At 33.8% G+C, this 144,179-nt stretch overlaps 2 protein-coding genes across 2 annotated transcripts; one reads left to right on the top strand and one right to left on the bottom strand.

Moving 5' to 3' along the window:
- Positions 1 to 73,841: 73,841 nt before the first annotated feature.
- Positions 73,842 to 83,446, bottom strand: LOC145291400 (uncharacterized). The gene is made up of 2 exons (XM_080137201.1): positions 83,319 to 83,446; positions 73,842 to 74,344 (listed from the first exon to the last, which is right to left on the bottom strand). Exon 2 carries the CDS (start codon positions 74,315 to 74,317, stop codon positions 73,943 to 73,945), a length of 375 nt encoding a protein of 124 aa, XP_079993327.1. The 5' UTR covers positions 74,318 to 74,344; positions 83,319 to 83,446; the 3' UTR covers positions 73,842 to 73,942.
- A 9,656-nt stretch (positions 83,447 to 93,102) lies between these two features.
- LOC145291397 (DNA excision repair protein ERCC-5 homolog) lies at positions 93,103 to 143,629 on the top strand. The gene is made up of 15 exons (XM_080137194.1): positions 93,103 to 93,488; positions 95,676 to 95,775; positions 98,780 to 98,955; positions 103,376 to 103,605; positions 105,040 to 105,100; positions 110,629 to 110,772; positions 114,543 to 115,464; positions 116,983 to 117,227; positions 121,110 to 121,229; positions 124,881 to 125,094; positions 126,834 to 126,978; positions 129,088 to 129,176; positions 132,304 to 132,406; positions 135,167 to 135,254; positions 137,893 to 143,629. The coding sequence occupies exons 2-15, from the start codon at positions 95,688 to 95,690 to the stop codon at positions 138,247 to 138,249; spliced, it is 2,982 nt and encodes a 993-aa protein (XP_079993320.1). The 5' UTR covers positions 93,103 to 93,488; positions 95,676 to 95,687; the 3' UTR covers positions 138,250 to 143,629.
- The last annotated feature ends 550 nt before the right edge of the window (positions 143,630 to 144,179 follow it).

Raw genomic sequence — 144,179 nt, 5'->3', positions numbered from 1 at the left:
CTTCCGGCCATGTTCGAATTCACGATGCCAGCGTTTTACATCGTCATATGATGGGGCATTATCATCATAGGTTTCTTTCATTTCATCAAAAGTCTCCTGTGGTGTGCGTCCTTACAAATACAAAAACCGGATCACTGCTCGACATTCAACAGGCTCCATTTCACACCTGACTCAGTTCAAACACTTGTAAAACAAAAACCACAATTAGTTCAGAGCTGTAATTTGCCACATAACCCGTAGAGATATAAACCATTGCACATGCAAAATTTCAGCTAGATCAGACAACTGAAAGTGGGTCAGCGGCATTACTTATTACACGTCCCTCGTATATATATATATATATATATATATATATATATATATATATATATATATATATATATATAATAAACAAAATTAATTAAATATACGCTAAAAATTTCATTAAAACTGGATAACTAATTGATTTGAGGTTATTATATGAATTCGCATATTGGTAGGTTTATTTGCCTCCGCGTGAGAAAAATGTTTTATGTAACGCTAAAATCAGCTGCACAAAAAGTGTAATTCTGCATCGGGAAAAAATATGTGCATAGTTTTGTCTAACTGAGTTGCCTAACAACAATCTTATCCGTCATTCAAGAAAAAGAGAAATTCCAGGAAGGGCGTTCCTTCGGACAAGGTAGATGCTACACTGCACGTGAAAAAACGATCTTGTGGGGAGGCATTGTAAATAGGTACTCTAAGTGTGACGGTGTCAGTATCTATGGATGGGTGTGCATTCCCTTAGCTTCGACACTGGGTGTAAAATATGTTCCATTCAACAACGCGGCCTCTTATCAAAATCAAAAGAGTGTGTGTTTGACCCCTTGCGAGCAAAATTAGTAATGGATAAATCGCGATAAATAAATATTATTTCATGATCTTCGCCATTGCCTTTCAAGTTGGATCGTTTATATAAACTGGCCACTACAAGACAGAATACAGCACCAAAGAAGCAGAAATACCGAAATCCGCCATGACCATTTTCCTGCTTATGTTTTTATCAAAACATGAGTTTAATTTATTTAATGGTGAATCCAGCCGTGACCTTGCTCGACCCGAGGAACAGGATAAATTAAGGATTTCGCATTCCTGCCGGAGGTCAGTGCGCGACCCAAATTAACAGACAGCATGTAGTTTGCCTCTTCACAAGTTTTCTTTTCAAATTGTTTTTGTTTTTCAACCTGAACTGATATAGGAACACATAAAAACGGGTTGTATGATCGTAATGCACACACACACACACACACACACACACACACACACACACACACATATATATATATATATATATATATATATATATATATATATATATATATATATATATGACTACTTCATTTAACCACATAAATTAATATACGAAAGTATAGATTTATGCGTAAACTTTAAGTATTTACTTCAACAGTGCTCAATACGTAGGTAGAGCTAGGTAGTAAGTTATAAAATATATATGGTAATTAAGCTACACAGAATATGTGTGTGTGTCCATTAAGCACACACACACACACACACACACACACACACACACACACACACACACACACACACACATATATATATATATAGAGAGAGAGAGAGAGAGAGAGAGAGAGAGATTAAAACATATATAAATAATTAACTTATCATTTTTTGATTTTCATATACTAACTAATGATAGTAATATATCTTTTTATATATTTCTATGTTCAGGATTCGTACACACATTAATTAATCGATCATTAACAATTTTAGAAACCCAGCTGTTTAGCGTAAGGGTTCAAAATGAGTCTATATTTTGTTTAATTTCGTTTTATGCAAAACGGAGACGGAAGACCGTGAAAATTCAAATATCTTCGCTTTTTTTTTGTGTGTGAAATTTTAGCAAGAAGTATTAGACATAAGTTAATAAATATTCTCACAAGTTCGATTCCTTTAGAATATTTTAAGGGTTTTAGGATGTATTCTGTGAAAAACATATTCGAAAAACTAAACATTTCATATTTGAAAATTTTAGTATTTCATATTTGAAAATTTCTTTCTGCGTAAAGAAACATCTATTTAAAAAAAATATGCCGAAATCTTAAAATGATGAAAGTATTTGATAAGAAAAATTAATATCTGGAGATTGAAATGTAATTATACTTTTATATATATATATATATATATATATATATATATATATATATATATATATATAATAAATTCCACAGCCAAACAACGTCGCAGCTCACAAGAGCCATGACAGTCAAAGAACCGGAAGTCCAAGACTCGAGTTTCGCCCTCATTTGGGCTCATCAGTTAGACACATCCGCACTACGGATTCGAAACCCGAGCCTCTTGCATGCAAGGCAAGCACTCTACCAACTGAGAAAACGCTCTGCACACAAGAAAGTCTATTAACCAACACAGATCAAGCAAACCGCGCCGAAATCCGACTGTGAAATGAACCTACCTCGTATCGACAAGGGACGCGGTCATCCAACCAGCTAATAACCCCAAGCCGACGTCTCACAAGTAGGAGTTTCAACTCGAAAGGACGATGCCATCCAGCAATACTAACCAAGCGAGCAACTTATGATAGGATTTTCAGAATGTGAGAGATTGTATATAATAAATTCCACAGCCAAACAACGTCGCAGCTCACAAGAGCCATTGCAATTGTGCTTTGAACATGATCATTCGTTTCGAATGCATACCTGTTATAACAAAGAATCTACTGTTGATTTCATATGTTGGGCCTTTCGGCTTGTGTGGTAATAAAACTTTACAAATGCGCTTGTGATGTTAGGCTGTATAAAGGATTAACTTTGGTCAAAATCGCCTTCCCTTCTTTCATCGGATTATTTCGATTATCGATTATGGATACTTATCGAAAACATTCCGATAAAAAAAACTATTTAAGACCCCTACCAGGCACATAATGTACCTTTTTGTGAAATTTCATAAAAATAGGCCCAGCCGTTTTGGGGTTCATAGAAAACGAACTCACGAGCACAAACACACACAGAGACTTAGTTCCTTTTATATATAAGATAAATTAGGTAAATAATCCTGAAGTTATGCCATCGATTTTTCCAAACAACCTTTCTGGAGCTATTTCATTCAACTGAAGAACTGTACCGCTATGAAGCAGTATGATTGTTGAGATACTTTTTAGGTCTGCTATATTAATAAATGGACAAAAGAGGGCTTAATGAGTCCGTGATTTTAGAATTTACTCTATGAGGGTTGTTTCGAAAGTAAGGCCTCCTATCTTTTCACTAAAAAAAACTAAAACGTTAAAGAGCTACGAAGGCGGGAGTGGTACCAGTTTTTTGTGCTCCAGAGTTTATTGTTCTACATAGTCACCACCATTCCCAATACACTTTCGCTAGCCTCTTTTGATGTTTTGGTCATAAAAGTGCAGAGTGCGATTTACATTCATATCTCTGTCGCCATTCTGAAATCGACGAACCCATCTTCTACCTGTGCTGGCATCATCTGCACCAGCTTTGTAAATGTTCAACAGGCGCCGGTGAATGTTGATCGGTTCAATGTTTTTTCTGCATGCAGGAATTCAGTGTCGTATCTCTGCTTCTGACGCATGACCGGGTGGCTTTCTTAGAGTCTCACACCGTCAATATCTGCAACAGAGAAATAAAACTTTCATGTCATGAATACATAAGTAAAGTCATTATAACAATGCAGTTTGCCATCCATTCTGATCCATTCTAACGGAATGAAAAATAGAAGGCATTACTTTTGGAACGGCCCTCGTATATCTTTAAATCAGTATTGGAATTTTTGTTCTTACTGTTCTAAACCTCTGTCACCCCGGGAAAATTTGAGCCAAGTGCAGGAGGCGTATCTGCCCTGATCAAAGTCGCACTGACATTGGCTCAACATATGTTTGCGTTTATGTACGATTTTCTTTTTATTTCTTGCGGCATTTTATTCATTTATTTTATTAGAAGGAGCAAGTTCTGCGTTAATACATACGCTATATATCCATTTAGTTCTGAATATAGTCGATTTCTCCTCCCCACCATCCCTTTCTTACAGAAGAAACGTTGCTATTCTTTCTCTGCTCTATCGTGATTTTCATGGCATGCGCTCGACTGAGCTCTAATCTCTGAACCCCCTATAAAACATTCACAACAAAAACTCATCTAACTACAACTACTGTCAACAATTTCCCTTTCTCTCTCTCTCTCTCTCTCTCTCTCTCTCTCTCTCTCTCTCTCTGCCTCTCTCTATCTATCTGTGCTTAAAACTAAAGAAAACTTCCATGAGCCAAGTTTCCTAAAACTGCCCGTCTGTGGAACATATTATCGCGGAGCTACTTCTCTACATGATTGCTTTCAAGTACAATGTAAACAAATTCTTATTGAACCGCCCCCTTATATAATCAAATTCTGTCTATTTTCCACCGTAACCAATCACCACGGTGTTGTCTCAACGGATACCTGATACTCATTAACCATTATCGTTGAGTGGAATTTGGGTCTTGATAAGTGGTGACTCCCGAAAAAAAAAATCGATATGTTTATATCAAATATATCGATTCATGAGTTTATCATTTCACTCCATAATTCATACTCTGTTTATCACTTCTTCCCGTCCTCGCTCAGTGTGACAAACATGATGTGGGATTGACATGCTATTTATTAAGACCCATTCTGTTTAATTACATCATGGCTGGTTAGTTGTGTCAGGCCGGATAATCTTATCATGGCTGTGATTTCCTCGCAGAAAATGGGAGACAGTAACACATAGAGGTTGGGGGGAACAGTAAAACAATTGACAAAGCGCAGAGTTTTTATTGCATTTTTATTGTACATTTTTTTCTGCCACTTCATTTCAGTACATCCTTACAATTAGATCGCTCTTTGCTTTAGACCAGACTTATCTTCATTTTCCTATACGTTACTTTCATTCCCTTCAACTGACTTCCGTGCTCGTAGTTCGCAGCTTTGCCAGATCGCTATTGCTTCATTAAGTTCGTTACGCAATAACTCTGTCAATTTTAAGTCTACAGTCTCGAAATTTGATATACAGGGTATTGAGATTTGGGAAAATCTTTGCGGTCCATTTTCTGCCAGAAATTTGGCGATTAAGAGGTCAAAGTTCAACGATTTGACCTTTGAGAACTCTACCAAACTCCTCCAACAATTTGGGGTCTAAACACTTGAAACTTTAGATATAGGTTCCTTTGACATGGATCTAACTTAATAACTTGATTTTAGCCCCAAGCAATAAATGTCAAGAGGTCATAATAGGGGTCAAAGTAAAAAGAAAAATGTTGACCTCTGCGGTCTCTACCAAATTACTTAGACAATTTCTGGTCTAAATATTTGAAATTTTACATAAAGGGTATTCAGAGATAGGGCAAGCTTTTTAATCGGTTTGGATCGAAAATTTTTAGTTACCAATGTATAAATGTATGTATGTATGTATGTTTGCATGTCTGCCTAAAACTTTCGACAGAGGCGATGGATTTTTACAAGATCAATATCATTTTGAAGATCGATCTTTCAGACGACAAATATCGAAAAATTGGCTAAAATCATTAATATCTTCACCTTCAACTGGGCACTTTCTCCAGTGGGGGGGGGGTCGCTTATTTCGCCGATATTTTCGAAAGTCATCCTTTCCTTTCGATTGTCTAGCCTTGATTTAAACCTACGTCACTTCCGGTTTGGCGGTAGTCGTAACAGCAAAGACATCAGTTTTTCCCCCGTTCTTTTCCTCCTTCGCGGTACGGGTTCGAGCCTGCCTTCCTACTACCACTTTTTTTTTTTTTGCTCAACAGACACCTCCAAATACCAGGGCAACGCCGGGCCGAAATGCTAGTCTATCTATATATCAATAAAAGTGACAGTGTCTGTCTGTGTGTCTGTCTGTGTGTGTGTCTGTCTGTGTACATTTCCCTACACGATTACTCTGTCAATTTTCCGTCTACAGACTCGAGATTTGATATATAGGGGATTGATATTTGGGAAATTCTTTGTAATCGGTTTTCGGCCAGAAATTTGGCTGTTAAGGGGTCAAAGTTCAACGATTTGACCTTTGAGAACTCTACCAAACTCCTCCGCCAATTTTGGGTTTAAACACTTGAAATTTTAGATATAGGTTCCTTGGACATGGATCTAGCTTAATAACTTGATTTGTGTTAAGGGGTCATAATAGGGGTCAAAGTTTTTAGAAAAATTGACCGCTTCGGTCTCTACAAAATTACTCAGACAATTTCTGGTCAAAGTTCATTTGAAATTTTACATAAAGGGTATTCAGCTGGACCGATTTTTTTTTTTAATTTCATATGAAGTTACTTGATGTGTCTGGAAGTGTTTTTACGTAGATTTTGTATTGGAATGCATTTATACAACCTCACTTCACAAGTGCATTTGAAAAGTTTTGTAATCGCACAAGTAAGAAGAACAAGCTTATAAAATCAACTGCAGATTCTTTATAAGATAGGGCACTAAAGACCGTCCGTTTTTAACTATTTCTTTATCGATCTGACGATAGCTCAATCATTAACGACTAAAGATGGAGCGCCAAGTCATATATACACTTTAACTTTTGAATTTGCTATTATATATTAGGTGCAATATAATTATGAATAGAGAATTATCAGTATATATATATATAATTTGAGGTTGTTATCTTCTAGAGGTAAGGTAACCATTGAAATACAGCGAGGTTAATACAAGAGTGCTCAATACAGAAGTAGAGCCAGGTATAGTTTCAATTTGTTTTTACATAAGCAGTAATGTGTTGCTACACAGTCATAAGCATGTTTCGGTCAGCTAGTTTTTAGTAACTAGAGACGTGTTCAGACAATCCAGCTTACATGAAAGAAAAGTTAGTAATGAAAAATCAAAGGTCATCTTACAGTGAAAAAACTGTTAAGAAATAGAAATAGGAGATGGGGTTCAGCTGTGCGTAAGAAATAGCGACAGGGGATGATGTTCAGCTGTGCGTAAAGATTAAGGGGTGTGTGGGTTTTTGTCCGTGTTGAGGTGAGTTTTGAGCACAATTGGACCATGATACTTAACTTTTTCACTTTTAACTTTGATTCAAATATTATATGAAAACAATTTTCTAAAACTAACAGTAAGTTCTCTACAGTGAAATCTAGACTACAAAGTATTATGAAATAAGTCACTGTGCGAAGGTATGTGAAGCTTTAGACCGGTGCACAACGATGGGCCCAAGATTTGTTTTCGAGAAAGTGGTCAAAAATTCAAATACATAAAAAAAATAAATATCATCAAAGGCAAGATAAGTTACCGTTCTACATATCTAGAACAGTTTTGGTGGGTTTTCTCACTTTAAAACGTTTAATCGGTTCGAAAAAACATAATGTCTAACGTTAAGTGAAAACAATAAAAATGGCCGCGATTTGGCTCCCAAAATCCAAAGTTTTGAAAATGTCTTAAAAATAAAAAAAATATATGCTAAGTACTGTTAGAAACCCACCCAGTATATTATCTAATTGATGTTTCAATGTCAAAGTGTTTAAAACATGGAAATGTACTCACTTATACCGACACTACGCTAAACGAAAGTAAAGACGATGGAGAAAAGGTAAACAGTTGGGAAGATCAAAGCAATCACTGTCGGCACAGTCTTCTTTTACTGCTTTTTCTTCTATGATTTTATTTCGTTGGCATTGCATTGGGTAGAGAACGTGTACACACGCGCACACACACACACACAAACACACGCACACACACACATATACATATATATATAAGCTAGTTATATGTATATATATATACACACACACACACACACACACACACACACATATATATATATATATATATATATATATATATATATATATATTAATTTTATTTATACAAACATTTATGGCTACATATGTGCATACATGTTTCTGTAATCACCCACGTCGGGGGATTACGTCTTCAGGCCAAGAACCACCTTCAAAAGTGACATTTCCACCAAATACATTTTTCTATTTCGTTTATCAAGTTAAAAATACAACCTGGGTGGGAGTCAAAAAAAAAACAAAAACGGTAAAAGGATGAGTGAGGTCTATGAAGATGATAAACATCTTTTTTCTTTTCCCCCTCCCCCATCTAACTTAACTTTTGGCTTTTTATGGCATAGGGTAATTGAGAGTTTCGTTTTCTTGTCTTAGAGTCTGTAAGTTAATAACCTTAGCTATGGTCAACCAAGTACTGACCGGTGCCTTTTTAATCTACCTGCACCCACACATACACGCAACACACACATAACACATCCATACACAGACACTGCCAACACACACAGTATACACACATTAATCCATATATTCAAAAGCGAATCCATGCTAGACACTTTTTGTTTTATTTACTGAAACTAGACAATGATTCTGAAACTACGTAGAAGATAAAGTAAAAGTTACATTAAGGTAAATAAAAAATATAAATAAATAAAAATAAAATACATAAATAAATAAATAAATAACCTTATACTGTAAAAAAATATTCCTTTATATATATATATATATATATATATATATATATATATATATATATATAAAGGAATATTTTTTTACAGTATAAGGTTCAATCTCTTCAAAAAAAGAAATTTTCATATAATACTCAATAGACCGAGAGAGGGGAGAGAAAACACAAGAGAAGAAAAATTATATATATTTTTATATTATGAGATATGATTGCTTCAGTTCACAAATAAGAAGATTATATATATATATATATATATATATATATATATATATATATATATATATATATATATATAAGCTAGTTATATGTATACACACACACACACACACACACACATATATATATATATATATATATATATATATATCACACGGAAAACACTACCCCGAATATATATATATATATATATATATATATATATATATATATATATATATATATATATATATATAAAGATGAAGGGAGTGCTGAATTTGTAGTTTGTTACGAGCCAAGATAAACTTGAGTTCAGGCGAAGTCCCTTGTGCAGAATTTATAACTCCAAAAAATGGCAGTTTCTCCTTACGTTTCTCGCAACACAATAAAAGGAATATATAAAACGTGGTGTCGGCCTAGTGACACGTTGTCCGGTTCAGATCAGTCATTTTCATGAAATAATTAAGTAATACATAGGAATGGCAAAAAAAAGAAATTTTCATATAATACTCAATAGACCGAGAGAAGGGAGAGAAAACACAAGAGAAGAAAAATTATATATATTTTTAATATTATGAGATATGATTGCTTCAGTTCACAAATAAGAACATTATAGCATGAGTGTCATTATAAAATCATTTGGCTGTCTCCTAGTGATGGGGTGTGTCGAATAAAGGTAATAGATGTCGCGTTTCTCTTTTTTAATGGGATTAGCATTTCTTTTCTTTGGTAAATATTCCCATTGGCTTTTCTTTCAGCGAATAATCCACAGTGGTAGAGCGGCAGATCAATTTCCCGCATAGATTTGATTTTGCGAGTCCATTTGTCGCTTAGCGAAAGCTTCAAGTTGGCTGCTAGTCCGTCTTCATGGTGTGGGCCAATCCATGTTCTTTTCCATATGGTTATTCCGTATTCCTTTGCCACATGTGCACATATAGTTTCTTGTAGATCGGATTTAAATTCAAACATGTACGGCAAAACTTACATCCAGCTTCGCCCTTTTTCTTAATCACGTCCGGGTGAGTAAACTTGGGCGCATCGCATTTGGGGGTTAACATGCTGTGAATTCGCATCATAGAGTGGTCGATAAGACGCGATACTTTTTTGCGTTTCTCCTGAAGACCGGTTAAATCTCAAATGCTTTTTATGAGCGTCTCTCTCGCGCGTGATTTTTTTTTTTTCAACACTATTCTTTTTAGAATTTCTTCACTTCCTTTCTTTTTTCTGTGAGGAAGCGGGTGACACAAATAGAGAAATCGAGAGGGAGAGAGAGGGAGAGAGAGATTTTTGGCATGGATGTCTGGATTGTTAAGATTCTAGGTCGTTGCGGCCAGAGAAAACGGGGATTTGGCTACCTGTCAGATGATTATAAAAGAAAGAGATATCTGACTTTTCGACATTATAGCCCAGTCAGGATTTGATGTCACGTGTCCTTTTTGGTACGAAAGTAGGTTTGGTACTTCTGCAGTTTACGAATGGTGATGAAATATTAACTCTCTGGTGTAGAAATTGCCGTTTAATCCATCCATCCAGCGCGGCCGCAACCGAGATTGAACTCATTACACGAGTTCGTAGTGTAATTCAAATCTTGTCGGTAGCTGAATACTTGATGCTTCGCCAGGGCTATCAAGGGTATTTTTATCGTGACGCCATCACTAGATGGTGTGCCTACCGTGGCTTAAGAAAGTCCCATCTACCCTCGAGAAAAGGATAGACCGCACCAGTTTCTCAACTTGGTATTTTACCTCGCGGTACATACAGCGCCTCGTCTTCCCAAACGGTCACCCATCTGGTACTGCCCAAACTCAACATTGCTTACATTCGGTGATCTGGCGAGAACCGGTGTGTCAACATGTTTGTGCCGCTTAAGCTTCTATATGGTGCGTTTGTATTAAAAAAAAAAAATTCATAAAAGTATATTTTATATTCCTGCAGTCTACTGATTATGCAGAAACAGGCAACGTTCTGGTGTAGTGAATCATTGTTAACATGCTAAGTATCGGATACTTTCACCTTACAAATGGGGAGTATGTTTAATTTTTTTTTCTGTTTGAATTTTTGAAAAAAAAAAGCAGAAGTAAGCAAAAGTAAACACTTGTTAAGAAATGAAAAGAAAAGTTTGCTGCGAAGATATCAAATATGCTTAAAAACAATTTATTAGTTTTATGGAAACGGTTTCAGTGTGTAAAGATACTAAAATGGGAAGAATTGTGCGTACTATTTAGGGAAAAATCATCTCTTTAATGCGAAAAATACGGTATTCTTCGAGGAACCACTCGAACGTTCTATCGGTATTGATACATCTATGGAATAGTTTTCGTGTAGTAATATTTCGGTTTATTATTTATCATTTTTTTTTATATATATAGATGAATGGTTTTCTAGTAGTTAGAAGAAATGCAATTAATCTGAATCATCTGTTTAATGCAGTAAATGTAGGTACAGCAATGATGTATTAGTTTCATGAAATCTCAAGGTTATGGTAGCTATGTTTTTAGCAAACATGGGCATCCGTAGATCGAATCTGCTTTAATAAATTATGGAAGTGTTTTATTGCAATATTGTTTCAGTATAGTATTTATAAATGTGTATAGATAAATAGGGTGTTAGTAGATTTCAATTAATGTAATTATTATTAAGCGTCAGTTTAATGCAGTAAGTTCCTGTATGATAATGATGAAGTTATAGTTTAATAAATATGAAGAGGACGGCACTTACGTTTATTGCAAATATAGACATCCGTAAGTCTGAAAAGAAAGAGTGCTGTAGAACTAGTAAAACTTTTCGATAATCTTCTGGTAGTGACGTGCGGTGAGTTGGGAGGACTTAATGGATAGAAAGTGAAAGTGTTTGCAAACGTCTTTGCAGGAATGCGAATTTGAAAGAGGCATTTTGCTTGGAATAGATTTATTAATTTTTAAACGTGAATGACAAATATGCAAGGTTTCGCGAAGCATGATTTAGGAAGTGCGGTAAGTGGTTAGAGTAAAATATTTGTCTTGGAAGTGTTCAGTTAAGTTTCTATTTGAACTTTAGTGACACAGGAAAATCGAGCTTATTTTACTTATAAAATTATAATTAAAATGTCAAGGATTTAAGGAAGGCCAAAAAATCTCATAGTGCGGTGACATGTAGATTGGTACTGCTTATATCGACGAACTATTGCCTATATAGAGACAAAATTGTCCAATAAAATTACAAATGTATAGCACTAAACATTAATTTATTATGAACTGTTATACCAATTAGTCATTTAGATAGACTTTGGATCGTTTGCGGATATTATATAGAGATAGTATTTCCAACTATACTTTTGTATAGTTGGAAATACTATATCTATATAATAATGTCTCTTTTAAATTCGCATTCCCACAAAGACGGTTGCAAATACTTTCACTTTCTATCCATTAAGTCCTTCCACTCACCTCACGTCACTGCCAGAAGATTATTGAAAAGTTTTACTAGTTCTTCAGTACTATTTCTTTTCAGACTTACGGATGTCAATATTTGTAATAAACGTAAGTACCATGCTCTTCATATTTATGAATTCTGTGAAGATATTTGGAATAAAGTGCATTCGCCAAATATATTTTAAACTTTTAGTTCTATGAAGATGATATATACCTCTCTGGGTTATCTTCATAATTAGAGTGGATTTTCTTATTATTTGACGTATTGACGTAAATAACAGTAATCTGTTTTGAAGGTAAAATAGTATTTTTTTTAAATTTTGCATTTATTTAATTTATTAAATCGAATATTTTTTAAATCATAATCGTAAAATAAAAACAATTTTTGAAAATCCTATTTTAAAATAATTTAGTTACAGCATTACATCCAACAGAATGAATTTCGGTTTCTTTCTAAGAAATTAGCTATTTTAGTCCTTTGTTGGTAAATTAAATAAAAATTAATAACTTCGTATCCGTTTAAAATGTGAAATGAATTTTAAAGAATTTAAACTTTCCAGATAGAAAGTCTTTACAATACTTATCAAACCTTTTTATGAATAGAGATTCAAATTTTACTTCGAGAAATCATTATGTAATATTTATTTGTTTGCTGATAGATGTATGAAAATCGAGGCAGATCAAGATTTGAGTGTTTGCTGCAGTTTCTGTAAGAAAAGAAGGAAACTCCTGTGTTCCCATTGGCTGGGAAATTATGACGAAAGTTGGCGCCAAATTAAATCTTCAGTTTTAGATAGCAGACCACCTTTGAAGGTTTTGATCGGACTTCATCGCAGTAAAGTGATGTAATTGTTTCCTCCTTTTGAAAAGGAATAAAGGTCCAAAGAAAGGGGAACTGAAATTAGGAGTTTTTAAAGAAAAGATATGCTCTTAAAAAGGAAGAATAAAAATTAAAAGACCGAAAAGAAAGAAAATTGAGTGTGAGAAAGTTCCTCATTAAAGCCGGTCTTTAAGAAGATGATATAATGAATTAAGTGCGTGGATTTTAATGGGTTAACTGTATGAGCTTTTAATGAGTTACTACCTGATTTTTAAAGGTTTAACTGTATGTTTTAATGGGTTACTGCATGATTTTTAATGGATTACTGCATGAATATTTCAAATGGTTAGCTGCACGATTTCAATGGATTACTGCAATACTTTTAAAGGGTTAACTGCATGAATGTTAATAGGTTAAATGCATGGCATTTTAATGGGTTATTGCGCGAATTTTTAAAGGGTTAACTGCATGATTTTTAATGGGTTACTACACGATTTTTAAAGGGATAACTGCATGATGTATGTGAGTTACTGCATTACGTGTAATGGGTTAGTGCCTGATTTTTTAAAGAGTTAACTACATAATTTTTTAATGAATTAATTATATGCTTTATTGTTCAACTTTCTGCATGAAAGTTTTTCTCTGATTTTTTTTAATTCTTAATTATTGTTCGTGTAACCTTTTTTCTGACATTATTAATTCTACTCTTAAACAAGATCATTTTTAACTAAACTTTCTATTCAAGTACTTTTTTTGATTTTACGAAATTGTTGTCCTAGCTGTCGGAATTGTAAACAGCCAACTAGTTTTTGTTTTAATATTAATTAAAAGTAAATTGGATTATAACTGGGGTCTCCATATTTTGTCTGGTCTTATTCTTATATTTATTATGCTTTTGTTCCAACTAATTTCTGTACATGATTAAGAATTTCTCCAATTTTAAAAGACTATCACATAAAATTCACTATTATTCAGCATTTCATCCAATTACTTAAATATGACAGTCTTCTGAGGGTTGAAAGTTCAATCCTTAGTGTGGGCGATACTAAGAATACAATTATGAATTATAGTAATGGCTGACATAACAAAGAACTACCATGTGCATTAAATAAAGGGTTTCGTTCGAAATTCCATACGAATACCCGAGTTCGACATAAACATTATTGAGTTCGACAAGATTCACCTGAAGAAGGTCGGAGGTTACATATGTTGGGGACTTGCAAAAATCTCTTGAAATAAATAAATAAGAAGAAATACACTACAAAATGATGTAAAATAAACTTTTTTATTTTCGTTAAAAGAAAAGAAATTACTTTTTAGTGTGCGCCAAGATGGCAGTCTGTATAAAATAAGGAAGGGAGGAAGAAGGTGAAGACTTGAGAGCGTGATAGAAAAAGTCCAACTATGTCTTATGACGAAATGAGAGAAAGAGAGAGAGAGTCAATCAATATTCTTTGACGTGCTACTGAATTTCACTCGGCGAGCGTTGCTGTTGGTGTCGGTTATCCCTTTCTCTGACGAGAGAAGTTCTCTGTGCCTTTTATATCTCTTTAGCGGCTCCCAGGGGCTTGCAAAAATAAGTTTGTTTGCTTTTTAAATCGAGTCTTGATTGGTCAAAAATTCATAGTCTTGACACAAAAAGTGCTTTCAGCTACGTCGACCATTTCTCAAGCGTCCTGCTTTTTGAATCAAGACGTTTGGTGTGGGTGAATGATATAATTCCCTCGCAAATGAATTTATACATTTTAATGTGTGTGTGTGTGTGTGTGTGTGTGTGTGTTAGAAAAATAAAATAAGAAAGAGTACACATATGACGAAACATTGTGAGTATAATACCCAAGTCGAGAACAATGGCCCAGATAATACAAATAATACAAATTATCTTTGTTGCCAAAATGTCAAATTTTGTTAGCGTCCGCAAAATTTTGACTTTACTTTGCAAGAATTCGTATAATTTCATAATAATTTTGGCTCAATTAAGATTTTAATTACGAAACTATGCTGTAATAATTGCATGTTTCTGTTAAGATTTTTTTGTTTTTGACTATGTGGTTAAAAGAAACCGAGTATCGTTAAACAAGAGAAAAATGCAACTGAAAATAAAAAGACTCTCCGGCATCGCCGGGTACGTGCAGCTAGTTTAAAGAATAAAGCTTTTAGAGCATTGATTCATCATCGCCGATAGTTTTTCATCTGTGCTACGAAATTTCATAGGGCAGTTAGTCACGTGATTATTTATGAGAACTTGCATCTTTCCAGACTGTGGGCGATTTGCTTCCCTTTTTACATCCCCCCCTCCTTTTTTTCTCCTTCAATCACTTCTACACGTTTTCCGTGGGTCTAAACCATGGCGTTAATTGCTGGCCAACGATTTCACATATAAACATAAAGCCTAGGCACCGCCAAAATTGGGGGGGCAGGTCAGTACTTTTTGACGGACCGTCTTTTTAAAAATCTACCAAAAATCAGGTAATTATCCGATCAATACGAAATTTTCAGCGATTATTAGGAGAAGAATGAACTTTATAACAGTGTACTTATTTTTCATAAACGATATTTATATATATATTTTTTTTTGCTTACAAAACCCCCCCTTGTTTTGAAGTGGGAACAAATATGCTTAAAATAATCATCTGAAACTGAACAAAACATATTGTGTTGTTGTAAGGGACAGAATTATAGATTAAAAAAAAAAAAAAAAAAAAAAATTGTTTGCATACCTTATTTTGACGTCTGAATATCAGAACTTCGATTGTGTTTAATTATCCCGCTTTTGAGTTTTGAGGTGTGAAATTCGGTGAATATGTTAAGTAAAATAATTAATTTAAGTTAAGCAAAACAAAAAAAAATTTTTTTTAATATTTATACGAAAAAAGCCATTTTAAAATTTTTGATAAATAAATTAACAATTTTTTTTTAGCGAGCCGAATAATGCATGACCATTATTAAACAGGGCATGCTTTGAATAATTGATATAAAAAAAAAAAATTCGATAAATGTTGTGCCCTTTGTGTTAAAAATAGCATCATTTTTTTCGATCCCGTTTGAAAACGTTTGCCGCCTTTCGACTACGGTGGACCAAACGCGCTGAAATAATTTTTTTTTATTCTGCTTTAAATTGCCCCCCCCCCATTTTGGGGAGTCTGGCCCCCACACACATATACATTAAAAACCAAACTCATACAAATGGTCACCCATCTGGTACTGGCCAGCCTCAGCTTTATAATACATTGAAATTTTCGTCACTGAAAAATAAGTTTTTTTGGCCTGTTTGGTCTTCCATAGTTTTCTTCTTATAATCCGCAAACGTAAACAGAGTCGATCTCGACTCTACATGAACGCGAAATATCCGGTTACCTATATGAATAAGTGGAATTATTTGAAATTCAGGTACTTATATTATAATATTTTTGCATATTCTCTTAGAAAATCATCCTAAATCTTAGTTAGACAATAAATAAATAAATTAATTATTTCAAAAACCTTTTTTTTTAAATATTTAAGTACGTTTTTTGTGCAAGACAAAAAATGTCAATTGTTAACTTTTTGGGAAAATTTAACATTTAAAATTTAATTAAAAATAGTAGAAAAAGTTTTACATTATTCTGTTTTCTATATGATAAAATTCAGGGTGTTATCTTTCTGGAAAAAAAAAAGTTACTCAGAAATAATGGATTTTAATAAATGTAATTTAGTTTTAAAAAACAACAACAACTTCATTTTGCGGCCATTTTTGGCGGTGCCTAATAAAGCCTTTGTCAGACGAGAACAGATGTACGTGAGATAAGCCAACTTAAACAGAAGTACCACCGAGTTTCTTTTGCTGCGAAAGCCACGCCAATTCTTTATATGTTCCGCCCTTCACTCGATCTATGCTCAAGAATGTGTGGGAGGGGCAGTGGCTTGGATTCGTGTTTTTTTCTTTTTATTCTTTTTTTTTCGGCTAGACTCGAGCAACAAAAACAGCCTAACACAATAAAAGATTAACAATAAAAAATATACTTGGTGAGGTAGAATTGAAAGAAACAAAACTTAAAAATACTTAAAAGGTACGAAACATCCATGCTTCACATGCATGTTTAGCGATGAAAATGTTATTTCAAAATGACGAACCAACAGAAAATGTTATTCCTAAATGATGCACCGACGAAAATGTTACTTAAAATAACGAACCTACAAAAATGTTATTTTAAAATGACGGACCAATGAAAGTGTTATTTCAAAATGACGGACACAGGAAAATGCAATTTCAAAATATGTACCTAAGAAAATGTTATTTCAACATGATGGATCGACGAAAATGCTATTTCTAAATGACAGACCAAGGAAAATATTATTTCAAAATGACGAACCAACGAAAATGTTATTTTAAAATTACGGATGAACGAAAATGTTATTTCAAAATGTACAGACCAAATAAAAAGCTATTTAAGAATGTCGGAATAACGAAAATATTATTTCAAACTGACGGACTAACAAAAATGCTATTAAAAAATGACGGACCAACGAAAATGCTATTTTTAAATAACGCACCGACGAAAGTGTTATTTAAAAATGACAGATGAACGAAAATGTTATTTCAAAATTATGGATCAAAGAAAATGTTATTTCAAAATTATGGATCAAAGAAAATGTTATTTCTAAATGAGGGACCAACGAAAATGCTATTTCATAATGACGTCTGAACAAAAGACTTATTTCAAAATGACAGACCAACGAAAATGTTATTCAAACTGAATTATCAACGAAAACGGTATTTTAAAATGACGGACCAACGAAAATTTATTTCAAAATGACCGACCAACGAAAATGTTATTTAAAAATGACGAATCAGCGAAAATATTATTTCAAAATGAAGAACTAACGACAAATGCCATTTCAAAATGACGGACCAACGAAAATGTTTTTTAAAATGACGAACCAACGAAAATGTTATGGATAAATGACGGTCCAACGAAAATGCTATTTCTAAAATGACCGATCAACGGAAAACGAAAATGTTATTTCTAAATGACGGACCAACAAAAATATAATTTCAAAATGGGGGACTAACGAAAATGTTATTTCAAAATTACGGAGCAACGAATATTTTATTTCTAAATGACGGACAAACGAAAATATTATTTCTAAATTACGAACCAACGAAAATGTTATTTAAAATTGATGAACTAACGAAAATGCTATTTCTAAATGACGGACTGACGAAAATGTTGTTTCTAAATGACGCACCAATGAAAATATTATTTCTAAATGACGGATTGACGAAAATGTTGCTTTAAAATGATAGAATAATAAAAATGTTATTTGAAAATGAGAGACCAACGAAAATACCCAAATTCGGTCTTTCTGTACTCTAGCTGTGCAAAGCAGTGCAGATTATACACCGGGCTTCACAGTCATCAAAGGAGTCACAGAGTCAATTAAAAAATTAAAAAATTAAAAAAATAAATGAAAAATTAAAAACAAATAAATGACAAAGACGTCGACATCAACATGAATCGACTATCATAACTAACTAACTAACACAAAATGACAGATCAATGAAAATGTTATTCTAGTGTAGCGGGGTGAGGATTTTGTCTGTATATCTCATTATGTGTCTCTTTGTCTGTATCTATGTAATCGTGATACGTCTAGTGTCTAAATGTGGCCGTGTTCATAATGTCTTATATGTCTGTATAACCAAACGTTGATATATCTTTTTCCTGCCTCTTGGCTTCGTCGCTCGTAGCTGCAAAGAGAACCGCATGCACAAAATAACAAGTCAGAGGCTTCTCTTAATTATGATTGGTTTATTTCTTTCTCAACTTTGACGGTTCAACGTTCTTTCTTATCAGTCGTTCTTAACTCTTTTTTGTGTTTCTTTCTCCAACGCATCATTGCACCAATTTCGACGTGTCCGTTCCATCCAAAACCGGAAATCAGACTGACTTGCATGCGAGAGAAAAGATATCTTCCTTTTTTTCTTTCATGTTCTCTCCTTTTTTTTTCTCTTTCTTTCTTTCTTTCCATGTTCTCTCTCATACGAACCCGAATGACCTATTTCAGGTTGCTATCGTCGACCCCAGCTACAGAGTTTGACATACATTAACAACTTAACCCTTGAACTTTTCTTACACTTACCAACCCTCACAGCAAAATCACAATTTTCAACATTGTGTCGAAATTTGGAATAGAGTACATATCATTATTTCGAAAAGTGAGAGCAACGAAATACTGTTTTAAGATGACAGATCAACGAAGATTTTCTTTCCAAATGACAGAATAATGAAAGTGTTATTTGAAAATGACAGACCAACGAAAATACAATTTCAAAATGATATACCAACGAAAATACTATTTCGAAAAGTCAGAACAATGAAACTGTTATTTCAAAATGACAGGCCAACGAAATGCTTTTTTCAAACTTAAGCTTGACGGACAAATAAACATTATTTCAAGCATAATTACGACATATAAACGAAAAACCAATAAAAATTAAAGCGTGACAAACCAACACAAATGTTATCTCAGTGTGTGATAGACTGAGAAAATTGATATTTTAAACGTGAATACGACGAACGAAAATACTATTTCAAACTTAAGCTTGGCAGACTGATAAAAATTATTTTAAGAGTATGCAAACGAAATCAACGAAAATATGTTTTAAACTTTAGCGCAATTAACTTAAGACGGAAAACGAAAATGCTACTTTAAATTTAAGAGAATCAGACCGATAAAAATCCTATTTCAAATTTGAGCGTTAGAGACCAACAAAAATATTATTTCATACGTAAGCTTGATTAACCAACGAAAATATTCTTTAAAATTTAAACACGCCAGACCGACGAAAATACTATTTCTAATTTAAGCGTGAGAAAGCAATAGAGATGCTAGTGAAAACTTAAAAGAAATAAACCAACAAAACTATTATTCTAAACTTAAGCATGACAGACGGGTTGACAAACATAGCCTGTTATAGGGATGTTTGGCTGCATCTTAAATAAAATACGTCCATTCAAGTTCATTGCGTTTAAGGATGAAACAAAATCTGAAGTGCGACAAGTCAACCGACGGACAAAACCTTTCCGGTGAGGATGCATTGCATGGAAGCACTATCTGTAGCTTGAGTAGAACTTGAGGCGGCAGACGTCCAAATTGTTTAACTAACCGCGAAGTAGAGTTAAAACATGTTAACTATGGCGGCGCCGGATCTTTTTTTACCATCTCTTGTTGCACGCAATGCCATGCTTATGTTTTGTACCAATATTGACTCTTTTTCTTTTCGTCCCTTTTAGACACTCACACATAAAATAGACTGCAACAGCATAATTTGACAAAAATAAACTTATAACAAGTTTTTAAACAATGGTATTTTGGAGACTTTTTCTCATTTAGCCACTTATCAAGGCTAAAAAAACACCCGAGGGTAAGGATTAATGAGATGAATGGATTGTCTGTTGAATGATGAAGAGTATTATGAAATGATTGAGAATAATGAATTGAATGGATAAAATTGGTTTACTTATGAGAAAGGTGTATGGCAAGGACTTTTTACATTGGATTCAATCGATGACCATGAAAGCTGTCCCGTGATAATTTTTTCCTTGAATGGGAAGTTCTTGGATATAAGCTCTGTTTATTGAAATTCCAGTTCATGTTAAGCGCCGGGGGAAGAAACAGAAGTCATTTGCCATGGTAGTAGAGTTCTTGCTTGAATATCTTACAAGAATAAACTAAGGATTGAAATTCAGTCTAGCATTTTCCATGAAAATAAACGTATATATATATATACTAGCAAGTCGCCCGGCATTGCACGGTCGTAAAATACGCTTAAATGTGATATTTTGATTAATGCAGGTTTCGTATTTATCATCTTATATTGGACTCAATATATAGTAATGATTGTAAAAGTGAAAAAAAAAAAGTGCCCCGTGCGCCACCGCCGAGAATCAAAACCAAAACGTTTAGCTTACGATTTACTTTTTCCTTTGACGTTAATGCCTGAGCGATGAAGAGATGTTTGCTACAAGGCTAAAAATCAAAACATGAACAAATAGCTATTTCATTAGGAATGCATATTCGTAATGCCATCGTTCGACCTTCACCTGGCAAATTCCATTTTTTTAATTTTCACACTTTTGCACCGATTTCTCCCAGCTAAAACCCAAATATAAAGTTTCGCATGGGTTCGAATATCTACTAGGTTAAATGGCTGCAAATAACTTTCCAAAAAGATAGCAATACTTCTGTTTAGCAAATGACTAACGTCTAATCTATATATCTATAAAATTGAAATTGCCTGTCTGTGTACATTTCCCTACCAAAATACTCTGTCAATTTTCAATCTACAGACTCGAGATTTGATATAAGGCGTATTGAGATATGGGAAAATCTTTTTAATCGATTTTCGGCCAGAAATTTGGCTGTCAAGGCGTCAAAGTTCAACGATTTGTCCTTTGAGAACTCTACCAAACTCCTTTTTTTTACACAGTGATCACCACTTATCAAGGCCCGGAAGCCACTCAGGGATAAGGGTTATTGCAAGTATATTACGTTAGTGTGGAGATTTGATGAAGTGTTTACTTAAGGGGGCGGTTCATTAGGAATTTGTTAACATTGGACTTGAAGACATCAAAATTGTAGTCCGGAGGGAAGCAGGCAGACGGAACAGAGTTCCACAGGCGTGCAGTTCTAAGAAAGAAGCTTTGTTCATGGAATCCGCGTTTTGATTTAGGCACAGATATAGAGTGGGGGAAATTTTTCACAGTGGATTCAGCTAGACGGGTGTTTTTCGTGAAAGATTGGCGAGGGGGGACCAGAGATTGGAGTTCAGACGAGCACCTGCCATGGAAGTAACGATAAAACAAGGATAGGCTCGCAACGTCTCTTCTGTGGGAGAGAGGTTGCAGGGTAGAGAAAAGGGCATCCCCCACTAAGCCACGAAGTCTATTTTGTACTCTGTCAAAGCAGGATATGCTGTTTTTAGCAGCTCCTGCCCAGATATGGCAGCAGTACTCCATCCTTGGACGTACTTGGCTTTTATATAGATAGAGAATTGCATCAGTAGTGAGATATCTTCTGGAGCGGTAGAAGGATCCCACCATCTTTCCAGCGACCTTGGCAACAGACTTGATGTACGTGTTCCATTTCAGATCAGGAGTAAAGTACAAACCCAGAAGTTTGTCAAAACACGGGGCCTCACCCAGACGAGAGCCATCTATCACAATTGATGCCAGCTGGGGATCAGAGCGTTGATGATGTAAGGATAGGAGTTTGGTTTTGGATGCATTAAAGGTAACCAGCCACATCTTCCCCCACTGAACCACGCGCTCGAGATCAGAGGAGAGAGAATCAGAGAGAACTTTATCATTTACAGCCTTTGATGTGTTGCCGTAGATGGTCGTGTCATCAGCATAGATGTCAACGAATGATTTAAGTATGTGCTTAGGGAGGTCATTGATGTAGATCAGGAAGAGAGTTGGGCCCAGGATTGACCCCTGAGGGACTCCAGCATTTATATTGCAGGCCTCCGATTTTTGTCCATCTATCACTACTCTTATGAGCCTCCGGGGTCTAAACACTTGAAATTTTAGATGTAGATTACTTGGACATCGATCAAACTTGTTAATTTGATTTGAGCCCACAACAATAAATATTACAGGGTTAAAATTGGGATCAAAGTTTAAAAAAAAATCGATCTCTGCGGTCTCTACCAAATAACTCAGCAAATTTTTATTCTGACCATTTGAAACTTTACATAAAGAGTATTCAGACATAAGGCAAGCTTTTTAATCGGTTTTTGGCCGAAAATTTGAGCTGCCAAGAGGTCAAAGTTCAAAAGATTTTACCTTTGCTGTCTTTAGCAAGCTTTTCAGTCAATTTCGGGTCTAAACATTTGAAAATTTACATAAGGGTATTCAGACATGCAACAAGTTTTTAATAAGTTTTTCGGCGAAAATTTGGCTGCCAAAGGGTCAAAGTTGAAAGAGTGTATTTTTGCAAGCTCTACTAAACTCCTCCGCCAATTTTGGATCCAAACACTTGGGATTTTAGAAGTAGGTTTCCTGGAAATGAGTCAAACTTTTTAATATATATATATATATATATATATATATATATATATATATATATATATATATATATATATATATATATGCGCATAAAGTTATAAATAGTACATAGGGCCCGAGCAAAGCCGGACTAAACTGCTAGTAAAATATAAAAATCGTTTCCCACTCAGAAGGTGAAAACAAATGTGTTGTTTGCTTCCAACAAGACCTTACTGCGCATGTGCCGTGGCCAGATATTCGCAACCAACAGCGCATGCGCGTTGTCCGATAAACTTTCGCTTTGATAAATTCCGACGATAGTGAAAATATTTCCTCGCCAAAGAAATTAACATCCACTTGACTTATTATAACACACCAAGAAAGAAAGAAAAATACTTTCACAGCTTTCGTGCGTAAAACTTTATTTCTCTTTAATCATTGATTGTTAAACTACGTAAACAGTGTCGACGCTAGAGATTCTTGATTGCATTACAGTTACTTTCTAGATTTTAAGACTCCCCTGCTCCCTGCTTTAGTGCATTTCGTGTAGACGGTTCGTAATAAGGCTTAGAAAGAAAACAAGACAAACACACGATCGTATTGTTTCATTTTACTTCAGCCGAACTGCTCAGAAATAAGAGGACTCCTTCCTTGGAGCTAACACTTGACCTCTATATGAAATACATAAATATTCGAATATTCCATTAAAGTTCTCCTTTACATCTCAAACACCGAGTCAGTAAAAAAGTTAACATAATTTTCCTCTCCTCAATTGACCATTTATATATGTTATAGTATATATTTCTTGTGGTCTTTTGGTCTTACTGGATTCCAGGACAAGAATTCATCTAGTCTGATGGATTATCCAGCTTCGTGCTATTCCTTGAGGTAAGATCACTTGATGACGGCGAACCATTCCTCGTAAAAGCCCATATGGGTTAGCCATATTAAGATCTTATTTGGGTTGCAAATACTATATGATTTTTAATATTTAGTCAGTTTACTTATCGAGAAAAGTATCCTCACACCAGATTGTCCTGACAAATCCTTGTATAGAGAAACCTTAGACACTCAAGGATAGTATCTAGTAGACATTCACGTTCTCTTCTTCAGACTGTATTAACACAGACATAAAGACAGTCGTGTGGTTAATGTGAAAAGTTATTTTATTTAAAACTTTATATTCTATGCATCATACGGAAAGTTTACTTATTCTTCCACTATGTGTAGCAGCGTCCATGCTTTGTGTAGTTGTTTCTGTTATGCAGAACCAAATAGGAGCCAATTCTCTATTGAATATTATATTATACCTAATAAAGTACTCATTTCAAAAGTGTTTTTAAAAAATGCCTTGGGCAGCTTGAATCGAAACCAAAACATTTAGCCCCATAGTCGCGTTCCCTACCGTTTGAACTACTGACAGATAGGTAAGAAAGACTAAAAATTAAACTGCTTCAAGCTATGAATGAATTTGCGCAGGCGCAAAAGTAATAGACATGTGTCGGCAAGTTGAAATGAACATTTTGCATTTCAATATATTTCGGTACGCGTTATTTATTCATCCAAACAAAGATCTAACTCGTTATAAATCATCCTTGATGTATGAATACTATTTCCTGTTAATTTCAGTGTTGTGTGACCAGTAGTTTAAGAGTTTATCGGTTAAATGTTTACAGACACACACACACACATACATACATCTACTGTTTTATTTATATAGATTGTTAGTGAAAGGCGGAAAGTATCAGAGAGAAAACATAAATATAACATATAAATCTGTTTTGTATTTTCATAGCTATACCCAAATAGCAATCTGCCAGCAATATCGATATTTGATTTGGACTAACCTTATTTTTATTTTTTATTTTTTTCGTTTCTTGCTTCCAATATGCTATTGGCACAGGTATATTTTATTTTCATTTAAGTTTTATTTTGGAAATGATGATGTTTTTGCTTCGTTTGCGGAAATGACAATGATCATGTAGTTCTTTTGTAGGTCAGGCGATGACTTTTCAGTTTGATCCGAGCTCTGAAGTATTTCCCACGTGTAAGACAACTTTGGGCTAATTATGTAGCAATGGTAGGAGAGCTTACTTTCGGCGGCAACTTCAGTTATTATATTTTTTAATCTTCGTATTCGATGAGCGATTTTTCTGACAAAGAGGAAAAAATGTTTCTGTGTCAAAATCTAACGATCTCACTTTATTCACATTCGATAAGCAATGTTTCTGACAAAGAGGTGAGGATTGCTATTTTCTGTCAAAATCTAACAATCTCACACTTATTGTTTGCTAGTTTTATACCTTGAAGTAGTATTTTAGCTCATTTCATCAAATGGTTTCATTCCTTGCCTGAAGCGATTGCTATGAAAAAGAGGTGGTGCCTGCTGTCTTTTCGAATAGCATCTTTTCTGTAGGTTTTGGAAATACTTATCAGAAAATGGTTAGAGTGAATTCATTTCCTCTTACTCGCCGAAAAATATTAAAGGGAAGTTATCATGTGCAATTATAGTGAATTCTCTCCCTTGAGTTATTCAAAAATGAATATATTAATTAAATTATGCAACTTATGTGTATGTGTGTGTGTTTGTCGCTAACATATTTCTACTTTACTATTAAGTGATTGGTGTAAAGAATTATAACGAACCTTTTTAAAAAATTTGCATTTTACAGAATAATTTCATTACGATACTAGCGAGACCTATGAAAATTCCACAGCGGACTCTTTCATATGTAATATATTGATGTTGGCATTCTGTGGATGTTCAGTATAAATCGAGAAGCCCTGATACTATTGTAGCTCTTTTGGTAAAACTGCAAAAGTATGTATCTGTGCTATCAGGAACACCCGATTGTAAAATACGCTTAAATATGATATTTTAATCTATGCATTCAATTTTCTATCGATTCTTATCTATCTATATATATATATATATAAAAGTGAAAGTGTCTGTGTGTGTGTGTCTGTGTATCTGTGTATCTGTGTGTCTGTGTACATTTCCCTACGCAATAACTCTGTCACTTTTAAGTCTACATACTCGAAATTTGATATACAGGTTACTGAGATTTGGGGCAATCGATGTGATCGGTTTTGGGCCAGAAATTTGGTGATTAAGGGGTCAAAGTTCAACGATTTGACCTTTGAGAATTCTACCAAACTCCTCCAACAATTTTGGGTCTACGCACTTGAAATTGTAGATAGAGGTTCCTTGGACATTATCGAACTTAATAACTTGATTTGAGCCCAAAACAATAAATTTTAAGGGGTAATAATAGGGGTCAAAGTTAAAAAAAAAATTGACCTCTGCGGTCTCTTCCAAATTACTCAGACAATTTCTGGTCTAATTATTTGAAATTTTACATAAAGGGTATTCAGAGATAGGGCAAGTTTTTTCATCAGTTTGGGTCGAAAATTTTTAGTTACCAATATATAAATGTATGTATGTATGTCTGTTTGCATGTCTGCCTTAAACTTTCAATAGAGGCGACGGATTTTACCATGATCAGTATCATTTTAAAGTTCGATCTTTCATACGACAAATATCGAAAAATTGGCTAAAAACATTTATACCTTCCTCTTTAACTAGGCACTTTTCTACAGGGGGGTGTTCACTTTTTTCGCCGATATTTTTAAAAGTTATCCTCTCCTTTAGATTGTCTAGCCTTAATTTAAAAAAATGTCGCTTCCGGTTTGGCGGTGATCGTAACAGCATAAACGTTAGGTTTTACCCCGTTCTTTTCCTCCTTTGCGGTACGAGTTCGAGCCTGCCTTCCTACTACCACTTTTTTTTTTGCTCAACATACACATCCAAACACCGGAGCAACGCCGGGCGCCCATGCTAGTATATATATAAAAGTGAAAGTGTGTGTGTGTGTGTGTGTGTGTGTGTGTGTGTGTGTGTGTGTGTCTCTGTATCTGTGATTCTGTGTGTCTGTGTACATTTCCCTACGCAATAACTCTGTCACTTTTAAGTCTACATACTCGAAATTTGATATACAGGTTACTGAGATTTGGGAAAATCGATGTGATCGGTTTTGGGCCAGAAATTTGGCGATTAAGGGGTCAAAGTTCAACGATTTGACCTTTGAGAATTCTACCAAACTCCTCCGACAATTTTGGGTCTAAACACTTGATATTTTAGAAAGAGGTTCCTTGGACCTAACTTAATAACTTGATTTGAGCACAAAACAATAAATTTTAAGGGGTAATAATAGGGGTCAAAGTTAAAAAAAAGTTGACCACTGCGGTCTCTTCCAAATTACTCACACAATTTCTGGTCTAAATATTTGAAATTTTACATAAAGTGTATTTAGAGATAGAGCAAGTTTTTTCATCAGTTTGGGTCGAAAATTTTTAGTTACCAATATATAAATGTATGTATGTCTGCCTTAAACTTTCAATAGAGGCGACGGATTTTACCAAGATCAGTATCGTTTTAAAGTTCGATCTTTCATACGACAAATATCGAAAAATTGGCTAAAAACATTAATATCTTCCCCTTCAACTATACACTTTTCTATGGGGGGGTCACTTTCTTCGCCGATATTTTTGAAAGTTATCCTCTCCTTTAGATTGTCTAGCCTTAATTTTTAAAAATGTCCCTTCCGGTTTGGCGGTGGTCGTAACAGCATAAACGTTAGGTTTTACCCCGTTCTTTTCCTCCTTTGCGGTACGGGTTCGAACCTGCCTTCCTACTACCACTTTTTTGTTTTTTTTTTTTGCTCAACATACATATCCAAACACCAGGGCAACGCCAGGCGCCCATGCTAGTATATTATAAAGTTGAGATTTCAAAAATAATCTTGCAGTTCAGCCCGGCTTTGCTCGGGCCCTATGTAGTTCATAACTTGCCCTACGTGGGAATACACTTTATGTAAGATTTCAAATATTTAGACCAAAATTTGTCTGATTAATTTAATAGAGACCACAGAGGTCAACTTTTTTTTTAACTTTAACACATACTTTGACTCCTTAACATTTATTATTTAAGTCTCAAATCAAAATACAAAGATTTACCCATGTCCAAGTTACCTACATCTAAAATTTCAATTCTTTAGACCCAAAATTGGTGGAGGAATTTGGTAGAATCTGCAAAGATCAATTCTTTCAACTTTAACTTTTTAGCAGCCAAATTTTCGCTCAAAGCTAATTGAAATGTTTGTCGCATGTTTGAATACGCGTTATGTACAAATTTCAAATGTTTAGACCCAAAATTGGCTGAGTAGTTTGCTAGACACCGCAAAGGTCAAATCTTTTGAAATTTCACCCCTTGGCAGCTCAAATTTTCAGCCCAAACTGATTAAATAGCCTGCCCGATATCTGAATACCCTTTATGTCAAATTTCAAAAGTTTAGACCAAAAATTGACTAAGTAATTTGGTAGAGACCGAAAAGGACGTTTTCTTTTTTACTTTGACCTCAATTTTAACCCTAATTTAAAAGTTTGATCCATGCCCAAGTAACCTACATTTAAATTTTAAGTGTTCAGACCCAAAATTGACGGAGGAGTCTGGAAGAATTTTCAAAGGTCAAATCGTTGAACTTTGACACTTTGACAGCCAAATTTCTGGTCGAAAACGGATCAAAAAGATTTTCCAAAATCTCAGTACGCTGTATCTCAAATTTCGAGTCTGTAGACTTAAAATTAACAGAGTTATTGCGTAGGGAAATGTAGACAGACAGACAGACACACACACACACACACAGATACACAGACACGTTCACTTTTATAGATATACTAGCATGGGCGCCCGGCGTTGCCCGGGTGTTTGAAAGTGTATGTTGAGCAAAAAAAAACGGTTAATTTTTTTTTTTGACCCCTATTAATACCTCTTAAAATTTACTGTTTTGGGCTCAAATCAAGTATTTAAGATAGATCCATGTCCAAGGAATCCATATCTAAAATTTCAAGTGTTTAGACCCCAAATTATTGGAGGAGTTTAGTAGAGTTCTCAAAGATCTAATCGTTGAACTTTGACCCCTTAATCGCCAAATTTCTGGCCCAAAACCGATCACATCGATTTTCCCAAATCTCAGTAACCTGTATATCAAATTTCGAGTATGTAGACTTAAAAGTGACAGAGTTATTGCGTAGGGGAATGTACACACACACACACACACACACAGACAGACAGACAGACAGATATACAGACACTTTCACTTTTATAGATATATAGACTAGCATTTCAGCCCGGACTTGCCCGGATGTTTGAAGGTGTATGTTGAGAAAAAAAAAAAAGCGGTCAATTTTTTTAAACTTTGAACCCTATAATGACCCTTTAACATTTATTGTTTTGGGCTCAAATCAAGTTATTAAGTTAGACCCATGCCCAAGGAACAATTATCTAAAATTTCAAGTGTTTAGACCCCCAAATTGTCGGAGGAGTTTGGTATAGTTCTCAAAGGTAAAATTGTTGAGCCCCTTAATAGCCAAATTATCGGCCGAAAATCGATCACATCGATTTTCCCAAATCTCAGTAACCTGTATATCAAATTTAGAGTCTGTAGACTAAAAATTGTCAGAGTTATTGCGTAGGGAAATGTACACAGACACATAGGCACACAAACACAAACACAGACACTTTCGCTTTATATATATATATATATATATATATATATATATATATATATATATATATATATATATATATATATATATATATATATATATATATACTAGCATTTAAGCCCGGCGTTGCCCGGATGTTTGGATGTGTATGTTGAGCAACAAAAAAAAAGCGGTCAATTTTTTTAAAATTTGACCCCTATTATGACACCTAAAAATTTATTGTTTTGAGCTTAAATCAAGTTATTAAATTAGATCCATGTCCAAGGAACCTATTTCTAAAATTTCAAGTGTTTAGACCCCAAATTGTCGGAGGAGTTTGGTAGAGTTCTCAAAAGTCAAATCGTTGACTTTTGACCCCCTTAACAGGAAAATTTCTGGCCGAAAACAAATCAAAAAGATTTTCCAAATCTCAGTATGCTGTATATCAAATTTCGCGTCTATAGACTAAAAATTGACAGAGTAATTGCGTAGGGAAATGTACACAGACAGACAAACACAGACACACACTTTCACTTTCATAGATATACTAGCATGGGAGCCGGGCGTTGCCCGGGTGTTTGAAGATGTATGTTGAGCAAAAAAAAAAACAGTCAATTCTTTAACTTTGACTCCTATTATGACCTCTTAAAATTTATTGTTTTGGGCTTAAATCAAGTTATTAAGTTAGATCAATGTCCAACGAACTTATATCTAAAATTTCAAGTGTTTAGGCGCCAAATTGTCGGGGAGTTTGGTAGAATTTTCGAAGGTCAAATCGTTGAAATTTTACCCCCTTAACAGACAAATTTCTGGCCGGAAACCGATCACATCGATTTTCCAAAATCTCAGCACCTTATATATCAAATTTCGAGTCTGTATACTGAAAATTCACAGAATTATTACGAAGGAAAATGTACACAAACAGACAGACAGACAGACAGACACGTTCACTTTTAGACATATACTAGCATGGGTGCCCGGCGTTGCCCAGATGTTTGGAGGTGTATGCTGAGACCCCAAATTGTCGGAGGACTTTGGTAGAGATCTCAAAGGTCAAATCGTTGAACTTTGACCCCTTAATCGCCAAATTTCTGGCCAAAAACCGAATATCAAATTTCGAGTCTTTAGACTAAAAAATGACAGAGATATTGCGTAGGGAAATGTACACACACAGACACACACACAGACACTTTTACTTTTATAGATATATAGATAGATAGATGTATAGACTAATAGATTAAACAAAAATATATACGTATACATAAATATATATGGAAACAATTTTTTGTTTCCTGTAAACATTTTACGTAAAATTTATGCAAGGATAAATCATGTAGAATATCTGCATGAATATAATTACACGTAATAGTTAACTCTAGATGATCATCCCATAAGAAAACTGAAAAAACTAATAGGGAATTAATTAAAATGAATGTTTAAAGAATATACAAATTAGCTAGATCTTTTGCTAGTGAATGTAATTCCACAAGACATATATAACAAATTCGTATTTTCTTTTTAAATAAATAGAAAAAGGGGTTTTTAATATGAATATCAATATACACAAAAGAAAAACGGATTTATAGGAGTATAGATAGATAGATAGATAGATAGATAGATAGATAGATAGATAGATAGACTAGCATTTCAGCCCGGCGTTGGGCGGGTATTTGGAGGTGTATGTTGAGCAAAAAAAATAAAAAGCGGTCAATTTTTTTAGTTTGACCCCTTAAAATTTATGGCTTTAGGCTCAAATCCAGTTATTAAGTTAGATCCATGTCCAAGGAACATATATCTAAAATTTCAAGTGTTTAGACCCTAAATTGTCGGAGGAGTTTGGTAGAGTTCTCAAAAGTCAAATTGTTGAACTTTGATCCCTTAATCGCCAAATTTCTGATCGAAAACCGATCACATCGATTATCCCAAATCTCAGTTCCCTTTTATATCAAATGTTGAGTCTGTAGACTAAATAATGACCGAGTTATTTCGTAGGGAAATGTACACAGACATACAGACACACAGACACGTTCACTTTTATATATATATATATATATATATATATATATATATATATATATATATATATATATATATATATAGATAGATAGATAGATAGGTAGATTCATATAACTTGGGTGCATCAGCTTGAATCGAAACAGAAAGCAAAATGAAAGCATAATGAACCGCCCCCTTAAGTAAACACTTCATCAAATCTCTACACTAACGGAATGTACTTGCAATAACCCTTATCCCTGAGTGGCTTCCGGGCCTTGATAAGTGGTGATCACTGTGTAAAAAAAAAAAAAATTATGAAGAATTCTTGATAAAATTATTATTATTTCTTTTTTTTTTTTTTTTTTTTTTTTTACTCCCCTCACGAGACATGTCGTCACTTGGACGTAAAGGGCTACTATTTGGACAATTTGGGACCATGCATTGGAAAGATGAACAATTTGTTGGTTTACGTTACATTTAAACTTCTGCATATCAGTACAGTCAGAGAAACAGGTAACAAGAAGAGAATTCCATACTCTAGCTGTTCAAGGGAAGAAACTATTAGAATATTTCTGGCATTTATGGACCTCAACAGTGAAGAGGTGAGATTTTGTTGCTAAGCGAAGTGGAAGGTCATAACAATTAAACGACAGTCACTCGGAAGAAAAAAGATGTAAGCGTGACACACAAAATAACACACGCTATCATATTAATATCTATAAGATTACAGCCACCAAATCGACATCTGTTTCTTTGTAAACGAGTCAGCTATTTTATCTTTTAGGCGTGGGTAATAATCAATTAAAAAATCTGATATTGTGTATTTTAGTTTTATATTTTTGCGACTTTCGTGCGTCCCAAACAAGCCATATTGTCACTTGGACGTAAGTAACTACTATTTGGGATCATGTCTACTGGGAACTATCTGGGGAAATGAGCGAGATGTCTGTTCACACTACAGTTAAATTTCTGCATGTTAGTACAGTCAGAGAAGCAGGAAGCAGAGAGGGAATTCCAAAGTCTAGCAGTTCGAAGAAAGAAACTATTTCCGATATCTAAGGACGTCTACAGTGAAAGGACGGGATTTTGTTGCATGTCTGTTCCCATTCGTTTTCCCCTTATGTCTGTTATAGAGCATAGTATCAACAGCAAATATACCCATCTCGGACACAATTTTATCAGGAATGTCATTTATGACGATCAGGTATAAGAAAGGTTTAAGGCTCGACTCCTGAGACACACCTGCATGTATATCGTGTTTTTTAGACATAGTGCAATCGAGGACAACCTGGACTTTCTTTTGTTTAAGGAAGATATGAACATATTAAATATTCGTTCCGTAATGACGAATAATTTAATTTTTATGAGAAGACCTTTATATCAGACCCTAGAGTTTCATCGTTACAACCTAATATTAAAGTATTTAGTTGTAGTTAAGGAAAATGAACTTTCGAGTATGCGCACATGGAATGGATAGCTTTTTTTATTTACGGGGTGTACCAAAAAATAAAGATATGTCAACACTGTCATTTCTGAAATAGCCATTGCTTGTTGATAGCGGTATGTTGCTTGCCCTGCACATTTCAAGGAGGTCTACCCTCCCAGGTTTTACCTTCTCTCTTTAGGAAGGAGTTAGTTTATTGCTAATCGCCTGAGGCGCCCCTACTGAGAATACCCGCGGGACAGCCCGGGCATTTTTTGCAGGCCACAGTGCTCTTTCACTGGAGCGCTTGTCCTTACACTCCACTTTCCGATCCTTGTGTCACATCTTCTCATCGAGAAAAATAAATACTCAACAGATTTTTATAAGATCGCATCCTTGCCAAGATCACCGGAAAAATTGTTAGATCATTCTACCACTCCAGTAAATGTCTCACTGCCGATGCAATCTTCTACCTGTATAAGAGCAAAGTACGTCCTAGAATGGAGTGTTGTTGCCAAATCTGAGCAGGAGCTCCTCAGACTACCCCATGAATCAGTGACAAAGCTTAAACTGACTTTGAAATCTAGTAGGTGATGCCCTTTTTCCCTTACAACCTCTTCCCCACAGAAGAGACGTTGCGAGCCTGTCTCTGCTCTATCGTTATTTTCATGGCAAGTGCTCGTCTAAACTTCAATCTACACTTTTACCAAACTTTCACAAAAACACTTACCTAGCTACAACCACTATCAATAATTCCCCCGACGATCTATCTGTGCCTAAATATAAACACAAATTCCATGAAAAAAGCTTCTTTCTTAGAACTACTCGCCTGTAGAACACTGTCAGCTGGCCTGCTTTCCATCTGACTACACTATGATCGTCTTCAATTCCAATGTAAACAAATTATTGTTGATCTGCCCCCTTAAATAATCAAATTATACCCAATTTCCACCATTAGCGATTGTCCGTTCGTAAGTTTCTCAAAGCCTGAGCGTGATGCTAGCGTCCCTATGTGCGTGTGTGTGTGTGTGTGTATGTGTGTGTGTGTGTGTGTGTGCGCGCGCGCGTTTGCAGGCGTCTGTGCGAGCGTCTGCCATGCTTGCGCGTGGAAGTGAAAGCGCGCGTGCATGTCTGTGGTGTGTCGTGGTAGTTTGTCAAGCTTATCGAATTACGCTTGTTTTTATTTTTATTTGCTTTAATTTTTCATCTTTTTCTTTTATTTTTCATTTCTTTTCTTTTTCTTTTTACTTATTATTTTTTATTTTATTCATTTATTTATTTAGCTAGTTAGTTTTTTGCATTTCGCATTTACTTTATATCGGCTCGTTGAAGTAATTTTTATGATTTGCTAATTCAAAGAATGTCAAATATGTCACAGGCCAGACAAATATGGTAAAAGAACGCTGAAACTTTCCAAAGCAAGTCACACACACACACACACACACACACACACACACACACACACACACACTTATATATATATATATATATATATATATATATATATATATATATATATATATATATATACTACAGGGAATATTCCCTATACGTCAATCTTAGGGCTTTTTTTTTTACTTTATTTCTTTTTCTTGTTAGGACATTTTCACAAACATACATGAGTGTGTGTGTGTGTGTGTGTGTGTGTGTGTGTGTGTGTGTGTGTGTGTGTGTGTGTGTGTGTGTGTGTGTGTGTGTACGTGTGTACGTGTGTGTACGTGTGTGTGTGTATACGTGTGTGTGTATACGTGTGTGTGTGTTTGTGTGCGTGCGCATCCGCACGTGTGTCTGTAATGAAATGTTATACTTAGAAACGCCTTTGATAACAGAATTACAATTTAGAACTTGATGAAAGCCAAATAACAACATTTAATGAAAGAAATAACACATTGTTATTATTAGGTCATTAAGAATGACATGTCCAATTTAACGCTACCATTTTATTTCACAATATCATTAATATAAAGCAAAACCTTTAATCAAAATATGCTCCCAAGGCTTCCATTTCTGCCATCTTATTGGCAGCTTATCTATGTTAGCAAAAAAAAAAAAAAAAAAAAAAAAAAAATGTGGAGAGCAATCGGCGATAAAATCATGATGGAGGCCTTTGCCTGTTCTTTGAAGGCAAAGGTTTTTCCTTGTAAAATGTTGTCTAATACTTGGTAACAAATGGTAATCAGTTGGTGCTAAATCTAATGAATACGGTGAATGAGAAAGTATTTCTGAGTTCTATTGCTGTATTTTGAGTAGCGTTCTTTTTACAACATGAGGTCGAGTTTTGTCTTGCAAGAGATATGGATTATCCCTGCTCACTAGCCTCAGTTGATTTTATGCAAGTTTCCTCATCATTTCATCCAATTGATTGATATATGCATTCACCGATGTTACCGTACGAGATCTCGTGAAGCTGTAATCAATGACACAAGCTGAGAGCCACGAGATCAAGACTAATAAGTTATTTTAATAGAACTCCGGTTTTTGGAGTGTGTTTGGAGATTTCCTCCTTATCTAACCATTTTGCTGTTGAAAAGAATCCATTTTTTTTCCGTCAAGTATAACAATACGATACAGAGAGCAACAAGTTTTGAAGACGAAATGTCATTTGGTGCTCTTTCAATTCGTGTGGTTCCCACTTGTTCAGCTTGTTTTCCTTTCCTATGTGTTTCGGATGGACCAATACAGTAGAAGTTAAAATATAAAATTTCACTGCTAACGCACACATTGTTTGAGACGTATCCTCTTCCACTTCTGCTTTCGGCTCATCATCAACGATGTTGGTTGCAGGCCTACCATGCGGTTGATTTCCAAGTTTGAAAGCATCAGACCGAATCCTTTCAAATCGATGCACAGTTCATTCGTTCGACACATTCTCACCAAACACTTCATGAATGTTTTTAACTGTCTGAGAGACACATGTTCATAAGCAACGCGATTTTTTTATTTCAAGATGTTCATATGAAATCCTTAAATCACGAAGTTATATGTTTGTTGTGCAGCGTCACGTCCCCTGCTACTATGTGTGGGGCAAGAGTCAACAGACAGTACGTACACCTTACACACTTTCTCTCTCCATGGCCAGGATTGACTTTCTCACTCTCTCTCTCTCTCTCTCTCTCTCTCTTTCTCTCTCTCTCTCTCTCTCTCTCCACAACAATAGACTTTCCCTCTCACCAGTTAACAGCGAAATTCTACTTCGTTTATTTCAATAAACGCGTTGTTCGTTCCTCAATTCAATTCATTTTTCCTATTTTGTACAACGGGGGGGATATATATAATATATCCACTAGTCCACTACAGAGAATATGAAGGAGGGGAAGGGAGAATGGGCGTGTGTAATATTGTGTGTTTGTTTGTTTGTTCAGGCGCGGGTTTCCCTGGATTTTTTAATAACAACTTAACCTTATGACATGTGTGTCACTCTCTACGTCATCTGACCTGACATGGGACATTTCGTTGACGCAAATAATTAATATGTCTATGACGGGTGACTCATGCAGAAAGTCAAAGTCAACAAAGATTTGTTTTAATAACCCAAACGCCAATTTTCCGTTTTTCGCCGTCGACGTTGCATTTCGCCATAAAACGCGCCAGAAATATCTCATTATTGACAAAATTAAAATAGAAAATACAGCCGATAAATTATAAAAATAACAGTTTCGGACTTCCCTCGACTATAGACTTTTTTAAAATTTTATACCCGTTAAAAGGAAGATATTTTTTCTCTCACTGACCTTGTGTGTGTGTGTGTGTGTGTGTGTGTGTGTGTGTGTGTGTGTGTGTGTGTGTGTGTGTGTGTGTGTGTGTGTGTGTATTAACTTGTGAGCAAGATTGCACAAAAAACTACTGCAGGAATTTCCTCTAAACTTTGTACAGAGAAATAGACTCCGTTTAATTTTGATGTAGATTCTTAATTTTTCTTAATTTTTTTATTGTATCTTTATAAAGATACGTGCAAGAAATGATTTTGAACACGATTGCATTTTATCTTTCCGAAAGTATGTTGTTGTTGTTGTTGTTGTTGTTCTTCTTCTTCTTCTTCTTCTTCTTCTTCTTCTTCGTTTGTTTGTTTGATTTTTTTGTTGTTGTTTTTTTTTTATTTTTTTTATTTTATTATTATTTTTTTTCATTAACGGGAGAATTATACTAGCGAAAAGGAAAAACAATCCAACATTTAATGATTTTTTTTTCTCACCAAATTTTTCTAGTAAATCAAGACAAGTTCAATAAAGTAACGAAGTATCACAACAGAAAAAATAAATAAATAAACGGAACATTTATTGAATTAAAAAAAGACATTAAAGTAACGAAATATTTATTAATTTACCGTAAGATGTAAAATGCTACGAACAAATAGGAGTATTTTTAGCGTTATTTTAAATACGAATTGTAACTATCATTTTAGAATATTTTGATATGCATATTTTAAGTTGAGTCTAATTTTAAAATATACAAATAAAATATAACATTCACTTCGCCTGTAAAAATCAATTTTTTTCCTTTGATCTATAGAAAAAATGAAAACGTTTTTGATCTATAGAAAAACAATGAAAACGTGTGTTAACATCCATTTACGGGGGTTTTATTCAATAAAGAATATTTAAAAAAATACGCAACAGAAAGCATTAAATACCTATTAATTTATTGAATTAAATTAATTATTTTTCAATTTTAGCAATTCAAAGTATTTTCTTTAATTTACAAATTTTGGATTGTCTCCCTTTTTCGCTAGTATGACTCTACCGAAAATAAAAACAAAAAAGTACTTCTGGCGAGTTAAAGTGAGCCAGAATCAAAATTGTGATCAATTTTATACAATAACAGTTTATGGGGCGATAAATCATATGCCTTTTGAAACCTGTTGGTGTTCCTGCTTTAATTTGAGAACTTTAGAGGGTTCTTTAGAGAATGTGAGGAAATTATAAAATGGAAGACGCATACCTGTTGTTAAGATTGCTGCAAAAATGGTGGATGATTTTGCAGCTCCGGAAATATTTGTCTCGTGATGTAGCACTCTATGTGTCTAAAAATTAGATCCGTCCATGGAGTATTACTGCCACATCTGGTGAGATGCTGCTCTTTCTTGGTTTGGTATAAGACCTTACGAAAATTGATCTTTTCTCTCCATATCAATTCCTTTCTTACATGTGTTATATGGTAAGCGCATCTACCCATTTCAGGAATAATGGACTTACCTAGACTATAAATATAGTTACATCTAATCATCGATGTTGCGATTCGTAGCAGTTATGGCCCCAGAATCATGACGTTTACTTCTGTAACATATTTTTGCTAATACACTTTTTCTTTTTAATTATACCACTGTGTATGCTTTGAACATTATCGATCGGCAAAGCTACAACAGCAAAAGACATTGCTAGTCTTTCTAACTCTACCTTTTCATCATGAAAATTAATGGACTGAGCTCCAATTTCTCGTTCATCCTTGTAAGACATTCACAACAAGAACTCATCTTACGACAACAACTGAAAAAAACTATTCCTTTTATCCTCTGTGAGCCTAGCGTCAAGCGGAATTTCGATGAACAGATTTTCTTTGTAAGAACTTCCCATCTGTGGAATATATTACCATTGAACTGCTTCTCTGCAGACTAGAATACTACTCTCTTCTAAATCCAATGCCAATAAATAACTAGTATAATTCGTCGCCATATAATAATCAAATTGTATTCATCCATCTCGTTAAACCTCATCTTTGAGTTCCTTATTTGCGAGAAAATATATAGCGACAATTATTCTAACAACTAGTTGAGCTAGGAGCAACATGTAGTACATGTTCTGATACTACACTTCAATTTTTTCATTGTTTACTTCCTTCATGCCACAGGAAGATGTTACACAAGATCAATAAAGTTGGAGAAAGTTAAGCCAGCGCCCTCTCTGTCATCGGTCAGTGAAGGATAAATCTTTGAAAACTGGGACAATTTTTTAGTTTTGTTTCAATCCAGAGTCTCCCTTTTGAGGGAGCTGGAATTTTCCCACATTAAAAACTGATCTTGTGTCTAACTTTGTCTTCATGATGAGACAAAACAAATAGTCTTCTGCTTCGACAAACTTACTGCATTTATAGCCATAAAATAATCAGACTAGTGGAGAAATCCACCCATTTAGTGTAGAGGGTCAAATATGTCGAAACCTTTTCTGCAACCATATAAACTACAGATTATGCCTGGTTTGCCCATCATATTTTAGTCATGAATACCCAACAGTTTTTGATTTATTGATATTCAACGATATTCTTCAAATGTGCACGTCTGTGCTGCAAGTACACCTCGATAGGACGTGTAAAAATGTCAATACTCTTGACAGACCCTCACTTCGACGTCGCTGGCCCTTTTTATTTTGATGGTCCTCCTTTTTTGATATGCATTTTCTTTGCTGTGCATTTTCTTTGAGGTAAATTCTATCGATAAAATTAAGGTCTCTCGAGCGTGAAACCCAATCAGGATCCCACTTTCTACTGATGAGACAATCATCAAATTGTCTTCGCAGCCATTCAAATGGATCATTTAAAATATCGAGAATGATCTCCTCTTGTTGGAACCACTACTCATCCCTTCAAATACATTTCCGTCTGCCTAAAACCTTTTAACGACTACTAGGCGGCGCTTAGTATTGATCAACACAGAGATAAACATTTGGAGCCCATTATCATCGAACGGCAATAGCGCAAAGACTGTTCAACATTCATGACTAAAACTCGATGGACAAGTCAGACATAAATTGTCGTTAATTTATACAAAATATGGTGGGGTTGCAGGGAAGCTTGTTAATTATATTAATGATAACATGGGAGTGGGGCATTCTTTGGGGGTCACGCTATATTTGATCGACTTATTTGATCTAATAGTATGCATGTTTACTAACGGGTCGGAAGACCAGGGTTCAATCCTCAGGCGCGTCATACCAAATACTTAAGAGGAGGATCAACAGCAAGTGTAGTAATCCTGGAAATGAAGTGGCGCTCTCCCTTACGCTTCGGTGAAGTAGCTAATGAAAAGGGAACCTTCAGGTCGCCTTCGACTATAGTCAGCCACTTATACTTGAAACGTAATTGAACTTATCAGAAAGCGAGCGGACAGTCAAATGCTACTCATGCCATAATAATTTCCACAATTATTTACTGCGTACATATATTCTGTGTTAGTTTTTAAAAGCATCTGGAAAAGGTATGAACCCTGTAAAAAAATACAGGTTCAGATTTTCCGGAAAACATTGGTAAAGCTACTATACAAATTACACCTCTCACTCATCTCTTTAGGCTTTTCCGTGCATAGCCTATTCGTATATCCACCAGTTTCTTATGTCATTATAATTTCCAGCTGTTTTATTACGTAAACATATTGTATATTTTGTATTAGTAACGGACGGAAAGATTGACGAACGATTGGACAGACGAATCGACATATCCTCTACATAGACGTATCTAGAAAAGAAGGAAACGAGTTGGTATCGATTAAATAGCTGGGTATGGTAATGACCTATGAAATGGAACGTAAGTTTAATATACAGTTCAGTTTCTAAAAGCGAGAATACTTAAATGTCCGCGGCGTTCGGGGGAAACAAATCTTACATTCCTAGCAACGTTTCAAACGGCTGTCGTACCCTAGAGAGAAGCCAATGAAGGTTTGGTATGTGATGTCCACATTCGTAAACTTTCATCTGTGATTAGGAATTAACGAACGAAACGATTTGTATGATTTTTCTTTTTACGTGTGTTTTTTTTTATTATTACATGCCAAGAAATCCAAGCAAGCCGTAATTATATTTGCATATATTTTTACATACGTTCCTCCCATTCAACATCTGGAGTAGTGGCCAAATAGATACAGATGTAGATTATGGAATCGGCAAGCCGGGTTCAAATCCTACTGCACTACTGTTCTCATCTTGAGTATTATTTGCACAATGTTTCGGTCGATGTAAGCCCCGACCTTCTTCAGGTGTATCTTGTCAAACTCGGGACCAGTGTCACATTAAATAGAGTCTAAAATTCAGTTGTAATAATTACACTCTTCTGGAGGTTGAAAGTTTAATCCTCAGTGCGGGCGACACTAAAATACAATTTCGAATTACTTGAACTTCTAACCAGTCATGGCTGGCGGAACAAGAGCATGCTACCCTCGTGGATTAAATAAATGGCATCCTAAGAAGGAAGTTGGGAAGCAACATGTTTAAGCCTCACCGTGTTGTTACAGTCGGAGAAAAAGAAAGCAAAGATGGATTTTCAAAAGCTGTTCAAAAAAAGAAGAAAATATCAGAGTAAAAATTTTCCGATAGCTTTTGGGGGATTTCTACAGTTAAGAGATTAGATTTTACTGCTAATCGGGTTAGTTGGGGATGTTTAGGTTGAACGTGTCCGTGCAAGTTAGTCCGAACACATTCCGTGGAAGTACTTGAAAATAATTTAATATTGCGGCGACGAGAGGGACAAAAGTTAAAACTTGTTATACAGAACGGGACCTAATAAGATTAGAGATGCTTGTTGTTGGTGCACCAGCTCAAATGTAGCAACAACACTCCATGTATGGAATAATGATGGCTTTGTAGAGGCACAATATTGGCAGGAGTAATCAGTTTTCAACCCAACTCCGCTAGAGGCGGGTCACCTTCTTTGCAGCTTGCTTGTTTTATTTGTTAAGCGAGTTGTATAGAGCTCACGAAGATTGTGCCTCCGGATTGTCTGATTTGCATGAAGTCACCCTCCTTAATAACAGCTATTTGATAACCTGTAGGATTTCAGATGTTTAACCCCAACATCAAGAACGACAAGACACAGTTATTGCGTACAAATTCAAGGAAGGTTTGATCCAGAACATACAAATGAATAGCATAGAAGCAACATAGCAACTCTTAATGCATCGTTTTACGGTTACATGCCATGAATGTATTTACGTGCCATAGACAAAGGCAAGGGTAGCCAGATGTCGACGGATTCTGATGCCGACTTCTCCTGAATCAGAGCCCCATTAACACGATTGTGGTTCTAAAATCGCTTTTTTAATTTGACCTTTGTCTGTCTCTTTGTCCTTATTGGCGGGGATCCGGTTTCTCTTTCCTTTTTGTATAGTAATAGACTTCAAAAAAAGACGCGCGCCTATTGGCTACGACAAATGGGTGCGTTAATAACAAAGTATCTGATTGGCTGACTAGCAAACCTAGTGCAACGGGAACATACAAAAATAAATAGTAACATTGATTCCATGCAATAGTTTGACAAATACACACGTGGTAAATTCTGTGCAGCTTAATTGCCACCAAGCTGACTCATTGCATGGCATTTCTTTAAACCTTTAATGTTCTCTCTTGGGATGTAGATGTCCTCCACTCTTAAGACAAAAGTTTCACGCAACTAACATGATGACTATAGTAGAATACACGTGGACCTAATATAACGCACACACACACACACACACACACACACGCACACACACACACACACACACACACATCCACATACCAAAATTAGCCCTAACTTCGATACCTGCGTAGTTTAAGTAAACATTTTCATATAATACTTGAGATTTGGGGGGTCGTTACTAAAATTCATTTTTAGATAATAAATGAAAAAAATAATAACAAGAAAAGAACAATAAAAATGACTCCAAAAGTATATAAGTGCAATTTTATTATTATAAGAAATAAACGGCATTGCTTTCCAAAGCACAGTTTGAAAAGTTAACACTTTAAAGACAAAGAAGCACATAAAATTGATACATAAAAACGGAGTCTCTCCTATATTTTTTCATTACATTTTCACCCCAAACAAGGCACATTGCCACTTTGAAGTAGGGGCTACTATCAGGGACATAAGTTGCAGGGATACTATGTAGGGAGTTTAGCAGCAAGATGTTTGTTCACATTACACTTGAACTTCTACATGTCAGTACAGTTGGGAAAGCTGGAACCCGGAAGTGAATTCCAGAGTCTAGCAGTTCTGAATAAAGAAACTATTAGAGTAGAAGACTTTCTTACATCTAGAGATCTCTACTGTGTAGGGGTGAGACTTTGCTACTTGTCGTGTTTGACGGGATATTTACGTCGAGGGAGTACAAGGGCTTGTAGTTCGTCGGAGCATCCACTATTAAAATACTTGTAAAACAGGTAGAGAGATGTAACATTTCGTTAGTGGGACAGAGGTTGAAGTCTAGATCACCGTTCAAGACCTATCAGGTTGGCGACTCTCTTTTGAGCCCTGTCCAGGAGTGAAAGACTGGTAGGAGATGCACCAGTCCAAATATAACAACAATACTCCATACATGAGCAAATGGTGGCCTTATAGAGGTACAGGATACTTTCAGGCGTAAGTAACTTTCTAGCACGGTGGAGAGAGTTCACCCTCCCCTTGCGGGGCTGGGCACCAAAATTCAACCAAAGACCATTGCCCTTGTGGTAATCAGTTATTGGTCAATGTATGGGAAAACCTTCATATCAATTGTCACTGTCCAGCTCCCCTACTCCCCGGGGAGCTGGTCTCTATTCCCCTTCACTCTCCACATTAAAAAACGGATTTGTGCCTAATTTGCTCAGTGGGGAAGCAAATAAATCAGACCTTCCTCGCAGCGGCCTTGACAATGCTCCCAATGTATCTGCTCCAACTCATGTTCCCTGTGAACGTTAAGCCGAGAAGTTTGAAAGAAGTACTTTCAGGTAATTTATCTTTAGCCATGGCTATTGGTGGCAGAGAAGGTTTCTTGTAATTACTAAAGGAAAAGGCTTAGTCTTAACAGTATTGAACGCTATGATCCATTTTTGTCCCCATTCCACTACATATCGGAGGTCTTCCTCTAGTGTTTCTGCCATTTCCTTAGATATGTGTTTAGTCGTTTCCCCCTCGTGTCTGCTATAGAGCGTGGTGTCATCAGCAAATATACCCATCTCAGAGACAATTTTATCAGGAAAGTTATTTATGAATATTAGGGATAATAAAGCACAAGGATCGACCCGCATGTATATCACATTGTTTAGATATCGAGGACAACCTGGATTCTTCTCTTATTTGAGAAGGATCTAATTATATGAAGTATTCTACCAGTGATACCGTATGATTTGATTTTCCTGAGAAGACTATCGTACCATGCCCTGTCAAAAGTCTTATATATTTCTAGTGCTACTACCCTACCTTGCCCTGCTTTGTCCAGTGTATGGTATATATGTTCAGAGATTACAGTTAGAATATCTACTGTAGCACGGGCTTGCCTAAATATATATTGTTGGTCGTTCAGAAGTTTAGCAACTGTAAGATGATCGACTAGAGCTTGGTTAATTATGGACTCAAATATTTTGGTGAAAAGAGGAAGGAAACTAATCGGGCGATAATTTTATGGGTCAGTTATTTCGCCAGAATTTTTGTAAACTGGTACCACAAAAGCAGTTTTCCAGCAGTGGTGTCAGTGTATTCTCTCTTAGCTGTCGTTATTTCTTTCTTACAATTACTTCTAGCTTCTATAAACTTTTGTCTGTTTGTACTGGACTTATGTCGGATATATCTGCACAATGCATGCTGCCTTTGAGCAATGGCAGCTAAGCAAAAGTAAACCTTTGGGAGAGTGGGGTTTGCTATAAAACATCCGCGTGGGAGCATGAGCTTCAATTGCTGCTTTTAATCATTCAGTGGCCTCATTTATGCATTGTTCTGCAGGAAGAGAAAAGATATTTCCTCATGGGGCATCTTATAATACCTTTCGTTTTGAGGAATGCCTCTTCAGTGGGCTATGGGCATTCGTTACACAATCATCAGGAATTGTGGTCAGAAATGTATCTAAAAGTGAGGCTTGTTCATCTTGCTGGTCTGGGAAACGTGTCGGAAATATAATTATCTGTGATAGGGAATGAGCTATAGAGAAGCTATATATTATTCTACCAGCTGCGTCTGTGTAAGTAGAGAAACCAAGCCAATTATTGTGGTGGACATTAAAGTCACCAACTAAATGTACTTGAGCACTAGTATCAAGGGAGAGTGCTGTATCTATGCTGTCAGAGACTTGGTTGATTAGAGTACAGTTCTGGGTCGAGGTAGAGCGGTAGAGAAAATATATGTAGCGAATGTTATGTTGCAGGTTAAGTCTAAAGCACATATAGGCTTGGCCGTCTGATTCTAGTTTTGATTCTCTAGTCAAGGGGAGCGTGTTTCGAATATAGACTCCAAGTTCGTGCATATGTTTGTCTGAGTCCTTACGGCAAAGTGGAAGATAACCAGACGTGTTAAAGTGGTTAGAGGGGATGGAGGAGTGTAGGTTAGTTTCACTTAGCGCCAAGATATCTGTGGTGTTTGTTAGGAGAAATGATTCAACGTCATCTAAATTAGTTCTAAGCCTGCAGATTCGTAAATACAAGTCCCGAGAGAGGAGGCAAATTGGTTTTGTTTGAGTTATACGCCTGGTTTGATCGTAATTTTTTTATTGCACTGCCATTTTATTTTATTTAAAAGTTTCAGTTTAAGAGCGAGAGGTGCTGGACAAAGTGGTTGTGCAGAATACGAAAGAGACAATTCTTTCAAAGAATTATCGCCTCGAGCGACAAATGTTCATTTATCGCCCAAAACAAAATGGAGAAACCCCACAAAACAAGAAAAAAACAATAGAGGACTCACTTGAAGGAGGCACTGAAAAACAAAAGAACATACAATAATTTACCTTTCATAAAATTATTTTCAAATTTCACTTTCTTCTTCATTTCCCTTTTATTTATTTGTTAACGAACACGACTCAATAAAGCTGTTTTACATATTAGAAATGGACTTCGTTTCAATAAATCTATTATTCTCGCAGTAAAATATATTTAAAGTCTGTCTGTAAGTAAATTACGTTCACACCGAGATGCGTTTAATTCAAACCAGAATCTTTCATTAATAAGAGTTGAATGTATTTACTTTGGTTGTCACGAAAGAGTTGAATGTATTTACTTTGGTTGTTGAGACGCAATGTTGTCTGTGACGTGGGAGGAGGAGAAGCCAAGACGCCCCCGCCCAAAGTGCGTTACATGCCTGACCTTCAGAAATGACCTAAATCTCATCAGTTCTCTCCTGTACATAGATGGGGCCGCTGGGGCTAGGTCATATTTTCATGTCAAAATGAATATTGGTTTTGCCACCTCATAAGGGCAAGTTAGTGATACAAGGTCATTTATTAATTGTGAGTGTGGGAGACGCCCACCACCTAGCGGCACTTGGAGCCAGTTTGGAAAGAATATCAGCCCTTCTCTACAAAGATAAAGACCGCCTGGAACGATGTCTAATTTTTAGAACAACAAACGGCGTTAATAAGTATTTTCGACATGTAATGTTTATATATATATATATATATATATATATATATATATATATAGAGAGAGAGAGAGAGAGAGAGAGAGAGGGGGAGAGAAAGAAAGAAAGAGAACTATGTATATATGTATGGTATATATATGTATGTATATATGTATGTATGCATATATATATATGTATGCATATGTATATATTTATGCATATATATAAGTATCCATATATATATGCATATACAGTGATGATCATATTTATTGGCACGGTAAAATAAAAGTTAAATTTTGTCTAATAAATTCTAAAAAAGGGATTAAATTAAAGAAAATAACAAAGTATATTATGTATTTTTAACTGGCCTTTCCGATGCAGCAATCGGATTTTAGAAAAAATAAATAACAAAGGAACAACAAACATAATTGCAAAAAACCCTTGTTCAAAATTATTGGCACGGCTTTGTTTTTCTTTTAGTATCAGTATAATATCAATCAATTTCCGGTTTACGTGCTTTCTGAACTTTTTATAGCCATATTATGCTTGTTTAACGCTAATTCAGTGAATAATTTTTTTCAGATAATTTTTAGATAGCGATTTATTTAAACTATTATAAGTGACTAAATTATAATTTTCAATCGCCATGGTTAAAACTAAGGAACACAGCGAAGACGTCAGGAAGCTTGTTGTAGCATGCCATACCAATGGGGAGGGCTATGATAAGATTTCAAAGAAGCTAAACCTTCCCAAATCCACTGTTAGAGCCATAATAAACAAGTTCAAATCGCAAGGCCACGTTATGAGTTTAGAGGGTAGAGGGAGAAAAAGGATTCTTTCCCCAAGAGATGAACGGAAAATTGTTCGACAAGTAAAACAAAACCCAAGGATCTCTATTGGGGAGATTGTTGATGAACAGAGCACCTCTGGAGTGAATGTATCTCGACATACAGTTGGTAGAGTTTTGAAGAGAGCTGGTTTAAAAGCATGTCGTCCGAGAAAGACTCCCTTATTGAAGCCTATGCACCTGAAAGCAAGGCTAGCCTTTGCAAAACGTCATATTGATAAAGATGTTGCATTCTGGAAACGTGTTCTATGGACTGACGAAACGAAAATAGAGTTATTTGGCCATAATAAAGTGTCTTATATTTACAGAAAATCTGGCGAAGCTTTCCTGCCTAAGAACACCATACCCACAGTGAAGCACGGTGGAGGCAGTTTGATGTTTTGGGGATCCTTTGCTGCCTCTGGACCAGGGCGACTTGTTAAGGTCACAGGTAGCATAAAAAAGGAAGATTATGTTAAAATATTGGATGAAAACCTGAAAGACTCTGCTAAAGAGCTCTCACTTGGTCGTCGTTGGTGGTTCATGCAAGATAATGACCCAAAGCATTCGGCTAAACTGACTAAGAAATGGCTTGAGGACAATCATATTAATGTTTTGGAGTGGCCATCACAAAGCCCAGACCTTAATCCAATTGAAAATTTATGGAGAACATTAAAATTGAGGGTAATGCAAAGGAAGCCTAAGAATCTTATTCAATTGGAGGATTATTGTCAGGAAGAGTGGGCTAAAATTACTACTGAAGAGTGCAACAACTTGGTTGTAAACTATGAAAAGCGACTGAGGAAGGTAACCAAGGCCAAAGGCTATACAATTGATTATTAAATAAATCGTGCCAATAACTTTGAACAAGGGTTTTTTGCAATTATGTTTGTTGTTCCTTTGTTATTTATTTTTTTTCTAAAATCCGATTGCTGCATCGGAAAGGCCAGTTAAAAATACATAATATACTTTGTTATTTTCTTTAATTTAATCCCTTTTTTAGAATTTATTAGACAAAATTTAACTTTTATTTTACCGTGCCAATAAATATGATCATCACTGTATATGTATGCATATATATTTATAGATATATATATATATATATATATATATATATATATATATATATGTATGCATGAATATATATATGCATATATTTATGTATGCATATATATATATATTTATGCATACATATATATGCATATATATGCATATATGTATCTATGCATACATATATATGCATATATATATATGTATGTATGTATGTATGCGTATATATGCATACTTCAAAATAACATTATCTAACAATCAACTGGTATCGAAACCTGCTGCCAATAATATTTTGTAAAACTTATAATCACATGTTTCCATAGCAGTTGATTGTTAGATAATGTTATTCTGAAGAATATTAAGCTCCCTCCAACAAAGATCGAGCGTTTACATCCCCCCTAAATATGGTCGAAAAAGAATGCTTGCTACTTTGCTAAAAACATACCTAATCCCTCTGAACGGGCATATATACACAAACTTGTACAGGCTATTAACAAGTTTCTTATAAATGTCAGATGGAAAGCTTACCATTTTGACCAAAACACCAACAAGAAAAACATAGCAAAAAAACAAATTCACCACCCTGAAACGCTTAAAATGAGTCTTACAATTAATTCTAATAGAGAACATAAACTAGAATATAACAATTACAAGAAATTTATATATAAAGAATTAAATAAATCCTATAAATCTGTCCCTGCAAATAAAATAGATGAAATCAACTTAGAAGCTAAAAACTTACTTAATCTTATGAATACCCATGAATATACAGAAATCGTTACCCCCTGGCACTCCCAGATTTACATTGAAGGACCATAAACCAAACTTCCATGATAACCCTTCCATTAGACTAATTTGTCCATCCAGTTCGGATATTGGTCTAGTAATTAAGAAAATCTTAGATAGAATCATACCTTCCATTAGAGAAAAAGTTAAATTCCCACTTTGGCAATGCACTGACTCTGTTATAAAATGGTTCTTAAAACTTAAAGATAAGCAACGACTAAGCTTTATCACTTTGGGTATAAATAATTACTATCATTCAATCTCCCCAGTGCTATTAAATAAGACATTAATAGTTGCAAAAAAGCATTCGGACATTACTAATGTAGAAATAAAATTAATCCTATTAGCTAGACGATCCTTAATAAGATTTGATGGTAAATATTGGACAAGGAAGGATACTCCTAATGACTTCGACATGATAATGGGTCTTCGGATAGTGCACAAGTTACCGATCTAATGGAGCTTTTTTTATTAAAAGAAATTAATATAGAATTCAACAATCTACAAGGACGACTCTATAGAGATAACTCATTATTCGTTACCCCCGCGAGACCAAGACAATACAACACTATTAAAAATATACACGAATTCTTACAAAATTTTTAGATTAAAACTGAAGTCGACCCAAATAAAAAAAAACATCCAATTTTTTATATATCTCTTTGAATTTATGTTCTGAATCTTACCCCCCCCCCTCGCCGTACCATAAACCAAATCTAAACCTATTTTATGCGCATAAACAATCTAATCATCCTAAGTCAATAATTAAGTCAATAGTTTCTAAAATTGATCAGCTGACAAAAAAACCTTTGACCAACTATCGAAATTTTACAACAATGCTTTGAGGAACTCAGGATATAAAGAACACATAGATTATAACAAGAAAACCCCTTTAGTGAAAAAGTTAAATTTAGTAATTACCCATAATATGACAATAAAAACTAATAACAACAAAATAAGACAAAATGTTCCTAACAATATTTATCTCATCACAAAGTATACAGCCCCCTATACAATTCCAAATCAAAAACAATTTAATAAAAAAAGAAAGATAAAACGTAAAAAGGTCATTTGGTTCAATCCTCCATTCAGCTCTAATGTAAAAACTAACATACAGTAGAAAAATCCTTTAAATACCCGCATAAGTATAGTACAATATTAAACAAAAACTCTATAAAAATACTCTACAATGCCTAATCTAGCACAGACAATAATTTCGACAAATAACATGAAAATTAAACAAGCTAAGAATATTCCTCTTGATTTAATACCTAGAAACAAATGTAACTGCCAAAATAAAAATGAATGCCCCCTTAATAAGGATTGCATGCACAATGACGTGGTATACGCTTGCACAGTCACGCAATTGCCGAAATATGCAAACAACCAATCAAATGGAGAAAATAATGAATATAATCAAAGCATTTGGTCAGGGTTCTAATAATAATAATAACAATAACAACAACACCCAGAATAGCAAATCTAATAATATAATTCCCAATAAAAACCAGAAGAAGATTAACCAACACCCGCGTTTTGCATCTTCAGGTCCTCTCTCAACTCAACTCCCCAATATAAGATTCACCAATACTGGGATAGATAAACCATTAAACAATAATAAAACATTGAAAACATTTACTTATATAGGTGCAACCTCAAACTTAATAAAAGTAAATAATTTCAAACCACTTGCATTCATTCAGAAATGAAAGGTCCCAAAATAACGATAATAACGGTACATCTTTAACTACATTAATCAATAGCCTGGAGGACAAGAAAATTCCCTATTCAATTAAATGGAGTATACTGAATAAAACTAGATCATACACCCCAGGGGACAAATTTTGTAATCTTTGTATATCCGAAGCAGTTAACATTATCACATTCACTAAACCTATAATAAATGCCAAGAACGAACTAGTGTCTAGATGTAAACACAAGAAAAAAAATTAAATACAGCCAACTTAAAATAAAATAACATAAATTTTCTGTATACCTGCAAATGGATAAAAACATAACACTAAGTACATATCACTTTTTAAATAAAAACTAAATTATAAGTCATGCTGAATTAAAAAAAAAAAGCTTGAGAGCATTTCATTTAACCTATATACTTATACATTCTTATTTCCATTTTATATAGAAACTCACCATACACGCATTTACATACTATATTTTAAATCACAGCACATAACTTACACTTCTAGAATTTTGTTCGAATACTATTTCAAACTTGTCTTTAGCATCTCTTAATTAAGGAGTTTATGAATCTTCTCTCTTTTTATCACCAACAAATAGAGTAAGCGCACCCCATTGGAAGGCATTTTCCCTATTCACATATACGAATATGAACACATAACACTCAATAATGCGTCATCTTTGTGGTACTATAGAAACCCTGCTTTTATAGACATAGTTTTGTTACCCTATTCTATTAGTTTTACTTAACAATCATATTAGTTATTTGATTAGTATCATTATTATTATTATTAGTTTTATTATTATAATTATTATAACTATTATTACCATTATTATTATTATTATTATTATTATTATTATTATTATTATACCTTAATTTTTATATATATAAAGTTTTTTCAGATAAGTATTATTATTTATATTATGATATTTTTCAGTAAACTATTATCATTAGTATTATAATATTTATAACACGTTTTATTAATACGCCTAGATTTAGTTGTGCAAATTACTTCCACAGATTATTATAGTTTTAAATTTTCAGTTTAATATTGTCATTTAAAGGATATTATCAATACATATAAAATTAGCAAGGATAGGACTGTATATATTAGATAATATTATTTTGAGTTGACTTGATTTAAATTAATTTAAGCGGGAATTTCTATTTGACATGCGTTATTTTTTAGTTGCTTTTTTCCTGCATCTGTCTAGACTTACTTTTGCGTTCTGACCTATTTTTGCGGTCTGTCACTTTATTTTATAAAGGTTTATTGACTTCGTCTTCTTAGTTCATCTTCCTCTCTTTCTCTCTCTCTCTCTCTCTCTCTTTCCTCCCCTCTATTTCTTCATTACTATTTTCTTTTTTTATCTCTCCCCATTCATTAATCTACTTCCTTCCCTTCCCTTTTATTTTACTTTATTTTATTTTATTTTATCATATCTTATCTTATATTCGCTGTTTTATTACGCGTAAGCATTTTCTTTTCTTTCTTTTGCTTTATTTTAACAATTTGAAGTTATTTTGGAGTGGAATTTGAAGCTCATGTTCTTTAATTATAAAAAAATATTAAATGTATCAATTTATATATTTACTAATAAACAGATCCACCGGGCATATATAAAAAAAATTTTTTTACCGAACCCATTATATAAACAAAGAAAATTGCTCCAGGAAAATGCCTACTTCGGACCATTACTTTGTGATGTGAATTATTCAAAATACAGTTTGGATCATTCTACTACACTGCTATCAAAGACATTCACTTCGGATTTTACCATGCATTTTAGATGTGAATTTGTTATATCCTTTTCATTAACTTCCCTTACTCTATGACATTTAAATACTTAAACAACTTTTAATTGTGATTTTCCATGTCTCACTGACTTTAGCAAATAAGGTGTAAACCATTACAAGTATTTGCTATTATTTTCTCCTTTGAATAGATGGTAGACATCGAAATCCTATAGGATAAGGAGTTATATTTCAAATATATGCTTTGTCTTACATAGAATAAAAATCTTTTGATTTGAAATTTAAACATTTCACGTCATAAATTCATTGAATTCATTGAATGACTAAAATTTGATAGATGCATATATATATATATATATATATATATATATATATATATAGAGAGAGAGAGAGAGAGAGAGAGAGAGAGAGAGAGAGAGAGACAGACAGACAGACAGACAGAGAGAGAGACAACTTTCCATTTTCGCTCCTATTCCCTTTCACCTCATTACGCCAACTGAAGACACCTCAACATTTTTCGATAAATCGACAACCTTTAAAGGTTTTCGGGTATCCTGAAACGGAATATTGCAGGGAAAACCAACGCAGACAAATAGTTTAGGAGATATAATATCTGTATTTTGAAATGTAAATCACAGGCGCCGTGTTTGAACGGGCGTCATATGAAAGCGGCAAACCCTCAGTTTTTTTTCAGCGCAATTCCGAAAACCGTTCTTAATATGGTGAAGTTGAGGGTGTTTATTCCGAAAGCCGTTCTTAACATGAGGAGGTTAGGGGTGTTTATTCTGAAAGCCGTTCTTAACATAGTGAGGTTAGTGGTGTTTATTCCGAAAGCCATTCTTAACATGGGGGATGGAGGGTGTTTATTTCAAAAGACATTTTCTTATTTTCAACATCCCCATGTTAAGAATGGCTTCCAGAATAAATAGGTTAGACAACCAGAGCACATTGACCGAATTTTCTTGAATTTGAATTCTTGAAATAATTTTTCGTGGAATTTGCTAGAAAGGGCGTTGAATAAACGTTTGCATTTCGTAGACTCAACTTAAAAGTTCGTCTGCGCATGCCCACTGAAACATTTCACTGAAGCAACAAAGATGGTGGGCAATTCAAACTACTAGAAACATGAAACTTCCTCCTGTTGCACCACGGTGGGTCCCCGACTAGAGCAAGCAATCGATCGATTTGATTGAAAAATGGGCGATTTCACCGATTTCGATGACAATGAAAGTGTGAAATATTCATTTGTATATATGAGAGAGAGAGGTGGACGCGGAGAGAAGAGTAATATTTAAACTTTGGAAAAGTCGAAATATTTAGGACGTAATGTGATAAAAACTGGCACTAAATCCGAGATTCTTACCTTATATCACTTTTTAAAAAAATGTAATAACAAAATAGGTCAAAGTCATTAAAGAGGGTCTTCAGGTGATCTTCAGGTGATATAACAAAAATAATTCTGCATAGGCATTAAAAATGTTTCGTATGTTAAACTTTCTCTAGAGACTTCACCCAAAATAACAATCCATAATCCATTAAAGAAAATGATTTTATTTTTGATATCATACATTAATTTGAGGTTACTCTTAATAATATTTCTGGAGATGTAACTCCTTATATATCATTTTCTTTAACCGACAAGCCAACAAATAAATTTCCTCTTTAAGAATTTAACGAATGAAAGTGCCCTGCAATATATTTCTTTAACGTAATGCCACACATTATGCAATATATTGGGTTTTTTTAGACATTTACTTAATATTTGTAGAATATGCTGTGTTAATCAATTTATAATAGTTATTTTAAAAATCATTACGTTTGTTTCAATATTTTATATTGTTAGATAACATGTTGAATTAATGTGATCAATATGAATTATGCACAAAACGAAATAAAACAAATTCATTAAAATGTACTACTACAAACGGACGCGTAAAATGGAATTTTAGTCTGAAATAAATAATTATATTGTCTTTTTTTTAGCATGGCGAAGAGAAACTGCATTCAAGCTATTACTGCTATGTCACATTTACTCTATAAATTAAAATCTGTTTTGCGATTGTTCTTAATATCTATTCGTATGTAGTTTTACACGTGATCAATCACTCAACAATTGCGATTTTCGCTGGAGTATATATATATATATATATATATATATATATATATATATATATATATATATATATATATATATATATATATATATATATATATAAGGACTAGTAGGTATAAAAAAAATGGTGAAATATAATTGAAAAAAAAAAATTATATATATATATATATATAATTTTTTTTCAATTATATATATATATATATATATATATATATATATATATATATATATATATATATATATATATATATAGCACGTACTATCGCAAAAATACTAACTCCGTTACTAGGTAGCGTCAGTCCTTCCTCTTTAACAAACGCCAGAGACCTACTCACGAAATTTAAAAAACCTGACTCAAGCTAACAAAACCATGAACGGTCTCTACATGGTTTTCGCTGAACATATCCGGCGTTGCCAGGTTTAAACATATTGGCAGGCGGAGGGTTCAGTCACATACTCTCTAAGATACACCAAATATCTTAACTTCTTACGATTTTCCTGTAGTTGAATGGGGACATAAATATATGGTAATTGATTTATGGAAGCATTTTAATCTATGAAAATCAAACAGGAAATAACTTTTAAGATCATGATATAAAAATGTCTACACACTTCAAAGGCATGAGGATTTGCTCTCATCCCGGCTATACTATTAAAAATGCTCTATTGAAGTTTCACATTTCTTTCCAAACTCTTCAATAAATGCCTTATCGACTCTTGCTTTCCTGACTTCTGGAAAACTACTTGTGTGGTACCACTTTATAAGAATTCTGGCGAATGAACTAACCCACTAAATTATCACACTATTAGCCTCCTCCTTCTCTTCACCAAAACATTCGAGTCCTTTATTAATCAAGCACTGGTCCATTACATCATAGATAATAAACTTATTTCCGACCAACAGTACAGATTTAGGCAAGCACGTTTTACTGCACAATCTTCACTTTAATCTCTGAATGTATATACCTTGCACTGAATGAGGCAGGAGAGGCTAGGATAGTAGCCTTAGATATATCTAAAACTTTTGAGAGGGTATGGCACGATGGTCTTCTCATGAAAATTAAATCATACTGTATTACTGGACGAATATTTAATATAACTAAACCTTTCTTAAATAAGAGAAAAATCTAGGTTGTCCTCCACGGTCGTACGTCAAAACAACATGATATAAATGTAGGTATGCCTCAGGGGTTGATCCTTCGACCATTATTATTTCTCTTATTCATAAATGAGTCTCCGAGGTGTTACATGATAAGGGCTGTCCCCTTTTCATGTAAGTATAAAAATAGAGAGATTTAGTTAAAATGAAAATGAAATAGCAATAGACGAAATTCGAACCTCGTAATTTAGGTTTAGAAATAGATTACGTGTGAGAATTAGAAAAAGGAATGTAAAGCAAACGATTGTTTAGAATAGAGATGAAATATTTCAAGAAAAGAATGTGCACTGTCAATTTTGTTATTAAAATTTAATTGAAAGAATGCAGCTATAAGATAATGTTTCTAACATATTGGAAAAATAGGTTACTGAGTATAGGTTAAAATTCCTTTTGTAAAAAAAAAGGAAAAGTTTTGGACACGCATGTCCAGAACACGTGAAAGAGGGCACATGTTTTAACATGTGTATGACGTCATGGAAAATAGAAAGTTCTAGAGATAGTTAGAAAAACTTGAGAGTTGAGCAGACAGAAGCAGAGTGAGAAACTCAGAGAGCGTCTGAGGATTCGAACGTCTAGAAGCGAGACGATCACTTTGAAACTTAGAATGAAGCTTTGAATTTTTGATGATGAAAACCACGGCCGGTCGTGAGAAGAAATAAACCATCATGTGTGTTTATAAAACGTCGTCTTGTGTTGTGATTCCAGAAAAAGGTAAATTGAATTGTTATTATATGTCTATATGTCTGTGTTATAAAATGTCATGACATACACATCTCATATCCACAATGTGAACTCTACATCTCATATCTACACTAAGACTGTCTGAACACTATCTCCTCACTCGAAGAGTTTCCATAGCAACACATATATTAACCTAAGAATGAACATTTTAATATATATGAATCTTCATAACACGAACACGGAACGCAACAACAATCTCTCTAAGTCTCTCAACATCCCTCTCTCAACAGCATCACTTGTAATAAGAAACTCTCTCCTCTAAGACTCACTCTTAAAACTCTCTCAATGAAACCCCTATATAACAGAGGTAGATATATTTGTTGATGGCATAACACTCTATAACAGATATGAGAGGAAAATAAATGGACATATATCTAAGGAAATGACTGAAACCTTACAGGAAGACCTCCGGGACATAAATATATGGTAATATTCAATGCTGCAAAAACTAAGCTTCTTTCGTTTAATAATTATAAGAAACCTTCTGAACCAGTGATAGCCATGGCTGATGATGAAATCTCTTCGTTCAAACTCCTCAGCTTAACGTTAACGGGAAATATCAATTGGAACCGATACATTGAGGGCATTGCCAAGGCTGCTGTGAAGAAGGTGGGCTCTATCTACCGTGCTAGATAAGATAGGTGGAAATATATACTAGCAGATTACCCGGCGTCGTCCAGGATATAATGAGATCGGTAAAAATATATACTAACAGAATACCCGGCATCACTTGGGATTAAATGGGATAGGTGAAAATATATACTAGCAGAATACCCAGCATCGCTTGCGATTAAATTAGATAGACAGAAATATATACTACCAGAATACCCGGTGTCGGCCTGAGTTGAATGATATAAATCGAAATGTATACTAACAGAATACTCGGCACCACCCAGGATTGAATTAGATAGGTGGAATTATATACTAGCAGAATACCCAGCGCCGCCAACAAATAAATGAGATAGGTCGAAATATTTACTAGCAGCTTACCAGGCATCGCCCTAAATTTAATGAGATAGGTGCAAATATATACTATTAGAATATCCGGCATCGCCCGGGATTGAATGAGACACGTAGAAATATATACAAGCAGAAAACTCAACATTGCCCAAGATTGAATAAGATTAGTGGAAATATATACTAGCAGAATACCCAGCCTTGTCTAGGTTTGAATCAGATTTGTGGAAATTTATACTAGCAGAATACCTGGCGTCGCTTGGGATTCAATGAGATTGGTGCAATCATATACTAATAGAATACCCGGCATTGCCAGGGATTGAATGAGATAGGTTCAAATATATAATAGCAGAATACATGGTGTTGCCTAGGTTGTGATGAGATAAGTCGAAATATATACTAGCAGAATATCAGGTGTAGCCCGGGATTGAATGAGATAGGTGGAGATATATACTAGCAGAATACCCGGCGTCGCCGGAAATCAAATGAGATTGGTTAAATATATACTAGCAGATGATTCGGCGTTTCCCAGAATTTAATGATTTAGATGCAAATATAATCTAACCAAATTCCAGACGTCGCCCGGGATCGAATAAGAGTGGGGGAGATATTTACTAGCAGACACCTAGCGTCTCCTGGCATTGAATGAATTGGTGGAAATATATACTAGAAGAATTCCCGGCATCATCAGAGATATAATGAGATAGGTAGAAATATATACTAGCATAATACCCGGCATTGCTCGGGATTGAATGAGATAGGTGGAAATATATACTAGCAGAATACCTGGCATCACCTGGTATTAATGAGATTGGTGGAAATATATACTAGTAGAATAATGTGTAACCCCCCAGGATTTAATGAGATAGGTAAAAATATATACTAGCAGAATAACCAATGTCACCTGGATTGAATGAGATAGGTGGAAATAGATACAAGCAGAATACCCAGCACCTCGACTTGGCCTGAATAATATGGGTGGAAATATATATTAGCAGAATACCTAGCATCACCTGGGATTGAATGAGATAGATAAACATATATACTAGCAGAATACCAGGCAAAGTGTAGGATTGAATGAGATAGGTTGAAATATATACTAGCAGAATACCCTGGCGTTTGGCTGGGATTAAATGAGATAGGTGGAAATATACACTAGCAGAATACTTGGCGTTGCTCAGGATTAAATGAGATAGGTGAAAATATATACTAGCAATAAACTTGGCCTCACCCAGGACTAAATAAGTTAGGTGCAAATATATACTAACCAAATACCGTGTAGCCTGGCATTGAATGAGCAGAATACCCAGTGACGTCAAGCTGGATTGAGTGAGCTAGGTCGAAATATATACTAGCAGAATATGCGGTGTCACCGGGGATTGAATGAGATAGATGTAAATATATACTAACAGAATACCAGCATCGCCCAGGATTGAATGAGATAGGTGGAAATATTTACTAGCAGATTACCCAGCATTGCCGGGGATTGAATGAGATAGGTGGAAAGATATACTAGCAGAACGCCCAGCATCAAGTGGGATTGAATGAGACACGTGGTAATATATACTTGTAGAACAACCGGCATCGCCTGAGATTGAATTAAAGTGGTGGAAATATATAGTAACAAAATACCCAACGTCGCCCAGATTGAATAAGATAGGTAGAAATTTATGCTAGTAGAATACCCAGTGGCACAATAGATTGAATGAGAAATGTGCAAATATATACTAGTGGAATACCTGGAGTTGCTAGGGATTGAATGTACCAGGTGGAAATATATGTTATTACCTGGGATTGAATGAGATAGGTGGAAATATATACTAGCAAAATAGCCGGCGTTGCCGAGGATTGAATGAGATAGGTGCAAAAATATACTAGCAAAATACTTGGTGTCGCCCGAGATTGAATGTTATAGGTAAAAATATATACTAGCAGAATACCCTGCATCGCCTGGGATTGAATTAGATAGGTGCAAATATATACTAGCAGAATACCCGACAATGCTCTGGATTAAATGAGGGTGGTAGAATGTAAAGTTTCTCCTGGAAATGGCTTAAACAATTTTCGATCTCAAAATTACTTTATTTCCTGTATATATATATTTTTTTTTTGCGTGGGTGGGGGGGGATATGGCTGAAACCGTTTACAATCTCAAAATTACTTTAATTCATATATATTGTTGGTTTTCTATGAAAATTAATTAGGCCAGTTTTTGTAGGGGGTGATCAATATTTTTCTGAATTTTCAATGTTATCAAACGGGAATGCCATAACGGTTGTAGTGGTGGGTAGAAAGAAGCATTATTATGTTACTTTTAAACGTGCTTTCCAGTTCTCTAGAGATTACCAAACTTTCTTTTTGGGGGTTTGGCTGGTGGGAGTAATGTTCGTTTGGGAGTCATAATGTCCGTTTGGGGGTCACAAAGCAATCTCCCACAATGTCATATTCAAAAAATATAGAATTCCTGTGGACTCATATTCAGAAATGACATCATTTCTCTTATTATGTTGTCAGTGGTGTGGAGGGAAGAACTACATTAATATTGAAAATTATGGTAAAGTAAAATTTGCCTAATCACCATCTGTGTCAATACATTTATGTAATTATTTGGAAAAACCTGCTGATATCATTTCACTTAAAATGATGGTGTCGGGAGGGAAAGAACACAGTAATGTGGAATTTTGTAGTGAAGCAGGGGTTGTCTAATCCCTAAGCGTCTCAACATATTTGTGTATTTGCTCATAAAACCTGCTGAGTAATCTTCTAAAAATGTTGTCTTTTTTCCAAAAAAAGTTTGGTGCCGATAGTGAGTAACGAAAATAAAGCACAGTAATGTGTAATTTGATAATGAAGCAAGGGTTACCTAATCACTAGCTGTGTCAATGTATTTATACATTAATTTGAAAATCCTGCTAAGATATCTTCCAAAAATGACATAATTTTTCTTAAAATTGTAGTGCCGATAGTGAGGAAGGAAAGAAACCCAGTAATGTTGAAATTTATGGTGAAGCTAGGGTTGTCTAATCATTAACCAACACAATGTATTTATGTATGTATTAATTTGGAAATCCTAATGATCCATCTTCTAAAAATTATTTTAATTTTCTTAAAATCATGGTAGCCTTGGTGGGAAGAGAAATTATTTCATATATGTTGTACAGTACCTGCTGAAAGTATGTTCAATTGTTTCATATATGTATTTAAATTACCTGTCCGAGGGTAGGTAAACTTATTTTAAATATGTGTTGTACATTACCCGTCCTTGTGGAGGTAAAATTATTTCATATACATGCTGTAAATTACCTATCCTAGGGAAGGTACAATTATTTCATACATGTGTAATAATCGTCCTATGGTAGGTAAAATATTCTTTTGCTCGAAATAGCAAATGATACAGAGACATTAAAAATTCCTCTATCCTAAGAATAACAAATATGTTTAAAATCAACTTCAATTTTCTCATTGTTTATACGGTCCCGAGCAACGCCGGGTAGCCCTGCTAGTCTTAAATAAAGTAAAAAATATAGAACAAACATATGTACTAAAAAAACACAACAAGCGCAGTTACTATCTAGCGCGATCTCGATAATGACATGAGAATTGACTTTTTACTTCTGAAGAAAAAAAATGAGAACAAAACTTAAGAACTATTTCTCTAACTAGGGATTTTACATCTAAAATTAATTAGAAAAAAGAAAAGAAAATTCTTTTTATTTGCATCTAAAAGCGTGTTTTCTAAAACAGTTTGTCTGTTTGTTCTATATTTTTTTACCTTATTCAAGATGCTTGTAAGAGTCGACACATTTTCAACTTCATATATATATATAAGTTTAGTGGTTAAAGTTAAATTCTGAAAATCAAAATATAGACACATCTTTTCGAGTTAAGAACTTATTGTTTGACAAAAGGAATATATAGAAGGGGTTATGTTAATTTCCTTAATCCATGGATTTTCAATAATGGCTCATATCATCAGAGGAAATGAAATGCGGTTCTAGGATCACTGTATTTTGACTTCCAAAAAATGTACCCTTTTCTAAACTGTTCTGCACGTTCCAAAACAGATTGTTAACTATTCTGCACTCAAGTAATATCTATCAGGATATTTCACCTGATTTTTAATCTGTGTCTTATCTCGCTTATATATATATATATATATATATATATATATATATATATATATATATATATATATATATATATATATAATAGCATGGCTGCAATGGATGAAAATCGTATATTTAAAGAAGTAGAGAGGCTACCAGCAGTTATTATTTTCTAAATATTGTTTATTGTCTGATATTTTGTATTTTTCATTTTTTTATGTATTTTACTCGTGTTTCTAGTTTGTCTCTCTGCAGATTCTGTGTCTGAATTTAACTTAGTAACAGCCAAATTAGACGTATTTAAATACTAGAACCTGTAAAAACCAATTCCATATAACCATTTACAAATAAGACAAAGAGAAAGAAGAGGAAGTAAAAACCACTTGAAATAATTATAAACTTTTATTTAAAGAGGGAAAAATAAATTGAAAGGGGAGGGAGAAAAAATAATAAAGTCTGAAGTTCACCTTTTAACCATATGAAAGACTGTATTTTGACTTCCAAAAAATGTACCCTTTTTTTAACTGTTCTGCACGTTCCAAAACAGATTGTTAACTATTCTGCACTTTTAACGAACAATGTTCGAGATTAAATGAGAAACTGCTGTCAAAGTTCTTTACTTCTAAATCCAAATAGGTTCAGCTTCTGAAAACCAAGCTTTTTATTCAAACTGGCAGCGTCTCATTTGCATATTATTGGCGAGAGTTTGCATTAATTTTTTCCTCTAACTGGGTGTCACCATTTTGTTGATTTTTCTATTATTCAGCAGCTGAACCTTACAAGATGTGTAAACACATTGGCGTTTTTAAGGCAATTATTTTTTGCACTCATTACAATTTTCTCTACATGTCCAATAGAGTTGATGCATAAAAACAACATTCACTACCACTACTGCCCCTAACTCTTTAGAGTGGGAGATCAATTTCACATGTAAATTTAACATAAAATGATCATCCACTTCATAGTCCAGTCAAAATGTGGGTGAACCTTAAACAAATTGCTAACAAAGGTTTTTAACTTGCATATTGGGCATGAATAACCTCTCTTTCAGATAAAAAACGTACCACAATTATCCTCGTTGAAAGGGATCAACGGCCGCCATCTTTGAAATCCAACTTAACACTATTAAAATTTCGAGACATAAAATTTGTGACATTTCCTGACAAATTAATATTCCTACCAATTACTGACAAAAATAAACGTTTTTCCTGACAAAAAACCTTTATTAAATTAGAAATAAACAAATACAGGGTGGTCGCTAGAAAAGAGTTAAATTTGAAGGTCAGCTTATGTTATATAGTTGTTTCATTAAAGAGTCTTAGAGAGAGACTATTATAAGTGATGCTTTTTCTTGTGAGAGTTCTTATTAGTAATGATATGAGTCTTAGTGAGAGTTCTTGTCTTATTACATATGATGTTGTATCTTAGAGAGAGAGAGATGTTGTTGTAATGACATTTTATAACACAGACATATAATAACGATACAATTTACCTTTTTGTAGAAATCACAACACAAAGATGAGCTTTATCCAAAACACATGGTGAATTTATTTTCTGACGACCGGTCGTGACTTCCTCATTAAGAACTCAAAGTTTCACATTTTAGTTTCTGAAGTAACGTCTCGCTTCAGACGTCCGCCTGTCTCTGAGTTTTCTCACTGACTGTCTCTGACTCTCTCCGACTCTCTCCGACTAACTAACTCCCACCTGCTATATTGAGAACTCCATGCATCCCGGCCACGTGAGCAAAATTCACGTGTCTCAACATGCGCGACTTTGCACGTTTTCGACATTGATTTCCCAATAACCTATTTTCCTTGTGTTGTTTCCACAAAGGAATTTAACCTACATATCTAATTTATTTAACTCATATTTTATTATCCACATTCTTTTAACAATTGAATAGTTTATTTATTATTTATTTCATCCGAATTAACAATTTACTGGACATTCCATTTAAACCTATTGTTCTTTAAAACTTATGTCCAGGGTTCGATTTCTGCTTTCTCTTATTTCCATTTTAACTAATCTCTCTATTTTTATACTTACATGAACAGGGGACAGCCCTTATCATGTAACACTTAGATCATGAATAAAATGCGTGATTGCTATTTTTTGATTGGTTCTTTTTTGGTTTTCTAGGTTAAGGCGCTGCAGTGAAGTTCACGGAGGACATTTTGAGAATCCATGAGTATAATATAACATTTGTCTTTGAAAAACTTTGTAAAAATTATTCTTTGTAAAAATAAATCGTTGTTTGACAAATGTTCTGCTTTTCTAGCGACTACCCTGTATTTTTTGCATGAAAACTCACACAAGACCCATCCCAAGTCAGCTTGATATTTTCTTGGTATTTTAAATTATGATAGATAGCTATATGCTTCATAATAAACTAACCCCCACCTGTAAGTTTCCATCTCCACTCGTCAGGTTTTAGCTGGTTTCTACCTTTCTATTCCTGGATTTGGAAATAAATTCAAAGGCTGTGGAATTTTGTAACTGCTATTGTTGGTGGCAATGATTTGGCCTCAACATACTTTGAGCTTTTTGCAACTTTTCCTTTAAGCGCTCTGTCGGAGATGATTGATGTTTTCCTCATCATTACCATTTCATAGGCACACTAAAGCCTTCTCCCCAGCTTCAATAACCTCTTCTGCACTGCTATCCTTGCCAAACTTCTACCAGTTTGAGGAAGTTTCTATTGCTCATTACCTTTTGAAGGGATGCTGCCTTCCTAATTCCATGAGCACTGGATGTAGAATCACAACTCAGTAGTGCATGAATGAAAAGAATGTTGGAACAGACCTCATCTCCCAAAGATTTCCTCATCTCTTTGATGTTCCAGACTTTCACACTTTTTGCAGTAACCTTTGGTTGTGGCACGAAGAAGATATTGTAACCATCATCTCTATTAGCATGATAACATAGAAGGACCAATAAGTCAGTTTCATCTGCTACCAAAATTGTTTCTCTGTCTGTGCCAGTTCTAGAGCAATCTTCATAATTAATACGCCAACGTCTCCAGATGCATAGACTACTTTACAACCTGCTTCCTCCAAACTCTTTCCCAGCAAGTTCATGAACAATTGTTTGTTTTGTTGATTAGCAAGGAAAACATCCTTTTTTAATTGGAACACTAATAAAGGGGTCAGTGACACATTAAAACCAACAGAGACCCTGCTTGGCATCGGTGAGTCGTGTCTATAATGGACTAGCGGGGATACCCATCGTTGCCTGGGTGTTTGTAGGTGTGTGTGTGTGTTGGGGAGGGGGGAGTAGATCCAAACGCTATGTTAAAACTTCAGAAAAACAAAAACAAAAAACACAGCGAACATAATGCAAAAAAAGAAAAAGTAAAATTTAAAAAAAATTTTGGTAGGTAGGTAGGGTCGAACTCGGAATGTTGAGGCGAAAAACATAAGTTACTGCTCGCTTATGAAAGGAAAGTAACTGAAACGAATTTCAATTTAACGTTTTAAACGCACAAGTGGCAGGTGCGTGGCGAATTTAATTAGGTCAAAGGAAATTAAATTCCACACTTAATTTTAACAGCGAGATAGTTCTTTTGAGTTTGTTTTATACCCAACTTTGTCTGGTTTTGTTTCCCCCAACATGTTGGGGAAAACCAGCTCTCCCTTTTATCGGAGGAGTGTCCAAATGAAAGCAATTGTCTGATATGATGGATTTCACCGACATCAACCAAACGTCCATTGCTTTGTTGGATATACAAAAACTCGTGTGCGCGTTTTGCCTTTTCTATATATAGATGGACCACTTTCATAGCCATCAAAGACAATGTATGCTTTTTCATATCTAGTTGTGACATATCTGCGATATTGAGCACCGATTTCATCAAATGTGTAACCTTTTTGCCATGGGAGGTGCTGAAGTAGTTCTCCACCATCTAAGAGATACTATAATCTGAAGACTGTGGACCTGATAGTACAGGGAAAGTCAGTTCCCATATTGTGTCTGCCAAAGCCGTTGTTTTTTGCCTGTCGCAGTCGTCCATAATAATCAATAAGTGCAGGTGGGTAACCACAAAGCTCATACTGGAAATGTTCTTGCTGCTGCTGAGTTAAGGGTTCATTGGGAGATAACACACACAGTCTCTGGAATAGGACTTGTGGATCAATCTCAACTGCTTCATCTTTGTTCAGCGAAACTTTTAATCCAAGTGTAATTGCCTGATCCTGTTTTTTTTAAGTATATGCATCGACATCTTCTCCAACTGTTGAAGCTCTGATTTCCTCTTCTATGGAGTTTGCTCTGTCTACATTCACCTTTCTGTCTCCAGTTACTCCACTTGAAATGCTGTGAATAGACGGATCTTCTGTAAAAGGGTCATATGTCTGGAGAAACACAAGGCACTTCCATGTATCTTTCACATCTTGCTCTTTTCTTGCTGCAGTAGCCTCCTGGTGCTGGTCACTAGTGCCATAACGAATGCCTGCTAGTTCTGGCATTGTAAACTTGATTTCAGCGCATGCTGGCAGTGATAACATCCAAACCAATTGTTGAATTTCGTTCATTCCTTTGCCATGAGTAAAACCTCTAGTCATCTTTATGCTTTTCATTAGCACCTGCTCAATAACCAGATCCGTCAACAAGCCAGCCCAGTAGTGATCACTCCGTCTAATCACATGGAATCCTTCAGAAAATTTTTGGTACGCTTTACGATGGCTTTTCGGCAGCTTCTCCATTTGATGCAAGTACAAGTAGGCCGAATTTGCATATAGGATGTGAAAAATGCTGCAGCGATTATTAGCAGCATTTTCCTTACAGCATCAAGATGCAATTCCCAGTTCCCGGTGCGCTCTGCCTTGATAAATAATTGCAGGATCTTCACCATATCAAGGTATTAAATCCACAATTTTGCTGTTCACTGGTCAAGCATTCCATCCTTCACATGGTTGATTTTCTGGGTAATCCTGGTCACAGACTGATGGCAGAACATTATTCAATGTCTAAGTCCCATCAAGTAGACTTTTCAATAGTTTCTTAGCTTCCTTCAAGTCTTCATTTTGAGGAAATGACTCTTCTGCATCAGTGTAGGGTTAATCATCCTCAGTGATATGTGAAGCTGGCAAATCATAAAAAAAATAGCATTCAGAGCAACATCAACTAAAATGTGAGCATGAATGGCTCTTGCAGTTGCTTTGCCACCTAGCATGTGCTTGACTGTTTTCAGCATACAAAAGTTCAAAACCTATTCTCAAATGACTAATTGACCTCAGTAAGCTCATATGTGTATGGAGCCCACCAAATGATTTCAAGGGACTGGAATTAGGCTGTGACTCGACTATCATCTTTTTTTTTTGTACCAAAGTGGCTGATTGAATGTTAGAATTGGTGTAATGTTTTTCCTGGCTAAATCACTAATGTAATATAATGTTAAGTACACTCAGGCTGGGTTATCATGGTCCATGTCGATCATTGAAAAAAAAAAAAAACTGTGGTTGATTTCCCAGGATATGTTTCTTTGTGCACTGACTGCATAAGGCCTGACAATGCAAGTCTGGACGAATGTAAAATTAGTGAAACCCCCCAAAGGATGTCAACATTAACAGTGGAATCGACAACTTTCTTGGCCTGGAGCTTTTTAAATGTCACTGGTGATTTATTGGTGCTGTGAATCTAGATACTTGATGTTGATCCTTCCAACCCTTATTATATCTTCTGAAAGGACCTAAACTCTTGGAACTGGTTTTGGTTTAACTTTCCCGGGCGTAAAAGATGCTATGATGCCTATACCGTGGAATGTGTTGAATCCATCAATACGCCTTACATTATGGTGCACATTTTCAGCTATGAACTGCACGAATTCAGTTTCAACCGAGGAAAGTTTCAGCGCCATGAACAAGAGTAGCACTTCATTCGAATTTCTGGACTTCCGAGTAAGATGAAGAGAAGCCATGCTTATTCAGATTAAGTCAATTAAGAACCTTAATCCAAATTGGTTATGCATTTCCACTGCTAAACTAAACTGCAAAGGTGCAAGAAGAACTCTGGGTCTAACAGCTTGCATTATCACTTGACCTATTGATGCAAGTTTCAATCATGCAAATATCTTCCTGAGAATAATCAACAATGTTTTAGGAACATATTCAAGAATTGCCTCCTGTTCAAGATCATTCTTAGACGGGTAATATTCTGAACTTGTCTGGATACTATTAACGTTATTCTTGATAAGCTTGATTGCCATCTCTATGATTCTAATGACCTCTGATTCTGAATTGTCTGTTGAGCGGGTCTGTGAAGAAATATTATTATTATTCAGCAACATGCAGACATGTGATCATTTTTGAGGCAAGTAATTTTCACACTCATCACTATTTTCTCTACAGATAAAAGTGGGAAGAGTTAACTAGATGCCCCCCCTCACTTAATAAATATACATTTTTTATGAGTCGTATTTCACTTGAGCACTGCACACTATTGTCATTATTTTTTTAACAGAAAGAAACTCAGCAAATATTGAGTGAATCTTGACATTTTTTATTGATAAACATGCATAAAAATAACATCATGAATTTGACATTTCGGCTGTCACAAACACATCAAATGCATACAAACATTTACAGTATTAAACAAAACTGGCTACAAAACTGTTAATAGGATTACAGCTAATAAAAATCTTACCCAAGATATTTTTCATCTGAAAAATAATGGCAAAATATAATTTATATAAAACCATCAAATACACTGATTTTATTAAAAAACAAAAAAAAAAACTGGAATTTTATTCATATCGACTGGTGTTAATCGTGACACCCTGCACTGATGATTCCCGAAACGATGAAACATTCATGTTTGTATACATATATTTATATATATATATACATATATTGAGAGAGAGAGAGAAACAGAAGATGAGGAGAAATATACAAAGACAAAACATTTTTCGAGATGGTGGCAATAAACGACTAAAATTTCATTGCCTTAGTTATTTTCTTCAAGAGTTACTCCCCCTTCTTCAATAACAGAGAAAATAGTTTGTTACGAGTAGATGGCAGGCACTGTTGCTCATCTTTTCATTGCAATGGTGGCCATTTTCTGATCTTTCTGCTCTCCTCGACTGAGGCACCTTTTATCTACTCTAATCCAGCCTCGTTTTGAAGAGATGGATATCACACACATTTAAAAACGATTTTGTATTTTCCATGGTGTACAGATGATGGGATTAAATAGGGACAATAATTTGCATAAAAATGGTGGCTCTACACTGTAAGCCAATCATGCTCAATTCATTATGATATACAGATATACAAGATCAGTAGGTTCTTCTTCATTATTGTATCAAAATTCGAAAATTGAAATATTGAATTTACAGTGAAACTAATGGTATCTACTGAATTGTCATGTCACGATAATGAACATATCCAAAAATTACAAAAAAGAAAAAAAATAAGCTAGAAAATTATAGAAAATATTAATGAAAATAGTTTTCGAAGACAATTAGTGAAAATTGAGTTTTGCAAAAAAAATTAAAATAAAACCGAAAATTGGAGCGTTCTAACACAAGGGAGGTACATATTTATTTACAAACACATTTTCTTTGTAAACTGGAGATTTTAAAAAAATCATTTTTAAGATATTCTTCATTATGGTAGCAAAATTTGAAAGTTAAAATATTGAATTTCAAGTAAAACCAATGGTATCTACTGAATTGTCATGTCACAGTAAATTACAAACAAAAAAAAATAAGGTAGAAAATTTAGTATTAATGAAAATAGTTTTCGAAGATAATTAGTGAAAATTGAGTTTTACAAAAAAAAAAAAAAAAAAAAAACACAAAACTAGGTTCTAATTGTAATAAAAAGGATGTAAATATTTTCTGAAAGCTGAAAATCTTCGGCCAGTTTAGCAAAACTCAATTTTCGATAATTGTCTTCAAAAACTGTTTTCAATAATAATTTTCTACCTTTGTTGTTTTTCATAGTTTTTAGAATAAATCATTATTGATTTATCTTTTATTTATTACTAGACTGAACATGAGTCTATATGATTTTTTTGTTTTTTTACCTATTGTTCGCTACAAATACAATAATGAAAACCAATCAGTATTTATCATTGGCAGTGAATTTGATCCTGTCTTGTGAGTGTTGAAGCGTGGAGGACCAAAGACAATTATAGAAGTTCAACGTTAGCAATTTTGCAAATTGATCTCGAAATTTGAGCAAACAGCGCTGATATTTTATTCTTTTGAGATACAATTATCGACTGAAAATTTTTTCAAATCATACTGAGAGAAATGTCGACAAAATCTTCTTGAAATTAAAATTGGTGCTTGTTTACATTGGTGATCTTTTAAACCAACGCATTTCAGGTGAAAACATTATTACATGCTTACATGTCCAGTAGAAAAATAATTACAAGTAAAAAAAATAAAATTTATCGAATTATCAAGTTTTATCATATATTATAATGTGGAAAAGTTGTGCAACCAATTCAGTATGACAAACTGATTTATCTCCCTTAACTTAATTGTCTTAAATTAAGGGTCCACCATTTTTAAACAGAATATGCTTATGGATGTTATTTTGGTAAAAAAAACATTTAGTACATCTTCACTGGAATATTAGTAATTTTTTGGAATTTATACCAATTCCGACATGACACATAAGTATATAATATTTTCACCTGAAATGTGTCGGCTTAAAAGATAACCAATCTACACAAGCACCTTAAATCTTATTAAATGAGATAAAAAATAAAATCTTTACAATATCTTTAAAAAAAGTTTTTTTGGGAAATCACTCTAGACAAGGCGTAAAGCCACTTGATGTAAGGAAAAAATACTACTTCAAGGTAAAAAATTTCCCAACGATATGTGTTAGATGGAATAAGTTCTGATCTTGGAGAGACTGATTTCAGCACTTTTAAATTAAATATGAAACAAGCACAGCTTTTAAACTTTTAAAACAATTATTTGAATAATAATTAGGACTGTTAAATAAAAATTGTCCAATAAGTCGAATTGGAAATATCCCCTTTGTTCACCCTGTCTTTAATGCCTACTCTAAGTCCAAAAAAAATAAAATTAAAATTTTTAAAATCCAGTACAAAAAAAATCAGAGTGAGAAATCGGTAAAATTACATGAAAAACAGGACAAAACCAAGTATTCAGCCTTTACTCACCTCCAATTATCTACTTATTTCAAAAGCGGATTATTTAACTCAATTCACTATTTATGAGAAGGTAAATTGCCTTTAAATTTCTTATGAATATTAAAGATATAATTTTGCTAATGCAAATAGGTAAAAAAAATAAGTAGGTAAAGTAAAATAGTTTTTGACTAATTTTCATAACAGCATTTCTGTTGGATATTCAACAGGTAACCTCGAGAATAGAGACATTCGAAGAGTGGCACACATAGATTGATCTATTTTAGAAATGTGGGACTTTCCACCATTGTCAATTGGAATGCAGAATTTGACCAGAAATATATGAGAAGATATTGGTCAAAAAAGTTGAAACAATAGATAATAGAAAATATTAAACATTCCAGGGGAAAAGAATGTTTATATAAATCGAAACAGAAAGAAGGGAGTTGGTCACAGAGCGAGAACCCGAAGACACATTCTTTTTGTTTTTTGTTGTTGGTGTGAAATAAAACAAAATATTATTTTATAGATCAGCTGTGTTGTGTTTTACTCACTGTCAGTGTGTATACATGGTAGACCAGTGACAAGAGTAGATTTAGAAGTTATGTAGACTGAAAAGCACATTTGAACGACTGGGTGCAGCAAATGTATAACATTTCTTTTAAAATGATTTCGGAATAGTAATTATCCAGAATATCCTCTATATTAAAAACAAAATTTTTTTTTTTTTATGATGTACGTACCCGTGATAAAGTAAAGAGACATTGCAAGCATGTCTTTGCTCTATCATTATTTTCATGGCAAGTGTTCGACTGAACCCCAATCTATGGTCCCCCTTGCTAAACTCTCACAAAAAACACTCAACTAGCTGCAACCACTATATATGATTTCCCCCACTCTTTACATGTGCCTAAATCTAAACACAAACTCCATGAACAAAGATTCTTTCCTAGAACAGCCTGTCTGTGGAACACTGTTCTGCTACCCTGCTTCCTGGTTGAATACAACATGGTAACCTTCAAATCCAATGTAAACAAGTTCTTGTTGAGCCGTCCCCATAAATAATCAAATTCTACACCATTAACGATTACTACATAACCATCTTCTTGACAACAAACACATTGCTCCAGTTAGCGGAGAACTATGACGAGATGGTGTCTTGCTAAAATATCCGTCCTTTTGAAAGTTGGTATTAGGAAGAGCATCCAACCGTAAAAATTTGCTTCAATCTCATATGTCATGTCAAACATGACAAAAGTTCAAACGTTCAGACACGGGGGAAGAGAAGCAGAAGTAAGAAGAAAAAGAATTCTATTATTTGGATTTCCATTTTTTAAACATAAAAAAAAAAAATAAATAAAACTTAGAGACCCTTGAAAAACATGGCCGCTATAAATAATATTTACTATAGAGAAAATAATACGATTCAAAGAAGAATAGAATGTTAGTTCTTGTAAAATTTTAGCAATTGAAATCGAAGTAAAGTATTTATACAACCAGCATCCTTGTTAAGATGAAAAACAAAAGCATGAATGGGAGAAATTTTTTTTTAACACGGCTTTTAGCGTCATCATAATTTACCACATCGCTAACACATTTGGTGGGATTTGGGGATGTAGAAAGAAAATGAATCACATATCTTTTTATTTTCTAAATAAAAAAAAAAATAAATAGAAATCATCTTTATTATTCTAACATGTGGATAATCATAAAATGAATTTCGCATTTTTTCCTTTTTGCGGACTGTTTTCCTTCATGATTGTTGTTTCACCATATTTTGACCAATAATTCCTCTGGCCTTTTTCAGGTGATTAACGGCGACGGGATACAAATGCTGAATCTTGTAACGTATCCCAAGTAATTACTGCCTTCCAGAGTAGTTGTCTCACAAGGTTTTGGGCCAACTAATCCTCTAGCCTTCCTTCGTGGCCCATAATGCAATGGATAGAGATGTTCAGTCTCTACAGTTCCAGGTGAGCATTGTTTAAAGATAGCGGTTTCAATCCTACCCAAGCAGGCCAGCGGATTAGTTGGCCAAAACGTGATGAAACAATAACTATAAAGATGAGGATAACAGTTCACAAAAAAAATGAATACACAAATTATGAAGCCTCATCTCAAAGGATTCCAAAAAAAAAAAAATAAATAAATAAATTGCTATTCTGTTTCCGAGGTTTTTACATGAGGACTATTTGCACTACTCTTCTCATTTTTAGTATTAGTTACACAACATTTCATCCGATGTATTCAAAATTCCATATAGATTTCAGAGTTTGACAAGATACATCTGAACATAATCAGATTACATCGACCAAAACGTTGTACAAATAACACTCAAGATGAGAACAGTAATCGAAAATAGGGACGAATTTTGCATTTCTCATCTGGTATCCTTTTGATGCCATTAGTTCTTCCATTGTTGTACAAGTTTGAAAATTTAAAAAGATTTATGTAAAATCGAAAGTAAAATAAATTTTTGTTCAGTTTTATATTATTCCTATGCAAATATTTAAGCCGAGCTTTTCCTGCATGTAATTTTCGATTCGATTACAACTGGAACAGTTCTCTAATCTTAATCATACTTATAATTATTATTATAATTGTTCACTGGAATTTTGTTTTTAGTGAATACAAAAATTCTTAAATAGGTTTCCCTTGATCAAAAGTAGAATTACGTTTATCTTAGAAATGGATATTCAACAAAAAGCATCAACCGAAATATTCTTGGCTAAAGCTTACAATCTCTGGTGCCTTATTTTGTTGTGTCTAATGTATTATACAAACGCTTACATTATTTTGTTTAATAGCATATTAACCTTTATGATCATCTAATGCTGGAAAATATTTTTGGAAACAAATATCTTTTTTATAAAAGCGTTCTTACAACTCAGAAATGAGTGGAATGCATGAGATGAGAGTTTATACCTTTTTCTGAATTTTATGATGTACAACTGGCTACAACTGCCTGTCTTTTATAATCCTCGAAACAAAGAATTGAATAGAATCAATTTTTTTTGTTAATTTTCAAGCATCAAAATCTTTTGATTTTTTTATGGCATTTAAAGACTTTAAAAAAAATTTTTTTAAATGAATCATTCTTATTACAACCCATAATTCAAATGGCTGGGTCCATAACAGTTTTCATAATGAGAAAATTAGTCCAACGTCTGAAGAATATAAAAATTCACTTAGTAGTTAAAAAGCCGACTGATTTTCAACTCAAAAAAACTTGCTAACTGACTCTTGACTCTCTACCTCGAAGGTGAGAGCTGGCTGGAAAATAATCAGACTTCCACCTTACAGTTTCTTAAAAAAAAATTTAAAAAAAAAAAAGAAAAGATTTTTGCACCTACAAAAGTTGCAGATTTTTCATCAAGCTGAAAGTTCAAGTTTGTCATATTTTTCTTCCTTTTCATTCAAAAATACTGCTACCATTTCAAAACCATTTCCTAATCTGAATAATTAGAAATAAGATGACAAGAACTGTTTATTACAAAGGTTTAACGAGCAAGAAATGTTCTCAGAGCTTGGACTGGGTGTTTGCAGGGACCGTTGACTGCCATTGACGAAGTATTGTTTGTAAAATCATTATTTTCCAAGAAGCTCCTAAGTCTGATAAGTGGCTCTTCGAACCGCTGCAACAATTCTGTATTAAGTGGCAAAGGCTCGTAATTCTCGGCTTTCACATCAGCCAGAATTTTCTCGACTGACGTTTTCACCTCGTTAACATCATCATCACCGCCATCTTTATACGAGTCTTCTACACCTGTGAAATTGATATCATTCGAGAGGCTCCGCGAAGGGTGGCGCAACGTCACAACATTATCACTGTCAGGACTAGATGCCGTGTTGTTGGTACAAAATTTCTTCATCATGGCTTTCGTCTTTGTTTTATATTAGACCTACAAATGAACAAAAATTAAAAGAAAATATGGAGTCAAGTATTTTCTGAAAAGGAACTGAAGAGAAACATGATTAAATGACAAACATTACTTTGATTTTTGAAAGCGATTTTATCTTAAATAAAACCAGAATATTTAAAGATTCATTTACAGTGGCCTGATGAGCAAGGGCACATAACTCTTGTATAACCAAGGTTCTGAACTCTGCACAAGTGTTTGTGTAGTTTATTGATGTTTAAAACAACGCATTTCAGGTGAAAACAATGTTACGTACTTACCTAACATGTCGAAGTTAGTATAAATTCCAAAAATTACGAATAGGATCTAATAATAGATATGCTAGATGTATTGTTAACAAAAAATCGGTCACAATTACGTTCCAACATTTTGTGTTTAAAAATAGCAGATTGTAATTAGTCAAAATTATTGATTGCAGTTACCTCCTTTGGATCTAGCGAACTCTTCAACATTAAAAATCATACGATAAAGATCAATAAATTGTATTTTTACTTGTAATTATTTTTTACTGGATCCTTTTACATAATTTTTGGAATTTATGTTAATTTCGACATCACACGTATTTGATAATGTTTTTACCTGAAATGTGTCGGTTTAATCTACACAGGCACCTTATGTAAACCTCCTCCTCTTCCTCACAAATACATGAAAACGAAATAAATAAATGATGAAAAGAAAGAATTGGTCTTTTTCTCCAAATCAAAGTTTATTCTATTTTTAATTCATTTAATTTTATTTTGCATAGTAAAACGTGACAAGTTTTACTTGGGTATTCCAAGTTTGAATCTAATTTGTTCCACAAAATTATTTTCGCTTAGGATGTTGACAACCTTCAGGTGACCCCGCTTGTAAATACCCGATAGCTTTCTAGAAAGAGTTCTGACTAGAAATATATCAGGAAAACCAATACCAATAACAGAAGATTAATACAATATGATGACGCATTACAAAAAGCCTTTTATATAAAATATCGGCATATTTACTTTTATTAATTTTTGGGGAAAATCTTTGGAACAGATACTGCATATATATTTTTTTGTTTTTTTTAAGGATGAGGCAGGGCTATTTTTTTAATCAACAAAAGGCAAACTTATTGGAGATTATTGTTAATTAAAACAATTATCAAAAAATATCTTACGTAAATTGGGGGTAGGAGAACTGCTATTATCACTTCATTAATATAAGACTGACACTGACTTCATAGCTTCTGTAACGGAAATACATACATTAAATTGTACAACACCATTTTTGCTGCCTTTTCTGTAGAAATTAGGAATTCAGTTACACCAACTATAAAATCAGTATCTATTTTATAGCAAACTTATAATACCAAAAGGATGATATGATAGGATCCATAACCTAAAAGAAGGTTACATCTGGAAAGTATAGAGAGATGTGTGCATAACAGGAGACTTTGTTGGTATGGTAACATTAAAACAATAGATGAGAGTTCTTGGGTCAACAGATGTAGAACAAACGAGATAGTAAGTTCAGTTCACATTAAATGTTCACGTTTGTATCATTTAGATTTTTCAAGTGTATAAGTCACAATGTTTACTAAACATGGCAACTTATGATGCACCTGAAGAAGGTCAAGGATTCCATCGACCGAAACGTTGTGCAAATAACACTCAAGAGAACATTAGTCTGATTAATCCAAATAATACAAACCATGACCCCTCATTTAAAAAAATTCAGAACTGAAATGTTCACATTATCAGAAAAAGAAACAAATCTTCACATAAATTAAAGCTGGAAACACCATTTCATTATTATAAGACGGACATTGACTTTGTAGCTTATGTAATTGAAATATGTACTTGAGATTGTACAACACAGTTTTTGTTGCCTATTCTATAGAATTTAAGAATTCAGTTTCACCAGCTGCAAAGTCAGCATCCATTTTACAGTAAACTTATGATGCCATGAGAATGATATGATGGCTTCATGATGCAAGTCTTAAAAGACAGGTTTAGTATTGATAACCTTAGAAGAATAAATCTGGACAGTATAGGAAATGTGTGCGGAAGAGTAGACTTTGATGGTATGGCCACATTGAAACAATGGATCATCAGCACATCATATTTTTTTGTATTGCATTTTAACCCCAGACAAGGCACAGTGTCATTTTGATGTGTGTGTGTGTGTGGAGGGGAGAGGGGTAGGCTGAATCTGAAGATTATAATGTTGGCATTGGTTTCCCTGATATTTTCCTAGAAAGACATTCGGTACTCAAGGGAGGGGTCACATGAAGGTTGCCAACATCCTAAGTGAAGGTGATTTTTGTGGAATGAACTGGATTCAAACTTGGGATACCCAGGTTGTCAGTCCATGTCATTAACCTGCACGCCTGTGGAACTCTGTTCCGTCTGCCTGCTTCCCTCCGGACTACAACTTGGATGTCTTCAAGTCCAATGTTAACAAATTCCTAATGAACCGCCCCTTTAAGTAAACATTTCAGCAAATCTCCTCACTAACGTAATGTACTTGCAATAACCCTTAGGCCTGAGTGGCTTCCGGGCCTTGATAAGTGGTGATCACTGTGTAAGAAAAAAAAAAAAAAAAAAAAAAAACACTGAACCACCATCATGAGTGAAAGTTCTTGAATTAGTAGATGGAGAATAATTAAGATAAAAAATTCAGTTCACAGGGGAAGGCCAAGGAAAACATTAGAGGAAGTGATAAAAACGGACTTGAGATAAAGACCTGGCCAGAGATAGTTTACTTTGAAAGTAAATTTCTTAAAGCTGTCCAATACACAGCAACATTGTAAAATGAGATATTCAACTGAAGAAGATGATGATGATGTTTGAGAATAAAGATGATGTAGTTATATAATCATGCTCTAAACGTGGTAACCGACAATCGACAGATTTTTCTGGTTTATTTTTGAGGCAATCATGCAGTGTAGTTAACAGCAGAGAAATCAACAAAAAACAAAATTATATATATACAAAACTGCGTTTTCCTCACTTTGACATTGACATTAAAACCCTACGTTTTCGATTTAAAAATTATTAAAACTTTTTAATATACTCGGTCATAGATATGTGAGCGGGCAGATGAAAATTAACTAATTTGCATATTCCTTTGAAAAACGAGTATTAATTATTTATTCATTTTTTCTGGTTTCTCGTTAGATAATTGGTTTCATTTCACTATTACGTTGAATTCTATTTATGCATAGTTTCTACAGTCTGCACAACTGCATAGAATATAAGATGAAAACGTTCTAGCACACAGAAATATTTCTATATCTATAAAAGTGACCTTGTCAGTGTGTGTGCAAAAAGTCTATCAAACTCCTCTCTAAATATTTGGTTTAGAGTTGAAACTTGATATATAATTTGGACCTCGGGAACACTTTCAATTTGTTTTTCAGCCTGTACAAATAGCTGCTAGATCAAAATTGTAAAGAAAAAAAGTTGACCTTGGCAGGATTAAATGAATTAGTTTATGAGCATGCATACATATACATTTTTAGTTTGAAGGCACAAGTTTTTTTATTCATCTGGCAATAGTTCAGATGGTAACAACTAAAGCTGGAGTGCTGAATGTTTTGGTTTCACTTCTAGCTGATGGCACAAAAATCAGATGTTTTAACTTTTGAAGTCATTACTATATCTTATATTGGGTACAATATAATAATCAATAGAGAATTTGCTCTATAATAATAAACATGAAATCCGCATGAATTAAAATATCATTTTTAAAGGTATTTTATGACCAGGTAAGGCTGGGCTGCCAGCTAGTATATATAAACTATTTATTTATTTTTTATTTTTTTTATTTATTTTTTTTTTTCAGAAGTTCACTTAGCCAAACCAGAGTCAATCAAAATGGTCAATTTAGATTTTTGGAGGTGATTGCTAATTTCAGACTTATAAAAAAAAAAAAAAAAAAAAAAAAAAAGCTTTACCCTATTAGGTCCAGAGGGTGTTTGTCAATCGAATTAAGTTATTTTTTTTCTTAATCTCTTTTAAGCTTGAAATTAGTGACCATCTAAAAAAAATTAAAAAATTAAAAAAAAACGATCACTACCCTTGATTGACTTGTGTTTCAGAGATCAGTTTCATATACAAATTTAATATAAAATGAACCCCATTTCCGACCCATTCTACATTTTAGGACACTTAACTATTTTTTAAATTAACCGTAAGTCGAGTAGCAAAGTCGTAACAACCATATGTAAAGTGAGAAATTACACAACTTGATTGATTGATTGATTGATTTAAAATATTGTTTTTAATTGTAGCCTTTCCCATTGGTTGAGTTGAATTTAACCCGTGAGTGTGGGCATGTCTTAACTGAAAACTTTAGTCTGGGAAAAGATTTTAAGCAGGACGGACTCATATTAATTTTCTTATTAATTTAAGGGCCTTTTGACACCCAATATTATCTCGGTACCTTTGAGACAATTTAACCTACTAAGTTAGGTGTTCTTTTCTATATATAATATCGTCTTTCTAATCTGCAAAGATTGTTGATTTGGAGTTTATCACTTTGTCGAAATTATCCACTTTTTGAATTCGAACATTGTTTAAAATGAACTACAAGTGAAGGACTAATGATAATCTTCACAGAAGATTTTTCACAACCACTTAATCACAAAGTTTTATCTACCAGGCTCAGCAAAGCAGCAAAATTATGCAACATAATTTTGCAATTGAGAAGATGAAACAACCTGCCTTCAATTAAAAGGTAAGTGCACTTTTTGATGTTGTGTTTAATTTTTTGCTCTGCCAGAGTTCTAAGCTATGTGAGAATAAATTTCTCACAGTGACTGCTATACAAGTACAGAAAAAAATGCACAAAATTTATCTCCTATATCAAAGAAAAAAATGTTGGTTAACTGTCCGAAAACGCTAGAATGGCCAGAAATAGGTGATCATTTTACATTAAATTTATATGCGAAACTGCCCTCAACTCGAAATTCTAAAATGGTACTCATTAGGGACTGCAAAAATTCACCACAGAATTACCTCACCCTATATGTAACACGATGTAACTTTATTATAAATTAATATTATCGGTATAATTTTTGTACCATTTAAAAGAAGAAGGGCAAAATAAACCAGTAATAATTTTTAAAAATTTTTTTCAACGTACGAAAATAATGAAATTGCGAGACGAAAATCCTGTTTACATAATTGGCGCTTTAAAATAACGTTCCCATGTAGTAGATATTCCGAACGTGAAAACATACCCGTATTTAATAAATCTAGCAAAAATCAACTAATGGTCAGATTTTCGTGAAATTTTCGATACTTATCCATTTTAGAATGAAATTACATATAAAATGCAGTTTTCACAAAATATACGAGGGGAAATATTTTTTTAGTGCGTGTCCACCTCCCCTATTTATTTTTTCGAAATTCAAACAAAATATATTTAAATCTATTGAAATTTCTATTTATTATGAAACATAAGAGTTCAAATAAGTAAAAAATATTTTTTTAAATTTAAATACACATATTGAACAAAAATTTACCTTGAAGTTGCAATTAAAAAATCGATATAAACTTAATATTATTGTTTGTTTGTTTTTTTTAAATAGCGTTTTTTCGAATTAATGTATACTATAATCAGTTGAATTGCCAAGAAAAAGAAACTTCGTAAACATTAATTGATTTTTAAAAGATTAAAACTATTAAAATTCCATTATTTCAAAATGTTCCGTTACAACATATATTTTTAATTGTGTTTAAATTTTTTTTTTAATATTAAGTTTTAATATAAACATGACTCTTGTCAGCTATTTTATCGCCAGATTAAAACCAATTTGAAAATATTATTGCACAAATATCAGCATTTTGTAGACCCCCCCGCTCATATTTTGTTTGTCTAGGCACCGCCAAAACTGGGGGGGGGGCAGGTAAGTACTTTTTGACGGACCGTCTTTTTAAAAATCTACCAAAAATCAGGTAATTATCCGATCAATACGAAATTTTCAGCGATTATTAAGAGAAGAATGAACTTTATAACAGTGTAAGTATTTTTCATAAACGATAATTATATATATAGTTTTTTTTGCTTACAAAACACCCCTTGTTTTGAGGGGGTACAAATATGCTTAAAATAATCATCTGACACTGAACACAACATATTGTGTTGTTGTAAGGGACAGAATTATAGATTAAAAAAAAAAAAAAAAATTGTTTGCATACCTTATTTTGACGTCTGAATATCAGAACTTCGATTGTGTTTAATTATCCCGCTTTTGAGTTTTGAAGTGTGAAATTCGGTGAATATGTTAAGTAAAATAATTAATTTAAGTTAAGCAAAACAAAAAAAAATTTTTTTAATATTTATATGAAAAAAGCAATTTTAAAATCTTTGATGAATGAATTAACAATTTTTTTTAGCGAGCCGAATAATGCATGACCATTATTAAACAGGGCATGCTTTGAAGAATCGATACAAAAAAAAAATTTGATAAATATTGTGCCCTTTGTGTTAAAAATAGCATCATTTTTTCGATCCCGTTTGAAAACGTTTGCCGCCTTTTGACTACGGTGGACCAAACGCGCTGAAATAATTTTTTTTATTCTGCTTTAAATTGCCCCCCCCCCATTTTGGGGAGCCTGGCCCCCCACATACATACACATTAAAAACCAAACTCATACAAATGGTCACCCATCTGGTACTGGCCAGCCTCGGCGTTAATAATACATTGAAATTTTCGTCACTGAAAAATAAGTTTTTTTTGGCCTGTTTGGTCTTCCATAGTTTGCTTTTTATTAAACACAAACGTAAACATTGTCGATCTAGACTCTAGATCGAAGCAAAGTAACTGGTTGCCTATATGAATAAGTGGAATTATTTTAAATCCAGGTACTTATAATATTTTTGCATATTCTCATAGAAAATCATCCTAAATCTTAGTTAGACAACAAATAAATAAATTAATTAGTTCAAAAACCTTTTTTTTTTTTTTTTAAATATTTATGTACGTTTTTTGTGCAAGACAAAAAATGTCAATTGTTAACTTTTGGGGAAAATTTAACATTTAAAATTTAATTAAAAATAGAAAAAGTTTTACATTATTCTGTTTTCTATATGATAAAATTCAGGGTTTTATCTTTCTGGAAAAAAAAAAAGTTACTCAGAAATAATGGATTTTAATAAATGTAATTTCGTTTTAAAAAAACAACAACAACAACTTGATTTTTCGGCCATTTTTGGCGGTGCCTATGCTTATTGCTTGTCTCTTTTTACCGAACAAAATATGGAAGCCCATAGGTAACCAAATGAACATTCAGTAAAACCATATTTCCTATTTAATATACAAATGTTTATAATATTAATCATTAAACTGTGTAAATCTTAAAACCTAACAAAATTATAACAAAGATTAATTATTAATTGCAGTTTGAAGAAGATAAACAAAAGGTTTTAAAAAATCATGGTACTAGTGCACTTATTGATCCGTGCTGAAATAATAACGTTATTATTTAAAAGCCATTCTTAACATGAGGAGGGGAGGGTGTTTTGTACGTATTCTATACTTTAACCATACAATTGAATAAAAAAAAAAACACCATAAAACTTTAATTAAACTTGAAAATACGATTTAAAAAATAGCGCGGATCAGTAAGTGCACTGCAGTGGAGTACCAAAATCATTAAGTCGCTTCTGCTTTTCCATAGTTCATATAGTTGACACAAATCTGACGTCACGGAAACATGCGCGCGGTCCAATCTTCATAATCGTTTGGCAGTCCCTAGTATTCATGCACTTATTGATCTGTGCTGAAATAACGTTATTATTTAGAAAACCATTCTTAACATGGGGAGGGGAGGATGTTTTGTACCTATTCTGTACTTTAACCTTACAATTGAATAAAAAAAAAAAAACATAAAACTTTAATTAAACTTGGAAATACGATTTAAAAAAAAATAGCCCGGATCAGTAAGCACCTCTAAAATAATTGGGGATTTTTTGTTTTTTGACAAATCGCTTAAAAAAGTAGAATTTCGTTATTTTTTTAAAGGTAGGTTAGCTGAAAGTGTTAGTCTACAGTAATATCGTTATTTTTTATTATTGTTTTACATAATCTAAATTGTTTGCCCAAACGAATTTCACTCTAAATAATTCACATGATTGAAACAGGATTTAACCAAAAATAGAATGAAATGCCTTATTGCCTTACAGCAAAAAATCAAGTGAATTAACGGGAAATAAAGAATTTGAAGAAAATATTGTTGATGACAATTTGATCGACCAAGCACATTTTATGTGAAGAGAAAGAAAGGGTACTTTGCAATTTCACGGACTGTACTGAAATAACGTTATTTAGAAAGATATTCTTAACATGAGGGAGATTTTTTTTTTTTTAAAGTATTCTGTACTTTCATCTAACAATTTAAATATTTAATAAATTTATTAATTTAGGAAACCGAAACTCTCGCCGGGAGTTGTATTACGGTTGGATTTGAATATCAGGAACTGAATCTGATCGAATACCGGTTGCTGCTACTTTACTCTTCCGTTTTGTCAATTTAAGATTTATTTTCTTCGATAAATTTACAATGCTAATGGCTATTTTATTTTAACCGAGTATGTTAAACTGCATAAACGCTTTTAATTTTCAACAAATATTCGATTAAAGAAAACTAAATCGTATTTCCACGTTTAATTAAAGTTTTATATGTTTTTGTTTTTTTATTCAATTGTAAGGTTGAAGTATATAATAGGTACAAAACACCTTCCCCTCCCTATGTTAAGAACGGCTTTTTAAATAATAACGTTATTGTTTACGTCCGGATCACTCTCTGCACTAGTACCGAAAAATAATTGAGTATGTATTTATTTAGTTACGTAGAGTCGAGAAACCCAGACACACGAGTTCTTGTGTCTGATGTCTTTAATAATTCATATCTGATAATAATAAAAATAACAGTAAATATTCGTTTTTAAACTATAATTGATTTAAAATTAAAATCCATTTGCTTACCTAGTGATTCAACAACAACAGTTGGGGAGGAAAGAATTTGGAAAATTTGCTACGAAAGTTTTTTTTTTTGTTTTGTTTTGATTTTTCAAAACCAGGAGAAGAGGAAAATAAAGGGGAGATAATTCCAGTCATTATTACTGGCTTAGACTTAAAATTAGATTGAATTATTTATTTATTTATTTATTTATCTATTTATTTATTTATTTATTTATCTATTTATTTATTTATTTATTTTTATTTATTTATTCTAGTTCATTTTATTTTATTTGTGGTTCTTGATAATAACGAAAACAAAAACTTGAATTTGTACTAAAATCAATGTTATCTACTTAAATTAGTAACATAATACGTACCCAAACATTATTAACTTATTAAAGTAGCATATCCAAAAATTATGAAAAAATTATAAAGTAGAAAATCAATTATTAATGAAAATTGCTTTCGGAGAGTTTTTTTATGAGTGGATAAACTGTATAAAGGCAAAATAATAATGGCGGATCGTTGGATCGGGAAAGTAAATATTTTACATAATAATATAGTAATGTATTTATTATTATACTAAAAGTCTGAATTTGTTTGTTACCGACTCAAATTTTAATGTCATGAAGTAATTTCTTGCAAACTTTTCGAACTTAACAACTAAAGTTGGAATGCTATGTTTTGGTTTCGATTCATATTTGGGGGGGGGTTAACTTTTGAAATCACTATCACTACCATATATTGGGTACAATATAATAATCAGTAGAGAATTGGCTCTATAGTATTAAATATGAAATCTGAATACATTAAAATATGATATATTGGAGGGAAATGTTGTGCATTTCTCTCCTAATAATTACTTAAATAAACACAAGGCCAAACGACATTGCTTTTAACAAAACAATAATAAAGGGTTTATTTAAAAAAAAAAATTTTAAAAAAAGGCGAGATTGTATCTCCAACTGGAGAGAAAGAAGGAAAGTGTAAATGTCTGTTTGAAGGTGTCGTCTGCAATCAGACTGCAGTCGTCAACAAGTAGCAGTGAGACGGGTGAGTGAGAGAGGTCTCTATAGGTCGCTTGCTGGCGTCTCTCTGGTGATCGCAGCTGAGATCCCAAAGGGCTAAAAATAGTCCTTAAGGGGACAGCTCAAATCAATGTGCCCTGCCAACCGATTGGTCAGTGTGGCTGAATCACTTTGGCACCGGGCATTGATCCGCTTATAGTAAATAGTTTGTTAACTGTTACAGATATCTAAGAGTATTTTCCCATCGGTTAACCTTCTAATATGTTACTAATTTCGACATGACAATTAAGTAGATAACATTGATTTTTTTTGTTTTTGTTGAAATTCATTTTTGGGATTTTCGTTATTATTCTGGACAAGCACCTTTTATTTTATTTATTTTAATTTTATTTATTTACTTTATCTTATTATTTGATTTTTATTATTTTTTTATTTTTTGTACAGTCTGGAGTAATTTTTGTTCATAACATGTTGAGGATATGTACTCTCAACAATCAGCCCAACAGAGTCTGGATCATTTTTAGGTGGTGAACTGACATCTGTCGGGCTGAGGTATGGTTTTGTGCAGTTCTAAGAGGTTAATCCTAACAAGTTGTATCTGCTCTCTTTGAGAATGGGTTAGTTTAATGCTAATTACCTGGTGCACACCTACCAGGAAATGCAGATGGGGCTGTTCAGGCACTTCTGTCAGCCAGAGTGCACATACCTTTTGTGCACTGTCTTTTCCATTCCCACCTTCCTACCTTGTGTCACAGCTTCTCATAATGAGAGGAACGTACATCCTACCATTATTAATCAAATATTTATTGAAATATAAAATATAAAGATGAACTAAACATCTACGTGTGTTACAAAGGCACACCTCCTTTCTGAAGTGATAATTGTTAGTATTTAATAAGAAAGCAGGGCTGCACGATGACACAAGCGTGAAAACAACTTTATTCAGAAGAGTACCAGGCCAGTAACGGTTACATCAGAAATGAATATTATCTGTAGTACCATAAAATCCCTTTGTTTAGTTATACGTTCATATTTGTTGTTTGTGTGTATGTTTAGTATATTTTGTCTTTGATTTATAGTGTGTGACTATGTTATGATTTATCAGATAAAATCTGTCTTTCTACTGTGAGGGTGTTCTTATAGTTTTGCCTGATTTAGTCTGAAGTGAGCAATATTTGTTTTTGTCTAGTGTAAGTCTGGTGATGTTAGGTTTGGTGATTTCGTCTTTAACATTAATTTCCTTTAGTTTATTCATGTTCTGTACGGTGTCATGTTCAGGGATATCAAAGTGAACTTTTTGTGTCACAGGAATTGGTATGTCATGCAGGGTGTGATTGTAGCAGAGTCTAGTTCCATTGTGTGTCGCTGCTTTCTAATTTCTAGGTTCTTCGTCATTCTCGATGGTGATTCCAGTGTGCCATGTGTTGTCGAGTTTATTTAGTACCTGTACACATTGATGCGAGCGTAATTTCCCGATTCCACTATAGTTGTTGTCCTGATGGGGTTTCGTGCTGGCTGACCTCTCACATAACTATTGTTGCAATATTTTGGAAGTATAATGGGGTATGATCCCACACAGTCGGACGATTCTATTTATAACCGATGCTGCTAGGAACTGACGAATCGAATTAATTCACGTTCTGTTACCAACCAATCAGAAACCAGAATTGCTGCATAAATATTAAACCTTTTCTGTAGCAATTTCAAATTTTTTTTTTTCCCCGTCTCGACACGGTAAGAATATTTTGCTCTGTGGAACTGTCTACTACAAACAAGTCACCTCTCAGGACTTGTGTATAACAATGAACCATCGGAAACTGTTCTGTCTACTGCAAACCAGTCACCTCTCAAGACTTGTTTAGAACAACGAACCATCGGAAACTGTTCTGAAACTAAACATGGCTTACACTTCTAGAACTATTCATGGTGTTCTCTCGCTCCTGATTCTGATTGGCTTGTTGGTATAAATCTTCCAAAAAGTATTTCAGTTGGTGATGATAGTTTGCTGTTTATTGCCCTAAACTGTATCAGAGCAAGTTGGATATCAATTGTAGATTAGACAGACAAAATCTCATTCTCACAGCAACAACGTTATTGATCGTCTTTGTTATGTAAAAAAGAAATTGAAACGAGAACAGTGTTAATAATAGAAGTCAATGAGTAGGGACAAAGACAAAAAGGTTAAGTTCTGTTTGAGGAGAAAAGAATTTATGTATGTTTAGGTGTCGAAGTCAGAATCTGCTGATAGCTATGCTGAATTACATATCTCTTTGTTGAAGACAGACCCAAAGCCAAAGGCCTGGGAGGGTTCTATTGAAATGTCATGTAGATGCAGTGGTTCATTTCTGTATGCATCTTGGTGTTCTTGGCAAAGTGTGTACGTCTTTCATATTTTTCCAATATCCTCGTTAATATTTACTCAGTACACATTTTCTCTTTTGAGTCGACATGTTTTCTCTATACTTGATGGGTTTAGTGGAGTTAGTATGGGATGTCTTCCCTCATGGAGTCTGAGATGAGTATTTGTCAACCTTGGAACAGGATTCTAGATTTGATGGCAAGTTCATTACGGAAGAACCAATATGATCGGATCTCAGCAGGTAATTCACAGATATTCTCTGGTCATCCCTGGTATCTCTTTAACAAGATTCAAGGTTGAATCCTTCACTGTTTCATTTCATAGCATTTTTCTGCTTTTCCAATAAGAAGTTGATGGTTGAGATGGTCTGTTCCTCGTCAACTTCAATGTTTATACTATCCACTCTCTCATCTAGCTCAATTGGTTTAATTTTTTTGGTTAGACAACCGATTTGGGGTGTTGGCAAGGATCATTTTGCTGGTCTGTATGTTACTCAGTATAAGTAGCCATGGATCTTCAATAGCATTCACTGTAGCCAGTGTGGTGCTAAATGCAATGGTTTAGCACATATTGTGACCAGTGGCTTATGGTTCTTGATAATGGAGAAGGTTTTCCCATGGAGATAGGTGTGGTATCACTGAATCACATACACAATTGTTAACATATCTCGTCCAATGTTGCAGTGTCTGGTTTATGTGTCAGTTAATGTTCTAGATCGAAATCTAACTGATTTACCATCTTGGATTAGTCCCACTCTAATCCCTTCTGCAAGGTCCAGTGATGAAGGTTTAGTTTGATCATAGTATGAAAGGCATGTCATAGTAGTTTTGATGGTGATTGGATTTTAAGAAGACAGCACAATAGTTGAGCCTTTTCAGCAAAGTTCAGAATATATAGGGAAATGTAATTTAGCATACGTAGAAAATGCTGTAGTTCTCCTTTGTTTTGTGGATTTGGTTTTTCCTTAATGTCATGTACCTGAGTCTGGTTTGATTCTAGTAGGGATGTATATGTTTCCCCCCAAAAGATATACTAAGTTGCTTTATTAAACACTTCTTATTGATAAATACAAGTCCAGTTTCGGCTGCTCAAGCCATGAGGTTGTGCAAGTTTTTGTCATGATCTTCATTGTTTTGGTCAAATATGGCTACAACATCAGCAATACTAAGATTTGGTCCATTTTTAGCTTGGAACATATCTTGTAAGACATTTAGGCCAAATGGTAGATGCTTGCAGCATACTCATTCAAACGGCATCCTGCACGTTGTCAATAGTTGCGATTCCTCATTCAGGTGAACCGACATAGCAGTCCCACTAAAATTTTCAATCTGATAAAACTGCTTGGGATATTTTGACTGATAGAAGAGATAGGCATAGTTAAACACTTTTTAAAGGTGTCCACATGTATGGTTATTAGCTTCAGGTTTTCGCATGTTCAGAGCCCTATGGCTGCAAGTCCTGGTACTTTAACAACATAAAATGTTGTATTTGTTCATTCTGATGTCTTTTATACTGGTATGGAAAGCTGATAGTTCCAAAACATCACATTCCATCACCTCCATATGAGGTGAGTTTCATGTCATAGAATGGAGATAGCTTTTAGTGATATTCAATACATTTGTATCATATATGTGGCATAATCACGCTGACACACCGGTTCCTGTAAGATCATTGAAGTTAAGCTGAATTGACCTTGGTCAGTATTAAATGGGTGACCATTTGGGAATACCAGGTGCTGTATGTGCTCTCTGCTTATCTCTACATTTTTTTCAGTCATACTGGATTTCTCGTAGCCTCTTGAATCAAGCAGTACCGATTCAGAAGATATAAGGTTTGGGATTGTGCAACTCTTGCTTCACAATTACATGTGCAGACACTCTTACAGGGGGTATCCATTGTCTCCTGAGACAGAACAGAAGCCATTAATGTACCTGTTGGAATGCCCCGGCATAGATTTTCATGTGGAGCATGTCATTTGTTCTGCATTTCAGGTGGCATGGTCATGTAGGCTTCATCCCCAAGTTTCTTGGATATACTATAAAATTCTCAAAAGCCATTCTTGGTTATATTATCCATGCATTTAGATATACTTGGATATACTATAAGCATTTAGCACTGATAATTAGGGAGTAGAAATGCTGTAAGTAATCATCTTCATCACTTCGAGTATCGATGTGGTCAATGTTTTCCTTTTGTATCCTGCATTCAGTCCTCTTTGAAATTTGGTGATGGTGGTTGCAAGACTTACTCCTGTGTTTGCTTTTCTTTCTGTGTTCTCTTGATTTAGTCTTCTACAGTAACTCACTCAATGTCCCTTGCTTACACATGTAGAGCGCACATCACAGTATGCTGGGCACTGTTAACGCTTGTGGCTGGTATCGTAGTCTCCACACTTCCTGCTTTTGTTAATACTATATATTTTTTCTGCTTTCAGCATTCTGAGCTGGTTCGGTTGGTTGTTTTCGGTTGTAAGAACTCCATACTTATGGCCTTTGGTCATTACATTGTCTATGCTTTAGCCTTCTAGTTTGCTATAGAGCACATACCAGAGAGCAACATATGGTGTTGAGAATATGATGAGTTTCATACGTCTCTTACTCAGCTTCTCATCTGTAAAGTCACATATTTGTGCTAATGTTCTGGTTTGTGTTTGAAGTTATCTAATGATTCATTTAGTTTCTGACGGTATTGCATAAAGTCAAGTCTATGGAGCATAAAATTGACATTCACTCTGAGCTGGTTTTCCAAGGTGCTCAGATGTTTTTTTCTTTTTGTTGTTGTTGATCAGTGAGACCACTGGCATGTAAGCGTCTTAGGTCTTGGTCACCTATACCACAGCAAATTTTCTTGGTTTTGTTTCCTCGGTTATTTTTTCGTCTTCTATATATAGTTTTATTTTTGTTTAAAAAGTGCCATGATCTGGGTCAGACCAGTTCATTTTTGGCAAGAGATGTGCCATAATATTTTACTTTTTTTTATTTTTATTCACGGTATTTGCTATTTTTTTATCATCTGACAAGAGTTTTACATTAAAGGGATATGAATGATGAAGCATGATGTGATGATTGTTAGCATTTAGTAAGCGAGCAGAGCCGAACAATGGAGTGAGTGTGATAACAACTTTATTCAGGAGAGCTCCAGGCTGGTAACATTTACATCCGATCCCAGCAGAGGTAAATGTTATCACACTTTTCTTACAAAATATGGAAGCACAAACGTGTAATAATCAAGACTTAAAACAAACGATTTGTAATTTATTTTTATTTTCTGTTTAATATTATACTTATGCAATTTGTCCACTTTGAAAAAAAGAAGTTAATCCATATTTGCAGAAAAATATTAAAAATCCGTTTATATATATATATATATATATATATATATATATATATATATATATATATATATATTAATGTCGTTTTTAATATTAAGGTGCTATAAACATCACAAAAACTAGGTAAGCTAACGAATGATGATAACTAAAGTTCATAATTTTATCGTTAAGGACAAGGTTATAGACTTCAGATACCATCCTTCCTTAGCTAATCCCATTCTGGACTTATTTATAAAGATGACAATTCTATTTTATCTGGCGAGTTTCATCTCGGCATTTTATGTGTATGAAAAATTTAGTGTCTTAATGGCTGCTTGTTCAGATTTCCTCTCATATGAAAAAAAAAAAAAAAGAAAAGAAAATCAGTACGATATATGTACCCATGGCAAAAAATAATATCATAAACCAAAATCGCATGAATTGATCAAGTAGTTTTATTTTTATAAAGAAAATAATTTTAAGTGATTAATGGGAATTTGTAGGCATTAAAAGTTTGAATTATTTGGAATTATCTCTATTGTTCCTTGTTGTGATACACTCTCTCCTCGTTTAACCATACAATTTGCTCCTGAGCTCCTAAAATCAACAGATTATACCATTCCTGTAATGATCTGATCCCTGTTGATTTTGCAGAGGGAGTTTAGTTCTATGCCATTCTAAGAGGTCCATCCTCCTAGGTCTTTCCTTCTGTCTGTTCCGTCTGCCTGCTTCCCACCTGACTACAACTTGGATGTGTTCAAGTCCAACGTTAACAAATTCCTAATGAACCGCCCCCTTAAGTAAACACTTCATCAAATCTCCACACGAACGTAATGTACTTGCAATAACCCTTATCCCTGAGTGGCTTCCGGGCCTTGATAAGTGGTGACCACTGTGTAAAAAAAAAAAAAAAAAAAAAAAGGGGGTTAGTTTATTGCTAATCGCCTAAGGCACCCTCACCAGTGAATGCCAATGGGGCTGTCCAGGTACTTTCTGCAAGTTAAAGTGCTTCTCTTCTGGAGCGCTGACTTCTCAATCCTACTTTCCAAGCCAGGTGTCTAAATTCTTGCAGTGGGATAGAACTAAAAACCTTTAATAACTATAAAATTTGATTTTCTTATTTAAAACTAAACTACTTGATCAACATATGTTGTTGTTTTTGAAAACACACACATGTTGTTTTTGAAATACAATATTTTCTTTCCATCTCAGCTGCATACATCATGTAGACGCTTCTTTATTTTTTATTTTCATACAAGCAGGAACACTATACAAGAACCTTTGCACAATTTACGCTTTTTTTTCTCTCTCTTTTTCCGCATTAATCTCATCGATTACAAACTTAACTTTCAGATTAAAAATGAAAATTTTGAAAAATAATATTTTTTATAACTTTTATCATTGAGCATCAGTTTTCAACTATAACATTCTACTAAATTGAATACGTACTTTGTGACCATCACCAAGAAAAATATTGCGACTCTCTCATGTGATCGTTGATTCTTCCTGTCTAAAATGGGTTACGAAGGGAATTTCCTTACCCCCCCCTCCTTCCATCCATTTTCTCTCTCTTCTATCCTATCTATTTCATTTAGTGTCCGAAAAAAATTTATGACTATAACTATTTAAATGTAAACCAAGTTAATCTAAACTAACAGAAATATTATTTGTATCAAATGCTAAAAGTTTGACTCGTTCACTTGTCAGATGTTTTTACTTGTAACAACCGCTATGCCCTGCCGAAACAAATGCCTGGCAGGAACATTTCACAGCAATCACCGCTTTGATACACCTATGCGTATGAATAATGCGTAGGAACATGATGTCGTGATGCGACCACCACACACATAAAAGGAAAAGAATTATGCTACGCTCCCTCATGTATAAATACAGTACACAGGTTGGAACGTTCGAGGAGGCCTGTATATAAAGATTTGTCTGCCAAAAATCAAATCAGTTTTTCTCTTCAATTTACACAGTTCAACGTATGTTCGAGTAAACTCTGTCCTGAAAGACGTACAAACACCCGTCATGATTTTGCGCGTGATAGGTATGAATTTAATTACCTTCATGGAAACTTACCACATTAAGTAAGGACTTAAATTTTAAACACTTTTATTTCAAACTACTGTTCTTATGATCTGAATGCACACACATGTCCATGTATTCACTTATGTGGATTTATGGACTCTTCTTCTCAAAAATAGCCACATGGACCTTAAACCCGCCTGTGGCACTCTTATCATAAAAAAATCAGTAATTTCAAGCCTCGTGCAATATTCTCACTTCACTAATCCTTCATTATGAACATTCAACACAAGAAAACACTTATGTTGGAACAATTTAAATAGTATTCCTAACACATCTTACATACTCATAACACAAAAACGTTTTTTGTTTTTTTTTATACTATTAAATTTTGTAATCAATTTTGTTTGAATTAAATATTTTTGGAAATTTTTTCCAAAGCTAAAACAGGGCATTACTGTGATATTCATTTACAGCATACTCGAAAACCTCTAAAAGTCGTCATCAAGTTGGAAAGAAAGTAAAAAATTTACCCTCAGGCCGGGATCAAAGTGTAGTATCTTTTCTGCAGATGCTGCACATGAATTAATTGGCCCTTGTTCAATGTAGGGGAAACCCTTCATACTGAGACAATTACTATTTTTTTGGATACTGCCAGAGTTCCCCCTTTTTACCCTTGTTTTAGGGGAGCTGGTTTAACCCCCACATTAAAAACGACCTTGTGTCTAATTTGCTTTCGTGGGGAAGCAAATAAATACATTAAAAAAAAAAAAAAAAAAAAAAACTAATCTCCTTTTTAAACGCAAATAATCACCGGTTACGTGAGAGGCGCAATATTTTTCTCTGTGATACTGATACTCACAAAGTACAAGTTCAATTTAGTAGAACGTTATAATTGTAAACTGATCCCCGACGATAAAAGTCATCCCTCCCCACAAATTTCTTTTTTAATTTGAAAGCTACGTTTGTAATCGATGAGATTAACATAAAAAAAGGCGTTGGGGGGGGGGGGTAAATTGTGGAATTTAGAGGTGGGGGTCAATTTCCTAAATATCCGCCGCGGCGCCGCACCTTTTTTATATTATTTACTAACATATGGCCGCATATAAGTATTTTTTACGACCTGCCCCAGCGTAGTATAAACACTCCAACCTCCCCATGTTAAGAACGGCTTTCAGAATAAACACCCCTAACCTCGAAAGCCGTTCCTAATATGGGGAAGTTGGGGGGGGGTATTCCGAAAGCTGTTCTTACTATGGGTAATTTGGGGGTGTTTATACTACGCTGGGACAGGTCGTAAAAAAAAAACATCTAAGCTTTTGTTTGTTTTTTTTTTTTATTTTTTTTTTACAGTTAGTCTTTTTTACGAATGCTATTGCAACGGTTATTTAAAGTGGAACTCTCCTAAGCTTTGAAATAAAAATCCTCTAAATAGCATTCATACTTTCTAAACGTTGAAGAGTTCGAGCGTAAGTGTAACAAACGCATGTTCTTTATTATTCTGTATTTCATATATGTAGCGATATATATTTTTTTAATTATTTTAAAATTATTTTAATTATTATGCCTTTTATAGTTATTAACTTGTTTGTATTTTGGCTCGAGTATATTGAAATGAAAAATAATCAGTTACGACTTGTCAGTTTTTGTTGATAAATATATAAACAAACAAATGTGAATTATCTAAACACGTTTTGGGTAGAATTGACTTTTAACGGTTTCTAAAAAAATGTTAAAGTTTACGTTCTTGATCCAAATTAATGGTTCTTGTACAGAATTGGACCTAAATGTTTATGATGTACGTATTTGTCATGGAACGAAAATGTCGTAATCAAAAAATCACGCAAATTAATCAAGAAAATCATTCTTTTTACAATTTTTAGCGATTTTAATAGCAAATTGTATTCATTGCAGGGGGCCAGAGGGCTGATTTTGACCTCAGTAGTTCGAATCGAATTGCCTCCCTTGATTAAACACGACGGATCAAAACACAACGTCTCGCTTCTTCTGGGTTTGTTTTACAATAGACGCACATAAGAAAAAGTGATAAAAAAAAAACAAATATATAACAAAAAATGTTATCAAAGGAAAGACAAGTTACTCTTCTTAAAATTTTAGTGTTTTTACTTACTTCAAAACGTTTATTTAGTTCTAAAAACAAGTAGTGTTAAGCGTTATGTGAGAACAAAACAATGTTCTCGATTTGACTCTTACATCTTTGAAGTCTTGATAATGGCCTAAAAATAAAAATAAAACAGAATACTGCTAGAAACCCACCCAATAAATGTAACCTTGGCATTTATGTCCTCATTCCACTACAGACTAGAGGTAATATTTTAATGATTCAGCCAGTACCTTTTATGTGTGTACATGTCACAAATAGCACGTGATGTCATCAAACATACCTCAGACACAGTTGTATCAGGGATGTTTTTAATGAAAATCAGGAATAATAAGGATCGTCCTTTGGGGTACACCTGTATTAATTTACTGTTTTGATGTCCGGCCATTATTTTGGCTAATCAGGATTTGATTCTATTAAGTATTTGTTCAGTAAAATTGTGCAAATAAATTTTCATATTGCCATTTTGTATGTTCACCTCATTTTGCCTCGATTGTTATTATTAACCCGACAGAAACATCACCTTCCTTTCAACATGATAGTCAAAAAGGCCCGTGTTTAGGCCGAAACTTCTTCTCTTGTTAAGTAATATTCACAAAAGAACAATGCAGGTGTTGAATGTCTGTTTTATGAATATTGCTTACAAAACAGAATTCCACTTTTTCTTCAAATTTAAATTAAAAGAAAAAAAAAAAAATTAACCAAATACTAATTACTGCCAGAGCTTTATATCCTTTTTTATTTTATTTTTTTTTTATTCGGCTTCACTTGGGGAGTTGTAACAGAACGTGTATGAGCACATGGGAAAATATCGGCAGGAGCCGTAGGATAGCTGACTTGTGAAGATATTAGAAGCAATAGCCAAAAAAGCACATATGCAAATTAGGAAATGTGCGCAGGCTTAAATGCAAAAAAAAAACAAAAAAAAAAACACACACAATGTGGTCAAGGATAAGTAAAGTGCGTGTTGAAAAAAATGGACGTGTAAAGTTGAAGACAAAAAATGGCCAGTGTGTGGTCGAGCAGAGAAGAAAAACAAGAAGCAAGCATTGTTTGGAAAATAACGGTAACAAACAATTTTTGCTAAAACAGAAAGAAAAGCTGAGTTGGATTTATTTATTTTTGTTTGGTTGTCCATTTTCAACAGTATCAGATGGCATTGGGGTCCAGGACAGGTTTTAACTGTAATGAACATGTTTCGAGCATAATGTCCATATTACAGAGGTGATTTATTTACAATTGATTAAACAATTTGGAAACAATTTTATAGAAAGCATTTTGTAAACATTTTTTTTGTCACAGTTAGAAAAGAAGGGACATTACACTGGCATTTTAAGAGCTCCTTTTTATCAATCCACACGATTCGCCTCTAATCAGCTTCTGTTTCAAAAGTTTGTACCTGTTAATCATCATGTGAACCGCTGATATCAAATGTAGCCTTTCAGACCCCCAACAACTACTTTCTTTCCCAGAACAATTCAATGTGACCCAATAACAATCAGTTTGAAGTATCAAGTTGTCCTTTCTCTTTCAGATTAATGCAGCCATGGGTGTGCATGGTCTATGGCAACTGCTCAAACCATCTGGCCGACCTGTTACTCTGGAGAATTTGGAAGGCAAGATTCTTGCCATTGGTATCCTTATGGTTTTGTTTGATTTTAGATTAAAAAAGACAATGTCAGAAAATCATTAAATCCTCTTGACATATGTATATATATATAAACTACTTCATGTAATCACATAAATTAATGTATGAAAATATAATATTATGCGTAAATTTTCAGTATTTACTTCAACAGTGCTTAATACATAGGTAGAGCTAGGTAGCATAAGCCTGACGAATTCTCACAAGAATGAAATGCAGATTATTTTGTGTAGCTTAATTGCCATATATATTTTTATAGCTTATATATATATAGCAGGTCGCCTAGTGTTGCCAGGTCCTAAAATATACTTAAATATATTTTAATTTATGATAATTTTGTATTTATTAATATAGCATCAATACTTCATTATTATATTGTACCCAATATATAGTAGTGATTTAAAAATAAGAATAACATGACTTGGGCGCCATCAATTAGAATCAAAACCAAAACATCTAACACTCCAATTTAATTCATTACCATCTGAGCCACCAACAGATGGATATCAAAATGCTAAAAATTAACTGATACTAACATATAAATGTGTATTTGTACATGTGTAGACAAGCACTTCAAGTTGATTTACGCCTGCCAAGTTCCAATTTTATCAATTTTGACCCCTTAGCAGCTATTTTTACCCACTAAAAAATCAAATTTGTTCCACTGGTCTGAATTCCCTATATATAAAGTTTCAAGTCTGTATACCGAACATTGATAGAGTAGTTTAGTAGAGACTGTTTCTCAGATGGACAAATGATGACATTTTAAATAAACAAACAAAACGCCTTTTAAAACATGTTTAAGATGCAAAGATTTTATTAAAAAAACATAAAAAAATTTTTTTTATTAATTTTAAATAGTAAAATATTCATCATCAGAGAAAATGTTTTTGTTGTTCGTAATTAGAAATGTCCTCGTGTTGTTAATGAGATGGTAGTCACATGTTGTTGCCAATGTTAGGCACATCTGGTAGCAACACTGCATCAATAACAAAAATGATTTTTTAATAAAATCTTGGCCTTCGGGCAGGATCAAAGTGTAGTATCTGTTCCGGCAGATGCTGCACTTAAGATAATTTGTACCAGTCAATGGAGGGGAAACCCTCTATACTGGGACAATTATTATTTTTGGTAACCAGAGTGCCCCCTTTTTGCCTACTTTTAGGGGAGCTGGTTTTTACCTCACATTAAAAACGGCCTTGTGCCTAATTTGCTCAGTGGGGGAGCAAATAAATACCATCTGTTCCGGCAGATACTGCAAGCTATGACTAGCAAAGACCAGCTATGACTAGCAAAGACCAGATGTGGGGGAAACCCCACATGCCTGACCTTTAACCAGCTCCCATTTCCCACCTCTCGGGAGCTGGTCCCCTTTTCCCCTTCCCCCTCCCATCACTCCTCACATTAAAAATCGGCCTTGTGCTTAATTTGCTCGGTGGGGGAGCAAATAAATACCATCTGTTCCGGCAGATACTGCAAGCAAAGACCATATGTGGGGGAAACCCCACATATAAGACCTTGATCAATGTAGGGGCAACCCTTCATACCAATTGTCACTATCCAGCTCCCCTACTCCCCGGGGAGCTGGTCCCCATTTCCCCTTCACTCCTCACTTTAAAAATCGGCCTTGTGCCTAATTTGCTCGGTGGGGGAGCAAATAAATACTTCAAAGTGTAGTATCTGTTCTTCAGATGCTGCACTTCAATTTCTTGTTCTCTTTCAGTGGAGGAGAAATCCTTCACGACTGAGACAATTTTTATTTTTGTTCCTTTTCTCCAAGTTAAAAAACGACCCTGGTGTCTAACTCTGTCCCGTGGGGAGGCATTGTAAATAGGAACATGGTTTCAAAGACATTTTGTCTGTTTATTCAAACTTTTCAATTTTAATTTTAATAATGATGCTTCTAAAAGCTTTTGTTATTTTTGGTGCTGCTTCTAAGATGAGGTACTGTTATTATTTACATATTTCAAACTATTGCTGTTGTTATTTGGCATTCACACTAGGTGTGTTGAACTGGCTTCCTTCAAAGAAGGAAGTGTCCAGGGAATATTCACAGGTGATCCTCAGTTGCCTGCAACTCAAACTATTCCCAACATTTTAGGCATTGTACTTTCTGGTCTTCTTCAGGTGTCTTTTGCTACAGCCAGAATTTTGAACTGTTCCTATTATTTATTTCATAGGAAAACCGCCCTCATTGCATATTTATATATGATTTATCAGTTATTATTTCTCACATTCCAAGGATGAATGTGAATGACTGGGAGAAAATGGTCCAGAAGCAATCAATTTGGGAAAAATCATGTCTATGTCAGCTGTGCACAATTTGATGAGAATACTCCATACTTGTAGAAGTGATTATTATCAGACGTCCCAGACACATTTCACCCACATGACTTATATGGTAGAACATGTCGATGTTTTTCTGCCGAGTCACATGAGATTTCATGACAGCAAAATACAACACGAGTTTCAAAGAGAGTAGAAAATGGATCTTGGGTTTACTTTCTCCAGCCTTATAACTCTTGCTTCCTTCACCCTATCCTTTATTCCTCACATTCCATGAGTGATGTTTTTGACAATTGCTGTTTTCGGAGTCAGAATCTCTCCATCTAATATGTAGTGTTGGTTAGTTTTTGACCTTTTTGTTTTCAGTTTCTTACATCAAGTTGCTTCATTTTTTGTCTGGAGCTATTTCCATGAAAAAAAAAAAAAGCCAATAATTTTGTGTGACTTATAAAAATAAACTTGACCTGCTAAGAAAACGTTTTATTTTATTTTATACATAACTTGACAAGTTTAGAAATTAAAAAATAAGCATAAAAACATAATGTGGGTGGTGAGAAGGGAAATTCTTGAGTTTTCATTCATTCCTGGGCAACACCAAGTATTCTGGCTGGTATATAATAAATGGTAATATTAAAAGCTTGTTTTTTTTTTAATTAACAGGCCTTGCTCATAAAATATGAATTTGTTAATCCTTATCTGCATTGTAGATATCAGTGTATGGCTTCATCAAGCCTCAAAAGGAATGCGAGATCGTTTTGGCAATCCTTTGCCAAACGCTCATCTTGTTGTTCTTTTCCGAAGAATATGCAAATTGCTTTTCTACAAAATAAAACCAATTTTTGTCTTTGATGGCGGCATTCCAACACTCAAGAAACAAACGATGGTAAGTTTAATTTTTTTTGTTCTAGCATTTGTTATGAGTTGCATCCAGTCAACCCTATAAAAAAATGTTCTGTCATGCTTAAATGTAAAATATTTTACTTAGTCACATTTAAAATTGAAATAGAATTTTCTTTAGTCTGTCACACTTAAAATTGAAATAGAATTTTCTTTAGTCTGTCACACTTAAAATTGAAATAGAATTTTCTTTAGTCTGTCACATTTAAAATTGAAATAGAATTTTCTTTAGTCTGTCACACTTAAAATTGAAATAGAATTTTCTTTAGTCTGTCACACTTAAAATTGAAATAGAATTTTCTTTAGTCTGTCACACTTAAAATTGAAATTGTAATGAGGTTGGGTTCCGCCATTAAAATGACATGCTGAATCAGCCGTGACAGGATGCATATATAGGCAGAGAGATTGGAAGGAAGGGGGGGGGGACAAGAAAAAAGAAGAAAAAAGAAACAAACGTGTGGGAAGTTACACCTGGCAAGCATGCAAGAAGTCTTCCTCTTGCCCATATGATCGAGAGCCAACTATGTCTGGTGCCATATAATAACAGTCAACTGCGTCTGGTACCGTGAAATGACCAATGGTTGACATGGCGGTCAGAAGGAAAAATGTTAAATGCATGGTAAACAAAGAAAATAAACAACTTTTTTTCTTGTGCGTGAAAAGTTTTGTGTTGAAGTTTTCATTTGTGACTCTCTCTACATTTTAGTCCATTAAAGTGAACAACAGCATTAAAAATGTTGCATTTAGATCAAACAACTGTTGGAAATATCTGACATATTTACTTTGCAGACTACGATGATTAGTACAGGGTGGAATGATAAAATTGTCGTCCTAAAGAAAACAACACTACAATCTTATTTTAAATCTTTTATTGAAAAAATCATTCCGGTAACTTAATTATGTAGTAGAGCTGACATCTATTCAATGTAGCCGCCTTCAGACTCAATCACCACTTCAATACAGGTCTGGAACTGGGAGCATGCCTTTTCCACAAATGCCAGCAGAAGCTCAGTGAATACGCGGCGAATGGCGGCAATCAGGCTGGCTTTGATGTTGTGGAAGGTCATGTTGGTGATGTTCTCGATATATGGCCAAACAAAGTAACGCGGGTTCAGGTTGGAGGAGGAAGGGGAACCAATGAGAGAAGGATACAAAGTCGTAGCACTTCTTCTGAAGCCAAGCCTGGGTCTCTTTGGACTTGTGGGTCAGTGCTGAGTCCTGCTGCCACACCCAAAGTCTGCCAGCGACCACCTGATTGCACTAGGAGATCACCGCACATCCAGATACACCTTAGTGTTAACTTTCAAGCTGACTTCTAAGATGTGATGTGGCATTATGTGGCCCTCACTTGAAACCACACCAAAGACCATAACCGTGGGTTGTGCGATGTGTTGAGTTGTGTCCTCAAGCATTGAACCATTCGGATTTGCATTTTGAGGGTGCTGGCAATTGTCCTGTTGTCATAACTTGGATTGCTAGCATGAGTTGTACAGCGGTGCATCTCTAATTTCGCTCATTGAACATTCTGTCACTTTCAGACATGATAGAAGGCTACTATTGCTCTTGGGATTTGTACACAACTAGCTAACTAGTAGATGGTCTGCAACAAAAAAAGAAAAACCGGTTTTCATTAAATGGAAATGGAATCATGTCGTCTTTTCTAGGGCAACAATTTTATTGTTCCACGCTGTAGTAACTAGAGCCAGCTTTGTTCAAGTGTGTGAAATGAATGAATAAATACGTTTTCCTTCACCAAGAAAAGTTTGTGTCCAAGTCTCATTTCTTTTGCGACTGTTTCTACCAATGTTTGGATCGGTAAGAAAGCATGACAACATTACACTTCTGTTACAAAATAGCATTTCCTTTAGTTTCTCATTGAAATTTGAAATAGTATTTTCTTTAGTTTCTCATTTAAATTTGAAATAGCATTTTCTTTAATTTGTCATTTAAATTTGAAATAGTATTTTCTTTAGTTTTTCATTTAAATTTGAAATAGTATTTTCTTTAGTTTTTCATTTAAATTTGAAATAGTATTTTCTTTAGTTTCTCATTTAAATTTGAAATAGCATTTTCTTTAGTTTCTCATACTTAAATTTTGAATAATATTTTTTTTCTGTCTGTCACATTTAATGTTAAAATACAATTTTTTGTAGATCTTTCATCATTACATTTCAACAATCATTAACACAAGTTAACGTGCTGAAAAATTGTTGTATGAAATGGGATAAATTGTAGGATTATACTTCAAAGACAATATCACATGACGAGAGCCGCACAAACTAAATAAAGCAATGTGTATATATTTCATTGCTAATTTAATAAAACCATAAAACAAGTGAAGAACAATTATTTGATGAATCTAATCTCAAACAGCAAAGGAAAAAGTATTGTTGCTGTCTGCAATGAGCAGCAAAAATCATTTAAGTTACAATTCCTATGCTGAATTAATACAAATTTTATTCATACATTGTAACCTGCACCCTCGTTGTTAGTGTTATTATTGAAAGATGTCAAAATACAGTAATCTGTAATGTAAATCTCACTTGTCTGTTTAAATGTATGTATGTATGTTTGTTTGTATGTCTGCCTAAGACTTTCGACAGAGGCAACAGATTTTCACGAGATTCATATCATTTTGTAGCTGAACTCTTTAGATGACAAATATGGAAAAATTGGCTAAAAACATTAATTCCTTCACCCTCAACTGGACATTTTTTTACAGGGAGAGGTAGCAAAAAATCGTTCCCCCATGACAATTTTTAAAGTTTTATTATTGAAACAGGGTTATTTATGCCATTTCTTTTTCAGTTGCCTATTCTTTATTTTTCATAACGTTCGCCGTTTTGTTTTGTTTTTCTGATTTAAAAAAACAATTTATAATATTTAAACAATTTATATTTATTATGTTTGCTTATTCTTTATTTTCCATTTTGTTTTGATTTACCCCCTTCTCCATCCTCCTCCCCATGCAGCGCAGGGTATCCCTGCTAGTCTATTATATAAAGGGCAGTTGTTTTTTTTTTTTGTGTGTGTGTGTGTGTGTGTGTGTGTGTGTGTGTGTGTGTGTGTGTGTGTGCGCGCGCGCGTGCCAAAAAACTACAATACAGACACCCATGAAGTTAGTATATTCTTGATCAACGTTGTCCAGAATGAATAATATCTAAAATGTAAAAAAAAAAAAAAGTATTTATTTGACTCTAAACTGGTGTAGATTTTGTCAAGAAAGGTCGCTTTTTTTGTTTGTTTGTTTTTTATAACCAACTAAAGGGAAGTAACTTTTATTTTTTTTTAATTTTTTTTTTTTTTTTAATCAAGGAGTTATTTTCCTTGCGCTGATTCGTTCCTCAAGAAATCTATAAAAAGTTGTCTGTGTGTGTGTGTGTGGATGCCCAGATAGAGGAATAGTGAGAGGTAAAGAGAAAATTTAATACACCTTTACCCCAGGCAGTAAAGATTGAAATAAGGAAATTCAAAAATTTATTTCAATTTTCTAAATGGTAACAGAATTGTGATGAACAATGTGAGTTAAGTGGAAATAAGATCAACCAATGGGAAAGCAAAAATCAACTTACATGAATGGTATGCAAAAAAAAAGGAACCCTTAATTTTAATGGTAGAATAAAATCATCCAAAACTGAAGATTAAGTTTAATAAGATTATCCATGATGATAAGGAGTTATCTCCAACATGTTCAAACAACATATATGCGACAAAAAAAAAACAATAAAAAGAGTAAAAATATTTACCATTGTTTAATCTGTGGTCTTGGGTACAATTTTAAAAGATATCCAATGATGAGGCCTCATTTGGAGGCTTTGGGAAATATGAAGTTGTGCCCCTTTAGTTACCATTGCTTCCAGGTTCACTTTGACCCAGACTGGTAATGCCTGTTAGGGCATGGGGTGCTACCAGATCAGGCTGTCTGAAGATACTGACTTCCTAACCAAAAATGTACCAAATATTATAAACAACTGGAGACCTCCTGTGAATTTAATATTACCTTGACACTTTATCCTTTGAAGGAAGCTGGTTTAACCCGCCTATGGTGAGTTCCATACAATAACAATTGTTTAATCCAAACAGAGGATAAATCCTAAGGAATGAACAAGTTTTAATAGATTTTAATGACACATTCTTTCTTTTTTTCCCCCGAAAAATTCTTCAAATTATTAGCAATTCTAAAAAAAGGTATAGAAAAAAAATATTTTGTGGGAGGGATTCGGTTTTCTATGTAAAATGAACTGTTTTTAACATTGATTCTACCAAAATTTTTCAAATTATTATCAATTAAGTTTCAGATTCTAAAAAAAAAGTATAGAAAAATTATATTTTGTGAAAGAGGTTCAGTTTTCTATGTAAGATGAACGGTTTTTAATTTTGATTTTACAATTTGCATCACTTTGCAGGCGTATCGTCGTGAACAGAAAGAAGTAGCTGCTGAGGAATCTGACCGCATCTCTGACAAAATTCTCAAAAACCTTCTCAAGCAGCAGCTTTTGAAAGATGCTGTTGCAAAGAAGGAAAAGGGCAATAAGAAGAAAACAGAGGTGGTACCCTCAGTGTCATCGGTTTTACCGACACAACCGAAACAGAGAGATATGTTTGAATTGGAGCCTCTGCCAGAAGTAAAGCAAAAGTAAGTTCAACACATTTACTAACAAGAAGAAAAAAAAGAATTTGTTCATAATTGTTCTTAAAAAAAAAAAAAACTAACAATGTTACGAAAGTATTTCACAGATATCCCTGTAAAAAGTATTGTTGGGCAATTAATTGGGAATCAAAAGTCGTAACTCCCTTGGGTATCGGTATCGAAATAAAAAAAAAAAAATTGTGCCTATTTTTTTTTTTTATGCCAAAAACGATTCTTTTTATTGTTTTATTTGATTCTTTTTTTTTGTTTAAAAGTTAATTTAGAATGGCTTGTAGTATTGATGAAATGATAAATATTTATTGATTTTAAACTACCAGTAAAACTAAAATCTATATATCACCTCCACAAGTATATTTTTACATTTGTGAAAATATTACACGTTTTGGGGTTGTTCTTTTTTTTTTTGTTTTGTTTTTCAGTAATCCAACCCTATCCCCCACCCAAACAAGACAACTCTATATTTAGAAATTTAATAAAATCTGAATTAATAATTCAGAACAAAATTGGTAATTGTATCAGAATCAGTAAAAATATTGGAATCATCTCATTACTAATAAAAAGGAAGTCACCTGGAATAAAGGATCCGAGTTTGGTGTAACTTGAAGTTATGAAATGTATGTAACCAAAAAATTGCTTATAGCCTTGTGCCAGACTGCTGCAAGTACAAAAAAAAAAAATGAGATTGATGATTAAAATAAGATACAAATATACAAGTTACAGAATACACCAAAAAAATAATAAACGATTAAACTCAACTGATCACATTTTTTTTTTCTCTAACACAATACAGATCTAACCCTTATCTCCAAGTGGTCTTTCCTTGCCTTGATTAGTGAAAAAAAAAAAAAAATTTTTTGAATGCATTTTTTTTTTTTAGTTTTAGTCTAAACACACAACAACCATGATGCAATAAAAAAAGTGATTTTTTTTGTCCTGTTCTATGGAAATCTGCTGTCCAACACCGAATTATCCTATTTATACATTGCGTATTCAGAGATATTAGTTGATTAACAAAGAGGGACCTATTAGTGTTGCATAGGAGATTACACCTTAATTGGACTTTGTTTTTGTCTGATAAGTGTGTTGACAATATCTTTGATTTGATTGTTGTGATGAGACAGGGACTGGAGCTTCGTAGACACTGTGGGACCTAATAGGTTAGAGTTTTTTTGTTTTTTTCTGTAGGAGGGGGGTATCAAAGAGGGAGAAACTAGTGGTTTTTGCAACAGCCGAGATGTGACAACAATTCTGCATGCATGGGCTTTTTAAATCTATAGTATATAATAAAATGTACGGTGTTCTACATATTTATACTTCAACATTATAAGCTGTAAGCTCCTTCTGCTGTATATTTGTTATAATAAAATTAGTTTCGGATAGAGTTTTACAATGTTCAGATAAAACCTTTTTTCTTTGCAGTTATTTAGATGAAATAGAAGCAGAGACACCTTGGGAAGAATTTAGTCGTTATGCAGTTCATGTAAGTACATATGTATGTGTGTGTGTGTGTCTGTGTGTATATATATATATATATATATATATATATATATATATAAAAGGAAATTTGTGTGTTGTGTGAATTCGTTCTGATTTTTATGAACTTTAACACAAATGTATTTTATGTATCTTGCAGTGTTCTTAGGTTTTGTAACAGAATGTCTTTGATAAATATTGATAATGGAAAAAATCCGATGAAAGAAGGAACAGGCGATTTTGACCAAAGTTAACACCTTATAGAGTCTTGACATCACAAGTGCATTTGAGAAGTTTTATTACCACACAAGCAGAAACGCCCAGCATATAAAATCAACAGTTAGTTCTTTTATATGATAGGGACACGTTCGAAATGAACGTGTCTGTTTAGAGCACAATTGAGCCATGATATTTGATTTTTGCATTTTAAACTTTAATTCAAGCAGTTATATATATAAATAATTTTATAAAATCAGTAGTAGGTTCTCTACAGTGCAATGTAGACTACAATGTATTATGGACTAAATCAGGCAGGCATGTGAAGTTCCCTTCCAGTGCACCATGATGGGTCTTCAACTAGAGCAGGCAATCAGTCGATTTGATTGAAAAATGAGTGATTTCATCGACAATGAAAATATGGGGGAAAGGGTGGGGGCATGAAGTATTTGTTGATCATCATTCAATCCCAGGCAAGGTCAGGTTTCCCTACTAGTATATATATATATATATATATATATATATTCCTGTCTATTTGTTTGTGAGTTCACAATTTGATTAATATGTACAGAAGGTACATTTTTTTCACAAATTAATTTTTATACTGACAACTGACTTTTTCTACACTTTTATAATCGTAACAAGTTAGGATAATTAGTGTATCTTAATAGCATGTGACTAAACCCTCTGGCCACTAATATTTTTCAACCTGGCAATGCCATATATATATATATATATACTGTTTTAACAAAAACCAAGATTTCAAGAAATGGGTTGATAGCAACAAAAAGTGTATTTCATTGTTAGTTACAATTTTTCAAGACCATTTGGACAAATTCAAACAATATGTCGTTTGAAAATTTTCACAAGAACAGCCTTTCTTCAGACTTATTAAATAAAAAACACTTAAACAATGAAACATTAAGGAAAAGAAACATTTCCTTTATGAGGAAAAGAAAACAAGCGGGAACACTTTACCTCTGTCGTATCCTTTGTAAAGTATATGAATGCTCAATTATGAAATATGATAATTTTGTAGCTTACTTTTTAAGTCATCTATCCTTTTTGGCTTAAATTTATTGGTATATGAACAATTACTGAATTATATTAACCCAGTATAATTCGGAATACTACAAATTTGTCTATATGTATATGTGTCTATATGCATAAGAAATTAGGTATAAAGAGCCTTTATAGCCCCAATTATGTTTACTTCTTCATTGAACAAATAACTCCATATATACCCATATTTATTTGTCTCTAACTTTCTATATATGCTTACTAGCAAAGTCCCAGCCTTAATCTTTGACCTTGAAAAATAGTGTGCACCATCCCTAGGTCATGTCAGATTTGGTCATGATCGGTCCAGTGGTGTGGGCTGTAAGAGAGTATATAAACATAGAAAAATGGCGTGCACCATCTCTAGGTGGAGGACCATCATCATGCCAGGTTTGGTCATAATCTGTCTGCTGGTGTGGCTGTAAGAGAGTTGTATACACACACACACACGAATGCTACTACTTTATATATATATATATATATATATATATATATATATATATATATATATATTCTCCATCTTCTTATATCTTGATAAGTCTCCATTTAAGAATCTTTCAATATTCCTTAATCACCTATGATATATATATTAGTAGTTTTGAATCAGAAGATTTATTGTCAGTTTATGAAGGCTCACACTAGCTCAGTCTTTTTTAGGATGTAGAGGACTGACAAGACTATGATTTGGTGGATTTGTCGTGTGCGGCTTAACAACAGAGTTAGTTCCGACTTCGTGTTATCAAGGTTGAAGGAGCTTCTGCAGTGCAATCGCCTATGCTGTTGAGGGTTAAGTTGAGAAAGGATTCATTCGAAGATTATCTCAAGCAATAACATTTTGATAAGCGTAAATGCTTGAGTTTCATGGAGAAAATCACTTGTACTGCCATGACCAATGTACAACCTACATCTGATGTGGTTTTCAGTATATTAAACAAAAAGAGGATAAATCAAATGTAAAAAAAACAAAAAAAACGAGTTAAACTAAAATTTTAGAAAGCAATCAAATTTGGACTTTATATGATGCAATTATACGCTAAGCATATACCTTCAAGTCTTCAAGTCCAACACACACAAATTCCTGATGAACTGCCCTCTTAAGTAATGACACCTTATCAAATCCCCAGTACTAACTATTACTAAGATACTATCCCATTGATTACTGTACACACAATAACCCTTATCCCTGAGTGGCTCCTGGGTCTTGATAAGTGGTGACCCCCATGTAAAAAAAAAAAAAAACCCTCATCAGATTTCTTTACATGCAAAAATATTTTCATGGTAGATTTGAGTTATACAAATTTGAGAATCTTTATATGAAAGTGGACTGAGGTATGTTGTTACTGCTAATCCAGTCATCATTTACAATATGTGATCAAATTAGTAAATGCTTATTTATGGGGTTACACTTTGCAATCGGAAATTGTTGAACCTGATATTATTATTCCAAGGTGTTCTTCTCCTACTTCCACAACTAGCAGTAGTTGCATCCAGGTTTAAGATGGCCACTGATTATAGAGCATACGTATTTGAGATTTATTGAATAATTCACTTATCTATATAAAATGCAGGTTTTAAGGTTGTCACTGAAGTTTCATAAAAATAAATAGATAATAGTTATTTTCTAACAAATTGTGTGTGTGTAAAATATCAAAGTAGAGCTTGTTCAACAATCTGTGTGAATGAAAAATTTAAAAACGCTCATTGTGTGTCCAACCTGAAAGAAATAACAAAGAATTGTGGCCATATGTGACCAAATAAAATGTGCAATGTATTGCTTATGTTTAACCTCAAATCTACTCAACAAATTTGACATAAAGCATCCCTGAAACACTGGATAAAATTGTAAATACTACTACTGCTGCCACTACTATTAAAAGCAATAAACTTGTAGAGGGTCGAATTTTACAGGAACACATGCAATACTTTTCAAAGGATGATGGGCAATATTTTCCATGATGATAATTATACTGCATATACATTGATGAAATCTTCATTTTTTTCAAATGAAGAAAATTATTCCAAACACCTGATTATAAATTGCATAAACTCAATGAACAATGGACTTTAAAATCTGTTTTTAAATGATAACCAACATCAATTTTTGGAATTCCACATTGATGGTTTTAAACGTAGTGTCAAGAAACTTTGAAAGGAATAAATTCTCTCAAACCACCAGCTCTAAATCATTAAGTTGATTCTTAAGAATGACAGATTTTTACCGAAATCTACTTTCTAATTCCGGTGTTAATATATTACCTCTGTATTCTTTTTCTTTAGCCAATTCGTATATCACTACACATTTACAAAAATGTAAACAAATTTGGCTAAAAGTGAACATCTATGGAAGTTCTGTCTACAGGTCAGTTTCGAAATTACAAGAAAACCAAAAATAAAAAGGCATAAAAATAAAAATGATAAAATAACATTAAAAATTTTAAACAATGTTAGAATTCTCACACAGTGTGTACGACGCCATTTTTGGGGCGACAGATATAAACAGAAGAGAGTGCAGCATAAGTGACCAGAGACTGATCCTCTTTTGCGTTGGATTTGAAACTGACAGTACTGATTTTTTTCTGATCTTCTGTAACACAAATATAAAGAAAATATTATGCTCTTTTATTGATATTTTATAATCGAGCACTTTCCTGGGTTCTGTCACACGTGCAGGTATATATATATATATATATATATATATATATATACCTGTACAACCCACATCTTTGCTGGATTCTCTCACATGCGCAGGTATATATATATATATATATATATGAATGTATACACACACAACAGCTACTGACACTTTAATGTCATGACATACATTCATTTTCTAAACAACTCACATATATCATCATTATATCATCAAATTGGGTGGGTTACCCAGACCAAATTGATTCTTTCCCTCCACAGGTCTCTGTCTTCCATTGCCTTAGGAAGATCTCTAAGTTGTAAGCCAATGTCTTTGGTCAATAATTTTGTGTACGTTTTGACAGGTCTTCTTACTTTAGCAATTCCATGTTTAGGATCCCACCGTACTACATCACTGATGATCTCATCTTTTCATCTTGGCCAGTATATTGTGTTCTCCTTTTGCTTATTACTGAAGAGATCATGGGCATTTGACCATACAGATAACTAATGATTGGGTGTGTTTTCCAGTTTAAGTTTAATACTGCCCAGAGCATTCCATCTAACTTACTTTCCAGATTTTACTGAGAGTCCATGCTGATGAACTATAAAGCAGCACCCCCTCCACTATGGCTCTAAAAAGATTTTTATTAATCTGAGAGGGCAGATTTCCATGTAACTTTCAGCCGATTAAGTGCACTCGAAGCCTTGGCTATTCTGACGTGGACGTCTCTTTTGGTAGATGCAATGTGACTACCAAGATACTCGAAATTATCTACTTGAGTTCTGCCTAGTGTTTCAATTCGGCCAAGTAGTGGAAGGACATATATTCTGTTTTAATTGCGTTTGTATGTTGTCCAATCATGACAGCTGACTTTTCCAGAATATGTAGCAACTTTTGTGCATTAGCATTGTCATCAGCTAACAAAGCAAGATCATCAGCATAATCGACATTGGTAATCGTCTTTGCTGGATATCATCTGCTTCTTGCTGGAGACAATGTTAGGTCATATTTCCCATATTGATCGACAGTGTTTTAGTACGTAATTGAGACAGATCACAAATAAGAATGGAACCAGAGTGTCATCCTGTAGCACCAGTTGGTGTCGCCATCTGGAGAGCACACCATGACTTTAGTATTCTTATATAGGATCATTATGGCTGAAATGATTTCTTCAGGGATACCATATGTCAGCAAAATACGTTTCATTCTTTCTTTGTGAACCAAATAAAAAGTTTTTGAAAAATCAACAAGCAGTAATGTTGCCGGTAGTGGCTTTGCTTTTACTCCTTCAATAATTCTTTTAACAGTAAAAATTTGACTGCTTGTTGAACAGCTTTTTCTGAACTCATTTTGATTTCTTCTGAGAATCTCTTGCATTTCAGGTTGTTGAGGAGCATCCTGTTGTATACTTTTGCAACTTTTGGTGTAAGTGAGATGCCTCTGTAATTATTTGTCTGACTGAGATCGCCTTTCTTTGGGTGAAGGGCAGCATCCAACTTTCATATATACATGTACAAATATGAACAAACGTACATGTCAAAATATATATATATATATATCTTATCAACACATTGTGTCTAGGTCTATATTATCTTGTTCATTAATGCAATTCTTTTGCTTTTATTTAGACTTCTGGCCAAGACTTGACTCAAATTGATACAGAATCTGAAGATTTTAAATCTCTACCTTCGGAAATCCAACATGAATTGCTTGTTGAGATGAAGGAATCCCTGAAGCGAACATCATGGGCTCAAATCAACAAAATGCCACAGGTAAGTGCCAGTGCTAGAGAAGGAATGGAATCTGACCTTTCCTCCCTTCCCCTAGAATCTGTGATGCAGAGGGCTCTTATTAAGGAACATGTTGCTTACATTGAGTGTGGTTAATGAAAATGACTTATCTCTTATGACCAGAAATGAAAAATGGTGATCTTCAGGTGACTCAGTTGATATAAGGGTGGGCACACTGATTCATTGATCACATGACCACACGAATCATAAAACATTTTGCCTGCAAGGTTCAGTCAGACAGAAGAATATGTAGCCAGTAGAGTTGGGACGATGAATAAAAAAAATCAGAACTTTTAGGGGAAAAAATTGAACCTAATTTCTGATTCCAAAAACGATTATTGTAAAAGTTTTGTTTAAACTTAATTTTCCATTGCTGGTTCTAACAATAAAATGATGAATATTTATTGATTATAAATTACCAGTGAAACTAAAATCTACAGATCCTAATAATGAATTTAGGGGAAAAAAATGGCCACTGAAAAATAGAAATAAATCCTTAGTCATCTCATTATTTTCAATCAATTACAGGAAAAACATTTGATAAAAAAAGTAGTTAAAAAGATCCACTCGTCTAATGTACGCCTCTACCCTGCTGACTTTACGTTTGCAAAAATATATACATACATTACAAGGATTTTTACGACAATCCAAAAATTTAAAAACAAAACAACTTTATAACTAAAATATTTACAAATTTTTAAAATAATAAAAATTGGTAATTGTATCGGAATTGGAGTAAATTATTGGAATTGTCTGATCATTGGTATGAACTGAATTATCTATGCAGAAATTTTTAGCTTGCTTGAATACTGTCTTGATTTTTCTGTTAGAAACATGAAACAGACACAAAATCACCATTATTGTAAAGGTAATCCTGACTGTTGTTACGAGTGATGTGTATATATCTGTTATTAGCTATTGAAGCACTGATTCCCTTGACAAACCTCGGAATCCCTACTTTCCCCTCCTCTTTCAGTGTTTCACAAGAGGGTTGATATGCAACAAAAAGTAGAGGGAACAAAAGAGACAGTATTTTCATTTCGACCCGATATAAATACAAAACCTTTTTTATTCCTTTCTGTGTCTTTCTTCAACAATGGTCTTTTACCATCACAGATATGAGTTGGTCTGTAGCAACTTGATTAACGATTCCCTGTTTTCATGATTTCAGTTTTCATATCATTTTTTTTTTTTCTTGTGAATTTGTTACTGCCAGTCACAAATTAGCATCATTTTGCAAATTTTCCTTTTTCTAGGTTAGTTACCTTGCCAAGTTTTGACAGTCTAATCTAATCTTGTGTTAGTTGGGAGGTTTTTTTTTTATATATAGAAATCACTCCAGATACGTTGTGAAGCCACTTGATATAGGAAGCTGACAGAAACGAAAGATGATTAGTACAATCCTTGGAAAGAAGCTACTGAGATAGAAAGCTGTATTACAATGAGGTATCAAACAGCGAATTGATGAAGACCACTAGACCAACAAATCAAATGAGCTCGAACAAAGGAAACAAGGAATGGATCCAACAGTTCTGAAGAACACATACCATAATAGTATTTATAGAAAAGACTGAGACTAGCAGCATCATGTCTGTTGCAGAGAAGAAAGAGTTGATCCAATCAAATTACAGATTCGTTTCTGCATCTTATCAAGAACCCTCGAGTAGGACAGAGATTCACCAAATATGACAACAATACTCGATACATATTCTTATAGTAGATTTATAGAGATAGAAAATAGCATCAGGTGTGAGAAAGTGTTTAGAATATGAGAGAGAACTGACTTTACGAAATGCAGAAAGAGCAATTTAGGTTTTCTTTTCTTAGACTAGCTACCTTACCCAAGATCTGCGAGTTTAGTTGACTGAGATGTTATTTTTGAGGTTACATTCTCCTAGATGGGTTGGCTTAGCTAGGCTTAAGAGTCCAGTTGACCCTACTATTTAACTCGTACCTGAAAAGATGACAGATGAATTCATATTTTTCTTAGAGATATTAGTGAGACGGATGAAATAATATTAATTGAACAAAAACCTGAAAACCTCGTCTGCAATCCACGTCCATAATCAATGCACCACGTCACTTCCAGACGAGAATAAGGACATTCTCAATCCTATCCAATATTAACATGGGGTAAGTTACATTAGCAACATGTTGACATCATAACAGCCATTTATGCATTTAATTTTTTATCATTCTTTCAATTCAAACCCCAAGAATACAGAAAATGTACAGTTTTTAATAGAATTCCCTTAACAATTACAAGAAGCCGTCTCAGTCACCAACAGCCATAACTAATAGCGCCATACCTGAGAGCTCAGTTCAAACTCCTCAGCTTAACATTCTCAGGCAACATGAATTGGAACAAATACAAAAGCTGCTTCAAAAAAGGTGGGCTCCCTCTACCGCGACTCACACCTGACACCTATAATTATACAAAGCCACCATTCATCCATGCATGGAGTATTGTTGTCACATCTGGCTCGTGCATCTACCACTAGTCTCTCACTCTTAGACAGCATCTAAAAAGGAGTCTATCAACTTAATAGGTCTCGCACTATCAACCAAGCTTCAACCCCTGTCCCATCACTGCAATATTGCATCACTGTGCCTGTTTTACAAGTATTTTAATAGAATGTGCTATGATGAAGTCATTACACCTGTGCCCCCTTGACATACATACCCCCAACAAATCTGTCAAGCAACAAAATCCCACCCCTTCACTTTAGAGGTTCCTCAATGCCAGAAAGCCTTCTACTCTAATAGCTTTTTCCTTCCGACTACCAGACTTTAGAATTCTCTCCCTGTCTATTGCTTCTGTACTAACATGCAAAAGTTTAAATGTAATGTGAACACACATCTTGCTCATCTCACATAGTCCCCTGTAGATATGGTCCCAAATAGTAACCTCTTTACATCTGAGTGGCAGTATGCCTTGTTTGGGGTGAACAAGTGTAAAAAAAAAAAAAGAATGTTATTTTTTTCTGCAATTCAAATATTTGGGAACACTGTTTCAATCGTGTAAAGTTTGTAATTTATATTTATGGCAATATCATCAATGTATTTGTTCCAGCTCATGTTGCCTGTAAATGTTAAGTTGAGGAGGCTGAAGGATTGCCACTCAGGTAGGGTGTTACTTATGGCAGTCAGTAATTGAGAAAGTGTTTTTTAGTTGTTAAAGGAAAGAAGCTTAGTCTTAGTAGCATTAAATGTTGCCATCCACTTACAGGCCTGATCCACAGAGTGAATATCGTTTTCTAATGTTTCTGCCATTTCTTAGATATATGTACATCTATTTTTCTCTCATGTCTATTATGGATTGTGGTGTTATCAATAAATATACCCATTTCAAACACAATTTTATCAGGGAGTTTGTTTATCAATATAAGGAATAATAAATATCCTAGGATCGATCCCTCAGACACACCTAATGCATTAATATCATGTTTAGATTTGTGGCCTTCAAGGACACCTGGATTTTTCTCTATCGACATGAACACACCTGTTAAGTCACCTCCCTTTTTAATCATCTTTTTATTTCAGTCTCCCCCACCCCCACCCCCCACAAAATTATAGTACAGAAAATTTACATTTTTAATAGAATGGTAATTTTTCTGTAATTCAAATATTTGATAACACTGTTTTGTCAATTGTGTAAAGTTTGTAATTTTTTTCCCCTTTGTTTTTCTGTAATAAAAAAAAAAAAGAAGATTAACTCTTTTTCCAGTTCATCTGCCATCTTCTACTTGCAGGAAGCTGATGATTTCTCAAGTTTCCAAATGAAAAGGCTCCTAAAGAAAAACTCCCTTGCCAGCAAACTTGATTCCATCCGTAATGAAATGAACCACCAAAACTCTGGTAAAATAGCCAAAGAATTCGGATGTACTGATTCCGATTCGGTTCTGGTACGGCAGATGGCATCTGAAGAAGATTCCCATTTAATCTTTGTCAAAGGTCTACAGAAATCGTCTGCTATGGAGGCATTAGAAAGACACAAGGACATCAAAGAAGAATCACAAGATTCCAAAGATTCCAAAGATGTTGTCAAGTCTGAAAAATCATCCATGTCTGAAAGCAACCAAGGCATGAAAGAATCAGTCATTGCCGCTGCAGCTGTGAAGGTAGAAGAAAACTTTGAAAAGGATTTGTTGAATAAAGAAGTCGAAAATGAACGTTCAGTCAATGCAGAGTCGAGCAATCGATATAACAGTGCATTTGAGTTAAATAAAAACTTGTTGTTCAGTTGGGCTCAGTCGGTTGAATCTCAAGCAAAGACTGAAGCAACAACTCCTTCGAAAACTGCTCCCAAGTCACAACCTTCAACGCCACAAAAACCATCGGGCAAAACTATAAATTTATCAGATGAAGACAACTCGGAAGATAGTTTGTTGGAATTTTCTCTATCACAAGAATTTCAACCAGAAAATCTTGAGCAGAAATATTCTAAGATGGTTTCTGAACGGTTGAAGACTCCTCCGAAAAATGAAGCAACATCTAAAATTCTTGATATCGGTGAACAGAAGTTAGATTCTAATATGCAAGAATCAGTATTAAAGGCTAGTACTTCATCAGACTTAAATTCGCACACGATTTCGGATGAATGCCAAATGTTAAAAGAAGATGGCACTGTTTTACAAGATGCTTCTGACGTGATTTCTGATGGAAGTGATGCTGGTAAGATGGAAGTTACAAACAATTTTGTTTAAATGTTCAGTTTGTGTATTTCAAAATAAAAATGTTATTTTGGATGTTTGTTTGACGGACGGACAAACAGAGTGTTTCTTATATCAACACATAGACGCATTAAAAAAATGCTGTTTCAAACAGTAACATGACAAACAGACAGACGAAGCTTCTTCTCGGGATGCTTTGATGTATTTCAAATACATCCATTTTTAATAAACATACAGCATAATTACGTTAAATCGTCAAAGTTTAGCAATCTTGAACCTGATCATTTGTTAATACCAGGCACTGTATGTAGGAGGATGTTGACACCTCTTTGCAAGAACTGCAAAAAGCAAACATCATTTCTCCTGAAGGGAATATACAAGTGATTGGGGATTGTTTTTTAATATAGAATTCAAGACAACCATCATGTCTCTCTATAATGTTTTCCAACAATATTTTAAGGAGACAAAAAAATAAAACTAAGGGGGCCTCCAGAGCATAGTAGAAATGATATCTTTTGGAAGACTCTCAACAGTGTTGGATCCTCTCGTCAGGGGTCAGGATGCCTGTGGTATCCTTACAACTGTGAATGTATGTGTATGTGTGTGGAGGGGGGAGTACTTGAGTAGTTGTGGGGAAGGGGGATAATTAGCTAGATGAATAGATTAGCAGTTATGAGTTCAAATCCAACAAAAATCTATTGTGGTGGGAAAGGTATTGTTACTCCTCCTCCCTTGACTCTGCTGGATAAAATATCAACTTCTATGTTTAGTAACTATTCTGTACTTTCATCTAACAATTTAATAAACGAAAGATGCAATAAAAATTGAATTTAATTTGAAAATCCTATCGAAAAAATAGCAAGGTCCATATTCTGCATAAGTACCAGAAAATGTTGTGGACTATCACCAAAAAGATAAATCAAACAGACAAGGGTTGAAACTGTTATGACAGCTGAAAGCTTTGCCAAAGAGTGTGATAAGTGGTGGGATTTTGTTCTTAAACATGTAGCAAAGCTCTCTGGAATATACGAATCAGTCAAGATTTTTTATTGCTTCCATGTATTGTCTTGAATTGTGATTCGTATTATTTAAAGATGTATTTGTATTTATCAAATTTGAGAGGTTTCTTGAGTCGTTCCGATATGTTTCAATACTGTTAGGACGATAATATGGTCAAAGGGAAATAATTCTCTTTTCTGTAAAGGGAGACTTGCCTCCTCTGCCTCAACTCCGTTAACAGTTATTGTGTCTTCAGGTGAGAATAACAAAATATCTCATGCGAGCAGCCATCTTGAGACAGAGGAGCAGAGACATTGAGAAGCCACGTGTGGACTTTCTAGACTCAAACCAATTTATAAGAACAGACTTAAGAACCTGTTTTACAAATAAAGGACTCAATTCATACAACTAAGTCATAACAAATACGTTTCATCTACTGAAGACATTAACAATGACTTTTCGATTAAGTTTTGCACCCCTTTTTACTTTTTCCGTTTAACTTTTATATTTTCATCCACAGATTTCATCGACATAGCAGAAGTGTCAACACAGTCTTTAGAAGATACGTATTCGACTAATTTCGTTTCTGCATCGGAACTGGATATCTCTTCAGCATCACAGGAAGTGAATGATTCGGAGGCGAAAGATTTACCTGATGATGTCGCTGCAGTCCACACTCTACCTGATGACGATGAAGATATGCAGGAAAGTACAGAGATACATCACCATGCCGACCGACCAAATGAATTTGAGGGTCTCAGTCAAGTAAGTTGTTTCCCAAATCCTTTTTCCTTCATTTATTTATTAATTATTTTTCCACTATCGACACCGACAAGTTACGGACTTATGCCACCCAACATTCACACTTGATCCTTATAATCATGAAAAAATAACATAATTGACAAATTTTAATTTTCAGTATTTATTCGATCAATTATATATTTTATAAGAAATATAAATTCAAATGAATTTTCCAGTATTTATTATACCGATTATATATTTTACTAGCACATATTGAATGAGGATTAACAAATATTCCACATTTTCGATACTTTCATTGTCAACAGAATCGGTGAAATCACTAATTTTTCAAACAAATCGATTGATTGCCTGTTCTAGTTAGGAACCCCTCCCCTCCCGCAGTATACCAGGACGAAGTTTCGCATGCTTCCCAACAATGACTTAATCCACAATACTTTGTATTCTACATTGTACTGTAGAGAACCTATGGTTGAGTTCATAAAATTATTTTCTATAATTGCTTGAATTAAAATTTAAAATGCTAAAGTCAAGTATCATAGTTCAATTGTGCTCTAAACAAAAACATTAATTTTGAACACGCCCCTGTCTTATCAAAGAACCTATTGTTGATTTTATATGCCAAGCTCTTTTGCTTATGCAGTGATAAAACTTATTAAATTCAATTGTGATGTTAGGCTGTATAAGAGTGTTAACTTTGGTTAAAATTGAACTGTTCCTTCTTTATTAGGATTTTTTCGATTATCAATTGTCAATACTTTTTGGAGACATTACAATGCAAAACCTATCTAAGAACAGACAAATAAAGTAAATTTGTGTGAAATTATAAAATATTGACCCAACCATTTCGGAGTCTACAGGGAAAAAACTTACACACACACTGCCTTTTATATATAAGTAGATAAGGAATATAAGTTTTTAAAATTAACGTCTTAGCAATTTTTAAACAAATCAAAGTTTGATAAAATTTATGTTTGTGCCAACTTTATATGTGCGGTAATTTTTTTTTTTTTTTTCAAATATGTTTTTACTTTTAAAAGCATCTCCATAGAATTCTTCCTGACAACATTTTTTAATTAGGGAACAAAACTAAAACTGAGAAGAGCTCCAGAATACTATTGGAACAATTGTTTCGGTTAGAGTGTTCATAGATAGGTTAGACGAACTGTAGTCACTTATTTATTAGCAATAATTTACTTGTGATGTCATCTATTAAATAAATCTCAAATATCTGTGTGTGTGTGTGTTTGTATGTCCATTAAAACTTTTGTCATCCACATCCTACAGGAACGAATGTGGTATCATTAGAAAGAGTAATATAGATAGAATCTGCTTTCTGGTACACAGTGGACTATATCACCCATTGCGGCAGAAATGGAATTGTCTTTAATCCCAATAAGTCTCAACTTGCAAGCGACAAAGTCGAATTTGCTGGTTTTTTAATAACGGCTAACGGCGTAAAGCCAATTAAAAAATGACTGAAGCCATTCACAATGTTGGTATTGGGTATTTTCTTTTTCAGAAACACTGCTAATGCCCAATGGAATTAGGACCTAACTGTGATAAGAACCATTTGAAAATGATTTGGGCCTGATTCTGGTTTACATTAGTGATATATATACGAGATGGGTTCCCGAAATCATGACACAGACTCCCATCAAAAGAGCTGAAGTACTAGAGGCACTGTACTCTGCCCATCAAGGGGCGAAAGGGATGTTAGCTAATGCTAGACAAAGATTATTTTGACCCGGTTTAGACGCTAGTATTTGACAAACAAAGGCACAATGTTGAAAATGCGATTCAATTACCCTGTTCCAACTGAGAGAACCACTAATGCCACCCTTAAACCCAGAATTCCCATTCCAAAAGATTGTCATGGACCTCCTGGATATGCATGGGAAGTGTTTCATGGTATATGCAGACCGATACACTGGCTGGATTGAAGTTGTCCTGTTACCATCAAAGAAGGCTACAGCAGTATGTGATGCATTGAGGGGTTGCACATATGGTGTGCTGGAGAGGATATCATCTGATGGAGGGCCACCATTCGACTCACTGGAGTATAAATCAGTCCTTGGAGACTTGGACGTAAAGAGACGTATATTATCTGCACATTATTACAAAAGTAATGGATGAGTCTAAAAACAGCCAAAAGAATGCTCATGGACTGCATTGATGGCTACAGTCACCTACATCACGATCAGACAGTACAGGCGATGGTGACACATAGGAACACGCCCCCACCAGAACCCTGGATTCTCATCAGCTGAAATGTTATATGGTCGAAAAATAAGGGATCACATACTTTACCAGAAGCATCGGATTCACAATCAGTGGACAGAAACTAAAGAATTGAGAGAAAGGGCGATGGCAAAAAGGCATGTGCTAAACAAAGAACAGTACAACATGCACAGCCGTTCACTCCGACAGCTTCAGGTTGGTGAATCTGTTCAGGTGCAGAATCAGGAGGGACCATATCTGTGACGATGGATAAAAACAGGGAGAGTGGTCGAGACCATGGGTAATAGACAATACCAGATATGGTTGGATGGAAGCGGCAGAATCACACTGCGCAATTGTCGTTTCCTCTAGAAGATCCAACCTATCATGGATATGCCAGATTATTAACCCATAAAACCACCCCCTCAATCACCTCCCCAAAGGCCAAGAATGGAGGATAGGGTATTCCCATATGACATACAGGAGAGGATGGATGTGGAAAAGACAGATGATGATGAAGTGATGGCAGACAACACATCTGATACAGATATGGAAATCGATAACCAGGATCCGATCAGGCATCGAGTCTGAGCCCTAGACGCAACATGAGAGTAACACAACCACAAAGACCGTTATCAGCACAAATGTGAGGACTCACAACTACACAGAACTTTCCCAACAAGTGACCACAAAACACCGGTGTTACGATCATAAGGTGGGGGGGGGTCATGTAGAGAATAGGAACGACCGATGAGACAAGTCGAAAAGAAGTGGAACACTGGTCGTGATGTGGTGTTATAAATTCAGTGTTAGTCTTGGACTTTTTTAGTCCACTTTACATTCCATTTGAAAAAGAAGTGAAAAAGAAGTGAAAAAGAAGTCTGTTCATTTGAATTAACATTTGCTTTTATTCTCGTATGTTACACAAAATATTTTGAACTTTTATGCTGTCCATTCTACACAGATTATGCCAAGCAAGAAGTTGATTTGGCATGTTATTGATATATATATATATATATATATATATATATATATATATATATATATATATTTGTATGCTTATTGTATTATATTTGTCATATTTGTGTGTGTGTTTATATATATATATATATACACACAAGGGGATCCAAAAAGTATTGAAAATTTCTTACATACAGACCTGTTGAGATAATAAAACGCTCAACATATCCCCTATAATATCATGGCATGCCCTCTAATTCTATACCGTGCTAATAACTTCCAATGTACAATAAAACTATTCTGGCTTAATTACAATCCCACTATTATCTCAATATTTCCCGGCTATCCCTACAACTTTCCTTTCTAGGCAGGATTTCCTAATATTTCACTCCTAATGTGCCTATCGCTAGACATCACATTCCTTATTTGTTACCTAGCACCCTCTCTACTCTTTTGATGAGAAGCATTAGGTTTTGAAATACCCGGCATAAAGAGCTTTTATAAGCCTCACTCTTTTTTATGTATTTTCCTTACTGAATTTATAATTAAGTCTATATGCACAAGTATATTTTGTATTGTCAATATTTTCTCTCTTGTGTGTGTATGTATACATACATATATTGTATTGTTTTATATTTTGAAAATTGTGAATAAGTTTTCCTTTATTTTTTTAATTTCTTGGCTTAATTTCTGCTTTTTCATCTTCAGGAAAATATAAAAGATGTTCAACTAGAATTGGAAGCTGAGCAGGAAACTTTACAACAAAAACGTGGGCAACAAGAACGGTTAGCAACTTCCATTACAGACCAAATGTACTTGGAAGCACAGGTTAGAAGAATGCAAGGAGAATGGAGTTATAATAACGATTCCTAAGAAGTGAATACACGTTAACGATTAGATGAGTGTGACGTCACATATTTCAAGGCAAGCCATTTTGAAAGACAACTTTTGTCTCAACAACGTGAAAAAGAAATTTTTTAAAAATGAACACACTCATTCAAATGTTCCGTATATTCACCTTTTAGCTTCTCTGTTCATTCTTGATTCTCTGCTAACTGGCCTTGTTAACTCAACTGATCAGCATTTAATAACCCAAGAACTTTCATCCATGTAAGGCGCTAAAAAAGCACTTCAAGATCAAAACCTAGTCAATGATAAATGTTATCTGGACATAAAATAGCAATTTTTCCCCTTTGTCAGAAACCTTGCTCATGGGATTTGAGGAGTAAAGGACAAAATAAGAGAATCAAGAATTCTGAGGCTGCCAGAAGTAAACCAAACATTCATGGTCTATTCTCCATTTCATACTTTGTGACATGACTTCTATGACTTCTCTGTCTCTATCTCTCTCTCTCTCTCTCTCTCTCTCTCTATATATATATATATATATATATATATATATATATATATATATATATATATATATATAATTTTTTTAAAATATAATTATCCACTGACACATGTTTCGTCGTCCACGACTCATCAGAGTGGCTGAATCTAGCGAGATTCGAAATCAGCACCAGGTGATAAGAAGCCTAAACCTCTACCACGGTGCTAACCTCGCCGGACTACTAAATGTATCACTTTTACGTAGATGTTTAGGCTTCTTATCACGAGGTGCCAATTTCGAATCTCGCTAGATTCAGCCACTCTGATGAGTCGTGGACGACGAAACATGTGTCAGTGGATAATTATATTTTAAAAATAATATATATGCCGCTCCCCATTAAAAGGGGGTACCAGATTGGTCAACGGGAAAATTATTCCCAACAAGCATTTAGGTAAAAATGCACTTTCGTATAAATACTTGAATTCATTCAAGAAAGTATCGCTAACAAAAACAAATAAAAACATCTATATATATATATATATATATATATACAGTGATGATCATATTTATTGGCACGGTAAAATAAAAGTTAAATTTTGTCTAATAAATTCTAAAAAAGGGATTAAATTAAAGAAAATAACAAAGTATATTATGTATTTTTAACTGGCCTTTCCGATGCAGCAATCGGATTTTAGAAAAAATAAATAACAAAGGAACAACAAACATAATTGCAAAAAACCCTTGTTCAAAATTATTGGCACGATTTATTTAATAATCAATTGTATAGCCTTTGGCCTTGATTACCTTCCTCAGTCGCTTTTCATAGTTTACAACCAAGTTGTTGCACTCTTCAGTAGTAATTTTAGCCCACTCTTCCTTACAATAATCCTCCAATTGAATAAGATTCTTAGGCTTCCTTTGCATTACCCTCAATTTTAATGTTCTCCATAAATTTTCAATTGGATTAAGGTCAGGGCTTTGTGATGGCCACTCCAAAACATTAATATGATTGTCCTCAAGCCATTTCTTAGTCAGTTTAGCCGAATGCTTTGGGTCATTATCTTGCATGAACCATCAACGACGACCAAGTGAGAGCTCTTTAGCAGAGTCTTTCAGGTTTTCATCCAATATTTTAACATAATCTTCCTTTTTTATGCTACCTGTGACCTTAACAAGTCGCCCTGATCCAGAGGCAGCAAAGGATCCCCAAAACATCAAACTGCCTCCACCGTGCTTCACTGTGGGTATGGTGTTCTTAGGCAGGAAAGATTCGCCAGATTTTCTGTAAATATAAGACACTTTATTATGGCCAAATAACTCTATTTTCGTTTCGTCAGTCCATAGAACACGTTTCCAGAATGCAACATCTTTATCAATATGACGTTTTGCAAAGGCTAGCCTTGCTTTCAGGTGCATAGGCTTCAATAAGGGAGTCTTTCTCGGACGACATGCTTTTAAACCAGCTCTCTTCAAAACTCTACCAACTGTATGTCGAGATACATTCACTCCAGAGGTGCTCTGTTCATCAACAATCTCCCCAACAGAGATCCTTGGGTTTTGTTTTACTTGTCGAACAATTTTCCGTTCATCTCTTGGGGAAAGAATCCTTTTTCTCCCTCTACCCTCTAAACTCATAACGTGGCCTTGCGATTTGAACTTGTTTATTATGGCTCTAACAGTGGATTTGGGAAGGTTTAGCTTCTTTGAAATCTTATCATAGCCCACCCCATTGGTATGGCATTCTACAGCAAGCTTCCTGACGTCTTCGCTGTGTTCCTTAGTTTTAACCATGGCGATCGAAAATTATAATTTAGTCACTTATAATAGTTTAAATAAATCGCTATCTAAAAATTATCTGAAAAAAATTATTCACTGAATTAGCGTTAAACAAGCATAATATGGCTATAAAAAAGTTCAGAAAGCACGTAAACCGGAAATTGATTGATATTATACTGATACTAAAAGAAAAACAAAGCCGTGCCAATAATTTTGAACAAGGGTTTTTTGCAATTATGTTTCTTGTTCCTTTGTTATTTATTTTTTCTAAAATCCGATTGCTGCATCGGAAAGGCCAGTTAAAAATACATAATATACTTTGTTATTTTCTTTAATTCAATCCCTTTTTTAGAATTTATTAGACAAAATTTAACTTTTATTTTACCGTGCCAATAAATATGATCATCACTGTATATATAGTGTAAAATTTTGTTGAAAATTCAAAGACTCACGTTTTCTTTTTTATAACCTTCATTTATTTCCTGTTTTTTTTCCATTACAGCTGTTTCATTGATGTGATTATGCATGTGATTATAGCTGTTTCATATATATGTGATTACAGCTGTTTCATTGATGTGATTATGCATGTGATTATATATATATATATATATATATATATATATATATATATATATATATATACCTATATATAATCACATGCAATGCTTCAAGCAAACTATATCTCCTTAGTATTAGTCTTTTTTAAATACAAGGTTTTCTACTCTTTCATCATTTTTATTATGACCCCATTTTTTTTTTTTTAAGAATTTCCTTTGTCCAACATCTTACTTTGTCTGTTTGCTGTGAAATAGATCTACAGACTTGAAACTTGATATATAGGATATTTGAATCTGTGGAACAAATTCAATTTAGTATTTAGCCAGTAAAAATAGCTGCCAAAGAACCAAAATTAAAATAGTTTGAACTTGGCAGGTGTAAATCGACTTTAAGTTCTTTTGTACACATGCGCAAATATACATTTATACTTTTACGTTATTTTTAAAGTTTTTCTAGGTGTAAGGGCGTAGTACATATGGCAACAAATAAGGTTGGAGAGCTTTGTTTTGGTTTCAATTCTAGTTGATGGCACACAAGTTATATTTTTTTTTACTTTTGAAATCACTACCATATTTTGGGTACAATATATAATAACCAATAGAGAATTGAGTCTATCATAGTAAATAGAAACTGCATGAATTAAAATATTTAAGCATATTTTATGATCGGGCAATGCTAGGCAGTCTGCTAACCTTATATAAACATATCTTTATCATTAAAACCTATACTTGCCATATTCTATACTTTCTTTTCTAAATCAATAACAAACTTTTAAGTTTGTTTATTGCTTACAAAATTGAAAAAAATACTTTCAGGAATTGCTCCGACTGTTTGGTCTACCTTTTATCACAAGCCCAATGGAAGCAGAAGCGCAGTGTGCTCACTTGGACGTGACCAAACAAACGGATGGTACAATAACTGAGGACAGTGATATTTGGTTATTTGGTGCGCAGAAAGTCTACAAGAATTTTTTTAACCAGAACAAACAAGTGGAATGTTATTCCTTCATGGAAATCAAGGCTTCAATTGGTAAATATCTCATTTTTTTTAAATGGATGTGGAAGGTGTATTGTCCAATTGACTACTGTATACTTTTTAACCCTTATCCTCAAGAGGCCTCTAGGCCTTGATAAGTGGTGATGCCTATGTAAAAAAAAAATATATATATATAAAAGAATTATGTTATTAAAGAGTAAATCTTTAACAAAGTAAAACTTATCAAGATTAGTAACACTATCAAGGGAAGCAAAAATAATAATAATATTAAATGAAAGATGAGGAATAAAAGTTATAACTCTATTATATCATCAAAACAATAAGAAAAAGTTAAGGGGGAAATTTAACAAAAAAAAAACTCTTTAAACCGTGGCATTTTAAAGCTAAATGCTTCTCATCAGAAGAGAAGGGACACAATTATACAAAATGCAAATATAGAAAAAAACTGGTTTAATGACATTTAAACATGAGAATGAAGGAATAGGATAAAATTGTAGATAGTAATTAAAAGTAGGTACAACATATAAGGGTAAATCGGAAGGGTAGTATATATATATGTAGGCAATATAAAAAAAAAATATAGGCCACTATGAAATAATTGGGATCATTAAAGAAGAGCCAAGAATAAAAGAAGAAATGAATAAAACAGAAAATAGAAACAGTAAATAGGGGATACGGAAATACATGTATAAATAGATAAAAAATAAAATGATCCGAAAGTGAAGAAAATGGGATTAAAAAGATGTTCAAAATAAGTTTAAAAAATTATATATAACAAAATAATAAAATAAATAAAATAAAATGATACAAGTTTCAGTGACGTCTTTAGTTTATGGTTTCAAGGTGAAGAATATGGGTATTGTTTACAAATCTAACAAGTCTTAGTACAATCCTCATAAATCTAGAAAGTATTTGTACAGTATAGTAAAATCCTTAGAATACCGGTATAATCCTGTCAATTGACATGAAAATAGAAAGATCCAGGTAGAATTTTTTTAAAAACTGACATTTAGAATGTCATTAAGCCAGTTTCTTCTATATTTGCATTTTGTATAATTTTGGCCCTTCCCCTCAGAAATGAAAAGCATTTAGCTTTGAAATGCCATGGCCTAAAGAGTTTTTTTTTCTTAAATTTTCTCCTTAACTTTTTTCTTTATTGTTCTGATGATATAATAAAGTTATAACTTTTATTCTCATCTTTCATTTAATATATATATCTGTATATTAATATGATAGCGTGTGTGTTATTTTCTGTGTCATACTTACATCTGGGTCGTTTAATTGTTATATACTTCCATTTCTTGTCATAAATAATTTTACCAAGAATTTTTCATAAGTTTTGGTTCCAGTTTCGATTATAGCTAATGGCACTCAAGTCATTTAATTTTTTTATAAATAATTTTACTAAGAATTCTTCAGAATTTTGGTTTCAGTTTTGATTTCGATTATAGCTGATAGCACTTAAGTCATCTATTTTTTTTATAAATAATTTTATCAAGAATTCCTTATAAGTTTTGGTTTCAGTTTCGATTATAGCTGAAGGAACTAAAGTTATATATATATTCATAAGTTTGCGATTCAGTTTCGATTCAAGCTAATGAACCCGAGTCCTATGGATATATTTTTTTATTTTTGAAATTTTTTCATTTAACTTTTATGTTAAACCTTTTATTTAACCTGCTTGGATAGCATTCTCAATATGTGTAACGAATCTTTTGTGATTAAAACGATTTTTTTAGCTTTTCCACTAAAACTTCTGTTGCATTTTTCAGGTCTTTTGCGTGATCAGATGATAAAGATTGCCCTTCTTTGTGGCAGCGACTACACACCAGGAATTCAAGGGGTTGGCCCAATCACTGCTTTAGAAATTATGGCAGAATTTCCTGGTGAAAATCTCGAAGGACTTATAAATTTTAAGTAAGGAAAATTTTGGAACCAACTTATAAGAATTTACCGTTTTGAGATCACGAAAATTTGACATTCCAGTTTTTATAGAATTTTCTTCATTTTTAAATTGAGGATAAAATGAATTTGATCACATGTAAAAAAAAAAAAAAAAAAATCATCATTCAAAATTGACTAATAATTTTAAAGATATGTGCACAACTGAATATCGATATTAGTTGAATGAATATTAATTTTCATTTAACACAAGACAAAGTTAGATTTTAAGGGTTTTTTTCTAAGGCCTTCATTTTTACTTGTACAATGAAAATTGGCTTTTAAACTAATGTAACATTACCCAACACGTTATAGCCTCAGTCACAAAGTAGACAAAGAATAGAAAAAAACTTCTATGCATTTTCCTCAGTCTCCCGCCACACGTGACTTCTCATTACAGTTGTGATGCCACTCACGTCTCAAACATGATCGTCTTCTCCAATGTGCTCTCTCCTTTTTATAGTTTTCTTGCTCATGTTTTGTATATGCATATAGCCGTCCACACTATGTTACACCAATAGCACACAAAATAGCAGTTTCTAATTTCCAGCACTTTGAACATCCATAATTCAATGGCTAATGGTGTGACTAAAATAAATTTGATATCATTGTCTATGTTTCGCAAATGTCTATGCACCCACATTGAAAATAAAATTTTGGTTTGGGATATATGTAACATAAACAAATGCGACTTTATTTACGATTATCATCTATATAGCAGTGATGCAATGGAGTGGTCGGTATTAATGTGTCATCAGTAGGTATGCGGAACAACTCAAAAATGTCCGCACCTCGTGCCAGCTGTCTTCTCTCCTTGTTTTTCTGCTGTGCTTTCAATTGGAATACTTATTATTTTCTGTTTATTTTCCAACCCAGGTTAGAATGTACGACGATCTCATTGTTTATGTTTTAGGTCATTTTCCACAACCCTGACTCTTGATATGATTGACGTCATTGGCTCAGCAATTGGCCGATATCTGGCATTGTGTGTGTGCACATACATCCAATATTTTTTGGTGTTGCCGCGACACAATATTCTACATAGCTACTAAATACTGAATATGAAGTGTGACTTAAGTTATGCGTCTCTATCTTAATTTTTTTTCTATTTGCTACCAGACAGATGTGTGAGGATATGAGGCTTAAATATTACATCTGGGATTGGGCAGGAGGTTATGTGACATCACCATTAATGGATACTGAATCGTTTAACCTATTCTTGATATGTCATCACTATATGTAAGACTATCACTAGATTCTTATGCATACACACATGCACACAAGCACTCATACACACTACATTTAATAAATATTCCCTGTTTTCGCAAACGATTTTTTTTTCCTTTAAGCAACATGAGAACAAAAACTCAAAAATAACTGAGTAAAAAAAAAATGCACCGCTTTTATACAGCTTGCTTGGCTGCTGCTGATACTGATGTCTTGACACTTAATTGGTCAGTGATCAGAGAGATAAAATTGTGTTTCTCTCTGCCACATGCGCTGATGCAGTTGAAAGATCAACATTGTTCTGCTTTTTGTTTTTTACGAGGAATACCAAATTGTAAATAGGGGAGGGGTTAGTCTTTCTACTTCCAGAGACATCATTACTGTTCATGTAGCCATCCTGCTTCTAATACCATCACAAATCCCCTCCCTCCAGTTCATAGCCATTATTTACTCTAGTATCTTTACTAGTTGTATAAATGCAACTTTTATATTACAAACCGTTCATCTGCATTTGTCCTTTCTTTTTGACATTGCCATTACTTCTTGCCGATGTCTACTATCTTAGTTGTAAAACCAATCACTCTGCCCAAGCATTGGCAAAAAGCATCAGCTAACACTATCCTGGTAATATGCCCTTGCAACAAAGGAAACCCAGGTCAACTAAAAATATTTCTATAATCAACATTTAAAATGACTTTGGGTTACATTCTTGCATTTTGATAAGACACTTTTAAACAGCATTTGTGTTGGTTTGTGAAATTTATGTTTGAAATTTTTACTAATGATCTCAAGTTTTTGTCCTCAACTATAGTTGCATGAACTTGATATGAGTAAAAAATGTGTTTTGTATTTTTATAGAAAATGGTGGGATTCAACGAAAACCCAACACAAGGTTCCCCAAGAAATCAAACTTAAATCAAAACTTCGACAACTCGAAATTAATGATAGTAAGTCTGAATAATAATTTCTCTTTCTCACATACATGCACATGCACTCCTTATAAGGTAATTGATGGACTGTCTTGATTAGTTGTATACCAATCTCTCTTTACTTGTTCCAGTCATTTTCCTTGTTTTGATTCTCAGGTATATATCCGTGGATATCTTATATGTTTTTATGTAGAGTGATGTGATCCTCGGTTGATTAATTGTGTCTGTGTCGGATATATACTCGAGAGTCAAAACAATGAAAAGAATATGCTGTTGTCATAGCCCTAGTGATGATTTTTAAATGTTGTTGACCAATTTTGATTTTATCATCCACAACCATTTTTAGTTCGATTTAGAATAGCCTTTTAATCACCAAAGTATGAAATAAAAATTTTGTCAGCCATTCACATTTAAGTTTAAAATACCGTGTTCATCACGGAACGTACAGATTGAATGGATGCATCGGATTTTCATTTCATCCAAATAATTGTTGTTTATCTATCAGTCTGTCACACTTTAGTTTATAAATATTATTTAAAAATTATTTTTGTTGGTCTGTTATTCTTTATTTTTAAATGATATTTCAAACATATTTTTGTTGGTCTGTTACATTTAAGTTTGAAATATCATTTTCATTGGCCAGTCACATGTAAGTTTGAAATATTATTTAAAAATAATTTTCATTGGTCTGTCACATGTAAGTTTGAAATATTATTTAAAAATGATTTTCCTTGGTCTGTCACACTTAAGTTTGAAATTTCATTCTAATATGTTTGTTTTTCTTTGAAATACTAGCTACTATTTTTTTTTTCTGCATGATAAATACGTCCATTGAGTTTCTAATATTTATGAAGTTCAGCATTCTGTACAAACTTTTGAATTTCAACCATTTATTTTTTAACATAATTACATGTTCAATATCTAACAATGCTCATTTCAATTTGCCAACTTCATGTGAAACATTTGAACCACAAAGAGCATTTCTCTTTGTTGTTGTTAATCTCTAGTCTTCAGCATCTTTCATATTCTTTTTACCATCAAACATGTATCAGTTTTTTTTTTCTTCAATTCATATGTAGTTTTCTCAAGGACCTGTGTTATTTAACGCTATATTCTCTTTAAATAATCACATTGAAAGAATTCATGTTGGCACAGCAATGAATTCACTAATTGCAACCTCATGCAGATGAGATGATCCCACCCTACCTCTCAAAAAAAAAAAAAAAAAAATTTGCTTAAGAGTTGAATCCTGATGGCTGAACAGTCCGTGGTCTGGTGACTTACATCAATCTGCTTTGACCCTTATTTCAGCTAGATGAGAGGTCAGAGAGGTTCAATTCAATCTATTGGCTGATCACATCATGCTCAAGTATCAAAAAGTTTTTCAATCTGATTCTTCAAAAAATCAAAACCTTATTATTTCTATTTATTTTTCCTCCCAAATTCATACTAGATCTTAGTGGCTGAGGGTCAGTTGCATTGAGAACAAAGAAGATTACCAATCTCAAAAAGTCATGTTTTCTAGGAATATATAATTACTAGCAAAAGTACCCGTCGTTGACTGGATTCAAAAACAGCCTACAGAAAATGGACTATGATTTATGAAAGTATGATAGGTTATGAAAAGGAAGGGTTGTAAAGAGATAGCTTCGAATTTGGGGGTATCAAAACCAAAGCAAAATATGATGAAAGTAAAAATAAAATAGATAAACCCCATAATTTATTCTACCATACCTGTTCACACTGAAACACTTATCACAATATTGTGTGGATCTATATTAAAAAACCTTGTTAAACTTTGTGACATATTTCCCTTCTATGGAGGTCAGGTGCGAATGAACACCACATAATTTTATTATACCATATTTCTTCAAACTGAAACATAATTATCAAAGAATACTTACACAGATAGATATGAAAAGTCTTTATTAAAGTTCGGGCCTATTTCCATTCTATGGAGGCCAGGCGTGAACGCAGACCCCCACAATTTTATTATACCATCTCTATTTAAGTTAAAGCATACTTATCAAAGTATCATTATGTACATCTACATCAAAAACACTTGTAAACGTTTTTTTTTAATTTTTTATTTCCATACTTTGTGGACCAGGTGCGAATGCAGACCCCACAATTTTAATGAACCACCGTTCTGCCAGATCAAACATACCCGTTCCTGTGTCTCGATACATCTTCTATCATTATATGTAATCAGTTTTTTAGAATAGTCAACCATATAGGAGCCTATTCATGACCAGACACACACACACACACACACACACACACACACACACACACACACACATGCATTCAGCTTTATATTATAGATTATCCTTCCTGTAGAAGTACATTTGACAACTTCATTTGGCATTAAATAACCCATATATGGTTGATATGCCGTAAAACAAACCAAATGATTAAAATAATTGAAATACCTAATATTTTTTTAATTCTGCCATTCAGTACTATCTTTGAAATTTGAACTATTTTTATAACAAAATTCATTATCATCGATTAGACAAGATATCCACTAAAACTTTTTGCAAAAATAAAGGTACATATCTTTGATCCAACCAGGTATGAGTATTTTTCTAATTTCTGAATTTTTTAGAAATGATTGATTATTTGTATTCTTCCAACTACTGTTCTCATCTTCAGTGTTATTTTTCCAATGGAAATCTGCACGTAATTTCAAATGGAACATTTTAATAAATCCATAGGGGTAGTATGTTCTTGTTCCATCAGCCACGACTAAGTAGAAATTTTAACTAATTTGCAATTGTGTTTTGAGTGTCGTCCACACCGAAGATTGAACCTTCAATCTCCAGAAGAGTGTAATTGAATTTTATCAAGTACTTTATCCACTGTGCCACGGGCCCTTACAGATTCCCAAGTTTGAGAGAGAGATTCCCAAGTTTGATAAGATACATCTGAAGAAGTTCAGAGGTTTCATCGACTGAAACATTGTGAAAATCACACCCAAGATAAGAACAGTAGTCCAAAGAATCCAAATAATACAAATTCTACTAATAGTATGACTATAGGAATGGTGGTGGTAGTGGTTGCTGTGTATATTAACATGTACTAAACAATTTATTTAAATAATTTTTTTTGTCTTGTTTTTTTTTCCAATCATTCTGCTGATCAGGTTTTCCAAATGCAGCTATTGTTGATGCCTACTTGAACCCAACAGTCGACTTGTCGGATGAACCTTTTACCTGGGCGATGCCAGAATTAGACGAACTTCGAATGTATCCTTTTCTAAATTAACATATCATCTATCAGCAACTTTAAACTTCATGTCTAAAACTGCTGAAGTTTGAAATGGTTGAATATGTTCACTGTGTACCCAGTGGAAATGTTATACTTACAGTCACTTATAGCTGTCTCCCCCAATGGTGCGTGATATTTTTCGATTCTGAAAAATGTCAGAAGTGAGTATTTTGCTTGGTAATTAAGAAAGGGTACTTGTACAGTTTAATCAAGATATTAAAAACTGAAAATATTGGAAAAAGTTATATTGTACGTATCTGTTATAGAATGAAGTTCTCAAAAAAAAAATTCACTTAATTTGATCAAGTAGTTTTTTTTTTTTTACAGCGAAAAAACAATTTGTTATGATTCCGAGCAAAAGGTAGTCATGTTTCTATTTTTAGGAAGAAAAGTTATTGTTAAACATGGGGAGGGGGGTGTTATCTCCTGTGACGTGTTCCAAAAATCCAAACATGGCTACCTTGAGCATGCATGAAAATGTGTTTTTCCACTGTAAAAAAAAAGACTACTTAATCAAATTAAGTGAGATTTTTTTTCAATGAACTTCAGTCCAAAACGGATACATACAATATAACTTTTCAATATTTTCATTTTTTAATGTCTTCATTAAACTGTACAAGTATCTAACAAAGAAATAATTACTAGATATATATATATATATATATATATATATATATATATATATATGTATATGATGAGAATAATGGAAATAGTATTCCAACAAGATAGATAAAAAAAAGGAACAAACCAGTTATGTATTCATCAATGTTTTGTCTTTATTGCAAGAATTCCTCTGGATGAATAAAATTAAGAAAACAAAATACCAGTGCAAATATTTAAAAATATGTTTTTAATATATGTATGATCTTGTTTTAGTTCAGAAACAAAAAAAGGCGTTGGAAATTCAAAAAGTGGGGATGGGGGGGCATATAAAAGGTTTTGATGATCGACTCTCATAATCAGATATATTCTGAAAATACATTAATCAGAATATTGATATAAGTATGATTCTGTTTGAATAAAAGTAATACGATAATATTGTAGGGTCTGCGTTTGTGCCAGACATCCATAGAATGAAAATATTTTGAAGCACCAGTATACAACAGATGAAAAATACAACTGTAAAATTTCCCATTAGCAAATAATTATTATTCATATTGAGTGTTGTCCGCACTGAGGATTGAACCTTCAACCTTCGGAGAGTGTAACTTACAATTGAATTGTAGTTTTCAATAGCACAAAAATATGTATTTCTTATCAAGACTAAAAAAAAAAATAAAATAAAAAATTTGTTTTTGTGAATATTCTGATGCTCAGAATTGTTGCTGAATGTTTTTAGAACGTCAAACTTTATTTCTGTTGGTGAAACTAATTTTGTGTTGCTGCTCAGTAAGGAAAACACTTTAAGTTGTCGATATTTTTACATCAACATTAAATTCCTTCTGCAATGTTTAATGGCAATGAGATATAAACTCAAAACACTTGTGATCTGCAACAGCTTTGGCGTCATGATTTTGTTATGATCATCTAAATGTGCAGCTGCAAACTAGAAGAAAGGATCCGATTAATCATGCTTCATCATCTGATGATAGTTAGATTGCAGATACACTCGGCATCTCAGATTGTTTGACCACTTCTTGCATCAACTCTTTAATGCGTTTGGATATTCCTGGCACTAGAGAGCGATGTAGACCAAAGAAAACCTAGTTCGTATGTGTAGGAAGCCATAAAACTGCGTGTAATCTTGTTGATGTTGATCCACTTTGCATGAGTCTACAACACTCACATCATTGGTTTAACATTAGTTTTATAAGTTGGCATATCTTAGATGTTTTTTAGAAATTGACTTCCAAACTAATCTATTTCTGGCCAGGTCATTAATTATCCCTCTTTCTTTCAAATACTTTCTCATCACTTCCTCTCCTATTTTGCTTGGCCTTCCCCTACTACTTGGTGCTACCAGATCAGGTTGTCTGAAGATATTGAGTTTCTGACTGAAATGCAGCAAACATTGATGTTATTTGGGGTTTATTTTTTTCGTTTCATTTTGCAAAACTCAATCATGTTCTGCAAAGTCAAAAACAAAATCAACAATTTTTTTTCTACAAGACAACCAAACCAAAAATCCATGAAAAAGATTTTAAGATATAAACAACTTGAAGCATAAAAACATTTATTTCCCAAATTACTGAATTCAACATAAAAATATGACCAAAAAGTGTTGATATGCTGTAAAAAAAAATTGCCAAACAACCTAATTCCCTTACTAACCTTGTTACCTGAACTCCTTATCATCTAATAATCCTAATACTCTCATCCATTCGTTTAATCTGACCAATTTAATAAAGTCTCCTGCACACATCTCCCTATCCTGTCCAGATTTAACCTTCCTCTGAGGTCATCAAATCTAACCATTCTTCATCATAATCATTGATTCAACATCCATTTTACATGCTGGCATATGTTAAACAAGTTTAAGAAATTGATATCCAAAGTCTTCTATCTCTGGTCAAGTTTTTATTTATCCCTCTTTCTCTCAGGTCCATTTTTATCAATTCCTGAACCTGCTACCTCAACTGTTTGTTCTACATTCACTTGGTAAATAATTCCAATCCGTATGAGAAATGGAATGAATTAACTTTGTTAATAAATTCTGCAGCAGTCACACCAACATCTGAATATCTTGGATTTCTTCCATTGACCAATATTGATAAATTGTCCTTAAAACATTTATTCAGGTTTACTGCCAATAAGATGGGATGGCTGCGGTCAAAAACAGATGAAGTTCTCTTACCTGTACTTGCGCAAATGAACAAGCCTCCACAGGTAAGTAAGAGTTTATTTCACTTGCAAAATCTCTGGTCAAACTAATTATTTATCCATAATTTCAATAATGGCCTGATTAAGTCAACAACTACTAAATGTAAAAATGAATGGTACATAAAGTTAGGTTTTTTAGGTAGTTCATTAATATAGTGAATGTTTTTCAGAATTAATGTATGCAGGAATGGTTGCTGGAAAGAATCTTTTCATTAACAACCAATTAAGAACAATCATTCCCAATCATATATTAATTTCAAAAAACATTTTACCTTTAAAGAAAAAGAAAAAAAAAAAAAAAATTCTGAACATTTCACCACTTTAACCAGGAAAAGAAAGCAATTTGCAAAATCAACCATTTTTCGAGGAGGACAGAACTGCGAATGACACCAGTAGACACCATACTTTGAGTATTTTTCATCAGTCCATAGCAACTCTACATTGGTTATTGTAACCAGTAATTTTTTCTAATTTGCAGATGACATGTTGGACGAAAATATGACTTGGGTGTCATAATCTAAAATCATTACTAAAACATTAAGCTTTCTAGTAGTATTCTCTGGTAAATGTATATTTGTGTATGCGTAGAGGAACACTTTAAGTCAACTTATGCTTGACAAGTTCCAATTCTTCATTTTTAACTTCCTACCAGCTATTTTTACCGGCTAACAACTAAATTGAATTTGTTCAACAGGTTTGGATCCCTTATATTTCGTTTCAAGTCTGTATACCAAAAATTGACAGAGTAATTTGGTAGAGACTGTTCCACACACAAACAAAGTCACTCATATATATATAGTCTAAAGAAGCTTTGAGTAAAAAAAAATGTAAAAATAAAAATAAAGAATGCAGCTAAAATTTCCGAAAAAAATATATTGTTTTGGTGAAATGTTTTTTTTTTTTTTTCAATTATATTTCACTATTTGTGAATACCAATCCTTTTTGTTTAGAAGCTCAATGTATGTTAAATATAACAACAGAGCAAATATTCCAAAATCCAAATATTTACTTTGATTCAAAACAGCTCATCCAGCATATTAAAATTTCGGTACATTTTTTTACAGATCTGTTTCGTTATGCAGAAACAAACGGTTATTACTATGTCAATACCGTATCTTTTCATGCATATACTCTTCAGAAAAATTAGAAATTCTTTGCTTAGGTAGAAAAAATACATGACAATATAATGCTGCTAGACGACAAAAAGTTCATAGAAGGCTCTACATCATGTGTTTGTTCTGGCAGCCATCTTTGTTCATATTGTAAAGCTAGGCAGGTTTTATTCAACCTATAAATTAAAGTGTTTTGAAAATTTTTATTCTGCAAAGAAATTATTTACTATTATTACTATTATTATTACTCTTACTTTATCTAATATTTAATTTGTTTACTAGGGTTATATCTAAAAAGGGTTTAGATTAGATCTATTGAAAATATGAAACTAATTCATTACATTTTTGTCCCATACAGTTAAATTGTTAATTTACTAATATTGATAAAAAATAACTTATATTGTAATTTGTTTACTAGGGTTATATCTAAAAAGGGTTTAGATTAGATCTATTGAAAATATGAAACTAATTCATTACATTTTTGTCCCATACAGTTAAATTGTTAATTTACTAATATTGATAAAAAATAACTTATATTGATAAAAAATGAAGAGTTTATATTAATATATATATATATATAAATTATTTACTATAATAATTATTAAATACCTACAGACACTAGCGTTTCATCCTTTCAGGAATCATCAGTGCAGGGTGTCACAGTTAACACCGGTCGATAGATTCAAACCCGGCAACAGAAGCCATCTCTGGCTCCATTAGCAAGGACCTCATCCATTCAGCCACCGTTAACCACAAGAGATATGATTGAAATTAAATATTTTAAATGTGTTTTAACATCTGTCAGAGTGATCTAATCATTATATGATGATCTGCGCATATAATTGTATATAAAATAAATCAAATTAACTTTAATTAAGTTTATAGATACTCAAGTAGAAATTATTTTGTATTTAAGTGGTCAAGTCTCTACATAATAATTTACTCGGCCGAGTGTAAGGGAGGTAAATTTTAATAGTTCGCTTGTATTTTAGATATATTTGTATTTGTTAACTTAAATATATTCCTTCATATACATCTGCCTATACAAACATACATATATACCATACACACTTTATATATATATATGCTTACCAAATTATATATATATATATATATATATATATATATATATATATATATTTAGTAACAAGAAATTTTAAAATATATTTTTGTATATCTCTAGTATATAAATATTTTAGAGTTTAGTTTCGTTTTACTTGTGTTTAAATCAGAAATTGTTTCTGAGGATTTTACTTTATAATTTTCAATGAATTTCTGAAGTTTTTTTTTTTATAGATGCTGCCATGTTGGTGGCCAGTTCACTATTATTTGTAGTATTGAAAGATTTAGACCATGAACTCGAGAGAGTTTATATTGAGAAGATATGGCAGAGTTGGGTCTTTCCTATAATTTGTAATTATTATATCTAAAGTGAATAAGCATAACAAATACAGCAACCAGTCAAAGACGAAGGCGGAAACATGTGTAAATCTCATCTTAAAATATTCATCTTGTCTTTGTTTTACTTTCAGCCACAAATGAAAATCACTGACTTTTTCTCAACCTCTGTGCCTCGTCAAGAATTAAGTCCTGAAAAATGTAAAAGCAAACGAGCAAAGCGAGCAATACAGCGTTGCCTGCAGCAGGTGGCTGTATGTCCAGAGCTGCCAACCTCCCTTAATGAAGAGCGTATGAAAAGGGCCAAGGATGTGGTGAAGGAAATGAGGAAAACGGGGGCCATGCCTAAATGTCCAACAAGAGCCACGCCGGGTCAAAGAAGAGGTAGGCCATCAACTCGTGGTCAGAGACGTGGAGCTAAAGTTGCCCGAACCATCCAAGTGAAGGAGGAACTCTCACTTTCCGAAAGCAGTTCCTCCGATGGAGATTAAATGGAACTGGCAGCAGTAAGCCGTTACCAACAGGTGAAACAACAACAAAAACGTTTGGCAAACAAAGAGTTTATTCGTATTATTTGGATTCTTCAGATTATTGTTCTCATCTTGAGTGTCCTTTCTATAACGTTTCGGCCAATATAACCTCTGGCCTTCTCTAGTCTCTTGTCAAACTCTGGAATCTTTCCACCAAACTCAGGAATTTACACAGAATTTCGAACAGAATCCTTTATTTAAGTGATGGAGTAGCATTCACTATTGTATTTTGAGTGTCACCAGCTGTGAGGATTGATCCTTCAACCTCGATAAGAGTATAACTTACAACTAAATATTACCAAGTACTTTATTCATTTCACCATGAGTCTTACTATTGCAAAGTACCCACTCATAGTTGATAGAATGTGAGCATGCATGGATTGAATAAAGGGTCTGATTCAAAATTCAATACAGATTCCTGAATTTGACAGAGAGATTTCCAAATTTAACAAGATACACTTGAAGATCAGAGATTACATCGATCAAAATGTTATGAAAATAGCACTCAAGGTGAGAACAGTAGTTTGAAGAATCTGAATAATTCAATCTGCATCTCAAAAATTAAAAAAAAAAATGAAGAGTTTATATTAATATATTGTTGATATTATATGATATTATATTAATATATTGTTGTTGATATTATATGATATCATATTAATATATTGTTGATAATGAATCAGAATAGACTGGACGAAAAGACATAACAACTGATGATGAGTGTGTTGGATATAAAGGGGAGAAATGTCAGGCGTAATGCAGGCGTCAGTTTGAAATTTCAATCTCTAACATTTCCTCTTTGATAAAACAAAATTCATTTAATAGTTTAAAGAGTGAAGATATCAAGATTATTCTTTATTGAAGAATGATAACAAACTTATTGAATTTTGATTGGAATTTTATTTCTTTTCACTCCAAAGAAAAGGTGCTTAAAAAAAGGGGGATTTAATTTTACTGGTTAAACTGCAAAAAAAAAAAAAGAAAAAAGATAGCTTTGTTATAATTGCTAACTGTTAATACTTTTATTTATTTTATTTTCATGCCATAATCTTTTGAGATATACAGCGTAGTGATGTTAACAAACCGGTTCTTATTGGACCACCAAAGTTAATGTTAAGGTTGGTCAAATGAATGACTATTTGAGAATATTAGCTACTGTGTCTGGAAGGACAACGATACTGCCTTTGAAAAGCAAAATATGATTGTGGCTGACAACAGTAAATTATTCTTTCTATAATGTCTGTATTCTCCAAATCAGTGCACAACATATAAAAAAGAACTTTTGAAAGAAATTATTGTCTGCATTGGATAACCTTTCTCCAAACTAGCAGTTTAGTGCTCAGGGCTATTGATGTTTGTTTGCTTTTTGTTTTTTTGTGGCAGTTGCACCTTGATGTCATTAACTGCCTACAAAACAAAAGTAGGCCGGTAATCTTTTGAAATATATAGCATAGTCGCATTAATAAACCGGTTCTCATTAAACCACCAAAGTTAAGCAATGTTAAGCCTAGTCAAATGAATGAATATTTGGGAATACTAACCACTGTATGTGGAAGGACAATGATACCTCACTCAGAAAACTAACGCTGTCAAAATGTGATCAAGATTGAAAATCACAAAATAGAGGTTATCCTTTCTATAATTGTTGTATAATGGGCCGAGGTGCACCTAGAACAAAGAACATGGGTTGGACTCTGATGCAAAAGTCATCCTGGTCTTTGACCTTTAACAACAGACAAAGCTCCTGAAATAAACGAAATGAGATCAAAAAACTGTCCTGGGTTTTGACTTCTGATGCAAGAATCAAACGTCGACACAAACAAAAACTATGAATTGGAAATCACAATTCAGAAAGGATGTGAACTTAAATGGAAACAAATGAATTTGAACAAAAAACACAGTCGCTGTCTGAAGAGAAACGTGTGTTGACTGACTTTTGCTTGTCACTCAGCCACTCTATCCGCCATGCCAGCACTATCTGTCAAATTAAGTCAGCTGCTTTTTATAACCTGTCACTTTTTTATGTTCCGTTGCACATACTCAATAATGTCTGAAAATGAGAAACACAAGGCTGTAGTGCACAATGTACATCTATTAAAAAATTCTTTTAGAAAGAACGATTGCTTGTATTAAATATCCTCTTGCCAAACTATTTTGGTGCTCAGGGTTATGTCTGTTTTATTTGTTTTCTTGTTTATTGTAGTTGCACCCTGATGAGATTAAGTGTAGTCAACCAGAGTGAATTTGCGATGGCAGAGCGTAAATTCTGTTGACATCCTTTACATTGTTAGACCATCAAATCAGAATCACTCTGCCGCAGATTCATTAAGAGGCAATAGCAAAAGCAGAGCAATGACAATTGCCATTCCCTATATGGACATCAAGAGATGCCGCAGCGACTACCATCCTGCAAGAGCTTTACCACCATCATAGGCCTTGGGCGAATAACACTAGCATCCTTCTACCTGCATTGGTGGAATGAGTCAGTCAAAGACAACAATAACGATGCTCTTTTGGCACCAAAAGATCTCTTAGTAGGCTTTGAACTCCCCCAGCCCGAGTGAAAGTTGCCAAAACACTGACCAACCTGCACAAGTGGGGTTATATACAGGATGCTTAGTGTCCCTGTGGTGCTGGTGTACAGACTATCGCACACATCTTCACAGACTGTCCCCTAAGCGAGGTATGTTCCGATGCAGATGTGAGGAATGCCTCAAACACTGCCTGAGGAAGGATCTCAAGATGGAGTGAAATGCTATGATGCTGACGATGACATCAATTCAATATCTTAGTTCGTTGAGAATCACCAAACATAACTCTGCTTTCATTTTCACAATTCCTAAATGTCCTTTAAATAAAATTTGTAAGATATGCTCTTGTAGTGAGGATGGGATGACCACCATCATTCCTCATATCAACAACAACAATAATAATATCCCCCTCACCACCACCCCCAAAAGAAATTGTAGTGTTGGCATTGATTGGCTACGACGAATAGTTAAGAAGGGTTAAGGAGGATGGAACTGAAAAGAGAATGTATTATCCAGACCTCCACTGAATGAGTGTGAAGAGGAGTCGGACCTTGGGGAGACTTATTGCCATCCAAATTCCAGTGATGACTAATGGTTGTTGCCAACAAGATGCTAATGGCAAATGGCTGTTGCAATGGAGAGTACTAGAAATCTGAGGAGACTCCCGATAGCATCACCAGTTGTTGTCAGTGAGCAATTTCTGATAATGAGCTGTGTAAGAACTCCTAGTGAGTAACAATAATGATGATCATCTTGTGGTGTTGACATATCATTTCCTTTGGATAAATTAAGCTCTTAATATTCACTTACTGTTCAACCTGATCAGCTCATAACGAATGACCAAGGACTGCCTGTTTCATCCATTGTTGTTGCAAATTGGTAAACTGACAAAGCCACTTAGGACCAGGTTTTACATACAGCATCTGGTAACCGTAGTCTATGTACTGACCATGCTTAATAGTGCTTAACTTCAGTGATCTTATGGAAACCAGTGTCAACATTGCTTGTTACTAGGTGCGGACAAAATTGGCGGAATAAAGAGAGGAGGACATAGTTTGGAAATTAGATTTAGCATAATGTTTTTGTAGGTTTTACACTACGTTTTAATTGTATTTGAATGATTAAAGACGAAAGTTAATTTCCAAAAAGAAAAAAATATTTGTACACATGAAAAAAATTAGTTATGAAAAATATTTTCACGGTGAGCTGACTAATTTAGCTAAATTTTGTGGTTAAATAAATTCATTGTAGAAATCGTTTGAAAGATAAATATTAGTTTTCTGGGTCTATTTCAAAGATAATTAGTAAAGTCCTAAGATATTGAATGAAATTAAAAAAAAAGAAAACACACCTTGTTTGTCCAAAAAATAGCTTAATTAGCTCCCAAAAGTGAGAGATTCTTGCTTTGTTCGACTGAAAGAAAACAAAGTCTTCGTCACATGGATTATACGGAAGCCCAAAATTTCAGACAGTTGAAAGGCTGTCTGAAAATGACGTCAGGTAGTTAAAAGAAGGTAGGGGGTGCTGGTTTTCTTCTTTTTTTCCCCCCCAGCCATGCATCCGTACATACCTATCATGAACGTTTGTCTAATTTTACCATTTTTTAATTTAATTATTTTTCTATGTTCCTTCTTTTGAATTAAAAAAAAAAATTTATTTTTCAAGATTATATAAAAATTATGTTATGCCAAAAGTTTCACATTCATGCAAGCAAGGAAAATATTAGATTCATATATATAAAAATTAAGTGAAACCTGTAATTCAAAAAAAAATAAGTAGAAATATTTTTTCCAATTTTATTTTTTTTGTGTGTGTGAAAATATTAAATGAACAATGCTGAATTCAATGATAATATTGGTAGTTCGAGAAATTAATTTTTCTTAAAGTTATATCGAATTCATTAATATGGACTTTTGCTTTTTTCGTAATGTCCCTGTAAAAATGACATTTTATTTTAATTATTACAATTTACAATGCTTTATTTTTTATTAAAAAAAACAAATAAATTCATGCATTTTTTTTTTTTTTACTACTGAGAACCATAACTTTAGTAACAGTATTTTTTGTTTAAACATTTCCGCTAAGGTTTAAGTCAAAATAATGTGTTCATTATATTTCGTGATGATTATTTGATAAATATTGAAAATTTCATTAGTTTTGGTGAATTTTTAAGTAAAGGGAGAGGTCAAAATGTTTATACATTTTCAGCATCAACATTCATTTTGCACGTACCTTTATGTTACTGATGGGGAGATTATTCAAACAACAACTTTCGTCAAAATGAAAGGTGGCAATCCTCATGTGAAAAAGGATTTAATTATTTACATTTCGTTGTTCAGAAATATAACTCATCACTGCATCAGATTTCTAGCCAGTTTTTTCAATATCAATTTTTCTCACATTAAAATGTATTTCTTGATTACTTTCATTCAAATATAAAACATGGCAATCATAGGTATTATCATTTTCAATTTATTGTTTGAATATTCCTTTTGAACAATATGCATAAATATCAACATTACAAAATTAAATGAAATTATTTTTTTCAAAATTTTACTCGAGTTTCTTCATTTTTTAAAAAATTATTTCCAAATTAGGGGGAAAAATATACAAACTAAGAAGATGAGTTTTACACGAAAAACATTGATGTAAAAAAATGTTCAGATTTTAATCTGAGGGAAAAAACAGATGTACAAAACAAAAAAACTTATTTATTTCTGCTTTAAAATGTGTGATTAAAACAACAAAAATTTTATGAACAAAATATTTTTGTACAATTTATTAATATTAAAAACTACCAATTTATTGTCGTTTTTCTTGTTATTTTACTATTTTTTTGTTAGTTATGAAAAAAAAAACGAGTCAGAACTTCTCATCATTTCTGCAATTTGTACTTACTCCTCTTACAATTACACCACCAACTCTCAATGTCTCTGCTCTCTTTCAGCTGTCGAAAACTTGACTTGTCTGATCTAGCTGAAATTTTGCATGTGCAATGATTTATATCTCTACGGGTTATGTGGCAAATTACAGCTCTGAACTAATTGTGGTTTCTGTTTTACAGGTGTTTGAACAGAGTCAGGTGTGAAATGGAGCCTGTTGAATGTCGAGCAGTGATCCGGTTTTTGTATTTGAAAGGACACACACCACAGGAGACTTTTGATGAAATGAAAGAAACTTATGGTGATAATGCCCCATCATATGACCTTGTAAAACGCTGGCATCGTGAATTCAAACATGGCCGGAAGTCTGTGGAAACAGCTCTCAGACCTGGTCGACCCCCCCCCCCTTCTGCCATTGATGAGGCATCTGTCTGTCAAGTTGAGGCTGCCATTTTGGAAGATCGGCGCATTACTATTCGCC

Source organism: Euprymna scolopes, chromosome 12 (genome assembly GCF_053919585.1).
Source record: "Euprymna scolopes isolate OS-2025 chromosome 12, ASM5391958v1, whole genome shotgun sequence".
Classification (NCBI taxonomy): domain Eukaryota; kingdom Metazoa; phylum Mollusca; class Cephalopoda; order Sepiida; family Sepiolidae; genus Euprymna; species Euprymna scolopes.
This window is presented reverse-complemented; position numbering and strand designations above follow the sequence as displayed.

Coding starts and splice junctions, on each gene's coding strand:
- LOC145291397 (XM_080137194.1), top strand. CDS start 95,688: ATGGGTGTGCATGGTCTATGGCAACTGCTCAAACCATCTGGCCGACCT. Junction 95,776..98,779: donor AGGCAAGATTCTTGCCATTG/GTATCCTTATGG, acceptor TCTGCATTGTAG/ATATCAGTGTATGGCTTCAT. Junction 115,465..116,982: donor TTCTGATGGAAGTGATGCTG/GTAAGATGGAAG, acceptor TTTCATCCACAG/ATTTCATCGACATAGCAGAA.
- LOC145291400 (XM_080137201.1), bottom strand. CDS start 74,317: ATGATGAAGAAATTTTGTACCAACAACACGGCATCTAGTCCTGACAGT.